At 47.6% G+C, this 142,144-nt stretch overlaps 4 protein-coding genes across 17 annotated transcripts; 1 reads left to right on the plus strand and 3 right to left on the minus strand.

The window, feature by feature from the left end:
* Positions 1–9,140: 9,140 nt before the first annotated feature.
* On the minus strand, positions 9,141–35,300 carry LOC141737882 (cystathionine beta-synthase-like). Its single transcript, XM_074572871.1, is given in 17 exon segments — positions 9,141–10,687; positions 13,210–13,294; positions 14,049–14,157; positions 14,717–14,851; positions 16,108–16,179; positions 16,769–16,874; positions 18,525–18,609; positions 19,654–19,779; positions 20,868–20,959; positions 22,231–22,300; positions 23,583–23,714; positions 24,956–25,035; positions 26,398–26,532; positions 28,994–29,100; positions 33,107–33,261; positions 35,116–35,138; positions 35,141–35,300. Coding segments are annotated over 17 exon segments (1,770 nt in total). The 3' UTR covers positions 9,141–10,589.
* Positions 35,301–47,071: 11,771 nt separating this feature from the next.
* On the minus strand, positions 47,072–75,207 carry LOC141749400 (cystathionine beta-synthase-like protein). 7 transcript variants are annotated; one of them, XM_074602819.1, is made up of 18 exons: positions 75,055–75,207; positions 68,643–68,767; positions 67,394–67,605; positions 66,698–66,804; positions 65,602–65,736; positions 62,049–62,128; positions 60,587–60,721; positions 59,974–60,043; positions 57,529–57,620; positions 56,545–56,670; positions 55,770–55,854; positions 55,469–55,574; positions 54,551–54,625; positions 53,709–53,843; positions 52,161–52,269; positions 51,363–51,392; positions 49,628–49,712; positions 47,072–47,937 (listed from the first exon to the last, which is right to left on the minus strand). In XM_074602819.1, exons 2-18 carry the CDS (start codon positions 68,682–68,684, stop codon positions 47,828–47,830), a joined length of 1,734 nt encoding a protein of 577 aa, XP_074458920.1. In that variant the 5' UTR covers positions 68,685–68,767; positions 75,055–75,207; the 3' UTR covers positions 47,072–47,827. The 7 variants fall into 7 exon arrangements, with proteins under 7 accessions (XP_074458920.1, XP_074458928.1, XP_074458945.1 ...); XM_074602827.1 differs by having other exon boundaries at positions 75,003–75,089; XM_074602844.1 differs by having other exon boundaries at positions 75,046–75,087.
* Positions 75,208–86,035: 10,828 nt separating this feature from the next.
* On the minus strand, positions 86,036–101,544 carry U2AF1 (U2 small nuclear RNA auxiliary factor 1). 8 transcript variants are annotated; one of them, XM_074602928.1, is made up of 10 exons: positions 101,295–101,410; positions 99,832–100,382; positions 98,652–98,739; positions 95,805–95,871; positions 94,940–95,006; positions 91,647–91,696; positions 90,947–91,045; positions 89,614–89,747; positions 89,175–89,267; positions 86,491–86,738 (listed from the first exon to the last, which is right to left on the minus strand). In XM_074602928.1, the coding sequence occupies exons 6-10, from the start codon at positions 91,674–91,676 to the stop codon at positions 86,603–86,605; spliced, it is 492 nt and encodes a 163-aa protein (XP_074459029.1). In that variant the 5' UTR covers positions 91,677–91,696; positions 94,940–95,006; positions 95,805–95,871; positions 98,652–98,739; positions 99,832–100,382; positions 101,295–101,410; the 3' UTR covers positions 86,491–86,602. The 8 variants fall into 8 exon arrangements, with proteins under 8 accessions (XP_074458983.1, XP_074458993.1, XP_074459029.1 ...); XM_074602901.1 differs by lacking the exon at positions 95,805–95,871; XM_074602919.1 differs by lacking the exon at positions 94,940–95,006.
* Positions 101,545–126,472: 24,928 nt separating this feature from the next.
* Positions 126,473–129,080, plus strand: CRYAA (crystallin alpha A). The gene is made up of 3 exons (XM_074572874.1): positions 126,473–126,661; positions 127,588–127,710; positions 128,871–129,080. The coding sequence occupies exons 1-3, from the start codon at positions 126,473–126,475 to the stop codon at positions 129,078–129,080; spliced, it is 522 nt and encodes a 173-aa protein (XP_074428975.1).
* The last annotated feature ends 13,064 nt before the right edge of the window (positions 129,081–142,144 follow it).

Here is a 142,144-nt window from a genome sequence, read left to right on the forward strand (position 1 = left end):
GCAGGGTGTCAGGAAAGGCAGAAGGACTTGGGCGAACGCTATCTTGGCACTGGGTATAGTTGTGCCGAAAGGACACCTCCTAATGGGCTTTCACTCACCGATATTTTACCCTGGTATTTTACAGCCTCGTGAGGCAGGAACCGAGACGGCATGCTAAAAGGATTGATGCCCAAAACATGGTTCTATTTAAATCAATTATTCAATCATTAATACAATGAAGAAAGGCCCTCCCAGTTCCACAAATAACTAAGCAGCCGCAGTGATCTTTTACAAAGTTATGGGACGCTGAAGAACACCACCAACCTCCCCAGGCTTGATCGTGCTGTATGTAAAGTGAGTTATTTTTAGGACTTGCAAATTTCAGCTTTTGACTTGATTTTCAGGGCTAATTTAGGGATGCCCAAGAGTTTGTGTGCTGCTTTGCACTTAGAAACGTGTACGGCTCCTTACCTGTGAAGACGTGCCCAGCTGGGAGGCAAAGGTGCAGTGACCATGCGAATGGGTGGCCACAGCACTACGCCGTCGTCCAGGCCGTGGGGAAAATCTGACCTGGGAAAATATAAATAACAATATCAGCAATACCGTGTCCAAAATGTAGAGGAGCACACGGGAGATTAATACAGGAGAATCCAGGACAACACCCATTCGAATAAAGCACGCTAAAAGCCAAGACGTTAAACTTTGATGAATAGATTCTGACAACTGAAGGGTGCGTTGTCTTTGAGTAGGGTTTCTCTTCTCTCCCTGTGCTGCCGCATCTGGTCAGGGGAAAAGTAACATCGTGCGGCTATTCATTTCGGTGTCCTGAAATGCAGACAGAGATCCTGTGAGGCTTCCAGGCAGAGGCTTAGAGGTGCAAGCTATCCTCGGATCAGAGATGGTGGCAGCCAGAAGGTGGTGTTCACCACCTCCAATGGGCAGCTTGCAGAGGAGCCGGCGGGGACTTTTTTTGCATAGATATTTGAAGAATAATTCCTCCTTGTTCCCATGCTAACCCAGTATGTAGAGCATTCACACAAAACCACTATTATTCAGGGATTGCTGTCTGTCGGTCATTCTCTCTGTTCAAAGGTTATCAGTCACACAAGGAGGGGGGAAGCGGTGGGACAGATAAGATGCGTGACAAAGGATAAACAACCCCAGCAGCCCACCACCCTCCCCAGGCGACAAGGAGTCTGCCCAAATCGCTCATGACTCCCTTCGAACAATCACTACCTGCTTGCAAAACCCATCCTGATTTCCTTAAATGCTTGGCAAACACAAACGAGAGGTAACCCCATGGACTAAGATGCTCACGCCTTGCAAGCATATACAAGATGTGAATTCATAGAATCATGGAATGGTTTGGATTGTAAGGGACCTTAAGGATCATCCAGTTCCAACCCCCCTGCCATGGGCAGGGACACCTCCCACCAGACCAGGCTGCTCAAAGCCCCATCCAGCCTGGCCTTGAACACTGCCAGGGATGGGGCATCCACAGCGGCTCTGGGCAACCAGTCTCTCACCACCCTCACAGGAAAGAATTTCTTCCTGATTCGTTCAGCTATTTGTAAATACCTGGACAACATGTAATTAAGACCTGTAATGCGAGGAATTTCTTGCACTGCTGGCTTCAGCAGCAGCACGGGCTGTCTGGTATCTGGTCTGAGAAGTGACAGTGAGCTTTAACCTTAATAAAGATTTTTTTCAAGCACATGGAGAAGAGCGGAGGAGGAAGGGATGCCGGGTAAAATGCCCTTCCCGGTGACAGAACCACATCCCCTGGGAGCTGGGCAGGACATATGTGGAGCTGGGGAGCCCTGGCAGCCAGATGGACCGGGAGCACAGAGCACATGGAGGCTCGGGCACCCTGGATGCTCGGGGAAGGCAATTTCTGACCCCCTCCCCGTGGCTTGGCTGCAGAAAAATCCCTGGTGGAAGAGCTGAATGTCCACTATGGCAGCTCAACGTTGGTTTACGTCCGAAGCCACTGTCTGCCTTCTCTAATAACACCTACCTCAGGAAACCAGGGGAAGGGAAGAGGTGGTGTTTCCCAACCATATTCCTTATCGCAAGTGAGGGGTTTCTCAACCCTGAATGGCAAAGCAAGCGCTGCAGAAGCTGCTGACTGCCCCAAGATGACTTGACTTGCTGCCTCCTGTGGTTTTCCAAGGGGAGCGGGAGGGAGCGCGCGGTTGCTTTTGCGAGGCCATGTCCCCTCTGGGTTTGCAGTGAGCGCTCTTCCTCACCCAGGCCAGCTCTCCACTTCACCGCGGTTTTCTGCAAATCATACAGGCAGGAGGCGAAATTGCTGAGTGCTTCGGCTCAGCAGGGCAAGTGGTGGCCACAAGGGTCATCCCACCAGCAGGGACAGGATGGGGAGCTTGCCAGGTGTGGGTCAGGAGCATGAGGGGGGATGTTTTCCCTGTTAAAGGCATCCTCCTCTTCTCCTGCTCCCTTGCTTTCCCTGTCCCTGCAGCAGACAGTGCAGGACCAGGGCAAGGAGGTATCCCAGCTGCACATAAAACACATCCCCTTATGTCCCCAGCACGTCCCCTTCATGTGCTCTCAAACTGCCCGGTGCGAGCTCCCGAACCAGCATGGCCCATTTAGTCCCAGAGAGCCCTCCAGCCTTGGGAAAAGTCCATGCTGGGGGTCCCAGCCCGCCACCAGCCAAGGGCCACTGGTGGGGTGGCCATATGGAGGGGGACAGTGCAGCCACTCAAATGCCCGTATTCCCCAGGCCCAGCTTTGAGGTGCAGCGGATTTTTTGGACATGCTGAGCTCTAACATCTCTGGCAGAGCTCACCAGAGCCCAGGGCAGCGTCAGCATCCAACAGCTCCAATAGATGGGGACCCTCGTTTCATCTTGAGAAGCAAATTTGCCCATTCCCTCCAACTTTTTCCCAACCCTTCACCTGAATTTCATCTGCTCGTTGTTGTTTTGCAGTCAACCAGCATCAGACCGAGCATTAGAGAGGAATACGAAAAGAAGCCGGGGGCACATTTAATATTTCCAGGTATACCTAGGGACAAGGGGGCTGGAGAGAAGTTTGCCTGGCCCAAGTAACACCAGTTAGTGCAGGAGGAAAGTATATGCGTGCTTATCAGTAAAGTTCCCAAAAGTTTATTGGTAAAATTGATTTTATTCAATGCCTTGAAGGAACACAATTAACACTTGTTAACTTCTCAGCCTGATGAAGCTGTGTTTTTTAATACAGTCTCCCTGTACATATATATATGTATGTGTGTATATATTTATGTATGTCAAAGCATTCAGAAGATGGAGTTCTGCCATATGCTGTGGCTCCAGCAGCGGCAAGGGGAGACCAAGAGTGAGGAGGACACAGCCACTGACGTGCAATTTGGGGTATTCCCGCTGAACCGGGACACGGACGACGGGGTCAGCTCTGGGTAACCGCTTCATCCAGGCGTCTGTGAAGGACTGACCCTTGACTGCCAGCATCCTTTAAGGCTCTGCTCGGGAGGGTGGAGGCATGAGAGGCGTTTGCCTCCTCCTAAGAACAGAGCCATGCGCTAACCCACTCCCAACTTTAAAAAAAGCCTGGAGAGGGGGACGTCAGCCCATCTGATTTTGGTCCCACCACTTTGAATTTGATGGAATTACAGGAAGCGAAAACCTGGATCCTGGGAGGAAGTTTATCCAGCGAGTTGGCTTACGTAGTGCTATCTACGCACTCTATAAACATAAACACATACAAAAGCACAATCATCTTACAAATAAATAAATAACTGTGTTTGTTCCGGTTACATGCTAGCAGCAATCTAAGCTCTCCTAGCCCACCGCCATGGAACAAACGTGACATCAAAGAAAGCTCACCCCCGATAGATGCTTTGCCCTGGTTTATAAATGACATATACAATGCGGCATCTCTCTAGCGCCCGAGGAACGGTATGGCACCGCTCCTCGCCCAGTCCTCCAGGACAGTTTGAAGCATTTAACCCTTTTCAGCGAGGATGTCCCCAAGGTGCAGAAAGCCTTCTGCTGCCGGAGGGTCCCCCCCATCCTCCTGCCCTGGGCCGGCTGAGAGAAGAGGTTCACTCCTTGCCCTCGCCCCCGCTGCACTGCAGCCGTCCCCCCTGGGGGGGGCAGGTGCAAATCCGTGTCCCCCGGCTGGTGACGGTGCCGGCGGGGACCGCCATCTCCTCCTCGTCGTAGCAGACGCAGCGCGGGCAGCCGTCGGCCACGGGGCTGCCCACGGCCTGGCAGGCATGGGGCAGGCGGGGGCACAGCGGGACGCAGGTGATGTCCCCGCCGGGCTGGCAAGTGCACAGCTTGCGGGCAAAGTCGATGTAGAAGGAGCGGCCGGCGGGGACGTGGCCGCTGGCGAAGCCTTGCATCTCGCAGTCACTCTCCAGGTAAGGGGGGCAGGTGCAGGGTGGGGGGCAATGGGGGCAGCAGCCCCCAGCTGTGGGGGGGGTCGGCCCCTCCACATCCCTCTCGGGGCACGGGGGGCAGGCGCTGGGGTCGCAGGTGGGTTTCGAGGCCGCACTGCAGAGGAGGAGGCAGGCGAGCCACAGGCGAAGGGGGCCGGCGAGAGCCATACTGCTGGGGGGAGAAAGGAGGAGACAGGCACAGGCGTCACCTGGACGTGGGCACAGCAAAACCCCACGGTCTGGACCCCCCCCGAGGTCTAAAGCGAGCGGGATGCAACCGCCTGTCCCTGACATCCCCGCTAGCCATGGGTTTGGTCAGCTGCAGCTTGCTGGGACCAGGGTGGTTTGCTCTAAATCATGGAGTCCTGTGCCCGAAAGCTCCTCCTGGCTCAACCAAGGTGTCTTCCACCCACCAGGTGCTCAGAGGGCTGCAAGGTGGGCACCGGGTTAGCAAAGGCCACATTGCAGCACACCCTGAGCTTTGGCACGGTTGCCCTGGCCAGCAAACAGCGCTTGTTCACCCCTATATTGATGTTACTAATTTACTTTTCAGTGACTAATTGCTCCTGGGAGGCATTCGGGCATGGACACATGAGGCGCTCAGGGGAGCTCTCTTTCTTTGGTAGCTTGTCCTGTGGCCGCTACTGCGACCGGGACCCTGCTCCCCCATGGAGCAGGTGTGGGTGCCGGCCCTCAGCCCCTCAGCTGCACCATTGCCGGCCGGCAGCTCCCGGCCTGCCTTTTCCTGCCCCCTCGCTCCCTCGCGGGAAGCCGAGGGAGCCACCTCGCCCCTTGTTTTCAATTTGTGAAGCCTTCGCTTTGTAAGGAAGATTTTTCAGCCACCGGGCACTCTTCTCCGCTCTTTGCCTCCCTCCGTCTATTTTCAACTGGAGAGTCACTGACAGGCACGAAATCCCTTCCCTGCGTCTGCTCCCTCCCCCTCCACTCACACACCCTAGGATGCACAGCCCCGCCTGGCAGCTCAGGCTGTCTCCCTCCTCTATTTTAAGGCTGAGGATTCTTTTTTTGAACTGCCAGCTTTTCGAGACACTACCTTTCTTTAAGGGCAGCCTTTCAGATCCCTTCCCCCTGCCTGAGTGACCTTACGTCCTGCTCTATTAAATACTCTCGCTTCCCTCCCGCGCTGGGTCCTTCCAAGCCGGGTCACTTCTCTGGCTGCCCCAATGCCAACTTTGATTACAATTATATCATGACCATCATGCTGTGCATTTGGTAGCCCCAAAGTCCTAACTTTTGCAGGCACGCAGCTACTTGCAATGACTTCTTAAACAAAAAAAATAAATTTCCAAATTGCATAACCCTATGGAAAAAAAAAAACAACTTGAAAGCATGAACTCCGTCCATCTTCAATTTGAAAAAAGGAGAGACCGGACCAAGTAATTCACTTTAAAGCCTTCCTGGTTTTGAAACAAACTCTTGTTTGTTGAAGTTACCAGTAACTCTGCTTCATCCCTGCTGTAAATCACTGTTCTGACCCTTCATTTCACTCACACATTTTAATCTACCGGTTACTTTATCACCGTTCCCAGCGGGCCAGTGGCTGTGCGGGGCAGCAGGGAGCCCAGTGGAGAGGCTGCCCCTCGGTGAGGCTCTCCCTGCCACAGCCCCACACCGCGACCTCCCTCCCAGCTGCTCCCAGCCTCAGCCACCCGCTTCCTCTGGGCTTCGCACACAGACGGAGCAGGGCGCTGCCATCATTAAGTCAAAGGTTTTGCACACCCCAACCTCTATCCAACCCCGGCAGCCCCATTCACCACCGAAACCTCTGACCCCACCTAGCAAAGAAACCGGGTTTCTTCAGCAGAGCCCATTTCCAGCAAAACCACAACGTGGAGTTTGTCATTCAGTGGCGGCGGCGGGAACAGCCCCCTGCTCGCTCCGGGACAGAATTTCTTCTTGATAATGTTTGACCTCCCCCTCAGTTTTGGCAAACCAGGCCGTGGGCTGGCCAAGGCGCTCCCCTCCTGCCCCACGTCAAGTCCCTGTGGGTCTCGGCCGTGGCCGTGGGGCTCTGGTTACCTGCAGGGTGGCCAGCCGGAGGGAAGGACGGGTGCTGGTGTGCGGTGATGGACCCTGAGCAGCGTCTCCGGTCTTTGCCCTGCAGCCCGCCAGGGCCCTCTATTTATGTGCCGCCGGTAGTGGTTCCATGATGAAAGAGTGGTGGGGGGAGGCGGGGAAGGCTCTGTAACACAAAAGGTGGCTGGGCAGGGCCAGCAAGATGTTTATCTTGCTAGTGGTGTTGGTTTAGTCTGTCTGACTACGGGCTAATCCGGCATCTCCCAGCCATCTGCAGGTCCGTCATCTCTCCCCACGCCCCTCTTTGCAGACTTCAGCCGGGGTTTCTGAAGAGTCAGCACCCCCCTGCGCCTCACAGGCTGCCGGGGGCACAGATGCTGGTATCCGGAGGGAAAGAAAAATGATATAAAAGCTCTAGCGAGGCAGCACAGGTGGAGGGTAGCCAGCTCTGGAGCTGCGATGCTCCCCCTCAGGAGCCAGAGTTTAGACATGGACCTTCATGGGGCACCTGTTTTATCCCTGTCTCCCACAGCTTCCCGGGGCAGGGCAGCCCTCCCACGCCACATGTGTGACACGCGCTGTTTAAAGCACTTTAGGTCCTGCGTGGCTGTTTTCTTCTGGATTAAACTGCAGGGAGCCAAGGCCACGTGTCCCAGCGGAGGAGGTTTGCATGGGTTTCACATGCGGGCATAACCCGTGTGCCCTGACCCGCGTGGGCAGCCCGAGCTGCCCCAGCGCCAGTCGCTCCCCAGTGTGAAAATGTCTTAGTCTAACATACTAATGAGCTCATATGGGACTGTGGAGAGCCGCAGAGGTTTTGGGAGTACTCACACACACACACACGCTGCCTGGAGCAGGAGGTGTTGGGAGAAGCACCCAGGGTCCAGGCTGCAGGACCAGGGTCCATCTCCTGTGCTGGAGCCTGGTGGTGTGCTCCGGAAAGCAGGATGGGATGCTGCCCGGCCCTCACCCTCCTCCCGCCACCCTCTCACATATCCTCAAGCCTGAAAATCCCCATTCCTCTGGCAGACATGTGGGGTCCCGGCACCCCGCAGAGCCCAAGAGCACTGAGCTGCGCTGGGCACGGCGAGCGCCCTTGGGCAGCCGCCTCTCACCGGATACGAGAACACTGATAAGATCTCCGTGTCCAGGGAAGGGAAACGAACTCGAAAGACCAGTTATCGGGCAGCCCTGGGGACACGAGGAGAAGGGACGACTGATACAACACTGGGCTCTTTGTCCCGCTGCTGCCGCTGACGCTGTGTGCGGGCGCGTGCTTCCAGGTCCTGCGTGGGTTTCTGCAGACAAGGCAAATGAAACCTCCTCCACTGGTTGCTGAGGGCTTTTCCACCCCGGAGATGCGGTGGGCACGATAGCAGCAACCAGTCCCTCTCAGCACCCCGGGGTGCCAGCGAGGCAGCACTCTGCCCGGGGTGCGTGCTGCGGGGCCCGTTTGCATCCTCCGTGTCACCGTGTGCAGCAAACTACAGCGGGTGCAACGCCGACAACTCCAGCCAGGACAATGCCACCATCCCATGTGCCTGCTGGGGGGCAGGCGGAGAAATCGCGAAACGTCCCACGGTTGTGCCCAACTTTATGAGTTCCCACATTCCTAGTTAATGTACAGAAGCCACCGTAAATATTTGTGTTTACTGTTCAGCAGTTACTTCACCTCCGCTGACGTGCAGCTGCCTGACCCATAGCCTGCCTGCAGCTGGGTGCCGCTGCCCCACGGCACTGCTGCTGCGGCTGCTACTGGGAGCACTGGGATTCGGGCTGAGCCGCAGGGGCCGTGCGGGCTGCAAAGGGGCTGAGGGCAGCAGAAGCCTGGGCTGTCGTTCCCTGCTGTTAGCCCCTCAGCTGGGGTTTCAGCTGGTTGGTTTTTGAGAGCTGCCCAGGTGAGCGCTGGCAGCAGCCATTCTGCTCAAGCTCATCGAATACTGCATTCTGTTCAAAGATCACAGTAATGGAACATTTTTTCCATAAACACACGCAGTTTCGGAGCAGTCAGCCCACCAGCATGGCCTGTCCCCCACAGCCTCGGTACTGCCAGCCCAAAAGCAGAGCTGTCTAAAGCTCCTGTTTGCACACACGCACACCCGCCGCAGCAGCCTGGAGCTCTCATTCCTGCTGCAAAGCTGTGGGGTGCAACCCAGACACCCTAAAACTTCCCTAACCCCCCGGGAGAGACCTGACCAGCATGCAGGGAATTATTTCCACGTGCACTTAGAGGGGCTGTCTCTGGGGCAGGGTGGCTGTGGGCTCCGGGCTCGGGCAGGTCACCGCCTCGAAGGTGCCCATGTCTCTGGAGCAGCCCGAGGGGTCGTCTCACACCTTAAAACTCATGAACTGCCTTTGGGAGAAGAACCGTCCCATGGAGGTACTCGCATAGGAGACAAGGGATCTGGAGGTCGGAGAGCAGGGTCCCAACCACCAGTGAAGGGGGGCTCCCTGCAAAGAGAGACGTGACACGTGGTGGAGACAAATCTCCGCTCCTTCTCTTGCAGCCAGGTCTGCTGCACAGGAGGACATACTGCAGCGAGGGGCATCACGAAGGGTCTGGCATGTCCCAGGCTTCAAAGTGGTCCAGATCCAGGCTCAGTTCTGGGCTTCATGGAGTTATGGGGCACTTTAAGACTTATACATTTGAGTTTGGAATACATGCATGGACTAATATCCTTCAGGTTGCAACAGAAATGCTAAAATAAATACGATACAATGAGGTTGAGCTAATCAGTTTTTACTTTTTCTGGACAAATACAGTTATTACTCAAGCAAAAACTTGCAGAAGATCCGATAAAGCTTGTGTCACTCAGGAAACAAAAGACAGCAGAGACACTCTTCCTAAATATAAATATTTTAGCATTCTATAATTTAATAAAAGCCTCGTGCAAACTAGATTAGATTGAAAGTATGGACTAGCCACTTAGCAGCAAGCCAAAATCAAAATTGATTGTTATCCCCTTTGAGCAGCTGCGAAGGCCTATGGAAAGATTGCAAAGTTCTTCGCGTTTTTTGAGAGCAAGTCCCTCAAACTGGGTTTCAACAGTGCTTTAGTTTGGTCCCACAGCCCTCCTTTCACATCTGCTTTTGTTTATGTTTTTTGCAGCCATGGCAAATGGCTCTTCTGACCTTCATCATCAGCGTCTGGAACATAATGTTCTGACAGTAAAATTAAGATCAACCCTCGCCTTCCCCTCCACCCCTTGATAACGAGCTCTCAGGATGTGTATTCGTGATGTGACTGTCACAGGCTGCAGGGATGAAGCCATATCCCCTCTCCCAGTTACTGTATCTTTACTTCTTGAATGGGTTTGGTTCACTGCCCCCTCCCACAGGACCATCTGCGAGATGCCTGGTGTCACCAGCTCCCCTCGAGGTGAGGAAGGTGCTTTCCAAAGGCCAGTTGCTGCTACAGGAGTGATCCGTTCCAGACCCACCCAGCCCCTTGTCACCCACTTCCCATCACAGCCCTCAGCTGTCCCATCCTGTGCCTCCTGCCCGTGCCTTCCCAGATCCCCATCTTTCACATACCAAGGTGCCATCTCCCACCCGTTCCCCTCCTCATCGCTCCTCTAGGGCTCTGCCTCTCCCACTCGCCCCCGGGGAGGAGAAGAAGAAGCTGCCTCCTTGGCCCCAAAATGGAGCTGGGGAGTGAGAAGGAAGGTCTCTGGGGGGTGTCCGCAGCCCTCCCTGCAAGGGGTGGAGAGGACCAGGAGGGTGCAGCCACGAAGTGGCTTGTCCCCAGCCCTCAAGAGGGCTGGAGCTTCTCATGGTGGAGACAGCCTCCAGCCCTGGTGGGACCAGGGCAACTCGCAGCAGCTACACCGCCGTCGGTGCCTAGGTAGGCACTGCTAGGAAACACACCAAACCCCACACCTGCTAAAATCCGGGCAATAGCAACCACCCCCTTCCCGTCCTTCCCCCCGCATTACCTCTCCAGCCCTGGGTAGCTGCATGTAACCAAACATGGCTATGAAACGCAGTTGCTTTAGTTATCTGCTCTTTAGTGGTACTCTGGGTGGCATTTAGAGGACAAGTGGCTATTACATTACAATTTTCACCTAGTCATTTTTGAGAAACTATCAGCTGGATCAGAGCCCCTCGGCTGGGGCCGGGGGGAGCAGCTCTGGCCCTGCCAGAGGAGCGAAGGTGGGTGCAGCCAAGCTACTGCGCTACTTCTTGTCGCTCCTGCTGACGAAGGTGAGGAGGTCCATTGCTGTGACCACACCAAACACCATCTGCTTCATGAAGGAGCTGCCATTTCCATTGACTGTAAGCAGAGAAAATGCCAGTTTAGTGGGGATAAAAAAAAAGAAGAAAGAAGAACCGCCCCTGCCCCCCCCAGCTGTGCAGAGACTGCTGTTCATTTATTAAATGAAAACTTTAACGGGGACAGCAGCTGCCTCTGCTCTGCTTCGACAGAAATGACTGATGCAGCCTTGGTCGGGTTACTGGGATCATGTCAGGGAGGTTTCAGCTGCAAATAATGCACCCTTTACCAGAGCAGGAAACTTAATTTCCCAGTTGTTGTTACCCAACCTCTGTTCCAATCCTGCCTCTATCACCGCAAAACTTTTCAGGCCAAACTAATGGGACTCTTTAAGAGCAGCAGTGAGACACTTTCTGCTCTGTTCTCATAACGTCCTACACCACCATTAATAAAACGGCGTTGCAACAATTGCTTTAACTATCTGATAAATGTTTTCTTAAATAAAAATAAAACTAGCCACCTGAGCCCAAACAGAGGATAAAATGCAAGCTCCGAAGGTGTGGGAAGAAAGTAATAAATAAGGGGGTAACTGTGACGGCATTAAAACAGCAGCTCTGGGAAAGAAAACGGGTGTTGTTTGAAAACCAGAGCCAGAGGCACCGCATACAGCTGGCTGATATTTTTTGGTGGGTATCATTTAATTTGCAGATACCGTTTAATTTGTATCAAAATGTGGTACAGAATAGATTTTCGTTATTTTTATGACAACGTAGCTGAGAAATTCTGCCTAGCATTATTTTTGGTGGGAGAATCGAAAATGCGCATCAAAGGCAGTTTCGAATGACGAAAACGTTTGTTTGCAACGTTTTGTGGGAACGTGGCCGGACTTGCAAGCCGGCTCTAGAGCTGATGGGGCTTTGGGGCGGCAGGGCATGGGGATACATGCAAGAGGGGTTGGGATGTTTGTGCACGGTGGGTTTTGGAGGCCACGAGTTCATCAGGCAGCCCTTTGCTGGCAGGTGATACAGCGCAGTGCTGCGTGCTGCTCACCGTAGGAATGCTTTGCATGTTCGAGGCGTAATCCCATAAAAATCAGTGTAATTACACCCTTCAGCTCTAATTTAGAAGACTTAAACGTGGGTCTTCTGACTGCTTTTTCATGTTGCTAGCATTTAAACAAAGAAACACCCTTGAGATAAGGCCAAATTTGTCCTTCTGGAAGTTTTATACGCTATAATTGTACTGGAAAGGTGTGTTAGGTGAGATTTGCAGAACAGCACTCTCCACCATACCTGTTTTGGTCAGAGGAGCAACAAGGCGTGATCCGTGCTGCCATCGATGTGTCAGCAACCCTCGTGCTAATGTGGTCCTACTGCATGCACGTAACTCTACTGAGCCGGTTTGCTTCACCGGGGAGAGGGTGGCTGTATACTGGTTTGAGAATAGACCAAAGGTGCTGGTACTGCTGCTTTATTGGGCTGGTCAAATGGTGCTTCCGAATTGGCAGAGCATCCCTGGTCCAGGTAGGGCCCATACAGAGATGGCCCAGGCTGCAGGCGTCAGTGTGCATTGTGCCTCCTGACACCCAACTGGTGTGCCCCTGCCTCAGGGCTTGCTCACGGTCCAACACATGTGTTTTCAGCTTTCTTGACTTACCCTGGACCTTCAGGGTAGGTGTCTGATAGCACCCAGCACAAAAGGCCCCTTAGCATATCAATGTACCCAGATCCCTTGGGGCACACAGGCATAAGGACATCTCTTGGCCGCATCTCCAGAGGTGGCAAGTGGGAAGAGGGGCTTCAGAGAAAATGTCACAGCCTCTGGGCATGCGCAGCAGAAGGTCTTTAAGCAATGGGATGCAGACCGTGTAGTTTGTTCACTTGCACTTTTACATGCCTGAATTCCACCTAAAATTTATCTAATGTGCCCAAATGCTCCTTTCAACCTTGCCCTTGGGATACTAAGTCTATGGAGATCCCTAACTTTCCCCTTGTTTCCTCTGTTGCCCGCAACCAGCAAGGCAGTGATTTGAATTCAAGGTGAAGAAACTAAATGAGTACTAGAGGGCTGAGCCCGTAGCTGTGCAGCAAGGGCACTGCACCCCAAGCTGCTACCTACAGTCCGCCTTGGCTGTCCGAGGGGACCAAATGAAATCCCATAAAGAATATCTTCCCATCCCCAAAAGTGGGTTTCCATGGCAAACCATGAGATGAGGGGAGGGGGATGCAGCTGTTGGGTGCTTCAGCATCACCCCTGCATGAGGGAACAGTATAGCTCCCACGGCCGGGATCTGGGAAGTGCTCCTGCAGGACACACATCCAGTAGTGTGCTGGTCCCAGGCTCCCGTGGTTAAGGCTTTCTGTCTTTCCCCTCATCCCTGTGGTGTCAGGAAAGGAAATGGGTGAATAGTTGGCAGTTCCAGGGCTTTGCAGAGACACGGGGCAGGAATCCTTCCTGCAAAGGCTCAGGGGCTGCACATGTGGAGCAGCTGCGCTGATACCTACCAAGCTCAGTTCGAGAATTTCCCTTTCCCCTTTCAAATATTTGTGCAAAGCCCGTACAGTGCTTCTGCAGATACCTACACTGCATTTGCTCGTGTACAACGATAGCAAAATGGTCGTTCTCCAGGATGCAGGAAAGCTTCCCGAGGCTGTCCTCCAGGCCAATCTAAACAGCACAAAAAGAGACATGTTATGTTTCACTTCACATTTAGAGGACAGTGGAGGGCCTGACTCCTGCCTCTGACTGTAGCTGTGAGTGGGCAGGGCAGCACCCAGCTGGACCAGGATCAGGTGTGCCCCACTCACTCACTCTGTTTTGGGGAGATGGGAGGGGACGTGGGCAACCTGCAAACCTGGCTTTGCTGTAGCTGAAATACAGCGCTGTCTCCCCCCAGCCCAAAGGGCCTCTCCATGGGACAGCATGAGGTGATGGCTCCAGCTCCCCTAAAACACCATCCGTTTGCCTCACTCCATCTCTGGACCATTGATGGCCATCCAACCCAGGCACGCCTCCCCTGCACACCCACAGGACCTGCCCTGTGTCCTGTCAGAGCCCATGCCTGTTGCCCCAGCCCTGCTGGGCCTTGGCAATGGCTGGGCTCTGATTTGAGAGGGTGCTGATTCCCCAGTAGGATGAAATCCTCTGACAATGTGAGGCTGGGGGTGGACATTCACACGCTTTGCTCCTGGCATGAAAGCTCCCATGTCCGAACCCCACAGGCTCAGCAGCATTTTTGCAGGTGCCTGTCCTTACTCTCATCTCCATGATGTCACCATCGCCCTCCCCAACTCTCTCTACCTTCACCTCTCTGTCTTTTCATTGACCTCTTTCTCCCAGCTCCTCTCACATCTCCGGGTGGTGGTGCACCTTCTCCCCTTCTTTGGACAGTGGCTGACACACACCACAGCCTTAGCAGTACCTTTGAGAACTGGTCGTAGATGACCTTTGTAACAGGGTCCGAGAACTGTGCGTTTCCAGCCAGCACTGAGGTGAGGGTGTTGCTGAGGGTCACCATTCCCAAAATAAGTCTGTAGGGGAACAGGGAGTTTTCCAAAAGGTCAGACCTGAGGTAGGGCACATGTTTTACATAGGGGCTGAGCTACTCCCTTGAAGTCAGTGACTAAATTGCTGCTGCCGTCAGCGGAAGGCACCAGCTTTCTCCTCATCTGAGCAGGACAAGAAGATCCTTGTCCTCACCAAGCTGTTGGTTTAACAGTAGTTAAAGATTGCTATTGCAGTCCAGGACTTAGCAGCTGGGAGAAGGAAAACTTGTGGGCTCTCCAGTTGCTTATTTGTGTGGGTTCCCCCTCACAGCTCTCACCTCTCCTTTGGCCTCCCCTCACCTGTGCACTGATCCAACCCCTGTTGAGTCTGGTGGGCGCTGGATCTGACTTTGACTTTAACTAGCTCATTTACAGGGAGTTTTCTTGATGAATCCTCACAAGGAGGTAGATGATATTTTTAAAATACGCATCACAGAATCCAACGCAAGAGACCCATCACTGGATCAGTAAATGGGACTTTGGCTTCATCATGTCTGCTTTTCCTATGTGAATGGCCATCTCTGTAATGAGCAAAAATAGTCACCCTGATTCAGCAACAACAGGAGCTTGGTCATATCCCTTCTCCTGGAGGATCTCAATTGCCTTCTGACAGCTGACTTCTGGGAGGAGAATGAGAGGGGCTGAGAGATTCAGTTTCTGCACCTTGATGTTCCACCACCTGTTGAAAGACAAATGGCAGCACCAAGCTGTTGCTCTCTGCTGCACAGCTGTGGGAGGCAAGGCCAGTAGAAATGAGACCAACCATGCAGAGATATGCTGCCTGCCTGCAAAGCTCATCCCACTCCTATCCCCAAAGCAGTAAAGGCTACAAGTCCACCATGGCCAGGTCTTGTTGAAGACAAGCTTTCTCTACACCTGGTGTTCAAACAACTCCAGAGGCAGGGCTGAGGCCAGCAGTTAGCAAGGTGCTGAGCTGTCCTGAATCCAAGGAAGCTACTGAGGGCTTCACCCTCAAGATCATGAGTGGGGAGGCCTACCAGTTTTACTTCTTTGGTTTGCATCCTTCGTCGTAAAAATGCAGTATTTGCAGCTCCTCCAGGAGGCAAGCCAGCAGAGATGCTCGTGTGACTTATGAAGGACAAGCTATGCTTGTTTGCTGGGGACCACAGGCAACTCCAAAATCATCTCAGCCCTTTGTCCTTGCAGAAAAGGCAGCGTAATGCTAGAGGCTGGAAGGGCCAAGAGCAATTCTAACCAGACATGAGAGGCCTTGGAAATGTGTTTAGTTTTTAGGAAATATTTTGCAATAACCTTTGGTTACAGTAACCCAAAGGAGCAGGTTACATCAATGGTAACCTGCTGTCCATAAAGCGAGACTAGGCACTTTGTGAACAAGCAGCACTTGCCCAGCCACATGCCAACTGGCATCAGCAGTTTGTCTGTGATTCCCTGCCTTGAGGGGGACTCTTTCCCCGTGGTGTGCAAGAGAGCTGAGTTGGTCATCTTTTTTGACCCACAGCTCTGGAAACTGAAAATTTACCATTCCCTGCCTGAAAAGACCTCCAGAGCTGTTTGAAAGGGTGCTTGCTACAGGAGGGACCCATCTTCCACGCCATCCCGATTTCCTTTGAACATCAGCTGTGGAGTAGAGAGAGGAGGTTTTGAGCAGAGCTGGACGTCCACCTCAGATGTTCTGCTCGGCAGGGTTTAAGTGGCCTGGACAATGACTGCCACGTGGGAGCGGATCGGAAACTTCGGGACAGAAACGGCTCCTTTATAGACTATGATGGGAGAACTGGGATATCTAACCACTCAAAAGAGAGGAGCTGACATTACAGCCTCCCCAGAGGGATCTGGACTTAGCTGCGTTTTTTCTAAATATTTAAAGATAACACTCTCCTTTGAAGATAATAATTTCCAGACTCAGAAAGCTGATGCCCTTAGCAAAGTTTATACCATCGGAAGCTGTCTTACCAAGGCTTGTGCTCCTGGACGTCATTTAGGAAACCGTGTTTTATCATCCACTTATCATTCAAAAATTTGGACCTAGAAATCACCAACAAAGAATGAGTCTGTGACCCTTCCAGAAGAAGTCGTGCTTTGTTTCATGCACTAGACCGCAGCACTGCCCCGGGGCTCCCATGATTTTTGCAGCTGGCTGCTCTTAGCCCCTTTTAAGGTCAACGGGAGCTGCGGGTGCTCAGTAACTCTTAGAAGCACGCCAGCTATTTGCCTTCCTAACTTTAGGCATGCAAGTTCAAAAACTGTAGCTTGACTGATTCCTGCTCCGTGCAGTAAGTCAGTAACGAGAGGAAATAAAACCCAAGTGTCCCAACACCCAGCCCCTGGTGCTTGCCATGGTAGTATGTTATTTCTGTTTGTTGTTTATTTAAGTTTTTTTCTGTGAGCTGCTTGAGGGAGACTTCCAGCTCTGGGCTCACTCCGAGTGCAATGCTATCAGACTTCTTTGGTTGGCTTTCCAGCAACCCAAGCCATCCAGGCTCAGCAGTGCTAAGCTTATTTCACCAAAGGGCCCCATGCTCCCAATCCAGGCCACATGCAGAGAGAGTGGGGAGAAGATGATGGGAGCTCCCACCCCGCTGCCGGAAAGCAGGCGAAGAAGCAAGAAACTCACATGTAGTTCCTGACGGAATCGGGCAGGATGACAACACAGCGCTGGCCTTCCTTCAGGTCCTTGGCAGCCCGCACAGCGACGGACATGGCACTGCCCGAGCTGCCACCTGGATGGATACCAAGAAGAAAGAGACAAAGGTTGGGGCTACCCAGAGTGTAGGGCCACAGTCCCAGTGTGTGGGGCACAGCGCTGCTCCAGCTAACGGTGCAGAGGCACACGGGCAAAGCAGTAGCAGAGGTGGCACCTCATACACCAGGGCAGAGAGTGCAGGGAGTGAGAGGACAATTGGCCCCACAGCTGATTTAGGGGTCCCCACAGGCTTTAGGTTCAGGAAGAAGTAGGGACTGAAGGGACGTATTCATATGGTGGCTCTTGGCAATAGGCTTTTGAGAGTCACCGTATGAACGAGAGCACAAGAGTCACCGTATGAACTTCACAAACCACTTCTTGTGGTGACTCTGTGGGCAGACCAAGGGCTGAAAGGTTCCATACAGGGACATTCATACCACTGCTGCCCATACCACACTCTTCCTTTGGGTGAGGAGAAGACCATGCCAAATCTAGAGCTTCTGTCTGACATATTTGGCGATCAAAGATTGGCTTTAAATGCATTGTAAAGACTGAACAAACCATAAACATTGCATTCATGCTTGGAATACCAGGCCAACGTGATGGGAAGACTTAAACGCTCCCCGTGTCCGTGTGCACGCATGTGGTTTGCTGCACGTAGGGAAAGGAGGTCCCTGCTTTACAGAGGCAATTCTTCCACCGGTAGTTCGAGTACTGGAAGTTAAACACATTCCACTATCTGTGTGCCAATTACACACTGCATTCAAGGCAGCACGTATTTTACAGCAGGTTAATTAGCACTGGGTCACATTTTTCAAACAAATGAGGAAAAGCCCTGAAAAATGCAGTTCAGGGAACATGAAGCTATTCACAAATTACAGTTGAGTTCAGCAAGTGGTTTCTGTTGAAACACGGTGACTCCGTGCCTACTAGGTTAAATCAACATTTAAGCGTTTCATTACAAATGGCCTGATCTTTTCCAAAACTCCCTGGATGTGAGCGCTCAGGACTTTTGTCAGCTGTAACTGCAAGCCTACATATTGCCTGGTCCTGGAAGCAAACCTACAGCTATCTGCTCGGCAGCAGGGAAGGCCGAAAAATGCTGACGCTGTGCAGAGGCTCTTAGGGTACAGGCAGGGTTTGTTCGAGGGCACCTGTTTATTTTGGAAAGCCGTTGGGATCGCTTACAGCTTGTTGGCATAGGGAGAAATACTCAGTAAGAACATCTTACACTTTTTTTACTTTCAAACTTTTCTGGTCCAAACCTGGCACCTCTAGTGTGGCAACCACTCAACGACAGAGTACAGCCTCGCGGAGTTGTTAGCAGAGTGACAGTTTTAGCCCACCTGTCCTGCCCTGAGTCCCCATTAATCCTCTCTTCAGCCCGTGTAACACTACACCACACGGAGTTAGGCATGAAGATCCAGTTCCAGGAGTGCTCCAGTAAGAGGAGAGTTATTGCTTCTATAATTATTGTGGCTGATGAGTCAGGTCGCAGACCACTGACTCACTGCCACACCTCTGAAGTCTACAGCGACCTACGCACCAGCTCGGGGTTTGGCCATTCAGCCCCCTTAACCTAGCAGGCAGAAAATGCAGAAAGCACCTACCCCGAAGCATTTTGGTCCCAAAAGGATGAGGTTCAGAAAGTTTATGAAGAGAAGCAGCTGTTGTCATTGGTGCTTACCGCACAATAATCCCTCCTCTCTAATCAGCCTGCGAGACATGAGGAACGAGTCTCTGTCGTTGCATTTATACCACTGATCAACCACCTGAAGAGAAAGCAAGAATGTTGGTTCCTGGTGATGTTATTTCAAGCTGTCCTGACCCTCTGAGGCATGCTGTCATGCTGATGCCTACAACATCTGGAAGCCTTGGGCTGCTTTCCACACTCCCTGAAAGCAAACGCATTTGTCAGGGCGTCCTTGGTCTGGAGGGTGTTTCCTTGCTTGCAGGTACCCACTCCAGCTTTTCCAGCCGGCACCCTTTCCTGGAGAGTTAGTGATGTCTGACAGGTCCAGGGTTAGGATGTGGAAGAGGGAGTGGTGTTCATGATGTCCCAGGCTAGGCTACACTAACGATCAAGATTTTGCCAGGCAAAATCAGATCCAACCACAGAAAGAGTTTGGGGTTATTACAGGTCACAGCTCTAAAGCCATGTGACAACAGTAGAGATGTAGTTAACACAACATCTGAAAGTAGAAAGAATCTGGGGTCTGAGGCTGTGGGGGACCTTTCTAAGAGCAAGGCTGGGGGAATTACAGGAAGCTTGAATTAAGGCTTTAAAGCTCTGTGCCTGGTGGCAAATCATCCACCGAGAAGAAACTTGTCAAGAAGCGGTACAAGGTTCATGAACTGTTGTCTTACACAGCTTGGATCTTGCCTTCCAGCCCATAAATGGTGCAAGGTTTCTGCTGCATGCATGTGATGCCTGCGACAGCGAAGGCTCAGGAAATGCTAGTGTGATGAAGAGCAGCCTCAGCCCTGACCTCTTCTGTGTGGTCATAGTGAGAGAGGCACGCTCTGAACATCGGTGAGGCTGAGCTGAGGAGGCTGGTACCGTGGCATGTTCCTCATTTGCCCCTGTATTTGCCATCTCCCAGTAGGTCAGTTATAATCAGATTTACTCAGAGAGACGCTTTAGTGCTGGGGTCTCAATCCCCCCCCCAACAGCTTGTTCTGCACTGGGAAGTTATACAAGTAGCCTTAGGGCTGGGCCACAGCTGGGTGACAGAGCCGGCTACCTCTGAACTTGGGAGCAGGCTGGATGAGAAACCAAAGATCAGACAGAGAGCTCTAATCACATGGCTACTTACTGATCTGTCAAGGACAGTAGGGATAAAGTCATGCCCAATACCCTCTACTTCAATAGTTGTGGTGTTTGTCCTGTTCATCTCACTGGGCAAAGCGACGATGGAGCCTTCGGGATCTACACCAATGATCTTTGAGGAAAGGAAGTTTTGTTAAACCACAAAGGGAGTTCAGAAATAGTCAAAAACACAACTCAAAGGAAAAATTACCCACGGCCTTATCAGCAACATTTTCCTTCCCATGATATTTATTAATATTCCTATCCACTGTCAGCATGGAGAGCTTCTAGGATAAAAGGGTACTCCTTCCCACTGGCCTTTTAAATAGACCCTAGGTAGTGTTCAGCTGCTGCAGAAGTCACTGGTGGCTTAAAGTTATCACTCTCAAGGTATTTGTTGTCACCCCTTTGGCAGAGACTGCTGCTTCCAAAGCTCAGCCCTTAGGATAGTGCGAGTGCTCCTTCATCTGCTCCAGTGCAAAGCCAGCCAGCTAGCTCAAACCTGTGGAAAACCGGGGCTACAGACACCCTTTCTGGATCTAGTTGTGCTGGCTGACAGTGGCACCTCCCTGGTTGCTTATAGCTTTACGTGTGGGCTGAGGTTGCGTCCCCCAGGACACAGCTTAAGAAGGGATGGTGACACTGCTCCACACGCAGCCTCAAGCAGTCAGTGAGGTAATCTCACCCCCAAGGTCTTCCAGTGGCCGGGTCCTCACCATGTCAATTACAGCAACTGTTAGGCCTCCAGTCCTCCTTGAAGCACAGGCTCTGCAGAATGAGCATCTACGACTGCTGTCCTCCATAGAGCATGGAGGCTTTTGCAACAGCAGATGAGAAGCACTTGCCCAGTCTGCCCCCCGCCCCGCAGAGCTGCCAGGACAGAAACTTTCAGCAGGTGGGTTAACCAGGAGCAGTAATGCCATTGCCTGGGCCAGCCACTTCTGGGGTGGACACCTGACAGTGTCCTGCAAAGGGCCGGACACCCTGCAGTAATGGGGCTGTGGAGCCTTTGACTGCTAAGGCACTTGGATGGATCTAGGTCAAGCTGAGTGTAACAACAAATTGCTTCCACCAAAAGCCAGGCTCATTGTGAAAAAACAAATAGGTGGAGACAACAACTGCGAGCTCAGGTGAGCCATGGGGTTAGGTTTGATCAAGAGCACAGGTAGGAAAAACCAGGGGGCCATGGGTCCCAGCGGGCAGTCCTGCCTTCCAGCTTACCTTGCACTCTGGGCACTTCTCCTTCAGCTTCCTGGCGACGCCAGTGACAGTGCCTCCGGTGCCAGACCCAATCACTACCATGTGGACCTTGCCTGCAGATCAGGGAAGAGAGAGGCTTGCAGGAACTCAGCATGGCCTCCCTCCAGCAAGGTCTCCCTTTTGTTCAGGGCCCTGCGCAGATGCAGAGCTCGTGTCCCTCAGCTGCTAGAACCCCGTGTGAGGAAAGGATGAGAGGGGGGTCATGCTAGTGGCCAAAGTGTAGTCTTGTGCAGAAGCTCAGATGAGTTTGCAGGGTCTGAGCACAGCTGATCCTGAGTGAGTGCAGGGGGATGAAGGTGACCTCCAGATCTCCTACTGGTCTCCATGATTTCTGCGTCTTTGGCACCTACTGGTTTAAGGGGGAGGGAGCATCTCAGCACTTCCATCCCTTTTCAACTGCACCACGTCAAAGCAAAGCACGCACATATCAATAATGGGCACAACTTTTTAGCTAGTGTTACCATCCACAGTGGAGAGATGTCAGAGCTCTACCCTGGCACCCGTGTCGGTCAGATGGAGCCCCACTGGCAGCAGTGAAGTTACACTGATTTAGGACTGGTAGGAGCAGAACCAGTCAGGCCTTCAGAGCCTTATACTGCAACTGCATGGGGAAAGGGGGACTTGTAATTCACTGCTGGCAGGCAGCAGGAGCACATCTGAACATTATAGTGGAGGGAAGGCTGGGACTCTCTTGTTCCTGTTGCTACCCGACTGCTTCACTGTTATGATAACTGCTCTCTGGTTAAAACCCTTGAGTCCTGTTTACATTTTGCAGTGCTCCCAGTACTGGCAATAAATTTCACTTCTATCTGCAGAAACACGGACTGGGATAGTCCTTTATCCTCCCTCAGCCGTCACATCAAATGTCATTAGCCTGTGAAGTTTCAGTCTATTTTGATTTCCAAATGAGCATGCTGGACCAGATGCAGCCTGCCATGTCCTGATGGACTTACACTCCCCAGTGAGGCCTCTTGGGACCTCTTGTGCTCTCAGCTGACAGGTCAGAGATGTTGTAGCCACTGAGAAATGGGTTCTTCCTCCTTGGGTACAGCCTGAATTTGTTAAGCCTCTGGTCTCCTCCCTCAGGCTTTTGAAATGGGAGGCTGTAGCAGGGAAGTCTGGCAGGCTCAGGTGGATTTGGAGTGGATTATGTGAAGTCGCTACACTCTATGTGTCAGTATTATCAAGGGTACCTTCACCTACAGAGGCTCTTTTGGCCATTTCTAGACATTTAGATCAATAAATGGTGTAAAACAATCCTCTCAGAGAAGGCTACAGCCCTCCACACATCCTCAACACGCAGAAACAACAGCGCAGACAGTACCTTCGCACTGCTCCAGGATCTCCTCCGCTGTGGTGTCATAATGAGCCAGAGGGTTGCTTGGATTTCGGTACTATTTATTTCAACAGAGAACAGCACGAGTTACTGTGTGAAGCGCAAGTCAAATACCAAACTAGCAATAGCTCCTGACGAGCTTTACCCAAAGCATGCAGCTGCCCTCTCCTCTCCCTGGCGAGGGGTAGACTGCAACCCGGCCAGGCCAGGTCACAGGTATTCCTCCTGGTTGTCACTTTGGGGCAGATTTCCAAGGACACTCAGGATTTGTTCACACTGGAAGTTTAAATTTGCCCACAAACTCTTTGGCACTTGGTGTCTATTCATTATGGAGTGGTGTGGCTGTCCCATATGCCCCATTGGCAGGTTTGGTGGGATCTGGTGTTTTTGTTAAAGCCCTAGCTGCTGGAGGCAAGAGAGCTCCTCAGTATTTTAGCTATTGCTTAGATAGAAGCCTTTTAGCCTTTTCTGTTGCCTTCAAAAAGTTGAAAACACAGCCCCACAATACTTCTAAAAAGCTCAGAGAACGAAAAAAAAATCCCTCCTCAAAAGCCATATTAGAAAACTTTTTTCAAGTATCACATATATATATAATTTTGAGAGCTGCTTTGTCACTTAGGGGCATTTGTGGCTGGCAGTGCAGCAAGTTAGGTGGCTGGCAACCGTGAGCCGGAGCAGTTGTCCCACCCGTAGAGAGGGATTTGCCACAGGGGGTACACAGGTACAGCACTGAAATGCATGCAGCCCCATACTCATCCCCACAGGCCAGGCTGCTTCCGGAAAATGTATTCAGACCTTGAGATCCATTTTTCTCAAAAGGAAGGGGCCTCCCTGACTTTTCTGCCCTATAGGGGCTCCCTACTTGCTCTAGGGGTGCCTTCCTGCAGCAGGGTCAGACCAGAGGGAGAAGTGTACAAGACCATGTGCAAGATCCAGTGCTGCAGGAACCACTGGCGTGAACCATCCGTGTTTGCCCTTTACAGCACGAGGCTTATTTTTAAGGCAGAACAGAGGCTGCTAGAAGAGGCAGAAGAGGTGGGCTTTTTTCAGGTCAAAGTTAAATCTGAAGCAATTTGAGGAGTCTTTGAAGTGTGCAAGAAAACCCAGCCTCGCCCACATCTAGGCTTTGGCAGAAGTATTACAGGCTTGGAAGTGTCCCTCATTCTGTTTCTGCCACCACATGCTTTACAGAGGAGCGATTAAGTTTCAAACGCCATAAAACGCTGACGAAATCTGCCCTCCGTTGCCAGTTTGAACGAAGCCCCCAAACACAGGCACACTTGGAGGACACGCTATAAACCGTCTTTGGAAAGAGAGTTGGTGGAAGAACGGCATTTTACCTGGTCCAGGATATGAGAGTTTGGGATTTCACTTTTCAGCTTCCAGGCAACACGAATGTTAGACTCCGGGGCATCAAAGCGGGTGCACGGGGTCCTCACAATTTCAACACCCAGCGCCTTCAGGATATCGACCTTTGGGAGGGAAGAGAGTAGATGTAATGCAACTGATCCCACGTAGCAATGGTAATCCGAACCTGCGGGCTCATGGCAGCGTCAGATGCCAGAGGAGATTTGCATGCGCGAGACATTTAGCATTTTGGAGATACAATGTCCCATTCTTGGCCATGCTATCTCTGACATCCTCCTGGCACCCAGGGCCTCCTGCCTGAAGCTGGCACTTGGATTCAAGCCTGGCCTCGTGCCCTGTCCTACTGGGAGGGCAGGCTGGGGACACGGCAGAGGTAGGTAACACTGTGCTGCAAAGGGGCAGAGGGAACCAGGGTAGGGAGCAGGGTCTCCTGTGTGCTGTGGTCTGAGCCCCTGCATGCACGGAGGAGGTCCTAAAGCTGTCTTTGCCCCAAGTCCCTTCTCTCCCCTCACCAAGAACAGGGAAGGAGAAACTACAAATCATCCCTAGGGTATTAATCCATGGGCAGATGCGGCTGTCGGGGGTGGAGGGGGTCAAAGAAGAAGGGCGGGTGAGTGTCGGGGTGCCTGGAGATAAAGCCCATGGCAACTGGAGGTGGCATCTGATCCAGCCTGAGCTTAAGTGAGATTTGGGTTGAAATGAGGGTGGTGCTTTGGACAAGGGCTCAGCTGAGCCAAGCCAGGGTCCAGGTTTGGCTTCACTGGCATGAGTTCAGCTGAGCAGTTTGTGAGACTTTTGGCTCCCCAAGGCAGAAATTTCTGCCATTGTCGGGATGGCAGTTTTACCTGGTCACCAGCTCTCGTGCAAGTGATTCGACTTCCACCACCTCAGGAAAGCAGCTCAGACAACCGTAAGTGTCTCCAGGTTAAAGAAAACCGTAGAGACACAGAGAGACCAAGTGGCACATCAGATGTCAGAGGGGGAGTGAGCAGGACCGGCATCCGAGCCCCGGCACCTGCCTGCCTCTCCTCCACTCCGTCCAGCCCTTGCCCTTGCAGATAGCAGGTATTGCTCCATTTCTCTGCAGCCACACACCGTGTCTGGCTAATGTGTGACCCCGGCTGCACCGCTGACACTGGGTAATCAGCCAGGCCATCACAGTGTGCTTTTTTTTTTCATCAAGAGGAAACCTTCTGAATAACTACAAAGCTATGTCAGTGCGTGCAGCAAGGCTCGTTACCCTTTAAAGGAGAGGGCACTCTCTGTCTCCAGAAAGGGAGAGGCAGGGACAGACAGACAGGGAGGTGTTCCCCAGCTGTGGGGTAATACCGTACAGAGCTCTGACCTTCTCCATGCTCATTTTCTCCGGCAAGACAATGATGCAGCGGTAACCTTTCACTGCAGCTACCAGTGCCAGCCCGATCCCTAGGTGGTGGGGAGGAAAGGGAATTAGTTGACAACAGCATTTGGCAAGGCCAACCGACGTGCATTGTTTCCCATTTTCCTCCCTCCCGTCAGTGAGCATAACCTAGAAATGTTCACTGACAAGCCACGGATGAGGGTATCCTCCATGAGTCTCTTGGGATGTGCCAGGAGCACCAGGGAGCGTGGGAGGATGTGAGCCCAGCTGTTGTATCCCTCTTGCTCGCTGTTAGCGTGGCACAGAGCAAACAGCAGGGCTGGGGAGTGCTTTTCTCCCCTCACCGAGGCTCAGGCCCCTTCCTTTTCTTACCAAAACACGAGAGAGGAGGTGACTTTGCCTCACGAGTGCCTTCCCCCTCCAATGCTCTTGGCTGGGGGGGTGACACACGTGAAGCTGCACATATCACCCTGTGGCAAGCAGGCAAAGGGAATCTCTGCTCCAGTTTCACTGGGGGTGACGGATGGAGCCAGCTGCTCCCCGGCTGGAGGAGGAAGGTGAGGTTGGAGCAGTGTGTCCCCTGCGAGAGGCTGTGGGGAGCATGGGGCCAGCGGGCAAACAGCCCTGGGGGCACACAGCTCCCCTCGCCCCCACATCTGGGGGTTAGCCAGGGAAAGGGAGGGGGCTGGCTCTGGGGTTTCTGCGGCAAATGGGCTGGGAAGGAGCAAAATTCCCAGAGAAAAACCCCATTCTGCAGGGCTAGTGAGGGGGAGGCGGGGAGCACAGCAAGGGACACAGCTCCGTCCAGAGTGCCTGGACAGCCTCCGTTGTGCTTTCTCTCAGGAAAACACACTAGGCATACACACGTCCCTGACACTGGGGCAGGGAGCAGCAAAGGGCCGTGGAAACTTGCACCCATGGTCCTGTGCAGGCTGCAAAATACAGGGGAGGCTCCTCTGTTGTCCCCCTTCATGTCATAACCCACCATAATCTAGTGCCTGAGAGGGATGACAATGACAAGGAAAAAAAAACCCAGAGGATTTATGCTCCAGCCTGTCAGGGAAACCCTCTCTGGGAACCTCTGAATATTCAAGAACTTCCCAGCCTGAAAACACCCGGGGCTGCTCCAGGTCCTCCGTCTCCTGAGGCTGTTTGCCTTGCTGCAAGATAACCTGCTGGGCACATTGCGCAGCGTGGGACCCCCGCAGGCCCTTGGGAATTTCAGCCACGAGGCACCTCAGCACCCCAGGGTGCCCATGGCCACCAGAGAGGAGCTGAGGGAGGGATGGAGCCAGAACCGCAGGGGTCCAAGCTGACCTTTTAACGGCAAGCCCAAGAGCTCCTCAAATCCCTGCCCCTCCTGCAGCCCCTCAGAGATGCCACCCTGCCCATTACTGCGGCAGAGGGAGCATCCCTGTCTTTCCTACCTGTGTTTCCTGAAGTGGGTTCAATCAGTGTGTCTCCTGGTTTTATAATCCCAGCTCTCTCTGCATCTTCCACCATCCGCAGGCTGATGCGGTCCTTCACACTGCCCCCTGCGTTGAAGTACTCACATTTTGCCACTGGAAATGAAAGGTGAGGCTCCATCAGGGACAAGCTGTGACGGGGAGCACCAGGCTGCCCTGCGGCCCCCATCTCCCTGTTCCCCCCAGCCCTCGCTGCAGTCATTTGAGGATATTCCTCCTCTGGAGGATGGTCCTTTGCTCAGGGGAGCGCATCCATCCTCTGCTTACAGGGTGCCACAGATTGTCACGGGATTGCCCCCCAGTATACCTGCCCATAGTCCATCTTTCCCACCATGTTTCATCTACTTGCAGTACCCTGAATGCAGTGGGAAGGACTGGTAAGCCAAAGATAAAATCAACTGGACATACAGTGATTGCTAGGTGGAAGGCCCCACACTGGTGAGACACACCTTGCTGCCCTGCCTTGAGGACTCTTCTCTGAGCAAGGACTGTCAGGGTTAACAGCAAGGTCTCACCATCTTTCCTGGGGCATGGCAGTTATTAATAGGTATCTAATAAGGTGCCCTTCTGTAGGGGTGGTCTGTAGTCCTGAATGGGGTGCCATAAAGAAAAGAAAACAATAGAAACAGCGCTTTCAACTGTCAACCAAAATTATAATTTCTTCACTGAGCTGCCAAAAAACCCAAGTAACAGAGACTTTCCAAAGTATGCACAAACTGCAAGGCACACCTCGGCTCCTAATCAGGCCTTCCAAACCACTAATGCTCGGGGCAGGACTCTTCTCACCAAGGTTTTGGTGAGCATCTACATCTGAACAGATGGCACTGAGCTGTGTTTTACGGACAAGAGGGAGAAAAGGGTACTTTTCTCTTCATCCTAGCAGAGACAGCTACTTCAGGCTGGCAAATCAACTCAATACCTGAGCAGCCAGAAGGGGGGAATGATGATCTTGTGCTCATCATTACATTTTATAATGCAAAACTGCCAAAACTTCAGCTACACAGAGGTCCCTGGAGGCACAGAGATTACAAGGTCATCGCGTCCAACCAGAAGTGCTTCCTTGACGCGGCAGTGCTGCAAGCTTTCATATATTGGCTTGGTAAGACGCTCTGTGCTGACTGGCAGCTCAGAGAGGACCATGCAGCTGCTCTGCCTTTCCAGCTCTCCTTCCTCTCCTGCACCAGGGGAGGGAGACACTATCCCAGCAAACAGGGTCTCCTCAGCTTCCCCGCTGCTGTTTGCACCAAATCCACTCCCCTCAGCAAGACATCCTCCAAGGGACAGACTGCTTCAGAAGGGGACCAGACATTGCAGAGCTGTCCTCCTGCCTCTACCACCTCTGCTCCACGGTCCCCTACTGTCCCCTGAGGTCTCATTTGAGGAAGCGAGAGGTGGTGCAACATGGAGGTTGCAGAGTTAGGGGCCTGAGGATCCCAGATCCAGAGGAGAGATGTTGTAGAAGAGCACAGCATGCTCCATGTGGCCGTGTGCCTGGTGGAGGCTGGTGGAGGCTGGCTACCATGCGGATTCCCTGCTGCCACATAGGACCACAAGGTCACGCTGTGCCCTTTTACTGAGTGTGAGCACTCATCACATCTCTCCTTCCTACCCAGCTATGTGATGCTCATGAATCTTGCTGCCTTTGAGACAGCCGTCTTTCTGCCTAGTTTGTCTGAAATTAATTAATAGGGTTAAAAGCTACAGGAAAGGAGGCTGACAAGGCCATATATACAGACATAGACTAATTGTATCATCCTTATGTCTGTAGGGGACCAGGCTAAAACCAAACCTTACAGGAGATACCACCACACTATGCTAACATCCCTTTGGGGGGTGAAGACTTGGGTTCTGCTGGAAAACCTGGCCCAACAGCCAGCACCTTGGCCTGGCTTTTAGCACCAGGGCCTGGCACGCGTGTCACTGATAAATACAGCTGTCTGCAGCCCCCGCTGCTCTGCCTGGAGCTGCGTTTCAGGAAGATCCCCAAGGGAGGCTGTCGCTGCCCTCAGGACGGTGACACAGCAGATGGCAGTGCCTGGCCGGGCTCCAGCTGACCTGGCAGAGATGACGCCACGTTGAGACGATGCTACGCTGGCGTGTGCCCCCCGCAGCCCGAGCTGCTCCCTCTGCCTGGGCAGGCTGCGGGACGAGTCCTGCCGTGCTCTTCATCCCGTCCCAGACACCACGTTTCGGGAAGGTTTGGCCAGTTGCTCCCATGCATGCCACATGCTACCCCGGGTGCTGCAGCATCCTTGCCCATTGCCGGGATGTCATCCGCCGCCCATCCCCAAATTCAGCCAAGCTCTGCTCTGAGCTTATGATGCAATTATTTGGGAGGAGAGACGCCTCCACTACCATTACACCCCTGCTAGCTGCAGCTTGACACCATCCTGACAAAATGTAACCTAATAAGCGGGGGTACCCAACATGTGCCACATCTGGCCCTCCCCATCTCTGCCTGCTCTCCACAGAGCCTCTTCTGAAGCTTCCCCCTCCACCACCGCCCCTCACCCTCACCTCATGGCATGGAAAAACCTGGTAGAAAGGGGACACTCACAGAGCTCACACTTAAGCCCATAGGACTTCCCGATCTTGTTGACTCGGACCATTGGGGTGCAGCCAATTTTCTTCAGGATGTTGGGCAAGATCTTTGTTTCTTCTGGCCTGAAACAATGCAGAAAAAAAAAAGAAAGAAATATGTCAAATCAAAGCAACTGTTATGCAACGTGAACCAAGATAAAATCTGAGTGAGGTTTCAGCAACTTTAGCAAGGCCACCAAGAGACACTCCAGCTCCAAGAGAAAAAGTCCCCATCAACAATTTTACAGCAACAGGAGCTAGTTACGGTTTTCCATCACTCTTACAATGAGTTATTAATTCTTTTGCATAAAAAATAAGGTAATTAATATCCAGGGCTGTTCTGAAATATCTTGTTCTGGAAGGTCCTCAACCAAACCTATAACTACGTGAAGAGCTGACAAGCCTTGGGATTTTGCATAGTGGGTGAGAAAGCCAGAAGGCCGTGCATGATACAAGGCTCCTCCTCTTTCCTCCATCCTACCCAGCACCACCTCTGCTTTTCGCATTTTCAACTATCCCTGGACCAACTGCTGCTTGCCTGGCTGGGATTCCCAGACCTGCAAGGACGGCTCCAAGCCACCATAAAGGCCCAAGACACAGAGGACTCTGGAGCTTTTTTTGCAAACAATTAAACTGAGCTTTTGGATCAGTGCAATCCAGCCACCCAGTTTTGCTAGTCTCTGTCAGGCTCCGGCAGAAGCCAAGAACCACGTCACAGCAATTGCAACCAGAATGAAAGAGACTTGTTTGCCCAACACGCCACTGAACGCATCTTGCCACGCAGCCAGGGAACTCGCGTCCTTGAACTTTTTAAAACATGGAGGGAAAAGATTGGCAAGGGCTGTGTTTATTGGGGCCACAAACGTATTGCCCCTGGTTGACAGCCAGCACGTCTCTCCCTGAGCGGGGTGAAAAAGCCCCACTCCCGCACTGCTCGGCTCCCCTTTGCACAGCTCTCGCCTACTATCATCCATTGAACCTTGAACCCAAGTTGTCCTTGTCTGCTATCACAGCCAGGCAGATGGCCATCTGCTGACAGAAAGTCCATATGGTGCGGGGATGACATGCTGATTTACTTAAAGGCACACACACCTCCCTCCAGGTTTTGCAAGCGTGATATAAACACATCTTGCTTTGCAAGAGTGCAGGGGCAGTGGTTTAGTGTAGGTCTTTACTACCAAGAGGAGCCAGCCCCCTTACACCGCAAGCACAGAAAGGATGGAGTATTACATGCAGGCTGCTACCTCTCCCTCCATGGAAAGTGTTGCCGCGCTTTCGCAACCTCTGTTGAGTGCTGGCAAATGTGAGGCAATAACTCAATCAAATGAGCTTCCCCCATAGCTGCAGCCATTTTCCATCTGCTCGAAAAGCCACTGAAAAGCTCAGGGATTTCAGGGGGCTGAGCCATGGCACGAGGAGGTTCCAGCTCCTTCAGGCGGCATTTAACTAGAGCCTGGCTTTCAAGAGAGTGACCTGCGTGTTACGTTACACATCTAGATGGCAGGAAGTCAGCTCGGAAGAAGAAAGCGAGACCATTTATTTACGTTCTGCCAGTGACTGTGGCAAAGGAGTTGCTACCGTGCCCTTTCAACCCCAGCAAGGCGTGATGTGGCACGGCTGTGGGGTCTGCAGTGGTGGAGCCTGGCAAGGTGACGGGGAACGAGAAGGCAACCTGTGCTGCCTTGCATGCCGGGGCGAGCCTTGCCGGGAGAGCGAAAGTGGGAACCAGAAACAGGACTGCTCTTTTGTGCTGCTACCGGCCATAGTGACTGTCCCCGCAAAAGAAGAGCCTTTCTCTTGCTCTGCAGCAAATTTTCCACCGTTCCTATCAAATTCCTTTCCTAATCATTACCATATTTTACTACAAAAATAATACGAGCACGGTCAGTTTCCTTCTCCAGCTGCGCAAGCTCTGGGCGTGGGCCTGAAGGCAGCGGGTCTATGGTGATACAAGGATCTGTGGCAAATGCCTTTGGTACTCCTAAGGGATGTGGTAGGACATTCCGGTCCTGCAGCAGTTCAGGATCCCAAAGGACAAGAACGGTTTTTGTCCAAGATTTCTGCCTTTACTCATGGCATGTTATTCCGTAAAATGACACGGGGAAAAACAGTCCTGGCAAACCAAGTGATTGTTGCTGAGGTTATAGTGGATCAGAATTATCTCAAGGACTATCAGAATCACTCTACCTCTGTATCTTTGGGAAAATTTAAATAACTAATATTCTTAATTAAAATAACCTCTTGTCTTCTCCCTCCCCCCCTCATCCTCTACTTCTACACCGAAACTCAATCAGCTTCACATGGGAATCTCAGAAAGTCCAGTGACTTTTGCCACATCAGCTGCCATCTGTGGTTTACCCACAGCAGAGAAAACAAACAAACCTCCTCGATGCACTGCTGCAAAGTAAAAGAAACGGTGTGACGAGCCCCAGTGTATTTTCTTCACTGCCATACAGTGGATTATTTTTCAGTCCCTGCCCCAGCGATGCTGCGTGGGCCCCCTCAGCCAGACCCCATCCCCAGGGAGGTGCTCAATGCCCAGGGCTGGGGCTGCCCTGGTTGTCTCCCCTCCGACTGCCCACCTCCCGGCTAGGAGGCTGGGATGGGCCCTGGCAACATGATGCCAATTTGGTAAAAACCAAGAATGTTATCCTGCTCAGCATGATAATCAAGGAAAAAAACCCCAAACCATTTTGACTGAAAAGAGCTGATCCTGTCCTTGGGCCCTAGCTGCAGGGATTGCACTGGGTGAGTGCCTGGATGCACATTTGCTGGGTCAGCTCTGGGGCTGTGGAGCCCACTCCTCCTTCATGGGCCAGACCCAGAGGCTGTTTTGGGCTTGACACACGCCGGTGGTTGTGCTCTGGCTGTGTCCTGCCTGGCATGCCATACAAAGCTCCCCCAGCCGGCTCCCGGCTGGCAGGCATCCACGCAGAGCGGTGCTACACCTCCCACAGGCTCCAGTTCCTCACACACTGGAGCTGAATTCATGTTTTACATCTTTGGCACAGCAGGGACGTGTCTGCAGTTCCCCTGACATTTATAGGACAGCCTTATCTTTAATAGCTTGTGTAGGTCTGGTTTACCAGGCCTTTAAAGCACCTCTTGTCAAGTCTAGTCTGGGCATTTGGCAGGCTTACCTCACCCTGGGAGGCAACCGGCTGCTGTGAGGACAAGACCTGCTCATAGCAATCACTTCGCCTAGCGCTGCACTCTTGGGTCACTCATGCAGGGTGGGCAACCTCGGCATGGGCCATTTTATACTTATTTAAAAGCCCAGACTGTGGTAATCAACTTGGTCACAACCTTGAGCAACCTGGTGTAGTGGGAGGTGTCCCTGCCCACGGCAGGGGGCTTGGAACTAGGTGATCTTTAAGGTCCCTTCCAACTCTAACCATTCTATGAGTCTATGATATGATTCTATGAATCCATTTTTGTGAAGGTCTCTCGGCCATCGGTGAAGACATTGCTAGTACTTAGAAATCTTCTTACACACGACCTCGGACTGTTTGAGTGGACAAGGGTAGTTTAGTTAAGCTGCAGTTCTTCGACTGATGACTGCATGGCTGTTACTGACTGTGCTGTACAAGGGGATGGGTGCAACAGCTTTGGGGTGTATGCGCGGACTGCACTACAGCCAGGAGAGTCATTACTGCATCTCCCCGAGTGCCTGGCAGTTGGGAGTGCCTTCACTTCTGCTGTGCAACACAAGACCTCATGGAGTACACTCTGCAGAAGCATGCAAGTCCCCTGGTTGAAATCTACCTCTAAAATACGTTCGTCTTAATTCTTCTAAAATGAGTTGCCCCAAACCAGCAGGCTCTTTCAAATGCGTGCTTGAAAACACAGAGCTGAGTCTCGAGCCAGCCGCATCTTTCTGCAATATTAAAGGGAGTGAGAAAGTTCTTCCTGGAGAGGAGATATGAGGTGGGTTTTGCCTTCTGGAAAATAAACCATCGTTAATATCACAGATTGTCGAACTACTGACTTCTGGTCGTGACGATCCCGGTGTAACAATAGTATTTCATCTTCAGAAAAAGATACTGAGCTGTCTGCAATCTGAAATAACCAGTATTAGAGAATTACTTACAAGGGCATACAGGAGTGTGGAGACTTGGTGGCCGGCGTTGCAGCTGTCCAGGTGCACTTACTGGGCAAGTTGGGAAGAACCCACGTGCAGTCGGCTTGGCTTTCCTGACTTCCCACGCAACTGCCATTCATGAGCAGGCACGTCTTGGTCAGCTCCTGTGTTGTGGAAATAGAGACCCACAGTCACCTGGGTGGAAAAAGGGGCGGGCAGGCACCTGGGCAATAATTGTCAAAGGCAAGAAATGACATTTGGGTGTGCAGGCAGGGTGGCCAGCCTGCATGGGGCATCCCTGCTGGCTTTTCAAAAACCCAGTTCTAACAGATGCATGAAATTGCTCTTTCAGAGTGGTATACTAGATCACGTACATGGTAAACCATAATCTGGCCATCATCTCCAGTAAATCTTCCCCTGCTCTAATGTACGTTAAAACATGCCCTCCGCTAGAAAATTTGGTGGTCTGTATTTAATTATTTGGTCAAGAGCAGTATTTTGCATCCTAGCAGTGAAGCAACTGCAGATAAGTCTGCCCAGCAATAATTTGAGAATACTTGTACGGTGGTTGCGGGCCTCAAAGGGCCAGAGGACACCTCTACTCTGGCATCCAAGTGTATTAAAAGTGAAAAAAGATAATTGATAGAAACACAACATCAGGGAAGGGCAGCAAAGGTGCTCACGGGTACTGAGCAAGCTCCACAGTAAAATAGTTTAATCAGAGGAGGATTCATCGGATTGGAAACGAGACAGGCGGCTGGTGGTGAGAGGGGGCTTTAATGCGGGGGTAACTGGAGAAGGTGACCGGGAAACACTTTTTTGTTCCTCAGCATCAAAGAATAAGGCAAAATGAAATTACCAGGAACAGCTATAGGAGCAGAGCAGGTAAAAGTGGAATCAGAAAAGGGTTAAACAAGTTTGCAAAGGTCGACTTCATTAGTGGCTTTTAAACACACTGGCCTTAATGGTACTGCGAACATGGGAATTTGCTGCGCTGGTTTCTGTCTATTGCTGGTGCATATACACAGAAAAGGCAGAGTCTGGCCGTATAGTTTATTCTTGCCATCTGCTACTGACCAACAGTAGAAACAAGGGTTACATGGAGCTTTGGTGTGACTCCCTCTGGGGTGACCCTCTCTGCAATTCATCAGCCACCCTTTTGTGCGAAGGAAACCAGCCATGTGGAGAAAAGACACATGATTTTGGTAACTGGGAGTTTCTTTTCTGGCCTGTTCAACAGAATGAATTTACCTCGATTCAGCCTTTGTTGAATAAAGGGACCTTGCAGCTCAGTAGGGTCATGGTTGGAGACTTGTGTCTTTCTTTGATTGATGATGTCCCTACCCATGGCAGGGAGGTTGGAACTAGATGATCCTTAAGGTTCCTTCCAACTTTAACCATTCTATGATTCTATGATGAAAGTTGGCATTAACCTGCTTGTTGTAGCATAGCCTGCCCTATCTTCCTACATTACTGTGGTGGTGTATTTTGCAATTAAAGCAAGTGTAATGCTCTCATTAACTTTACTGTAGCAGAAATTCTGAAGGTCCTGGTGTTGGACCTTCCTTCTACATTTAACTTCAGATTGAGAACAAAGACGTAATTTTGAAATTTGATAGAACCAAACAAGTGACACAAAGAAGAAATATCTCATTTCTAAACTCAGAGGTCTGCCTGCAGAAGGACCAGGCCTGCTGCCCCGTGGAGGGGAGGGGATGTGGGAAATCCACCCTAGCTCCTGCCCTGGGGAGGGAATTTGGGCAGCTGACAGGAGGATGCTGGAGCCAACATGCGCAGCACAGACAGCAGAGGTCAACGAGTCTGCGGAGCATCATCTTCATCCCAGGCCATAAAGCCACCACTCTGCCCCTCCTGGACGCCCGGGCTGCCTGCAGTGCCTGCAAAGCCCAGATGACTCACAACGGCCAGGCAAGCAGCCAACACGCTGTTACGGCTAGGTCCTGATTGCCTAATTGATTTGTGGCTTGACATGTGAGCCCAAGCCAAGCCTTAATTACCATTTCTGCCATCCTCCTTCTTCTCGCTTGCTCCTTTCACGCCCTTGGTGGCAGGTTCTTTGAAGCAGCTCAGCAGGACTACCTGAAGTCAGCGCCGTGCTTTCCTCACTGGCCAGGAGGATGGGGCTGCGGTTCGCTCTCTGCGTGTTGGGCTGCCCCTGAAACACAGAGATACACCACACCATTATCCTAGCCATAGCAGCGGGCTGACACGGCCCACGGCGTGTGACCGAGCTTTCTTCTCAGACAGAGGCCCTAGGGGATCTTGAAGATGGAGGTCAACAACCTCGTGTGGCTGCCTGGCCCCATGACTGAAGCCTGAAGCAGGATGGCAGGCAGGGCACACTAGGCCACTTCCACATCAGTTGCTAAGCCACATTTTTCTCCTCCGGAGACACCAACCCCAGCTCCACAAAGCAGTGAGACACCATGAGGGTGCAGGGTGGCCACGTCAAAACGTCTTGGAACCCCCCACAGCTGGTCTAACAAAAACTGTCCCGGCAAACTGTGCCTCCCGGCGCTCTTCCCTCCTACTGCCAAACCTGTTGCTTCTTGGGAGGAATTAAAGGGAAAAAAAAAAAAAAAAAAAGAGTTTATTTCCTTGCAAGCCAGGATTTGTGATGGCCTTGAGTGTATCTCTCCAAGCAAATCCTTGCTTACCTAATGAATTAACTGGGAAGGAGCAAAAGTCACTGGTGGGTAAAGAAGAGATAAGCTGCAGTGTATCAGAGGCAGTTAGCAGGCTTTCACAACAGAGGTCACCAGTTACCAACCAAAATGTTGGCAAACTAGATTTTTTTTTTTTTTTTCTGGTGATACCCATCTCCATTTTGTGGTGGCGTAGAAAAGAGAGGAGAGGCGGTGGGCTGAAATTATTAGGGCTGCTTTTGTCAGTCTTTTCTCATTTTGCCAGCGCGTGGCTCCCTGCCCCAGTGTGCGCCGGCACCGAGGGAGGCTGGCAACGGCAGCAGGGCACCACGCAAGTCCCCTCTCCCCTCCAGCCCTGCCTGCGTGGGCACTGCCTCTGCAGCTGGGTGAGTGACATTAAGCCTGGTGCCGCTGGTGTCCCCCCCTCCAGTTTGGACCCCTACTTTAGGGCAGCCACCCCAGAGCCACTGTGTGTCTCAGCTGAGCAGGTGGGGAGCCAACACCACATGCCCGGCTGTGGGTACAGCCACCTGTCAAGCCCTGGGTGAAGGTGGGCGACCTCCACAGGGCCTCAGGAGCACCCAATGTCCCTTGGGCACCTGCCTGGGATGGCAGCATCCCAGCATCTTCCCCATCACCACCAAGAAGTGCCGCAGGCCCCAGTGTCACCCCTGCCAGGAGCAGCCAATGCACCCCAAAAGCTGGGTGCTGGAGGCAGCGTGCCGTGCTGAGGTGGGTGGTGCAGGAGGACTTCATGGAAGGAAGAGCCTTACTGGCTTTCCACCTTCTGAAATAAGTTATGCTCATTGTGTTCAGTTGCCTTACCATCTGATAGAAAAAAAAAGGCAAGAATGGGGTTTTCATTTGTTCGCTCACCCAAAGTGTATACAGACATATTTCCTAGAGGCCCAGAGAACAAAGAAACGGGACCTGGCCCTTGACTAGGCCAACATCTACATTCCTCGCTGCTGGAGGATTTCTTGTGTATCTCCTCAAGGGTTGGTTAATTCCTGGCATGGTGTTGCACAGATATCCTTCCAGTTACAAATCACTCTAAAATCGCTGCATCGCTCTGCCCAGCATCTGGATTCATGGTGAAATTAAGATATGTCTAAAAGCACTGTGGTTCTGAAGGTAACCTTAAAAACCGCCTGAAGTAGGCAGCCCCAATACCATCTATGTGAGATGGCAGATGACTTGTAACAGGACCAAAGCATGGGAAGAATCAGACCTCCCCATATCTTTTGGAGGCCTTGACAGGACACCAGTGAGCCGCTCCCCTGCTGAGGTCTCAGCAGTCACATGCCACGGACACGCAGGCTGGGTGGCAAGTACGGGCAGAAAGGGGCATGGGGCCACTGTGGACAGTCTGGCTGCAGCCAAGGATAGCTGAGAGGAGCAACGCCCAGCGCAAACATCTCCCCATGCTGCCTCCAGCGCAATTTCAAGTCACCTTCTAGCACAAAGCAAAGATATGCCCTCTCTCGGTTGTCGAAACTCTTTCCTATATCCCAATACTCCTCCTAACCCCTGCCTGAAGCTTCAGCTATCATCCGATTAGCCATCAAGCACATCTGACTTATTGTAGGTGTCCTGCAACGGCCCCATTCCTCTCTTCTAAGCAGAGAAGCTTGAGACAGCACAAGGCTGGACAAAGGATAAATGGAAATATCCACTGGGAAGCAAGCCAAGAAACCAGGCATACTAACATGCAATTCTGCAGCTGCTATCACTTACGGAAAAAGTATGACAAAGGGCATAGGCTAATGTTTATAGAGCACTTTGCAGATAGGAGATTGCAATTATTAGGTTATCAGACTGCACTGATAACTTCAAAAGGAAGAAAATCAAGATGCTCATTAAGTAGACTAAGGGAAAACAAGGCAAACTCAGCAGGGCAGAAAGAGTTACCTGCAAACTTGCCCCATTCAAAGCAAAATGCCATTTTCTTGCTTTATTTCAAAGGAATGATATTGCTGTCTCTGAGCAAGACAAATGCAACATCAGTTTCACAGAATCATGGAGTGACCCAGGCTGGAAGGGGCCTCGGAAGGTCCCCAGTCCAGCCTCCTGCTCAAAGCTGGGTCAGCATTAAATTCAGACCAGGTTGCTCAGGGCTTTGTCCTCTTGGGTCTTGAAAACCTCCAAGGATGGAGACTGCACAAGCTCCACCACCCAACTGACCTTGTAGCGTAAAGCCAGAACCTCCCCAGTTTTCAGATTTGTTCAGAACTTGCTGAAAGCACAGGATCTCCCTGGATCAGAGTCAACCTTTGAGCAGGCTGAGAAGCAGAGGCTACCAGATTCCTCCTCTTCTTCTCAAGCCTCTCCACAACAACTACGTTACCCGGTTAGTAGGCACATCTCCCATGCAGCCTGCCGTTAGAAAAGCAGAGTGTTTGGTAATAGATAAGCCATACTCACCACCTTTGGTGTATCAGCCGAGTGCCTTCGCTGCGCTCTAGCCCTGAGCTTATATGTGCCGGGTGGCAGGGGACACCAATGAGCAGCAGTAAGTGCTCTGTTGAGGGACGCTGATTGGGTCCTGCCCCACACCTAATTATGCCCAGCACCTGATTGCTCTCTGAGCGTAAATGATTGGGGTATAAAAAAAGATAAGCGTTTTGTTGTTTGTTTTAATTCATACTTATCTTCAGAAGTGCTCTCATCCCATCCCCAGCAATTTTGTGATGGTTTTAGGATCTTGTTTCTGATCTGATTTCCTGTCTCATATTTAACCTGCTGCTTAAAGCCGGCTCGTCTGCGTCAGCATGTGCCTTGCTGAATTAGGCAAAAGCAGTGACAGAAATGACATGTTACATTAGGAGCTGTCTGATATGGACTCTCTGTGTCCTCTGGGCCCATTAGTCTCCACATCGCCTCCAGACCTAAACCTCTTTCTCTTTCTCATTCTAGCTCCTGCTCCTTATGCGACTGTTTTACTATTAAATCAGCCGAGAGCAGCGAACGGCTTCTGCTCCGCAGTGATTCCCAAAGGCTGGCTGGGCGATTAGGAAATTATCTGGGTGCAGACTTACTGGAAGATGAAAAGGCCACGGGAATTTCACTCCCTCCTTTCCCCGCTCCTTCCCGCAGCTGGGCCAGTGCACAGAGACGCCTGGTCCAGGCTGGGGCCAAAACACAGTCACAAAGGAAACTGCACCGTTATTCAGATAATCAGGTGGGAATAAGGTTTATTGGAACGCTTATTTCGGAATTAAACCTTTCAAAGACACGACTGTTGTAGGCATTAGCACAGGAATGACATTACCTTTGGTCTTTTTGCAATAGATGAACTCTCTGGAAAACATTGCCAGAGGTAATCCTTTGTAGAAAAATCTTGTGGGCTATCTGATGTGACGCAGAGCATGCGAGTCTCTCATAAAGAGGCTGCAAATAACCCTAACCCCGGCAGGAATTGTGTTTTCTGGGCATTGCAGTTACAGAATAACCCGGTCACCCCTTCCTGGCTACCTCCTGAAGCAGCACCGGCTCCAAGTGTAGTCGTATTAAAAAATAAGATTCTTCCCTTCTGTGGCCGAACTGCAAGAAACGGTGATCTTTTCAACCTAAAATGAAACAGAGGCTTGGATGGGCATCTGGAAGGACAGAAGATCATTTTGAAATAAAACACTTGGTTTAGAGAATTTCTTTTTAATGAAACATTTTCTTTAAAAAAAGGTCTAAATGGCAAGTTTGGGCACTTGCCCCCTTTTTTGGGCAAGGTAAAAGCTACATCTGATCAGAACGCTCAAGTAATTGGCCCCTCAGCACCACCATCCCTGAGCTGCTATGGGGTCTGGCGCTGCTCAGCATCACCAGTCGTGCAGGCACGCACGCAGCTGGATTTGCCCCCGGCAGGCTTTTTTATATGGGTTTTCCTGCTTTGCCTGTGCCTGGGTTAGGAGCAGAGGAGGAGCTGGTTGGCGGGGGCTGGCTGGGGCCTGCACTGCCACCCTCGTGGTGCTTCCACTCCACAGACACCCCAAGCACTTCACAGCCCCTGCACATAACAAAAATGTGGCCTGTGGGTACAGCACAGGAAGGACATGGACCTGTCGGAGCAGGTCCAGAGGAGGGCCACAAAGATGATGAGAGGGCTGGAGCACCTCTCCTATGGAGACAGGCTGAGAGAGTTGGGGTTGTTCAGCCTGGAGAAGAGAAGGCTCCGGGGAGATCTTAGAGCGGTCTCCCAGTACCTGAAGGGGGCCTACAGGAGAGACGGGGAGGGACTCCTTATCAGGGAGTGTAGTGATAGGACGAGGGGAAATGGTTTCAAGCTGAAAGAGGGGAGATTTAGATTGGATATCAGGAAGAAATTCTTTACTGTGGGGGCGGTGAGACGCTGGAACAGGTTGCCCAGGGAAGCTGTGGATGCCCCTTTCCTGGAAGTGTTCAAGGCCAGGCTGGATGGGGCTTTGAGCAGCCTGGTCTATTGGGAGGTGTCCCTGCCCATGGCAGGGGATTGGAACTAGATCATCTTTAAGGTCCCTTCCAACACAAACCATTCTATGATTCTAACCTTACCTTGCTGCTCTGCTGTGCTGGTGTTTAAGAGTTACTAAATTGAAAAAACACATCGCATAGTTGCTTATTCCCCAGCAGGCTCGCACCGCCCTGTCCTTTATCTGAATGGTTACCTTGCAGCTTTTCCCCTGCAGGATCCCGCTGATGAACCGGCAGCGTCCTCGGGCCAGGAAGCAACAACCGGAGAGAACCGGTCAACCAGCCATAAAAAAGAGAGGGAGGCACAGGGAGTGAGGGAGGCGGCGGGGAGCACCGGGGTGGCTCCTGGCTCTCACAAGAAGGTGTGAGGGGAGAGTTTGTGCCCGTGCACGGGGAAGGACCTCTGCTTTTCAAGCATCATCGAAAAGACTCTTTGCAGAGGTGGTTTCATAGTACTCATCTTGGTGGGGTTGAAAGGGACACAGCACTCAGGTTTTACTTCTGGGATCTTGGGAGATCTTTTGTGACCACAAAGCCACCTCCCTGGTGATTTTTTTCTCCCAGAGGAGACAACCAAGTTTTAAAATGTTCCTGATTCTGCTGTACCAAGAGGGAAGAAATCCATGTTTTTCCCTCACATATAATTTAATAATCAAAATGTCTTCATCAAAGCAGTTGAAGCTTGATAGGTAGGGCTTGATAGCCCTTGATAGCCCTAAGCTTGATAGGTAGGTTGGTAGGGCTTGATAGGATGTCTGGAGAAGAAGGGTTAGCAATGTTCTGGGAAGGCCCAGCAGATAATTCAGGGCAGAATGGGCTTTCCTTGGCTCTTGGCTTATCTTTGGCCATCAGAGAAAGACATTTTGCTGTGAGGAAATGGGGTCAAAACTGCTACTTGTCAAGCTGAGTGGGGCTGTGAGTTGGAATACCGGTAATGATACCCACTATCTAAATTACACAGGTAAAACGGGAAAAAGGCAGGATGTTACTTGCCGTTAAACATATTTTTCACCTGTTCAACACACTTGGTGTAAAAGCCTTATTTTAGTGCAAAACTATTCCAGCCAAAACATGACATGTGCCATCTGTCCAAAATATGGATTTTATGAAGCCCTCCCCCCCATAATTTAAGCCTTACCAAAAACAGGTAAGAATTTAATTGCCTGTGGCTAGACCCCACTGCCACTTCTGAGCAGCGCCGCATTTCATGCCTAGCCTCCCCTCGGCAGGGACCTGTGTTACAGTGCGAGACACTCGGTGTAAGGTGTGCTAGCCCAGCCGGTCACAATCCAAGGCAAAAAATGGGTTAGAAAACTTATTTTTTTGTTACTGCGTTGAGGCAGCCATTCACACCCACCTGTTTCAGGAGAGGTCAGCACTTGCTTGTACAACCCACGGGTGTTTTCAATGCAGCTGATGTGTCCCCTTCACCGGTCATTCTACTGCTGGTGGCTGCAGGGACAGCTATGCTCCAGAGACAGGTGGGGGGAAAGAAGACCTGCTGGCTTTCCTTAGGAGGACACTGGAAGGAACCCAAGGCACGAGAAGCTCCAAACGTGCTGGGTTTTTCACTCTTTGCAGGTCAGACCCGCTGTCTTTGCCCCATGGAGCTGATCAGCGCATTCCCATATCCTGATGGGTCCCAAAGGCAGTGGTCTCTCTGTGAATCAGCACGTTGCCTTCACTCCAGTTTACCTGAGGACATGAAGTATTTGTTACGTACCGCACTATGAAGGGAACACAGGGAGAGTCAGTGCATGTAGGCCACTCACCTCATTTGTTTGGGCACTCGAATCCGGCTGGTTACCACTGGAGGATCCAACGACTTTTCAAAGCCTGAGATTTGTCAGGTGTGAAAGGAGGAGGTGTGTTTGTTTGAAGCAGCTATGGCGTATTTACAGCTGTCAAAAGACTAGCGCAACCTGCAGAGTGAACAGCACTTGGCTTTTCCCCTAAAAAGGAGTAGATATTTTCTTAAGCCTAAGGCAGGGGTGGTGGCAGGTGAGTTGGCCGTTCTTACAGCCACACCACGGGTCGGGTCCTGCAGGCTCTCCCCTCGCTTACTGTCCCCCAGCATTACAGCCCCTGGGTGATTCTGGTGTTTGGCACCAAACAAAGCAGTGGTGGGACACGGCCATGACACGTGGCTCTCCTCCAACCCTGGGGAAGGCTCAGGGCTGCTCCTGCTCTGCAGGAGCCACTGTTACATGTAGCAGCCAACCCTTGCATCCTGCCCACCCCCCTTCCAGCCATCCCTGTTGTGCGCTGCCCTCCCCATTACGGACACCTAGAAAAACAAAGCAGGAAACTGATTTCACTGCCGAGGTCATACGGCGTGGGGGGAAAGCTGCACTTTGGCTGGATGTGGTCTGCAACAGTTCACTGCGCGGAGCTGGGGCAGCTGTGAGGCCAAGCCAGGGCCCTGCAGGCGAGGCTGCAAGGCTGGGCATGGGCACGGCTGCAGCACAGCTTAGGCAGGGACCGAGGGAGGGGCCCGGGCTCTGTGGGACCCCTACGCACACAGAACATCCCTGCTGTGTTCGTTTAACCCCACAGCAAGCGGGGCCAGAGCCGTGGTGCAGGCCGGGCTCCTTGTGCCCTGGCAGGGGCTGTGCACAGCCACTTCCCACTCCTCAGCTCTGCTTCCCATAAGCCCCTATAGATAAAGAACGCCTTCAGGAATATTTCACGAGCAAAGCTCAAACACGTCTGCCTTTACCTTGCAATGGCAAAAGGTAGCGGCACTTCCCTCAGCAACACTTTTTTTTTTTCCCCAAAGGGAATTTATTGCTTTTGTAAGGTAGCTTTCTGGACTGAAGTCCTCCGTTTATCTCCAGAGCCAGTACAGCAGATTGCACCCAGTAATTTTCCCTGCGTCGGTGACCCGTGAGAAGGGGCACTTCCGCGGCTGGGGACAGTTCAGTGCTAGCGGTGCCGTTAGGCAGTGCCTCCGCCGCCGGGAAAGGTCTTGCCTCCTTCTGCAAAAATGGGCTCTGCGCTGCGGGACACGCCGAGGAGCCCTGCCTGTTTCTCTCAATAGCTGCACTGGCTAACACCACCCCCGATCTACCTCGCTAGGGTATTTTTTAACGGGTTGAGTTCCCTGTTGGGGAGGGGAGCAGGGGCCAGGGCTGGGGCAGGCATGCCTTTAGCCTGCTGGCAGGTGGAACTTGATCCTGCACGGCTGCCTGACGCTCTCTGTGCCTGCTTAGCCTTTGGCCTTACTGCCGAAACGTTCTTTCCTTGCAGGGGTGAGCCTGGGAGTGACACCTCTGTGTATCAGACCGCAATATCAGGATCCTTTGCAAAAACATAAAGGTAAGGCAATGATCCTCAAGGCTGCCAGCAACGACAGCATTTCAACTATCACATGAAAATGATGTGTAAGGTAAAGAAAGTTTAGCGTGTCATTTGCCTGCTGTGTTAGTCACCCCGTGCTGCTGGAGAGCACATTGGATCAGGAGCAGGAAGATAAAGCTGAGGACAGTACACTGTGCGTGTGAGGAGGTAGATGAACCATGCCCCTGTAAGAAAACCTGGCATGCAGGCGAGTGAGCCAGCAAGGGGTTCATGCCACACACCCGTGGGACTGGCCCCGGCACCTGAGACAGGCAGAGAAAGCCCCACTGCACCTCTCCACCCACCGGCTATTCCCTGTGTCTCTGTGAGATGGAACAACATCCCGCTGAGACTGTCCAACAGGGTCCTAAGCTATTTGGATAGGGCTGAACAAGGACTGACTGCCTAAGGAAACAGGGACCAAAAAAACAAGGGATGAGGGTTTTATTCGCTTGCCTAGCAGATATAAACCACCTTCATTGCAGTTTACTCGAGCAATCGACCAAGACACCAAGCATCAGCACAACTACATGTCTCTCAAATAATACAGCCAGCCTCCTCTGTTTCTCCCACCTGCTCTTTATCCATAGAGCACCACACCCATGCACCTCACTTGAATTCATACACCTTTTAATATTATAGCTTCACCGTAATTCCCAAAAGGCATTGCCTTCTCCCAGAAACAGGCTAGCCCCTACCCCTCGCATTTATTCAGAAATACTGATCCAATCGACCGCACAGGCATCTGTTGCTGTAGGAGCTTCACCAGTGGCATCTGAGCCCTAGATCTACATCCTTCTTTTCCTGCCCTGTACAGAAACACCAGGATTGTACTAAAGCCAGCCACGAGAAGCAGACGGTGGGGCTGGCTCACCCACAGCTCTCTGGAGGCACAAGAAAAGAACAGCAGAGCATTGCGGTCCACACATTGAGAGTGAGAGGTCTTCTGCAGCTGATAGAAATTTCTCACAGCCTACAGTCCAATCCGCTTTCGACTTGAACTGCCATTAAAAAGCCCAGAGTCATTCTGCAATCAAACAGCTTTTATTGAACTCTTTATATTGTACATTTGTGAACATTTGTGCAATAAACACAGCACATACATAGTATTGATTTTTCCCAGCTTCTTAAAGCATAAGAAGTCTTCCCTTTGTCACAGTAGCATGTTGCCGCTATGCAGTAAGAAAGTGTTGGATGGCAGTGGCAATGCCAGGTGACCCCTGACAGTGAGCATGTTGTGTGAAATTCGTAACAGCAAGCAGATGTTTTCAGAAACCATTTAGCGACTACCCTGGTGGGCAGATGAGACTGGTCTGGCTGCTTAGATGAACCTCAGCTAGACAGAGTTCAAGTCAGCCACAGCTCATGGAAGAAGTGGGAAGTAGTAGGGGATGCAATGACTTCAAAATGATCCTTAAGTCATCACCTGATAATTGCTTGCAAAATATTATACAGATTTTACTGGATAATTGTCTTCAGGTGAGAAAATAAAGTTGCCCAGAGAAGCTGTGGATGCCCCATCCCTGGAAGTGTTCAAGGCCAGGCTGGATGGGGCTTTGAGCAGCCTGGTCTAGTGGGAATGCCCATGGCAGGGGGGCTGGAACTAGATGATCTTTAAGGTCCCTGTGACCCAAACCACTCTGATTTTTGCAGAGACAACATTACACCAAAAGGACTGATATTCTCTTACAGTGACAAACAAATACAGCACAAATTCTTGATAAAAATATCCATGTGCAAAATAGTTTCCAGGCTTAGTCAGCACTTGCATAACCAGCACAGGTAAACAGAAGATGCAAGGCACCCACTTCGGGGAAAAAAAAAAAAAAAAAAAAATACAGTTCTGTTCAAGCTCTGGACTTGAATTTCAGGGTAAAGACCAAACGAACAAACTGCAATGTCTTCCTTGGCCCTCAGAGTATTTGAAACAAAGAGATAAGCCCAGCGTTAATCCAGCCCTACTGCTACAAACCAGGCCCAGGATAGTAACAACATTCTCACATAGGCAAAAAAGCATCACGCTCAAGCTTTTACATCAGAGAAACTTCTCTGTCCCCTTCTCTTTGCTGCCTTCATCCCTACTACAGGGAAGAGCTCTGGAAAGTTTTTCAGTCATTTAGCAACTCCATCTATTTCACCAATTCCTCTGGTCAAACAGGGTTGCTACTGTCTGTAAGAGTGGCTGGTGGCCACCATTCTCTCCTTGCACCAGCGTAGAAGAGGAGACAGCTCCTGCTCTTTGAACAAACTGCACAAGCAGAGCAGCGCAGGTGGATTTCTTTGATACTTTGGCTTACTTTCATTGCTTTAGACTCACATTCCTTCTTCCCTACCAGCTCTAACCACCCCTTCTTTCTTAGTCAGCAATACTACCTGATTTCGTGACCCTACAGAGATTAATCTATGAACAGTAAACTAAAAAAAGCAAATTAAAATCTTTACACTGTTCTGTGTCACAGGTAAAGCTATGCATTAATCTTCTGCTGCCCCAACTGTAACTTCCCTCCTATACTGCAGTTCTGAAAAGCAACTTTGGGGATCTCATTCTACCCTCCTCATATTTCTTGCTGAATTCAGTTAGGCTGGGACATGGAGCTTTTACAGGCACAAAAAGAAAAGGAGAAAATCCCAAATACTTAAGCAACCCCTCCCTGCCACCATCAGTGACACAGACGCCTCTGAGCACACACTTCCAAAACGTACAGCAAATTCCGCTGCCACAGGAAGGCCAGCAAGGTAGAAAGAAATCCATATACAGGAGGTAGTAAATGCGATTTTTTAAATAACCCCTTTTCTCTTAGCTGACTCGCAACTCCCTTCAGCTTGTTTTTTAAAAAAAAAAAAACAAAAACAAAACCACAAACACAAACAACTTTGCTATCCTATCAGCAATAGCCCCAGCCTAAGTAGTATTTTTCTACTTCAGTGGAAAGAGAGACAAGCTAAGAGAAGTGTCCCTCTTACTGATCGAAAACTTCATTCTTGGCAAAAGGCCAGTCAGAAGATGATTACATTGGTCTTTATGAAGATGAAGAACAGCTACTTTTCTCCTGTAACCACAGGGTGATTCCACTCATCGTTCCCACTTACAGCAGCCGGTAGCCTGAGCACAGCTGTGTATGGATGGGGCTGCGAGTGACAACCTCTGCCACGGCTATGCAAGTCAAACACTACTGAAGAATCCAGAGGTACAGCAGCAGTGAATAGCTGTATCTGCACACACCTACTTCACGTTACTCGTGTACTCTTGACAGTACCAGCCCAGACCATGTTTGCCACTTACTTCCAAGCTTGGCTACAGTGAATTTGATTAATAGTAGGGTTTTTCTCCTGGAATAAGGCACTACAGTGTAGGAGCACTTGAACAGGACTTGAAAGAGTTTACAGCTCTCGACAGATTACCTTTGGCTCTTCTAAAACAGGTATAAAAAGCAGCACTTTAAGATGAATAAGAGGGTGTGAAGCTGAAGCAAAAGGTACTAGATAAAACAGTGTGATTTTCAAAAACCTTTAGGCAAGAAGCTTGATCTTACGTTTTTATCTTTTCAATTGTGCTTACAATTGGGAAGAAAAAAGAAAAGTCTGCCTTTGCAGTGAAAGCTGGTACACTGTGCAAAACAAAGGCATTAGTTTATGTTTATCACTTCATTGTCAGGCTTCCACTCAAGTCAGTTTTTCCTCAGAGCAGCTGGTTGAATCAAGCCTCAAATCTAGTCCTCCAGATTTCCTCCTGTTTTACACTGATGTCACCGAAAGGGAAATTCCCCTTTTTTACTCTCCATGCCCCAGATCTGTTTTTGTCTCCACACAGGTATTGTCTAACTTAACACCCTTGCACAAAAAAAAAAAAACCAAACAAATAGTCCAAAACTTTCCAGAGCTCTCTTGGGCCCATGCTTCAGTAACTCTTTATTGAAATATATGAATTATATGAATCTGAAACAGTGTTTTGGAAAGCCAGACTTCAGACGTAACAAGTAAGGAATATACCAGTTAATTTAGGCAATATTTTTTACACATATATATCGGTAAAAAAATAAATTGTCTTGATAAGAAATATGTCTAACCTGATTAAGAAACAAGTACTCAGAACCCGTGCAATACCGCAAAATGCACTGGCTGTATAGCTAACACCAGGATAGATAACTGCTTATTTTCAGAACTTAAAAAAAACCAAAACAACACCCTAAGGACAGACAATTATACCTACGAAATAAACCTGATTCTTTGTTAGAGATTGCAAAATGTTGTTGAAGAGGCTCCACATTGCTACTTGACGTTAATTGGACTTTCTTTCCCGTTCTCGTGCAGTCACAAAGTTAAGCAGGTCGATGGCTGTAACGATGCCGAACACCATTTGCCGCTTACTGGAGGAACCATCAGTGTGATCTACACAGAAGCAAAGAGGAAATTCTGGCTTTAGGAGGCACAAAAACACACCATCCCACTTGGTTTTCATGGCACTGTTTGTAAAGGCAGGTGGCCAAGCCAACCCAGCTCCGCCTGTCAGGGCCTGTTGGTGGAGCTGGTTATCACTGATGACCCTTGTACATCAAGGGAGAACCCAAAAGTCATCTTGACTGACAGTCACACAGGAAGTGGCATGGATTTTAATTTCAGAAAGGCTCCTCGACAAAAGGGATTTAGAAATGGAAACATTATGGAAGGAAGGGTAAGAATCCATCAGATTTATTCTTGACACGAAAATTCAAACCAAGTCCTCTGTTATAAAACATATTTCCCTCATACGTTAGCTTCTGTAGCTCTACTTGAAACAGCTGCAAACAGCTATTATCCCACCAGAACCTGGGGCCACTAGAGGACATGTGACTACCATCTTCCTACACCACTGTCAAATACAAAATTAGTATAAAAATCACAATACAACATTTTCCCACTTATATCCAAAAAACTTATTAACCATCTAATCATTGCCACATTGAGAGTGCAGGTTCAAGTGATTTTTCATCATGAGCATAAGCTTTTGACCTGGGAACCAAGCGGCCAAGTGGCCTCTGGCCCTGTATCTGTGGTCCAAGTTTTCTGTTCCTAAAGTCTGGCTGTATTGAGATGTTTAACCCACTTATATAAGCAGTTTGTTCAGCCAGCTGGATTTTCCTGGCCTTTCTATTTACTCAATCTTTGTTCCATTGCGAGCTTCCACTGAGATTCTAATTTGATAAATAGTTAGCACAGAGACAAGAGTACATCCTTACGGAGATTATCATGAACAAGCACAAATTTCATTGCTATTCTTCATTTCCAGTCATAATTGAGATACCTGCCAGATAAACCTATCTGGTGAGTCTTAATATTGTTTTTAGTCTAGTTCCTCAGTGTTTATAATTTTGCAAGTTGCCTGCTATAAGGAAGATAAAACAGGAAAAAATACTATTCATATATAACAGTGACATACTCTAGCTTTGAAGATTTATTTCGCCATTTCCAGTTCATAAAGAAGGCAGCGTAAAGACTTTTGAGAAGGATGAAGAAAAGTAGAGTTTGGAGGAAAAACATCAGGTGAAGGGGAGTAAGTTAGTTTAAACAAAATAAACAGGAAAAAAGAAATATTAAGCTGTCTTGAGGCAGTTATGTCAGTGTTGACATCTAGATCTTATTAAGATCTTACTAAACTTTATGAAGTTATACTAAAGGTTTCGCTTTATCAAGGCTAAAAAATTGAAGTGTAGTTAACCTGGGATGCTCCCTGTGATGGAACTGCTGGGACTTGTATGTCAGGAATAGGAAGAAGCAAAAATCAGTTGTAGTGCAGGAGCTTATTCCTTGGGTTACTGCTACTAACAAAGCCACTGTCCAGTGAACTAGACTCAGGCATTCAGTTCTGAGCAGTAACTTGCTCCAAAAGCAGGTACATTACAGTATGTAGGGTTATTAATGGATTTAACATTTATTCCACAAGAATTACAGCGCTAGTGTCTTACTAAGTGTTAGTAGCACGTAGTTACATACACAGAGAGGATTTGGCTTCTTCAGAACTTGTTTACGCACTCACGCTTGTACTTGCTTCCTGTTACCACTCAAAGATTATCTCTTATGAGGCACAGTACATCATACTCACATTGAATTTGTTCATGAACCACTAGAGCAAAGTGGTCTATTTCCAGGATATGAGAGAGTTTCCCCAAGTTGTCTTTCAGGTTTATCTGAGGAGAGAGTTACAAACTTAAATAAAACAAGTCCTTTACATGTTTAGTGGTCGATAATACTGCACGAGGTATACAGGGATTAAAAACAATACGTCAGCATTTATACGCTGCTCTCCATGTGAAGTATTGTACAACACTAACAAATCAAAGCAAACATAAAAGATCGGTTTTCTTTGTTTCTAATTTAAAAAAGAACAAAAAAGTGAAGCACTATATGAAGCTATTAATTCTGATTCTGTAAACACAATGAATATACTGAATATCTGAAAAATGTTAATGATAGAAGGTCAAGTGTTCCATGTGTCTAACAAAAGAAGTTACCATAAAACTCATTATACTTGGTGATTTTACTCCAGCAAGACTGGGAAAAAGTGAATCAATCTGGCTGCAAATCATTGTGGAAGTGAGTATGATCTGCAAAGGCAGCAGGTGAAGAGAAAAGCCTGAACAAGCCAAAAACAAAACCAAGGGTGAAGATTGCTAGCTAACACTATATTCGGGTGCAAATCAAGGAACTGAGAATTCAGAATTCATTTTTAGTGAAGTTCAACTTTGCTAAGACCAAACAAGAAAGCACCCTGTGTTGACTGCAGAAACAATACAGATCCTTCTGAAACACTTAGCTGATCACTTGCTGGACCCATTTTAAAGAATGAATAAAACTGTTCTTCCTACATGCTTTAACATATTAAGCAGCAGCAGGTCTATGACCCAGGTGACACTCTCCAGGTAACAGCAGCACCCACCATCTGATATACTTTCATTAAAGGGGATTAAAAGCGATTTATGGCAAAGAAAAGCCTTGCACTGCAAATTAAAAAAGCCTTTATCCTGCAGTGAGCTCAGCTTGTGGCTGGGGAATAAACATGTGGAACTAATATCTGACTCCACAAGAATGGCCCTCCTCTCCACTAACACACAGCACTTGTTTGGACTAGCAAATTATCCTACAACTAGTGTTTCAAGGCCCTCGAGTGCTATCCTACTAGAGAATTTAAAAGAAAAAAGCTATAACCATTACTCTTCCATTCCAAGAGATCACCACAAAATAATTGCAGTGATCATACCAAAGAAAGCTTCCTGTGTTGATAAAAGATAGCTTTGCCTTGGTAGTCACAGGCTAAATTGACCTCTTATTGATGCACATTGTAGTATGGATCCTAACTGTAGGATATTCCAAGTCATTTCAGTAACACAGATGATCCGTTTTCTCAATTTCCCCATTAAACAAGCCAAATAAGCTTGACTGAAGTGGCAAGAAGAGCAAAATCCACAATACCTCTGAGGTTATGTGCATTTAACCATGTTTCTCCATTAACTTATCAATTCAAATGGAAAATAACCAATGAATGATGCTTTGAGTTAGCACGTTAGCAATACCACCACTTTTGTGTCACTCCCCTTCCATCCTCCACCAAGAAAAGGCCAGAACTAAAGAGAAAAGAAACGGTTAAGCTCTTCTTTACTGAAGAAGCATGAGAAACTTCAAGCTGCCCATGGAAAAAAGCCACAACCTCAGAAGCGCAGAGAATTGGCTACTACAGCTAACACCAGTGTAGCTACAGAAATGATTGCACACAACCAGCCCAGAAACTCTTAAGGTGTCCAAGTGAGGGAGAACATGAACTAAGCAGTTTTGTTACGCACCACATTTCCACCTGATGCTTGATTATCTGTCTGGGAAGGAAAAGATATATTTACATTTGTCCATAAAGAACTAGCATCCTTTCTCAATCTCAGGGACTTGGTAGTTTGTAGACTGAACGGAAGCATTACACATACTTCCAGAATAGAGCACCTCATCTACTATGAGACAGTGTTGAAACTAAAAGCCTGGTAAAAACTATGTCAAGCATTCCATGTTAAAAAACAAAATCCTTTTCCTGCAAGAGAAAAGCAACAGCAACAGTACTTATATATTTTAGAAGAGCACCTATACAGCTCGGAAGCTGTGGTATCTTGGCACACCACATTGGATGGACAGGTGAAACTGGCTAACATCAAAATTCACCTATCTTAACAACATCAGCTTTGAGCAGCCATCCCCCTGTTTCAGCAAGGCATCTGATACAAAATGTAAAAGGTTGCTTGGTTTTAGGCAATACAGAAATTATTTGTAAGAGCTGTTTCAACATTTCCCTGTCTCTTCCTCTGGATAGTTACATTGCCCAGGTTTGTGATGGAGTTTTTGGGGAAGGAGGAAAGGACAAGCACGCTAAAAGAAAGCCTGTTAAAGTAATGGAACAGCACAATATAGAGCCACAACACAAACCTGGGAACTACTGAGTGACCTAGGACAGGGTTTAGAGCACGTCTGTGCTCAGTGACAGCTGCTCTGCATGGTCCCAGGTAAACCTTACCCAGCCTGATGCCATTGTTGTCTTAGGACACCCACAATAGTACTTTAAACCAGAGAACAAGGAACTGTAGAATATACCTGCTTACCTGTTTAAATTGCTTGTAGATTACTTTGCTGACTTCATCAGAAGGCTGAACTTTTCCAGCAAGCAGTGAAGAAAGCATGTTACCCAGGGTAACCATGCCTAAAATCACTCTGGGAAAGGAGAGAGAGAGAAGATAGGGCTAAACAACATAAAAGCTTCAGGTGTTCTGTAGAAAAAAAGCGTACACTCTCAGCCAGCCAGGAGAAGTCAGTTGAACTGCTTCATGGTATAAAGCAACATTATTGACAGTATACTTGAATTCTTTGCCTCTGCAGGAGACAGAGTCCAGTTCTCAAATTCTGGAGACTCACACAGAAGTCAGCAGGTGCTGTGGGTGCCTGGCCCTCCTGAGCTCTTTGTACCTCTAGTTCTTGCAACTGGAGACCTTGCAATCTGAGAGCACTTTTCAAAAACACAACTTCATTATTTTACACCCTCATCTGTTCTTTTGAAAGGAGTGATGAGGCCAGAGACATACTCACTTCAATTCTGCTTATTCCCCTTCTCCCTGCAATGATCTTGCAAGGACCTGCAACAATTAATCCCTTGAGTTAGCAAGGTTAGTAAATGGAGAGTAACTGAGCGACTCATTATTCAGCCTGTCCTATATGAGACTTGCAGGGCAATAAGGCGTACCAGCTTGCTGCGGACACCCTGGTTTACAGGGGTCACTTCAACATTGCGCTATAGTGCAATGCTCTGAAGAAACCGGGTAAAAGCTGTGGTGGAGATCCATAGGTTTAGGGTTGTTTGTTTTAAATATGAATTTTTGCTTTGTCAAGTTAAACAGTTATTATAAAAAATAATGAAGTTATCCTGCAGAGACACACTGAGTAAATATATCATAATAATCCTTAGAAGCTTATTATGTGAAGCACAGGACAGTCCTGGCATGACAGCGTATGTCACGGTTTAACTAGAATCATGCCAAATAGAACCATGCAGCCACTCGCTCACACCTCTCCCCTCCCCCCCTCCAAGAAGGGTGGGGAGAAGAGGGGGAAAAAAAGGAGGGGAGAGGGAGAAAAATAAGCTTGTGGGTTGAGACAAAGACAGTTTAATAGAAATAACAGAGAGGGAAAGATAACAATAATAACAATAACACAGGTCACTCTCACTGCTCAGTGAATTGCCACCATCTCAAGCAGTGATTGCGGATTACTGCCCCCGGCTAATCCACATTTATATACTAAGCATAATATCTAGGGTATGGGATATTTCATTGGCCATTCCGTTGCTCTGTTTATGCTTCTATGGGAAGCCGAAAAAAGTCCTTGAATAGCGTAAACATCATTTAGCAACAACTGTTATTGACATTCCTTTCACAGCAATCACTAGAAAGAAAATTCACTTTTTCCCAGCTGAAACCAGAACAGAATATTAAGTCCAGCATTTGCGTGTTTAAGGTAATATTTCTGAACTGTGTTACTATAACTGAAGAAAGATGAGTGAAAGGATTTTATACTTCTGGTAAGTATTTAAAGACATCCCTTGGGACCTGGTAAGGCAAGTGATACATATGGATGAATAGTGATATATGTGGACATACCCAGATTCATCAACAACTGGTACCTGGTCGAATCCCTTCTCCCGGAGAATTTCAACAGTCTTTGCACAGGTAACAGTTGGAAGCACAGTCAGAGGGGCAGAGAGTTTGAGTTCCTGAACACTGATGTTCCACCACCTGGGGACGAAATAAAAACCAAGCCTGTGCAAGTCTTCTGGGAAGAACAGAACCGGTTGTTCATGTACAGTGGCCTTCAACACTACAGGAATGTAAGAAGGCTACAAGAAAAAGTCAGGATTCAGCCAAAGTCAGTAAAGCTTCAAGGCTTTCAAGTTTTCTCCCCTATATCAGAAAGTCACTGAAGTGTGAGAAGGCTTTAAGGCCGAAACTCTTTTCCTCATTTCATCTACTTTCTAGAATTACAGATAGTGGAGAGTACTAATCTCCCAGGTTCCATTATTTGTATCTTACACAGAAAATTTTGTGCTCCTACTCAAAGAGCTAGCCATATTTACAGTCATTATAGGTAGCAATTTAGGGAAGATCCCCCTCCACCTATGTAGGCTTGCAGTGCTTTGCACTCAAGAACTCTGATCTTGAAAGGGTTCTCTGTATACTACCTTTCCATTTCAGAGACAACTCTTTTCATTGAAAAAATACATAAAATCATTAAGTACCATTTTCTTCTGCTGCCATGCAACTCAAAGAAATCAACTAGTTTAAGCAGATTTAATTAATAGCTGCAATTATACATCAACACAATAGCATGAAAGATTAGCTAAATCCAAGGAAGTAATGTAAACTGAAATGAGCTTTAAATTAGCAACTGCCATAAAGTCGATTGAATAGACTCAAGAAAATCCAAATGGATCTGACATGTTTACCAAGGCTTTTTGACAAGGTCGTCTTCTTTCATGAACCCTTTCTGAAACATCCATTTGTCACTCAAGAACTTGGACCTGAAAGCATTGGGAAGTGAAAAGCTCATTACCAGCCTGAACATCTCACAGCAAACCTAATAGAACACAAAGGCAACTGTTTACAGATTGCTACCACTAAAAACTAAAGAGTAATTGAAAATATACTGCGGTTTGCCACCCAAGCTTACCAGCCATGGACATTGAGAAGAAACACTCATAGTAAGAAAAAGGAATCCCATAGGAAACTAAGTCTCATCTACGTCAGTCCCTTGCAATACAATAGAGATACAGCTTGGAAAGGAAAAGTGCCAACCTGTACTCAGGCAAGGCCTGCCTGCAGTTTCTAGTCATCTAGCATTGTGTTGGATGCAAGGGAAGTCGGGAAACATGGCTAAAAACATCATGTTTTGGGATATATTTCAATGCAGTAGGAGAGAAACAACTTCTTAGCACAGCTCAAAGCCCTCACACTTCCAGCTGTAAACTCACCCCAATACTGGCTACTGCTACAGTAGCACTGTGTTCTGCTGTGGACACCAGCAGAGAGAGGGGACAGCCTTACAGTGACCCTTCCAGGAATGGGATAATAGCAATCGTCCCCAATAAATAAAGCAGGGAAAGTAAGTCTTTTCCTGTGAAAGATGCTAACCAGTGATGGTTATGTACTGAAGTCAGACACACAGAGAAGCTTAGCTTTCAGAGTGCTAAGCAACTTTCTACTCCATGTCAGAGCCTTTCTAGATACCTCAGAAGTTGTGCCCCAAACACATTCCTTGCTTTGGTAACTGGGTGCTATAAGAAATATGTATCCAACTTGCCACTGCAGTAAGGAGGTCTGAGGGGCTGCCTCATCCTTTTCCCAAACAGAAAACAGGTTCTTACATGTAGTTCCGGATAGAGTCAGGGAGGATAACAACACAGCGCTGACCTTCCTTCAGCTCTTTGGCTGCCTTCACAGCTACAGACATGGCACTGCCTGAGCTGCCACCTGCCAAAACACAGATCAGGGACAAAACTGACAAATCAGAAGTGAAATGAGAAAGAATGGGAGAGAGGAGGGAAGAAAGTAGAGGAACCCAGGGTGAGGAGCTTCTGAAGTAGAAGAAGGTCTCCCTGACCTGCACAAGGCTTCGCCTCCCACATATTATTCAGAAAAACTCAAAGGAGTCACATCTGCTCTTACCACACAGCAGTCCTTCCTCTCGGATCAGCATGCGCGCAAAAGCAAACGACTCCTCGTCATTGCTCTTGTACCACTGGTCCACTGTCTGGGAAGGGGCAGGAAGACAGAAACAAGGGTTGATTTAAATGAGGAGGGCTAGGGGAGTGACACAACTACTGTGAATTCAACCCATGCTCTTGGAGGTAACAGCTGCCCCACTGAGTCATCTGCCTGGGCTTCCATCCTCCAAATGCCAAGTATTTTGTGGGGTTTTTTGCCAAGGTAAAGACTACCACATTAACACAATAGACTCCTTATTGAAACCTCACTATGAGAACAGGCTGTTTTGAGACATCCACAGAGTATCAATTAGTTTCCTCCCCTCTTGGAGGGCATCCTTGGGACACAGGCTCTGCAAAGGACATAGTCATATCAGTTTTGGCTGAGAGGGGTTAAGGTGCTTTGTTGGGCTTTTTTTTTCTTTGTTTTAAATTGGTTGCTTGGTGTAGTTTTTGAACTTAAAAAAAAAAGTAAGTCCGGTGGTCTAGGAAAAATGTTATCTGCTCACAGCTTTTCCACCTAGCGTTGTAAAAAAAAAAAAAAAAAAAAAAAAAACGCGGCCAGTGCAAAAGACTCCCAAGGACTTTTGCTGACAGAAAGAACAGGAATAGTTCTGACTGCTAGCCCTCCCCTTTCAGCTCGAAGAAATACTTCCACAAGTTTTTCCTCCACCTTTCACCTTACTTCTGCAACCCAACAGAGGGCAAAGGGCAGTAAAATAAGAAGCATGACTTACAGATCTATCCAACACTGTGGGGACAAAATCATATCCGATTCCTTCCACTTCATACATTGTCTTGTCAGTCTTGTTCAGCTCTTCTGGTGTAGCAAGGATGGAGCCTTCAGGATCAACACCTATAATCTGGAGAAGCAGTTTCCACTTTGGATACCATGACACACTGCTTTTGAGAACACAGCTATTTACTCATGAGCACTGGCTTCATTACAGCTGTTGGTGTCATGCTGGCTGCACACACAGCCAAGTTAACAGCAACCTAGTCTCCTATTCATTTCTTCCTGGCAACACTCATCTCCCCTGTGAGCAAAATGTTTTGCTGCTTCTGGCCCCTTGGCAACCCATCCTGTCTCCTGAGGCCGTGGACACTGAGGGGCATCACTTGTTCTATATGGGTTTTGTTTGGCTTAAACAGAGGACAGGGTTTCCCCAAGACAAGATTGTCCTCATTCACATGTCGTCATAGCCAATATATTTCGTGCCAAGTGTAAGCAGAGAAGTTTTATTTTGTTTACTGCTCCCTGCCTATGTAGGAAAATATTCACGACTGAAACACAATACCAACTTCTGTGAGGAATTCTATCACAGCACACAGGTAGACACACAGGCTGGCATGTTCAGAAAATTTCACTTGGTAAAACCTCAGCAGCTCCAGACAAGTTAGTGAAGGCACATTCAGAGAGGAAACAGAAGGTTGCAGTACACACCAGAGAAAGAAGTTTCTCAGACACCCCATGAAGGGATCTGTGGGCCAGTTTTCATCTGCTGAGCCAAACTTGATCTCTGGTAGCCAGTGAGACCAGAGCATGATGATTTAAGAGGGTCTGAAAACCTTTCTTTGCTGCTCAGAACTACCTTCTAACTGTGAACATCCAAGAGGTTCCCAAGGAGATCTAGGGTAGGCTTGCAAAGAATGGGATGTGCCAAGTGGAGCAATTTGAGATTCACACCACTAAAGAGAAATTCTTTAGGCTTACCACTTACTTTGCAACCTGGACACTTTTCCTTTAGCTTTCTGGAGATGCCAGTGATGGTACCTCCGGTGCCAGCCGTAGCCACCAGCATGTCTATTTTTCCTGTTTAAAGGCGAGGGATAGAAGGCAGTTGTGAAATCTCCCCCAGAATGATGAATTAATAACCCACTTAAATCCAAGTATAGAATTTCTCTAACAAAAATGTGAAGCAAAGACCCCTATCTTGCCCAAGAGCTGTGTTATGAGACCTCCCTTGAGACCACCTTGCTCAATCCCCATTTACTGCCACCGTGGTTTTGAAGCATCCATCCAGCAGCCTGGCAAGGCACCAATTTGTGGTACTTTGGCCCATACAACTAACACCTGATGTTTTCCTGTTACTGTATTTGCTGATGTAGATAGCTCATTCTTTAATTTAGAATGAGCAGCCTATTACATTAATTTACTGAATGAGTGCCAAGAGCATGGGATAGATACCCACTGAGAGAACTGTTAACACAACCACTCTCTCATTTTCATGTGAAAAATACTGGTTTGGTCATGGGCACCTAGACTGAGTGCAGGTATGATAGTTTGTTCTTCTGCCACCCCCTACAGTTTCCATAGTGCATCCACATGGCAGCTTTGTTAATAAAAAAATACACGCACCAATTCACGCACAAAACCAAATGCTTGCCAATCAAAAGAATAACACCCTACCAAGCAGGGCTATAAGCTCAGTAATAACTGAACAGTGATCGGCCTATGAGGAAAAGTAAATAAAACCAAGAAGCCTAAAGCTAGAACTCATCTAGACTCTCAGCTTGTGGGCCGTCAGTTTGTTAAAGTATACTCATTTTAAGTCAAACTTAAAGAAAGTTTGTCACAGAAGGACAAGCCAAATCCTCTGAACAACTAGAGTTGCTTTTTGGGGGGTGGGGAGGAGAAGTGGTCCTCACCTTAATGAGATGGAATTTAATAGCCGAGTTTCTTATTAGAGGGCCCCATCAGAAACTGTACTGTTTTACAAGGCAGGTAAGTAGCCTCCTATAAGACTTCCTTTACCACCTATGTATGTCAAATGCCTATGTGGTAGGCTGCAGCACCACACTGAATGCCTCCAGTAGCTCTCAAACCAATTCCTCCACTGGGTGAGTTAGCCCAGCTAAAGCTTTCTGCTGCCACAGCTCAGTCACTTCTGGTACTCCAACCTGGCTGCCTACAACTAACATGAAAGCGACCTCTGCCGAGCAAACAGGTCTTTCTGGTGGCAACTGCAACACAGAACAGTTTGTACTCCTGAGGACTCCTAAGTGAAGAAGCTTCCAGGGTAATGGAGTATTTGGTCTGAGAACGTAAAAATACCTGTGCGGAGTCCTGCACTTGGGTCACAGCAACCCCATGCAATGCTACAGGCTTGGGGAAGAGTATCTGGAAAGCTGCCCAGTGGAATAAGACCTGGGGATGTTCGTTGACAGCTGCCTGAATATGAGCCAGCACTGTGCCCAGGTGGCCAAGAAGGCCAACAGCACCCTCCTGGCTTGTATCAGAAATAGTGTGGCCAGCAGGACTGGGGAAGTGATCGTTCCTCTGTACTCAGCAATGGTGAGGTCACACCTCAAATGCCGTGTTCACTTTTGGGCCCCTCACTACAAGAAAGACATTGAGGTGCTGGAGTGTGTCCAGAAAAGAGAAACGAAGCTTATGAAGGGTCTAGAGCACAAGTCTTATGAGAAGCGGCTGAGGGAGCTGGGGTTGTTTAGCCTGGAGAAAAGGAGGCCAAGGGGAGACCTTATCACTCTCTACAACTACTTGAAAGGAGGTTGTTACAAAGTGGGGGTCAGTCTCTTTCCCCAAATAACGAGAGGTAGGATGAGATGACACAGTCTCAAGTTGTGCCAGGGGAGGTTTAGATTGGATATTAGGAAAAATTTCTTCACCTAAAGGGTTATGAAACATTGGAACAGGATGTCCAGGGAAATGGTTGAGTCACCATCCCTGGAGGTATTTAAAAGACATGTAGATGTGACGCTTGGGGACATGGCTTGGCAGTGTTAGGTGTGCAGTTGGACTTGATGATCTTAAAGGTCTTTTCCAACCTAAATGATTCTGTGATTCTATGATTCTGTATTTGTGATCCGAGAAAGCGATGCTGTTCTTTTACACCACTCTAGCCATGTCTTTTTTTGTTGCTTTTTTAAAGATAACTAAGCATCACTGCTTTCTCCACCTGGTCTCAGGCAGAGGAATCTAAAAAACCAAAGCACCCCCCTTTAATGGGGGGGAAAAAGAAGAAATCATTATTATGACTACTGAAATGAACTAATTCTCTAATGACACACTGCATATGTATGGGATTTGCTGTGTGAAAATCCATGCATTTCTCAACCACCTTGGGTCCCATTCTCCAAGTACCTAACAATAAGAGAATACTAGGGATTCACTGAAGAGGGGATTAGTAGTAGATCAAACATACCTTCGCACTGCTGCAGGATCTCTTCAGCTGTGGTGTCATAGTGCGTCAGGGGGTTGCTGGCATTACGGTACTATATTGAAACATACAAGAACCATTAAGCAGACTAGAAAGACAGCAAAATTCACATTGTGAGGCATTTCAAGAACATGACATTCTCCAAGCCCCACAACAGCTACGTACACTCTTTTCAGTCGGTTTGCTTGTTATCTGGACCTAGGCAGAATGCACAAGGGAAGGTGCAACCTTCCTAAGGGACCTAATTTAAGAGTAGTGCTAAGGTGCCAGCACCCTCCAATGCCAAGATCAGTCCTGTCTGTGGGACAGTCGTACAACACTACCCGTGTACCTATTCTTCCAGGCAGGACTGCAAGTCAGTGGAAAGCCACCCATGTTTCGCAGTTTCTGCAAAAATAGGCTTGTTGCTGCCCTCTAGTGACTACAAAAGCTTGCTACCCTACAGCATGGTGATGCCTCAACTACAGCCCCAGACCTGCGACATTTTTCCTCCAGAGACACACCTAGGCTGTTGAACAGTCAACCAAGGACACTAAGGAGCAAGGCTGCAATGTCTCCTCCCAAGCTACACCTGCATCTCTGATACTTTGGCTCTTACCTGGTCTAGTATATGTGCATTGGGGATTTCATTTTTCAGTCTCCATGCTACTCCCACGTGAGATTCCGGAGAATCAAATCTAGCAGTAGTTGGGGTCCTCACAATCTCAGCACCCAGAGCTCTCAGGACATCCACCTGTAGCAAATAAAGGTGATCACAAAACCCAAAACACGTTCCCAGCATAGAGACTTCATCAAGATGCAGGGGAAAGAAAACATCTTCCCTTTTACCTGGTCTGTAATAGCCTCCTTAACAGTTCTCCTAAACCCCAGCCTCACATCACTGAGCCACGGGTACAAATCCTTAATGTCATTTGGTCTTAACTAAGCTTTACTTGTGAGCTAGATGTCAAATTCATATTTCTATTCTAGGCCTTCAGGCCAGTAGGGACTGTCAGTACACATCGCAAAGCCTCATTCAGGCAAAACACCATCTCTTCTCAATGCCAGTCATGTATGTTCTGCACTCCAACAGTGCTATAGCCCAATATTTTATGTTTAAGTGCAAATTATATATATTTACCTCCTCCTCCGGACACAGGCAGCAAAGGAGATCCTCCAGGGCCCTATGCACCATTCAACTGCTATAAGGGCAAGAAAGTTTATGACACTGAGCTAAGACAAAGCCTGTCTTTAGAGGGGAGGGAGGCCTTTGGTGCTGTGTGGCACATGGCAATGATCATGTGGTACCTCTCCCTCCAGAGCAGGTTAAGAGCAAGCAATGAGCGTAGCCCTTCAGGGGATGTTGTTCTCCTCTGTGCCACTGCCTTTCAATTGGAACACTGGAAGCGTTTGAACTGAGGTAAGTGGTTTTGCTGACAGCAGTTTGCTGCCTCAAGTGTGAAACAGAGGGGATCCCTTCTCTACTCTCTTCTCTTGTTTCAGCTGCAGGTGCAGCACCACAGGACAGGGCTTGCTCTAGAGCTAGATGTTTTGTGCTTTCCACAGAGAAGGTAAATGGACATTACCCAGATGGCTTTTCCTTCCCCTTTGTTGTTGTGGTGACACAACTCAGACGCTTGCCAGTACCCCCCAGTGTAACTTTAGGAGGTAAATGGTCTTCCTCACAGCCTTGCTCAGCCCAGTGCAGAGCAGAAAAATATCCAAAGCTTCAGCACTGCCTTCCTTCCTACTCTTTGCTCAGTGAGGGACAGCTAACCCAGGGACAGGTAGTCTCTTCAGTGTGCTAGATACGTGTCAAGTTCCCTTGACAGTAATGACAGTTTTCCAAGTAAAAGTGCTGTGGGGACAGGTCTTAAAGACATTTTCTGTCCATAGTTGGCCAGCCTGGATTTCTCTGGGCACTGGGCAACAGTCCCTCAGCAGAGTTCTGCCTGGCCAATGACTTCAAGACAAAGAGGCTTCACCTTTGTTGCTAAAGCCACAGCACCCATCTGCACCAGGAACTCTACAAGTGAGAACATGCTTACTTTTAAGTTATTGAAAATAAAAGCAGATCTGACCTTCTCCATGCTCATTTTCTCTGGCATCACAATGATACAGCGGTAGCCCTTAACTGCTGCAGCCAAGGCCAGCCCAATTCCTGGAAGCAAGCAAAGACATGTAGAGCATACAGTGAGGAGCAACAAAGAACAAAACCCACAATGCTAGCTTTGGCATGCCCTGGCTTTAATCAGATTTTCACCAGAGGCTTGAGTACAGTGTCTCTAGAGGGGTGGCAAAGGGGATGTTTCTGACTACTGGGGAGAACTGGATATACAGATGCTGCTAGTACTTTGAGGATCACAGCCAACAGAAAGTTTAGCCAAGGGTGGTAAAACTTGACATGTGCGAACTGCTAGTTTTACCACATGCACGTCACATTTTTCCTCTCTCACCCACTTCATTTTTACAGAAGTAATTTGGGAAAAGAATGAGCTTTATGCTAAAGAAGACTAGAGCAATTGTTTTGATACTGTCAGAAGAGCATTAGAGCCTCTATTGATTCACTTCTGCATTAAATCCCTAGTTTACAGTGTGCCAAAATCAAGTCCTTTCTAAAAGACATGACTACATGTTTGAAAACATAATCCAGGAGTGGAGCACAGACTAGGATCTACCTGGCTGGGGAGCAACTCTGTGGAAAGGGACCTGGGGATCCTGGTGGACAAATAGCCCAATACAAGTGAACAGTGTGCTGCGGTGGCAAAGCAAGCCAACAGGATGCTAGGCTGCATCAACAAGGGCATCACCACCAGAGGTAAAGAAGTCATTATCCCACTCTACTCAGTGCTTGTCAGGCCACACCTGGAATACTGCATTCAGGTTTGGTCCCCACTATACAAAAAAAAAAAAAAAAAAAAAAAGATGTGGACAGGCTGGAGAGGGCCCAGAGAAGGGCCATAAAGAAGATCAAAGAACTGGGAAGCCTGCCATATGAGGAAAGGCTGAGAGCATTGGGTTTGTTCAGCCTTGAGAAAAGGCGGCTAAGGGGAAACCTTATCACCATGATCCAGTATTTAAAAGGTGGCTACAAAGAAGATAGAGATGGGATGGAGTAAAAAGGGACGGAGACTCCCTTTTTACAAGGGGTCACATGGAAGAGACAAGGGGTAAGGGTACAAGTTACTCCTGGGGAGATTCCGATTGAACACAAGAGGCAATTTTTTCACAATGAGAACAGTCCATTTCTCTAGACTGTACTTTTGCCAAGAGAGGTTGAACCAGATGATCCTTGAGGTCCCTTCCCATCTGGTATTCCATGATTCTATGATTAAACACTGTTTGTGATTGAGGTTCTAATGCATTATGTCAACTTGCTACCACAGTGAAGTACCTTGACTGTTAGAGACAGACACCTCATTTCTACTTTAAAAATCTGTACCTCCAGCCTGATTTCTGCCTTCCAGCTTGTTATTGTCTGCCTACCTGAAAAGCTAAGCTCAGAGTGCTTCCCCTGTAGAAGAGAAGCTTGTTATTCAATCACCTCTCTGCTGGATAAGCTAAACAGATCAAGTTAGTTGATATGTGTCTGAGGTCGGGCTGCACGGCACCTCCCCTGCTGTTTTGGGTACAAGGCAAAGTACCAGCACATGCCCACAAGAACGCCTCCCAGGCAGTTTACCCTACACAGAGACTTGCTTGTTCAAAGCTGGCACTGTTTCTACATGGTGCTGGATTGTGTAGGGGTGAAAAAAAAAATTTTTAACTGTTCCTGCAAGACAAGTTAAATATTTCAGGCGTGGGGGGGAAACTTTTGCCAGTCTATTATAGTCAAATATGGATGTCCAATTAAAAAAAAAAGCAGAGGCCTCACTGCCTCGCTAAGGCCAAAGCCTGAAGAGAAGCCATCCAGCACTCTCCCTTATGGTCTGTGATGAAGAAAGCATTTTGAGACCCGAACTCTAACACTTTGTACATTCTGCTAGTGACCTGGAAATGCAGCAAACATCAGAACAGGACTTTGGCTGAGGAAAAAGTGGGATGCAGAGATGACAAAAATGTAACACATTAGCTCTCACATTTAATATACTCAGTAGCTCTGAACAGTAGCCTAGAGAAAAAGCCAATTCTCTCAGGTTACCATCTGCCCCAGCCTTTGCTTTTACATGAAAAGAGACATCTTTCTGAAGTAACTGTCCTGTATCTCCTTCAGTTCTGCCTTCTGTTGTTTGGATTCTGTGGCAAGGAGAACCATTTATCAGGTACTGACCCAGAAAGCAGGATGTCATAATTTGACCTCAGATGCTGGAGGAAAGGAATATGGAGATTTTCCACTACATGCTATTGTTCAGGCAAGAGGTGTTAGTCACAAGGGCTCCAGTTGCACTGCACCCCCCACAGAGCAGCTGCTGATCAAACAGCAACAGATATGACTTCACAGTTCTCTGCTGAAGGCAGGAGAACTGGTCACAGATCAGCTCCTGATCAAACAGCAACAGATACGACTTCACAGTTCTCTGCTGAAGGCAGGAGAACTGGTCACAGATCAGCTCCTGATCAAACAGCAACAGATACGACTTCACAGTTCTCTGCTGAAGGCAGGAGAACTGGTCACAGATCAGCTCCTGATCAAACAGCAACAGATACAACTTCACAGTTCTCTGCTGAAGGCAGGAGAACTGGTCACAGATCAGCTCATCATCCCAGTCCCTCCACTAACAAAAGCTGAAGTGGATCAAGAGAACAAAAGATTTGCCTGGCCTGTGTCTATCATAAGGCAACAGTGGATGCCCAGGAAACAGTTTAAGAACAGGACAAGACACCTCTCCAGAACAAATCAGGCAGGAGAGTAGCTTGTAGCTCAGCTCAGGATCCTCCTAATAGCAGCAGCATATTTTATATTGAACTAGCTTAAGGGAGAGCATTCCAGGTATGTTTACTCTCCACCAACAGATCAGCTTAACAGAAGTACAACAGCCGTGACACAGGAACCCCGAGTTAACTCCAGGCTGCTTGGATCATCAGATGCTCTGCCCTGGCCCCTAATTAGCGGGACTGTTCCTTCCCCCTGCCCTCCAAGGAGGAGATGCTGACCCAAGTGGAATCTGTTGAAAAATCTAGGTGTGCAAGAGGTATGCCAGCAGACAGTGCTGTGGGGATGCAGCTCATCTCCCATCTCAACTGCACCAACATGGGAAAGGCCGTTTCTCAAACCAGGCCCACCTCACCTGACAAAGGGACCATAGGACTTCCCAAATAGAATGGGAAGATCCAGATTCACACCAGTCTTTTGGTGCTTTTTTTTTCCTCAATAATTTCAGTCAGACTTTAATTCCTGAATAGGACCTGAAGACCCTGGTGAATATGGCCTAACACTTATTTTCTTTTAAAGCAAAAGGCCTCTGCAAATTTAGCAGACCTCCTTTCCAGCTGTTCTGCTCAGCATAGGCACTGCAGAATTGCTCCTCGTGTGAGATGGAAGAGGCATTGCTCCCTACACCATACAAGCAGGAAGGGATCCCTTTTCTTCCTTGCATAGGCAGCCTCCATGCACCAAACTCAAGTCTGCCTCTTCCAGGAAAAGCACCACAGCATTTTCCTCACACACTTTACTAGGGTCTCTCCATCCCCTACCTGTGTTTCCAGAGGTTGGCTCTATGATAGTGTCCCCAGGCTTCAAGATCCCAGCTTTTTCAGCATCCTCCACCATCCTCAGGCTGATTCGGTCCTTCACACTGCCTCCAGCATTGAAGAACTCGCATTTTGCCACTGGAAAAAAAGAAACAAAGCAGAGTTCTTAAACAGCAGTCATTTGTTAAACAGGCTGCTGATCCCAAACGTATCTGCAAGACCAACTCTTAACATGTCTGCCCAATTGACCTCCCTACTTTACATCAGAGATGGGGGATTCAGTTCACAGCATCTCCAATGTTAAGAGTCACAACAACAGAGCAAGTTTGGTACTTGATGCTGGCCCCAGAAGCCAGGAACCCACACTCTGTCAGTCTCAAAAGATGATCTCTCCTTTCATCTTTCCTCTTTATTACAGCCCAGGCATTAGGATGAAAAGCCCCAGGGCTCTTCCACTGCTATAGCATGGGGGAAACAGAACTCTACCAACATGCCTTGCCTCTTTTCCCTGCTACATTCTCCAGCCAAAGACTTTCTGATCAAACTGGAAGTTTCTCCCCTTGTTCAGTCTACACTTTCACTTCAGTACTCACAGCACTAATCCCTTCAATGGTGTTAAGCACCACCTTTCAGGAGTCTGATCAGAGCCTCCAGATATCTCCACGATTACTGGATTTAAAAAACAAACAAAAACATTCGCTGAAAGTTTCATCCCTTTCATCATTTTCCATGATCTTTAGTGGTGACTGCAGATCTGCATTTGTACACACACTGATGAAGCTGTCAAAAACTTCATAAAACATTTTTAAAATTTAAAAGTTATTTTCTATGGAAAAAGTTTTACTTTTTCTACAAAAATGGAAAAGTTACAGGGAATGCCCTCATGAAGTACAAATTGAAAGATGTTTTAGATGACCATACCCTAAAAATCTGAAAAACTGCCACAGAAAAAGAGGAATTTTTCTCACCATGTTCTGTAGGGTACCTGCACTCCTCCTGTGCCCAGGTGGGACTCCAGTGGACCCACTGCTAACCAGGACTACCCAAGTTTCTGAAACAGTGTTTCTTATTTTGATTTTCTGCTTGCAGAAGTACTCACAGAGTTCACACTTGAGCCCATACTGCTTCCCAATCTTGTTGATTCGCACCAAGGGTGTATTGCCAACTTTATCGAGGATGCTTGGCAAGATTTTCAGAGGCTCTGGCCTGGTACACATACAAAAAAAGTCAGCATATTCACAGAGGGGGCCACAGGCAGATCACACAAAAGCAACACAGCATTTCCAATGCTTTTTATTCAACCAGCTTTCTCCCCCACCTTTACCAGGCTAGTTATTTTAGATATTTTAGTTTAAAAGAATGTCCATTGGGTATAAATTCACAAAACATCAAGTCCTTGACCAAAACAAGGTTTAATCAGACATCAAGCCAAGTGCTGAAGCAAGAATGAAGTGCTCTGCACTTCCTCCTGGCATGAAGTAGTTTAGCAGTGCTGACAGTCAGCTATTTTATAAGCAAAAGGCATTAACAGTGCAATCTTTCATCTAGTCAGGGAACTGCTTGCCAGGTTACTTAAAATAAGTTAGTTCCAGTTCATGTAGTTTCACATCTTTGGTGCAAGGTCCCTTAATCTGGGTTCTTAGCTTTGCTTATACGTGGAAATTAAGAAGCACCAGTGTATCCACATGCTAAACAGCATCAATTTAAGTCAGTCATCTTTTGTTAAGTCCACGTGGCTCTGAGGGGACCTGGATTAGCGCTGTACTGAAAATCAGCAAATATAAGTAATACTTACAGAGTGGTATGACGATGGGGGGAGGCAGAGATGGGTTTCCCAAGCTTCCATGTGCATTTGCTAGGTGCATCAGGGCGGATCCACTCCCTTTCCTTGTCATTAGACTTGCAGTTCTCATTGTCCATCCCACCAGGGAGGAAATATTTGCCAGGTGCATGAGGGCATGAGTTCATATCTGGCTTCTGCTGGAGAGGACGTCTAGGCATTTCATCCTTGGGGGAGGGGGACAGAAAAGAAAGAAAAAAAAAAACAAACAAACAAAGAAATAAGCGAGGGGGGAAGAGAGAGTGTGATTTGTATGCCTTGCTGTAACAAAGTTAGTGCATCTTTTGAGACTATCAAAGTTACTCAAGTTCTGCACCATGGAAAACCACCCATTCACACTCACATCACCATCCTTCCTAAAATAGCTAAAAATCATGTTACTCATAAGGAGTCATTATTCTTGTCTCTGTCCCTTCACTAATGTATCTATTTCCAGTCTAGTGGTTCAGCACACAGTTCTTCTGAGGGAAGCTCAACAGAAACTACCCTGGTGGCAATTTTCAAGACAGCAGTATTGCCTATAAGCCAAAGAGAGCAATGGCAACAGTTAGCCTTTAACACCCAAGAACAGGTTCTACCACTGACTACAAGAGATCCTATCACTGTACCTAAGACTCAGATGTTCGGGGAGAGAGCATAGTATGTCTCAGACAAATCCCATCCTCAAATGTCCGCCTTGTTTTTCCCTTATGTGAAAAAGGTCACAACGAACTTCACTTCCCACTGTGAAGATGGGAAAGCATTTCAGCGGAATTTTGATTTGCCAAATCCTTATCTCCAAAATGAGAATCTTGCACTGCAATGCTGAGTGCAAAAGCTCAATGCAGTGCCCTACATGAAGGGAACTTAAACACACTGAAGCATGTGCTTACTGTAACTACCATCCATAAATATCAAGAAAACAGGACTAACTTCATGGGAGACACCCCTCCCACACGAAAAAAACAGCTCTCTGAAATAAAACCTCCCCATTCCAAGCAGAGAGAAACAGGGTAAGACTACGTGGTGCCAAGAGACTCTGAATTGCTACTTGTAGTCATGAAGGAGAACTCTTCCAGAAAGGCCACTGGTTTCAGTAGCACCTACTTCCATAGCATTCCAGAAAAAAAAAAACCTAGAACTCCCTCCAAAAACACGTAGGGCTTTCCCAAATTCTGGTGACAGAAAGGCAGGCAAACAGTATTCCCCAAAGACCAATGAGTACCTTAGACACAGAAACAGGCCTTTCTGACATCAACTTCTCCATGTTCTTTGGTGACGGCACAGTAGATCGGACTTTCCTCAGAAGATCAAGTACTGTGGGTCACAAGACTGGAATCTTCTTCAAAGCTGCAGATCATTAAAAAAAAAAATAAAAATCAGGAAAGAGCCTCTTGCAGGGGCAAGACAAACATCCCACTTTCATAGGGAAAAATAGAAGCTGCAAAACGAAGTGACAATGTCTTGTGTAAACAGGATAAACAAAAATGATCATGCGGCAGAGGTACTGCGCAAGACCAGTGAAGGGTCTCCTGACCCTGTTCTTCTCGCATTACCTGATTTTTCCCCTGCCCTGCCTTCCACAGCTCAGATCCAGTAAAGGAAGCAGAAAATATCTCTATTGAACTGTCTGCAACTCCATAAGCTTGAAAGCCACACAAAGTAATAGAAAATACTCCAGTTTGCAGGATATATACCTGTAGGGACACCGAGGGTGAAAGGGCTTCATGGGGCCATCACCAAAAGACCCTCTACACAACTTAGGAAAAGACTTCATATAGGAACACTTGTAGAGGCCTCTCTGCCTTTGGGGAGACCTTAAACCTCACAAGTTCCTACCTCAACTGAATCAGTATTGCATGCACAATTGTAGTGATGCTGGATATAACACACACAGTAAACAGTTCAACCACAAGGAAGCAAGGAAGCCTTCTAGCAGGCTTTTTGTTTTAGAAATTAGTAAATATAAAATAGAAGCAGTAAGTTCATTTCTCCTACTCCAGCTAGTTGTTCATAGAGCCTGCCTGTTTCCTTTCCATTGAAGGCAAAAATCTGGCTGAAGTCTTGGACAGTGTGGGGTTTTTTTCCTAGTATTTGTTTTTCTCATCACCGTTTAGCAGCAAGATTCAAGCTCTTTCCATTACTGAATTGTGCTAGGCCTGGAAAGGGTCCTTGGCCTCATCCTCCTTCTTCTGACAAACACGCACAAAACAGACACAGCTTAGATCAGAGTTGATGGTCTGGTAAAACACTGGAAAAAAGCTGAACCACAGGATCAGTGAACTTTAGCATTTGATCCTGCAAGTTAACATGCACCACTAACCACGACTGCCTTATGCACACACCAATTCATTTATTGCATGCCGAAGGCATTTAAACTGCCCTTCTTTAGGAAAAAAAGCCTCCAAAGGCACCAACTTTCCAGATTAAGGCTTGAAATAATTCTCCTTTTGCATATAAAGTCTTCCATGGTACCAAAATGATATGATTCTCCTTTATTTAGGTTACTACATGCCCAAGAGCCAAGATGGACTACATCCTGTCATAGGCTACTGACCAGGGCTAGACTGAGAGACACCAGTCCAAGAAAGCTAATATCCCATAAATACACATAATCTAAATAACATCAACCAGTCTTTGTTACCAGAAATTAGTTTAGTTCCAGAATGAAACCCAGCCTTCATTTCTATTTCTAGAAGGTGCCCGGTTCACAGTTCACAATATCAGCATTTTTTTTAACAAAGAAAAACCACTGAAGAAGTTTCAAGTCTTTCTATGAGTCGCATTCACGTGCTCCTTTAGACAGCTGGCGTGCGATACTGGACATTGACACTGACTGCCTCTGCTCACAGGTAGCACTGACAATATTTACAAAGTCCATCTAATAAGGGTACCTTGCTGCCAAAGGATCAAACCATTTCAACATTCAGAAAGAAAGCAGCAACAGGTTATAGACAGGAAACAGCAGGTTTTATTCATCTTCTAGGTTCTGATAAAATAGGAGGGCAAAACCTTTAAAAGCTTTAAATCACCAGTCCTCAGTGTTGTTCAAGAGGGTCCAAAATTGCAGAGGAAGGGAGAGAAATTTGTTGCAGGAAAAGTTTCAGAGGTTTCAAAAAATAAGTATTTGTTCTTTGTATTGAAGGAAGGAAAGAAAGAAATTAACATGGTGCTCTTCAAAAGCTGCCTTTTGGAGGATTCCCTCCAATTTGGGAAAGACAATACCATCTCATTTCCCCTATTGTAAGGCAAAAAAAAAAAAAAATCCACAATCCACTAACAGCATCACCCATCACCTCTTGAATTAGGAACAGCAGAAATGGAGGAAAAGCTATATTTATCACCTTCAACTAAGCTGTGAGATTCTCTCATACGTTTAGAACGGCAAAACTCTGATGTTTCATCAAAGCTTCAATAATGGGTCCAGAACTCTGAACAAAAGCGAGGATAGAGAGAAAAAGCTAACCACAAGCACTGCCAACAAAAACTCTGTCACCAAATACTAACCTTAAGTAACATCATTCATTGAAAGGAACACAAGATCCTCTTCAGTAAATCCCTTCAAAACATTTTATTAGGCATTATTTTAAATAACCCCACACTCACCCAGGCCAAAGTAGATAAGTATGCATATATACCTTTACAAAGTCAAATTCTAATCATGCTAGTAGAGAATCAGTCTTAGCTATGTTCAACCTAACATCTTAGGGTTTTGAAGAAGGACAAAATTCTAGGACAGAGTTGGTTGTTCTCCACGGGGAATTATTACTGCAGCACTCAGCAGAGACAGATAAAGGCATCTGTGATGGCTTACTGTTCTACCTAAGAAACAAGTCAAGAGCCCAAGAGTGACTTGTCATGTTCAGTACCAACAGGAAGATCTCAGATCTTCAAGCTCCTTCAGTGCTACTGATGAACTCCCTGAACACCACCCAGAGCATGCAACCGGTGCTTACAACGCTAGATGATGCAACTTCAGCAAAACAGGGGGAAGAGGTGGTCAGCCTAGGACACCCAAATTCCTTCCAAGACCCATGATCCTGCCTACAGGCCCAAATTGGGCCATAGGAAGCTGATGCTTCCTACTGAGGAAGATCTTTGGGGGGCACAGGGGACCTAGGAAAGGGGGTGAGCAGAAATTGACAAAACAGAGGACGACAGCAACTTCTTCACTAGCCTGACCCTCTTCTCAGTCTTTCTTCTGGGAATGTAGACTGGGGAGACAGGACAGGAGAATGGTGACTGCTGCTCCAGCTGCAATTGATGGCTGCTTAAGAGTCTGAGGGACATAAGCTGCAGGAAGAGTTGCTCATCTTCATGACAGAAGTTCTGTCAGCCTGAATTTAAATTTGCTGTAAAAGGGAACACTCCCATAACTAGCTAGGGGTGTGGGCCGAGTCTAACTAGACAAGTCTGACTAACTTCTGCCATTATATCTGCAGAGGGCATGAGGCAGAAAAATCAGAAAGACAATTTACAAAGTCACTTATACCTAAGTCACGAAGGGGATTGGGGGATAGGCAGAAGTATGAAATCCAGAAAGCCTCATGGGCAAGGCTCACACCTCTGGATCCATCTCCATGAGACCTTAAAGACCTAAACTATTTCTCAACTCCTACAGAACAGGACTGAAGGTCACCAAGTGAAATTAATCCCCAGCCATACTAAGCTGAGCTCATTTCATAGATATGTTAGGAGCTATACTTTCTAAGGCTGTTTACAGTATATGATGTCAGCACTAATGCAGGCAGTTAAAGAGTACCATGTATGCCAGAACCTAATTAACTCGAGTCTTGTCTGAAGCAGAAACAAAGCTGTCTAAAAGGCAGGTGTAAGAGGTGGATCAGAGAGAGATGCCCCAAGGGCTAACTAGTCAGCAGGAGATGAGATATAGGATTTCATTATGCTGCGGCCTGAGAACGGGAAACTTTGACATTAAGCAAGTACTTTACTTCGTGAACAAGTAAACCACTACAAACCAGTTCTGCTCACTCTGAGTATCACAGGGTCTTAAGAGAGCTTTAAGATCTTTACAGGTTTAAAGATGTAGCAGTACCCATCCAGCCTTTCAATAGTGTTCAGAAACACCACAGCTGTAAGTGATGCATCTGCATCTGGTTTTTTGTTGGTTTGTTTTTTTGTGTTGTTTTTTTTTTATTTTTTTTTTTTTTCATATTTCCCCCCAGCTCCTCCCTGCTACTTCCTCAGTAGTGGGCAGCCATCGCTTCTGTGTCAGGAGATATTAAGTGACACGAAGTAACTGGGGTATGAATTAACAACACTGTGGCTCTGGGAAGAAATACTTTGAGAATTGAATCTTATCTATTTTCCTTGCCAGAGCAGATGATCACACGTGTGTCCTCTCAATGACCACTCTTCCTTTCAAGGCTGTGCTGGCATACTTGGAAGCCTCCTGATATGAAATGAGTAGTTCTTTAATGCCTCGGTAACACTGCAAAGATGTTAAAACTTCAACAGCAAAGCAAGTTAAGGCAACCGTTAAGGCAATTGTTATGCTAGAGATGAGCCCGTAAAAACATTAAAGTGTTCAGCCTGCCTTCTCCCCACAGAAGGGAAGCTGTGCACGCAGCTGTAACTCAGGTGTCCTCTGACATCTCCATTTCCTGAATTCAGTCCAACCCTGTCCAGGCTCACCTGATAAGTTTTCTGAATGAAGACTGAAGTCTTCGAGGAGCACAACAGCATTAGAAAAAAGACTGGAGGATGTCTTTATCTGCATTTTTGTCTGTTGCAGTCAGAAAATTTCATTATTACTTTCCCTGCTTCTAGTTCCCTTTCACACAAAGATGGACCAACATTACTCTTGATCTGTTAAGCTCACCAAGTACATGGAGGAAAGCATTACAGGCACGGTTAACAGAAGCACAGAGATTACGCAGGGTGCTCAGCATAACAAAAAGAAGGAGCTGGAGTTCTGCTCTCAGTTTCTATCCAGTCTATAAAACAGGTAGAAGCACAGCTCCCCTTCCCCAGCATTACGAGGCATCACATCTTTTGTTAGCCCAGGGACGTCTGATAAAGGCTGGCAAAGAAACACTGGTCACCAGTGCCTGGGCAGGAAGCCAGCTTTTTAGCTGATGCATGTTTTGTGGGAAAGATCAGCTGCCGCCCACTCTGGCTACATCTGTAGAGCTTTTGGCAGGTATCCACAGTCCAACCATGAGCAGGGTGCACCCTGCTGCCTGCCTAGCTCCTGTGTGTCTCACATGCAGACAGCAGGCACCTGCCAATAGCCAGAGGCCAGTGCATCTGAGCCATACTGGCAGGCTGCTATGCTGCCGGTGCCAGCTAAGTGACATACCTCAGCCAGCATGCATGCTCCAGGACACGGGGCCCCCATGACCCTTGCTACCAACCACAGTTTTTAGAAGTACTGCTTTGGCTTCAGGAAAGCAGGCTAGTTAACTCACACACAGAAGGGTCATGATAGGATATTAAAGAGCCACCAACTAATATCAAAAAAGGATAACCTGCCCAAACGCCCCAAGTATTGGACTTAACCTAGCACCTAAACGGAGATCATCAGTAGCAATCTCACTACAGCCATTCCCCTGCTAAGAAATACCAATTTCTGAGCAGGTCGTAGTTTCACAGGAAATACTTTTCCTCCTCTGACACAAAATCCCCAGATTTCACTTATCTCCATACTCTGAGTTTTCCCTCCTTGCTGCAGCACAAGTTTTACAGAACACAGAGCTCTTGTGCCTCAACTCAGCAAACAGACTCGTTTAAAGGGTAAACACTCTGAGTAACTTTGCTGGAACAGGGCCCAACGCTCCAAAATCTCCACGGTCAAAGGCTTTAGGATTTAAAAAAAAAAAAAAAAAAAAAAAAAATATACAGAAGACTAGATACTCAAACAGGAAAAGGAGAGGAACTGCTTGTCTTTCAAGTAATGTCTAGTTCAGTAATATGCTACCAGCATTACTAATATTGCTATTGAAGTAGGTCTCACAGGTCTCAGGCAATATCAGGCCCTTTCTAATAGGGGAAGGGCAACGCATACAATAAAGTGCAATAGAAAAATCTTCTTAGTCCAGTGCATTAGGCAAAAAACACTGGCAAGAGACCGCCACGGTACCTACGAGAACAATGGATGAACGGCCAAGAACAGCCAAAGAGCTGGTGCCAAACCCAGAGAGAACAACAAAAGGCACAATATCATCCTGCAAGCCTGTGTAAGAAGCAGGGAGCCGGCCTTTCCTCCCTCGGCTTCCCGCCCGGAGGAGGCAGCCCGGGGGGCCACAGGCACCCTCCCGAAGCCGGCGCTGCCCTCCTCCCCGCCGGCAGGCCAGCTCCAGGGCTCCGCTTGCCCGCAACAGGCCTGAAACCCCCCATTCCCATTTCTTAATCACAAAATAAAAGCCCACCCATGTAGTACAACCGCATCCACCCACCAGCCCGCAGCCCGACATCCTTCCCCGCAGCGAGGGGAAACCGCCACGCCACGCCACGCCACGGTGACCGTTTAACGGCCGCCCCTGCTGAGGCGATGCGGACACCCGCAGCTCTCCCCCCGCAGCTCTCCCCCCGCAGCTCTCCCCCCGCAGCTCTCCCCCCGCACCCGCGGATGATGCAACGGGCGGTGAAGGGGATGCAGCCGCCACCTTACTCACGCGAGCTCCTCAGGACGCCGACACCGCCCACCCGCGCTGCAGCGCGGCACACCGGCGAGGAGGAGGAGGAGGCGGAGGCAGGAAAGGGACCAGCCCCGGCCTGGGGTTAAAAAGAGCCCGCGAGCCCCTTGGCCCCGCCCCGCCGTCGGCCCCGCCCTCCGGGGGGAGGGAGCGGGAGCGGGCGAGGCCATTGGCCGCCACGGGGGAGTTGGCGAGTCAGGGACAGCCAATGGGGAGGCGGCGCGCGGCCACACGGCACTGCCGCCTGCAGCCGCTTGGCGACCGGCCCGGGCCCTTGCCGGGCCCGGGCGGGGCGGAGAGCAGCGTGGACGGCCCGATGCCGGAGCTCGGAGGGAAAACCAGGGGCAAAACGGACGGGTTTCCCCAAAGGGGCCCCGCGGAGCCCGAGAAGAGGTCTCTGCCGGGGGCGTGGGCCCGAGGGGGCGCGGCCAGGCCGCGGCCTTCGAAGGCCGTGGCCGTGAGGGAAGGAACAGGCACCTGGGCTGCTTGTAACACCCCGCGCGCTGTAGGTGTTACTGGCAGCCTGCCGGATTTGGGGAAAAATAATACCCACCGCATCAGAGGGGCTGCTGTGAGGGGAGTTTCACGGGTGGGGCTGCAGCCAGACACCCCCCCGGCAGCTGAACCCTCTGAAAAGGCCTCAGGGCTGTGCTGCGGCTGGCCACCCGGCTTTGCGGCCCTGTCTCAGCTTGCCCAAAGTCGACATCAGGGGGAAGAGAGAGGACCCAGGCGTCTCTGGGTCTGGTGTCAAAGCCTGAAAATACCCATCCTGGCACAGGGAGGAGGTGGTGAATGCCCGAGCTGGAAATGGTGCTACAGAAAGTAAGCGTGACCCTCTCACTGAAATAAACCCACACCGATCATTTCGCTAGCGGTAGTTGTGCCATGAATCAGGAAATGGGTTTATCCCAAAAGGTGCCAAGCCCTAAGCATGACTCTGGAAAACACCTAGACGCTTTCTCTGTTTGAAGCTCCCGTGTTGCCTGCAATTTGTCTGCTGGTGTGCTTGCTGGCACAGAGGCAGGCTGCACACTGCTTTTGAAGAAGGAGCCAAGGCCAGGCTGGATGGGGCTTTGAGCAGCCTGGTCTAGTGGGAGGTGTCCCGGCCCATGGCAGGGGGGTTGGAATTAGATGATCTTTAAGGTCCCTTCCAACTCTAACCAGTCTATGATTCTATGAGAAGGAGCAGCCACCTCGAGCCTTGTGGGGGGGCTGTCCCCTAGCCAAATTGGCTTCATCTCTGTGAGTCCTTATGGCACCAGTGCAATGGATAGTTATTATGCCCTGATGTAATTATTACATTTTTGATGGTGCCTGAGAATGTGATGAGGTATTCGGCTGGCAAGTCGCTCAGTGTCACATTGGCTCCATCTGCACTGTTGTGAACAGAGCTTTACAGTGTGTAGCACAGTGTGCAGGTGAATTTAAGACACTCAGTGCAAATTGTCTCAGAATACTTATTGACAACCACAAGGTACTCCAGGTTATGCAGAAAGCTAAAACAAAACAAAACAAAACAGAAATCCTTGCATGAAAGCATGAGATTCCAAAAAGGCTTACCAGAGTGAAACATCCCAAGAACATAGCTTGTTGCTGTAGAAAGTCCAAGCAGCAATTTCTTCTGTATCTATGAAAAATACCAGTAAAGAGAAAAGCAATTCGAGGTAGCTTTATTTTAGAACATGGTTCACCCTGAAGTGTTCCATGTGTTTTAGGTAATCAAAGGAGTGGAGACAACTGTATGCCTCCATCTGTACATATAGATACTACGTAGTGTAGCTGTTTGAAGAGTATGGCATGCTATATAAAAATAAAAAGGAACAGGATGTTTTAATCCAGTGGTAAAAGGAGACTTTACAACTGGATATGACTGGTCTGAAGCTGAATGACCGATCTTAGGGTTACAAAGTCAAGGGTCTCTCTGGTGATGAAATGGACCATGACTAGAATATGGGGTGAAATTTATGAAAAAACACAAGAAAAGCACAGAGCAATTAAAAACAAATCAAGAGAATAGACAGGTATTTTATATTGGCCTTAAATAAACAGTGACACTGAGGCAGCTGTTTCATTACATATGCTAAAAATACACACAAATTATAGAGAAAAATTCACGTGTTGATGACAAATTACATTGCTTTTTCCTTGCCCATTTCTGCATCAAAGTAGATGTAAACCTACTTTGAATCCCATGTTGTTATCCTCATTTTCCTAAAGATTTACTAGAAAATACTGCTGTTAAACAGGACAATTATTTACTTTAAATCACAGTTTACCTAGCTAATTATGTCTGAAATATGCATGTAAAGTGAGGTTTGCACAAGTAACCATTAGCCCCACTGGAAAACCATCAATTGCAAAAGCACGTGGAATCAGATTCTAGCTTGCATCTGGTGCAGCTAAATTACAGAAAGATGCAAGAAGAATGCAAAGTGTGAAAATGGTAATGCTAAGAAGAGCTGGGCCTTGAAACGGGTACCAGAAAAACGGTGAGACACCAGGGCACGCGTGAGGCCCAGTCGCAAAGCACAGCGAAGCAAAAATCCATGAATATTTGGAACAGAATGGGTGCAAGTGTTTGAAAACTGCAGTTGTACCCACAGAAGGTACCCAAGGAGGGATAACCACACCTTTTATGCCTTTCAGCAGGGACTGAGTCAGCTCTTCTGTCTGAAAAAGTGCCAGCCTCGCAGCAACCACTGCGAGTTCAGGCAGATGGACGTCGACACCTGAAATCAGCAGCACAGATGGATTTGCCAGATCCTGTAAAATGTAAAACAGACACCTCAGAGAGTGACAGCACTAGGCACGTTGGAAACTATCTAAACATAATGTGTGAGGCTAATGAGAGGGATTTGTAACTGCAGCACAGTTCTGCACTCAAAATTCCATCTCCTTCACCATGTCAGCAGCCAGGTGAAGGTAAGCTAGCGACACTTACAAGAAAATAGGAATTTTGACTTAAAAAACTGACTTAAAAGATATCCGCAGCAACAACGACCCACACTGTGCCATTGGCATCAGTGGCATTAAAATCAGTCATTGTGGCTGGGAATGAATGCACAAAGCTTTTCTCCACCCCACTGCCCGCTAATTAGACCCGTTATGGCTGAGCCAAATCAGTAGGACACTTAGATTATTCTTCAACCCAGCCTTGCAAATAACTCCCATAAATCAGCAGGTCACTACCAATTTCATAAGTGGAGCCACTTAAGCCATTTCCTGAGATCGGACAACACTTAGGATTATTTTTCTCCCAAGGAACAAGAGAAGTCATGGTGAAGGTTGGTCTATAGTCAAAGTTATGATTTGATCAGTGTAGTGGCGATGTGATGCCAACTGGAATATTAACATAGAACTAAACTGTTTAGGAGCGGCAAGCAGAGAATGTTGTTTCTTGTATCAGTGATGAGTAGACATGCTGAAAATGAAGATCCCTTGGACAAGTGCAACCAGTGATGAAAGGGAAGGGGGAAAAAAAAAGGTAAAAGCTGTTGTGGTAGGATCACTAAAGGAGGAAGATCAGGTGGAGAAGGCTTTTTGTGAGAGACTAATGAAGTCACCGAAAGAACCAGTGGTGCTTTGGTGGTACCCAGAGCCCAAGGGAGAGCACAAGGCTTTCGCGTAAGCTCATGAAAATGTTTTTGTACAAAGGGAGGAAAAAGCAGCCCAAGAAGAGCCACTCCGTATTTTAACTGCACGGGAGAGGCTGCAAACAATTTGGAGGACATAATCATAGTTCAAAATGATCTTTGACAGACTGGAGAAATGAGAAGAGAAACTAAAATAGGAACTTGGCCGATAAGGACAAATGCAAAATTTTACAGCCAGGCAGGAGCGATCAACTGCTTGAGTTGCCATCTGGACAGCAATTGCGTAGAGCAGAAGGTATAACTGTAGTGCCATGCAAACTCAATGTGAGTCAACAAGGCCCTGCTGTTGTGAAAAAAGCAAATGTCATACAGGGTTATGCAAACAGGAATATAGTCTGCAGGACACATGGCACTCTTGGCATTGGCACGCTTTGTTGAGGTACCATGGCCCATCTGGAATGCTGCATTTCAAAAAAGATACGGCCCATGCGGGACATGGCCTGAGGAGCACAAGAAGAAGGTGTAGAGAGAAACATGGCCCAGGAGGAAAGACTGAAAGAAGTGAGGTTGTTCAGAGAAGAGAAAACTGAAAAGAGGCAGAACTGTCTTCCCTTAGCTAAAGGGCAACGAGGAAGGGGATAAACCATTTTTCGTGTTCCTTCAGAATAGGAGAAAGTGGAAAAGGTCAAAATTACAGTAAGGAGGATTTAGGCCGAACATCAGAACCTCAGCACTGCTCTGCTGGAAGGGACATCCTGAGGTCTGCAGTTCAGCCTCCTGCTCAAAGCAGGGTCTGTCTAGAGATCAACCCTGGTTGCTCAGGCCTTGTCCAGTCAGGTCTTGCAGGCCACCCAGGACAGAGACTGCACAGCCAGTCCAGTGCCTGACTGTCCTCATGGAGAAAATGTTTTCCCTACACCCAGATGGAACGTCTCCTCTTTCGATTTATGACTTCAGTAAAGATCCCAACTTTTCCTCTTGCTGACCTCCCTGTAGGCATAAGGAGGTGGCTGTTAGGTTCCCCCACAATTGTCCCATCCCTGGGCTAAGCAAGCCCTGTTCCCCTGACCTCTCCTCACAGGGCCACCACTCCAGCCCCTGACTGTTCTGGAGGCCCACCCCTCACCAACTCACTCCAACTTATTCATGTCTTTTCCCTCCTGGGGGCCTAAAATAGTAGCCAGTATCTCGCTATGGTCTAATGGGTGCCGAGCAAAGGGGCACCATCACTTCCCTCAGTCTGTTGACTGTCCTTGTTCATCCCACCAAGGATGCAGTTTCCTCCCCTTTGCTTCAAGGACACACAGTGGCCTCACGTCCAGCTTGCTGCCCACCATGACCCCCAGGGCCTTACCTGCAGAGCTGCTCCCCAGCCAAGCAGTCCCCAGCCTGTGCCCTGCCAGGGGTTGGGCCACCCAAGGGGTAGGACTTTGTCCTTGTCCAGTTTCACAAAGTTCCTGCTGGCCCATCCCTCCAGCCTGTCCAGGTCCTTGTGGATGACTGCCTTGCCCTCTAGTGTGTCAGGTACACCACCCGGTTTGGTGTCCTCCACATTCATTTTCTCCTCTAAGTCACTGAGAAAAAAACATTAAAAAAGGACAGATACGGGCACAGACCCATATGGTACTTGTAACTGGTCTCCAGGGAGGGTATGAACCATTAATCACTGCCCTCTAAGCCAAATAATCCAGCCAGTTTTTGTCTCATCTGGCAAGCCACCCGTGCAGACTGTGAGAACCCATCTTGGATACTGGGGTGGAGTGAGAAACTGTCAGAAACCTCACTCAAGTCATCTGCTAGTACTGCAAGGAGGACGTAATCTGCTGCTCTCCCTTCACTACAGATCTGTTCCCTTTGCTGAAGATGTTTTTCCTGTAAGGTGTTACAGCTGCCACCACATGTGTGTTTTGAGAATCACAGAGTTGTCCAAAAGACCAAAGGCTTGTCTCCTTGGAGGCTGAGCAAGAACTGCAACTAAACGTCTCTTTGTTGTGGTCAACACAGTCACACGAAAGGGTCAAAAATCATGAGTCAAACACCTCCAGAATGAAAAGACAGGCTCAGACATTAATGAGACTGTTACTTTGGTTGGCTTCTGGCCTGTCTTAAGACTTCGGAATTTCCCTTGCCCATCTCCAGCCCAGCAATGCAACAACTAATGTTATATGCAATCCCAAAGTCAGTAATGCAGTCTGCTCACTTCCCACTTGTGCTTTGTCCAGAAATCAGTTCTTCACTGATCAGTTCTTCTCGCTGCCTCAGTCTCTTTTTCAAGTCTCTTCCTCCTGGAGCTCCAGGAGGACTTTTTCCTCCACCAAGACAAGAGGAAGCAGAGAGGAAGCATGCTCCGTGTTCACTGGAGAGGAAGGAGGAAGGAAGAGGAAATGATGGAAGATGCAGGACTATTTTGATCCGTGAAGTGCTCTCTCATCTGCCTCTTAGACACAAGCAGTATTAGCTCTCCAGGGAATCAGGGGTGGGTAGAAAAGGGAGGAGCAGTGGCTCCCCCTGGCTCTTCCACAGCTCTCAGGCCCAGGAGACAGGCTGGTGCACAGGCTGCTGCGGAGGCAGTTCCCTCCCTCCCTCCCTCCCCCCCGGCTGGAATGCAAGACAGCTCCAGGAAGAAAGCAAGAACGATCTGAAACACGGCCAATATTCCGTCACATAGGTAGCAAGACTTGAAATCAAGCCAGATGCTGGCAAAAGCACAGCAGGCCTGAGCCTGGTAGACTAAAGGCTTTTTCTGTGAAAAACGACGAGGCAGGGAGACTGGTTTGATCACTGCCTGCCTTTCTCCCCACTTAGTCTTGCGGCTCACTGAAAACAGAGCAGAAAGAATTTTATTATTTTTTTTTCCTCCAGACCTAACTAAAAGAGCAGCTTTGGAAACAAGAGACCTGGAAGTGGCCTAAGAGGGTAGATTTAGATTAGATATTAGGAAGAAATTCTTTACTGTGAGGGTGGTGAGGCACCGGAACAGGTTGCCCAGAGAAGTTGTGGATGCCCCATCCCTGGAGGTGTTCAAGGCCAGGCTGGATGGGGCTTTGAGCAGCCTGGTATAGAGGAAGGTGTCCCTGCCCATGGCAGGGGGGTTGGAACTAGATGATCTTCAAGGTCCCTTCCAACCCGAACCATTCTATGATTCCATGATACAGCACACTGATTTCACAGGGCTCAGGAAAACAGCACTCCATACCTTCGTCAAAGATGCATGAGTTTGTCCCAAAGGAACACTGGAATCATAATTATTTTTTCTTCCTAGTGGGCACAGTGTGCAGAGTTCTAAATATCTTTAAGGTATTTGGATCAAAGAGGCAACCATGCTCACACAAGCTGCTGCAGGGCTCCGGCCTCACCCGCATCCCACCACTTCAGCAGAAGTTACCACCTTTCTGCTCTGCTGAGGCACAAACGCGCCTTTGCTCCTGTCAAAACCATCTAGTTGGAAAGCAAACACCCAAACTGAAATTATGAGACAGCACCCAACCCGATTATCGGAGCACTGCTAACAAGCAGGCATTTGCGTCTTAACAGTTGGAGATAAGCACACCCTCCCCACTTTGCATATGGTGAAACGAAGCCAGGGGCTCCCAGAGGTAGTCTGTTGGCAGCAGATCTGGTTTCTTAGCTCCCACCATTCAAACCGGATTCCACAAATCCAATTTACAATTGAAACTTTAGATCAATTGAATTAACACCTTATTTTGGCAGGAACCTCCAGCCGCTGCTGGAGAAATACTACGGGACTGTGGTATAGGATAGCAGTGTCCTTTCACCAGTGGTTCTTCTTGCTGGAGGTTACAATTTTATAAGAAACAAAACATGACATGCATTAACAGGGGATTAGATCTTTATGATTGATAAGCACCTCGCTGACAAGGAAGGATTGTCCACATAGTTGAGAATTGCTTCATTTTCCATCATAGTTGAGGAGAATCGCTCCATTTTCCTTAAGCATGGATTTAACAAATTGAACATTGCAAAAAGAATTTGGAGACATTTGTAAAAAAAGTAACCTTGGCTAATCAGATTAATGCAGAAACACTTGTGCGTAGTTTCAGAATGTATCACGCAGCAATTCAACGTGAAGATATCAACGTGATTTATCCTACAGACATTTAGCTGTAATTTCGGGTTTTTTCAAAATCCACTCCAAGGTAAAATTGTGCTCTACAGCAACGCAGCTCAGCTTCCTCCTTGCAATAAACGGCAAATACAGCCTCAAAGATTCTCTTTTCTGACAGCCTTACCTAGGAGGCGTAATTTCCTTACCGGCTGAAGTGAGCGCACACCAACTCCGTTGTTTTTTAGCTCTGCCTTTTCCTGAAGCAGACTGGTTTTTGGGGCAGCCATCAGTGAGCGCAGCAGCATCAGCAGTTACAAGCGTTTGGAGAACAGAGCGATTACCATCCCCCCGCTTTCACTTCTAACAGATTAGAAGACAGTACATTCAGTTTAAGGTGCTGTTATAGATTAGTGGCAATGGACGTAGTTGTCAATGCCCAAAGGTTCACAGCTGGAGCAATGCAACGTAAGGAAGAATCATCTTTAAAAAGCCATGACCCCTCTCAGTTACTCATTTCTTCAACTAAGTGTGCTCCTTCTGCCAAAAGTGAGCTGCCTTATTCTCTACAGACCACCGCAACAGAAACTTGCAGGGTCTCTCAACCAGAACCCTTACCATTTAGAAAAAAAGAAACACACCACCAAAAAAACAAAAATAAAAAAAACCACAAAACCCCAACTCCTAACCCCAAGTTGCACTCTTGATACTTAACTTTATCAAGTAACTATGGAGAGGTTGTTTTTTGATATTTTTCTTTTTTTTTTTTTAGTTGAAGACATGCTCCACCAGCTCTAAAAAAAAAACAAAACAGAAGGCAAAGAATCACTCAAAAAATAGCTCAAGACAAGAGCTTGAGACCTGTAGTCTATGTCCTCATTAGTCATTTAAAGAGCAGCATCCCATCTAAAGGAAAGGGATAATTTTTGTCAGATTCTTATAAAAAAAGGCTTTATTTTGAACAAGTTTTCTCCATTTGGTTTTACAGTCTCGGCATACATCATATTCATGGACAAGCAGCATTTTCACAGAATAAGAGCCAAATACAAAGAAGAGGAAGCCACTTGGGATTAACAGTTTCAACCTAATTGACTCAGACTTCAGAAAATACTGTATGCTGTCACTTATTTGAGGTAAAGGAATTCCATAAATTAAGATCCACTGTTTAACAGAAGAGCCAACAATGAAATATTTGCGAGAAGTAGGTACGTTTGGGAAGGAGGGGAAAAAAATTTTACTCTAAGACACTGTGAGCAACAATAGGAGGGGGAGGTAGAATTTCCACTTGGTTTGTATTGGTAAACCAATACAGTTTGGACTACCATGTATAAGTGTTCAACCAAATTTGTGCAGTTTAAATTTCAAGTTTGATGAATTTTCCTGGTGGTATAGTCTTAAAAGGTGAGCCTAACTGAAGATACATCGTGAGCTTAGTTTATATGCTGAATGCTGTCACTAGATAATCATTACATGATCAGGTAGTGATTGGTGCCCATGTTTTTTCCTTTGAGGATCCAGTAAAATCCATCGCTTTCAATGCCTATTATGACATATTCCAGTTACATGGTTAATTTTTGGGTAGTTGTATAGGCAGACCATAAAATGATGAGTTTGGGGGGATTCAAGGAGAATATTGGGGGGAGAGGGAGAAATCAACCTTCTACTATCTGTTCACACACAAATATACCTGCAGTTTAACAGTGTTTAGATAAACAGATGAAAGCTGTTACAGGGACACATTTATATTAGTTTAAAATTAACTTCTTTATAGAGCAAATCAGCTTCTGCAATTAATCTGTCTAAAAAAAAAAAAAGAGATCTTAAACCTTTTTAAATAGTATCTGCATTATACTAGATACTGTTTTAAAAAACAGAAAGACTATCCTCACCTTTTTGACCTCAAGATTTAAATTAGCTCACTAATAATCCTAAATCACACTGAAGAGGAAATGGAAGGGGACTAATATCCTGTAAACTGCAAGAACTAAATCAATGTTAAAGTCCTAATGCCTAGCAGAAATACCACAGGTTTCAGTTCAGCCATCTAATGCCAGGCACTGTTCAATTTCTTCCAGTGAAAAGAAAACATAATTTGACTTATGTACTTGCAACAAAACATTAATCAGTGAAGCTATCTTCACATAGAGAGATATATTTATTTAAAAAAGGTTATTGGCAAAATAAATTCCACAATCTGGTTGGCCAAACCATCCAGTGCATACAAAATAAATTCAAATTGAATTGGTGCAAGAATTTAGTTTTAAGAGCCAAAGCAGATGCATTTATAAAAGCTCATTTTTCAGTATTATTTTGTTTGCCAACTTCAAGTTCCGGAGAGCAAAATGGTTTTATACTTATTTTGGAGGCAGAGAGAAGCTGGTTTCTTAGTCTGGCTATGTAATGCTTCCACATCTTTTCCATTTCTTTCCCTTTTTTTTCTTTTAAATAATAATCAAGGAGCAGATTTACCATTTTGCAAGTTATCTGACTCAGAACTAAAGCACTAGCAAATTCTCTCCCCCACTGGCAAGCTATATTGTATTACGTAGCTTCATGTACATAAAGTTGTATTGTGCAGATATACGACCGCTGACCAAAATTTCTTACGTTACACTTTGAACAAAAGCAGACATGAATTAGGTTAAACTGCAAGTCAGCCATTGTGCAAATTGTCTCTCAAGATGTTCTAGCAACATTTCTGTTACAGCTTTAACTCCTTATGAGACACACAACCTACAATATATAGCTTTTGCACAATTCAATTAAAACTCAGAGAAAAAGATGTCTTGTTTGTGAAGAAACTGCCATTAGCTTTTTTCTAGCTAACATCCATTAGCTTTTATCATACTTCAGACTACCACAAAGCAAGTAACAGTGGAAAAAAATTATTTTCCGCTAGCATCCAATTAGTATCCTATGACTTTGAACACTAAAGAAATGCTTTTCCTTAAATGACAACTAAGAGAACATAGATTGAAAAGAAAAATCAGTCTGTTAAGAAGTTTGGTCCTTGCATTTAGGACCTTGCATTTCCTTCAATAGATCCTATGTATCTCATGTACATGGAGCACGAGTTGTTTGGTTTTGGGGTTGTTTTTTTTTTTTTAAAAACCTCACCTGCCTATTATGAATCTTTGCAATAAAAATACTAATTTTTCCCCGCACTGCACTAGGCAACTTTCTTTCCAGCCAAAGAAAAGGAATTTAGTGAAGAATCATAAGAAAAAAAACTAAGCTATGAACTCTGGCACAGCCAGGAGTAGCAACTCAACTACTCCAGAGGGCTTAGAAAATAGGCTTTAGATTTTACACCAAGAAGTTGGATTTATTGTAAATGCCACAGTCACATTGATAGACAGAGCACAGACTTCTGGTAACAAACAAACATACATTTTTGTAACTAAGCGTTTCTACTTGGTAAATAAATGCATTTCGCACAGCCTTCCTTTTAAATGTGCCTAAACTAACCTAAATAAGCAGACAGCATAGCAGAAAAGGGAAACTTATGTGAGTAACTGTTTCTTAAGCAGTATATTATTTTTACTATGTATATAATATTTTATATTATATACACACACATTTTCATCAACAGTTCAAATTATACCCGAATAAAAAAACCAAACAAAACCAAAACTGGCGCTCCTCCAATACATTTGCCACCTTTCCCTCAGGCATAGTTAATCCAGGTATTTGTCAAGTTAGAGGAATGACAGTTAAAAAGACTCCCCCCACAAGAAACAAGTTACACAAAGAATACTGTATCACTACAAATTTTTTATTCAGAAGCCCATCTTTAAAAAAAATCTCATTATGAACTTGTTTGGTCAAACTACAACACTTTCTAGCAGACATACAGTAAAAATGGCATGGCTCAGAATCGACCAGATCTTTCACGATCTCTTGACCGCCTCCTATCACGTTCACGTCCTCCTCCTCCACCACCACCTCCACGACCACGATCTCTGGATCTAGACCGACGTTCACGGGACCTCGACCTGGATCTATGCCTTCAAAGAAAGCGTGAATATTTTATTGTTTCATCACATTCAGCAAGTCACTTGCAGTACCACACAGTGGAATGCTTAAGGATGTAAGTAATGAGGGAGAAGAAAGACAATGTGGTATTAGAAGGATTAGTAAATTGTCACTCAAGGCTGCCAAACCACGTATTCACAAACAGAAAAAAACCTTAATACCAAGGAGTCAACACATACTGTTAAAAGACTCAGCTGTTCACTGCCAGTCATCCAACAGGCATGCAAACCTTAAGCAAAGGCATGTAGAAAAACCAAATACAGTTACACAGCTGTTAATTAAAGAAGCAAGAGAAGGGGACACCTGCTTTTGCAGTTCTGAGTTGCTCTAAACACATAGCAAAAGCCTACAGCTGTTTGTAAGCTCACTCCTGTTAAATCAACTGCATTAATTAGCAATTACAACTCTTTTTCCTTGTTTTTTTTTTCCTACACCCCACCCCTTCCAGAAGCCATCAGCATTTGCAAATAAGTCTTCCCTGCCTCTGAGGTCAATAACTTAAAATTCAGGAAGAAAGCTAAAAGCACCCAGAATGTACTGCTAACACAGCTATTATGGATTTATAGCTTATATGGCACTTGTCAAGCAAAAGAGTGGTTTGAATGTTTTTAGGCATTTTTGGAAAAGTTAATTTTATAAGACAGGTAAACAGTACAGTTTTAAATACGTGTAGAAATTACAGCAGAACTAAAACGCTCAGGGAACTGAATGCTACAAGTCTTAAGTTTGCAGAATATTGTTTCATGGTGAGATAGTTTGGGGTGGGAGTGTGTGTGGTGAAAAGTTTTACTATGACAGACACACACACGTTACCCTTGCATACCACTGAGCTGTCCAGAATTACTAAATAAACCTATTATTCAAAAGTTCTGGTTTACCCTCCAATGTATTTAATTCCACGTAGAACTACTTTCAGGTCAGTCTAGTTTATACAATCTACCTGTGAAACCCCACTGACAACTGATTATTTTTTTTTTTTATATATATTAAGCCTTACTGCCTAACCTGTGACAGCTTTAGCTGCACAAAGAATTTAAATAAGGCAAATAAAGACAAAACTGGATGCAGGATTCCGCTATTTCATTTGGTTTACCGCAGACTGAAATTGGGCTATAGGTAAAACAATCACATTCCAAAGCCAAACATACAAGTCTGATCTTTCTTGCCATAAAAGGTGGTACCTTTTAATTAGCCTTACTAAGTCCAAGAGATCCAGATTCAGACTCGTGGAAGTGACCAAAAGGCTAACACAAGAGCCTACTTTGTCTTTTTCATCATTCACCTTAAAAGCTTACATTTTCATTGAAATTAATATTAATTGGGCTATTTTAGGAAAGTATTTAGGCACAAACACACATGCCTAAGCAACACAATCTACATTTTTCCGAAGTTAAATTCATCCTCACAAGTTCTAAGACACTGCCAGAGACATTTATAGGAAAAACATGTTCACAATCCCAGGCTCCTTCTGTGATTGAGAGAAACCTATAAAACTGTGCTTGATATAAAGGGAAGCTCAACAATTTTGTATGCCTATCCTAAATAGCAAGGTCCTAAAAGAAAGCAAATTGAATCCAGCTCAAAGTGAACCATCCACAAGACAAGTATCACATTAACAGCAGCTCTATAAGCCTTTCTACAGTGTACCTTAATAAATAATATAAATAATAGAATGTATTTCTCACAATCTTCTTTTTTGCCATTAAGCAAAATTACTATTCCTTTGCCCTACTGAGAATTGCTATCAAGAAGGGTCACATTGTGAGGCTAGCATTAGTAGAAAGTGAGCTCAATACAGTGACTGCCTGTTACTAACACTAAGGAATGAATACTGGCTAGAAGAGTTAGCCATTAACTGTTAAAAACAAGTAAGTTTGGGTATTGAATATAATCTATAGATAAGCTTGACTGCATAATGCTGGAAGTGGCCAATCTGATCCTGCCAAAATGCCCATTAGCCAAGTAGCCTGCTTCTAACAGAAGCCACCAGCAAATACATTTAGAAGACAATAAAATAGAGAAGAGGTGTAAAGCAATACTTCTCCCAAACAATGGCCACCTATAACAGTTTGCAGTTTGGAGATCTGAACCACAGACAGGTCCTATGTACTTAGTGAATACTCTTCTCCTTGGAGCCTGCCTTCTCTTAAAGCCACATCAACTTCAGTATCCCCAGCACCACATAGCAAGAAGCACTATAACTTTTTTTTTTTTTTAAGGACAGACCTATTCCTTTGTTCTGAACTAGCCACTTGGTAGCTTTACTTGATGCCCTTTCATTGGTATGTGTCAGAACTGCATTAGAAAAAAAAAAAACAAGAGGACTTAAGTTTAAAGATTTCCCTTCAGAATTTTCAGCAACTGATCCTTAATTTACTTGTTTTAATCATGTTTAAAAGCAAACTTACTTTTTACGACGACGCCCATACAACTCACGTCTCAACTCTCGAGAAATGGGCTTCAAATGCATGAAGTTGCAGAAGCCTCCTCGTGTACACTCTCTGAAACAGAATTCAAGAGGGACAGTTCAGTTAAAATTCCCAGTTCTACACCGCATCTGTTTGCCCTAAGCCCTAGTGGACCTCTAGCCATGTAAAAGTTAATCACCCCTAACCTTAAACCAGTAAATTGCAAGCATCATTTACTGACACTGACTCACTCCTAGATCAAAATCCTAAAAAGGTGGCAAAAGTCAAGAGGTTGACTCCAGGTCCTCTATAATAACATTACCTGAAGTGGTTTTCTTCTTACACTAAACTACACATAAAAGCCACACCCAGGCAAGCAGCCAGTCTGCACACACGTTTCAAAGATACTGTCATAGGCAAACAGGAAGTCGCTCTTTACCCCATTTCATATTGACGGCAACAGGCCTCTCTGAAGTCAGTCACAGGTGAAAGCTCAGCATGAATGGGCTGTCCATTAAACCAGCGGTTGTTCAGGTCAATCACAGCCTTCTCCGCATCTTCTTCACGGCGAAACTAAAAGCAAAATTAGCAGGTTCTTATGTTAGAGAGAAGCAACTGAAGTAGATCAAAGATACTTATCAAATCAGTTGTGCGATATCTGAGGCTTAGGACTAGTAATCAAACTAGAACCTACTTCAGAGTTCCTGGGACAGTCCCTCAAATCAAGGGTAAAGATGCTAGCTTTTCATTAATCAGAACTCAGAGCTAATCACAACATCAATATTTTCTCTTATGTTCTATTTGGTCTTCCAAGTTTTGTGGCTTGTATTAAAAGATATGATAGAATACATTGTGTTTCCTCAGTACAGCTTTAAACAGAGAGAATGCTTAAGAGTATTTTCTAATATGCTTTAGATGTAATAGATTTTTTCAAACACTTAAGAGAAATCTGCATGAGAACTGAAGCTCTCATTCACTTAAATTAGAATTTACAAAAATCTGATCTTGTTTTACAATGAATGTAAAACTTAAAATTTGAAATCCCTTCTCACAGCTAACCACTTGAAAATTTTTAAAAACAACTTTTCTTTCTGACTGTGACCTACACAGATGAGAATTTTAGGTGTGAAAATACTTTCCACTTAAGGGAATGTACAGTAAAAATATTCAAACGAACTCGCACACCCCCAACACTGTGTACACCCAATAAAATTTTTGCAGGTGACAGCTCTGTACTCATTATTGAAGAGATACCAATGATTTTTAAGAGCCAAACCTAAGTGCTCCAGTTTGCACCTTAAACCACCCAGCTACTGCCAAATATAACTTGGTTACAAAATGTTTTGTTTAACTGGTAAGTTAGAAAACAAATGCACCTGTTGGAAATAAACACACCTGTTGCGAATAAACCTCTTCTCATAATGAAGTGCTTAAAAGGCAGTGCGGTGGGCAGACAGACCCCAAATTAATCCTGGCAAACTAAACAGTCCAGCAGTGGTGACTGTGTTTGTAACAATGTAAAAAAAGAAGTGTTAATCTTTATGAAAATGACACAGATTTTGACTATCAAGAAAGCGTCTCATATCTTAAAATTTCTTTTAGATTCTATTCACATTTTCACTCTTTCTACTTTATATTGTGAAGTGCAAGATGAGCTTATATCCTGAAGAGCTACTCTCACAAATTCTACAAGCATACAGTAGCTTTTCAAAATTATAAATCAATAAATACCACCCCTATTGATTATATAAACACGTCTCTCTCTATCCTACCTTTACATATACATTTCCAACTAGATGATCTCCAAGGTTATCACAAACATTCATCTCCTCAACTTCACCGTATTTTTCTTCCATTTCTGTGAAGACCTCCTAAACACAAAGCAACCCATTAAAAGTTTGCAGCACAGTAGCACAGAAGTACTGCATTTAGCAGTTAGTAAGTACAAGAGAATGCCTTCCTTAAAAAAAGCAAAATAAGAAAGTTTTTTTTTTAATTTCTTATTTTAAAATTAGTACTTGCTTGGCCTGTACTGTGTCCATCTGTAAGTACAGCACTAACAGGATACAATAAAAAGCTATGGAAAACAGTAAGCATTCGGTATTTACAGAATACATAAAATGCACTAGAAAACACCACATATAAACCCTGATGCTATAGTTTTACTAATTTGTTTCTATACAAATAATTAAGTTTATTTTAAATTTACAGGAAAGAATGGGATTATGGAATCAAAATCCTACATGGCTTAAGTTGCTGATTTTTAAACGAAGTCTATTACAAACAGTAAAGCTGAAGCTAAGCTAACCAAAGGCTATACCAGGAAATATTTAGCACCAGAAGTTTTGAGTTTTTTTATGAACACCTGAGGAAACAAGCGCTTTTCTCTGAATTCACCTAATTGCGCTATACACTGAATATAGCTCATTTGTGTCAACAAATCCACAAACACTTTAATGCATTTTTACATACCTCAAAGAATTCATCATAATGTTCCTGCATCTCAACATCACTCACAGCACCTGTAAAAATCAAGAGTCATATCAATTAGAGTCTATAAATAAGGAAGAAGAGATTTTGATCATACTACAAAACAATCTAGAGAGGCCGTCTGGAGCGTAAAAGACACCATATAGCATGGAGCTAACTAATAGGAATATTAAAAATAAGTATGCGTGAAGAGCTTTGAGTCCCTAAAGTAATATGTCAAAACATTACATTGACATGATCAAATCAAAACAAGTTTTAATCAGAACCAAACTTGTATGCCACAAATTTGAAGGAAGGGGAAAGGAATTATTTTGAAATATCACTTAAATTTAATGTATAGTCCCACCTTCTATCTACCAACAATTTTACCTACACAGAAGGCAAGTGCTTTGTCACATTTGCATATTTTAAAGCATGATAAAAATTTAGTGTTCCTCTTCCTAAAGGCAGAATTTCATTTTAACATGTCCACCTCTCCAGCATACACACTAAAATTTCAGAGTTCACAACGTAACATAACCCAGAATTTTTCTATTTTAAAAATTTGCTCAAAATAGTTATTGAAATGACACACTTTTCTCAGTGCCCTCAAAGAAGGGTACCATAATCCTTTGCAATAGAGAGCAATATCAATTTTTCTATAGTCCTGCAGAACACCTTTTAGTGCAAGACAAGCCAGCTGTATATTCAGGTTAGATTATTTTCATGCTCCAAGCTGGACTTCACAAATGAGCGCTGCTTGCCTGCTGCTATGAAAAAAAATAATTTAGCTGATTTTTCAAAGCTTTAAGAATATAAAAAATGTATTTATTTCTTCCAGTCTACAGCATTTTAAACTACATTAAGCTGTATACATTAAAGCCTCATGTACTGGCTCTTCAGCAGTTAAGTGGTTTATTAAGATCAAGCGGAGCAGTTTTAAAGTGACACCTGCATTTTATGCTATAAAAAAAATACTCTAGCCTTTAAATTACAAACACTACTGTTTTAGTTCACAGAATGTCAAAGACAAAGAGACTGAGCCAACAAAGCTGAGTTTATTCACTTTGGGCTGCTATGAAAAAAAGAAATGCTTTGGTCTCGGTCATTTTTGGCTCTGGAACTTTAATTACTTTTCTTCCACCCATCTCACCTCCTGAAGAAGGCTAAGGGGCATCTGTTATATAGTTTAGGCTAACAATGTTTCTGCATTTATGTTTGCTTTTAAGAGCTTTCTTCTTCCCCATGGTTATATAGCAAATTAAACAAATATCAAACATTAAACCAGTATTTCTAGACAGTTTAATACTTAACTATATTCCCGAGGTTCTGCCAACACCACTGATAACAGCTTACTAATATGTAAGGATTTTTTTTTTTTTTTAAAAAGATATCAGACAGGGGCTTTGTGAGCCACACTGGGAATAACTACTTTTTACCAGATGGACAAGTGCTAAAAACTTATAAGGAGATTCCATTGTCAAATCAGGAGATCATAAGCAACAGTTAGTTAATGACTACTTGAATGTCCTTCTAATGTGGGAAGCATACATATGAACAGGCTTTATAAACATTCATATTCCAGGGCTACTGGTATCTGAACCTTGAGAAGCCCAATTACTACTCAAAATACTCAGGAAAACTACTGCTGTTCAAAACTAAGGTTAATCCTCTACGACGGCAATAGAAAGGAAGACAGTTAAGCAACAACAACAAAAGCATTAAATAGCTACCCAAGTTATCCATTTAAAATACATGCAGTACTTAAGTAGGGACAAATATCAAAAGAGGGAGCCAGGAGTTTCAGCAAATCTACTGATAACAGAGCTCCAGCTCTACCCCAAGAGGTACAGTTGGGCTCTGTTAAGTGTCTACCCGCTTGTCAAGAAAAACTAAAGTTGGATACCAGCATTTAGAACGCTAGAGAATCTGTTCAAGACTCTTGTAGCTGTACAATCTAAACAGCTCCACAGACCAAACTGCTGTAACTCTGTGCAAATTAGTTACCAGCGCATTGAGAATGTAGGGACAGAGTGGAAATACATAACTGTACAGTTTTTGGTCTACTGAAACAGCATTAACTACTCAGCATCCGCAACAAGAAAGCCTACAAACCAATAGAACTGTTTAAGCATCTAGACAAACTTACATAGCTCATTACGTATCTAACTTGATTGTGTGACAAAAAACTCAAATTACTGAAATTGGGCCATTATTACTTTTAGAAGCAGCAGAGACAGTGTTGACTTTTAAGTTAGTGGCTGATTTCACAAAGCACGTCTAATCAAATGCTGGTAACTAATCTGAACTAGTCTATAATCCAACAGTCAAAAAAAGGAATAACCAAACAAAGCTTTATTACCACACAGTCAATATTCACTTCAACAAGAAATATTAGTTAGAAAATAACACCGATCCTTTTTGGTCCTAAAACTTTTTTTTTTAAAATCTTATTCTAATATTGATGATTCAATGACAATGATGTATCGGTAATCGCAGATCAACAATCCTGGTCATTTAACTTCTGCCAGTCTCAAAGTAGGTGCGTTTTCTTACACCCATTCCTACCTCATCAGGCATCATTAAATTAGTTCATGACCATACCCAAATGCCTTCCCCTCCTCAAAAGTACTTTTGAAGATGAATTTTCCTAGGTAAATATGCAACTTGGTTTTGCAATTTGGATTTTCAAAGCATGGAAGGAATTTTAAACATGCACCTATCCAAAAAGGACAGCTGCCAGAAGGGAAGTGTTTGTCAGTCAAAGTGTATTCTTCCAAAGTAGACTCTAAATGGAAACTGCATTAACCTAGGACAAATTTCTGCATGCAGTCTGAAAAGTTTCGAATTCAAGTTCTCTTTATATTTACAGAGCAGGAAATTGGTTCTGGATGAAGTCAACATGTGTCATTGTCCTGCTCTTTTAGACAGTGGAACCTAATGGATGGCACAAAACATACAGAAAAGCATTCCTAGTATGCAGGCAACTGGCAGGGAGAAAGGCGGAGGGAAGAAAGCAGTGCAACCAAGACTGCTTTACAGGGGAAGTACAATTTCAACCCTTTTTGATTTAATAGATGGTACTCAGATTCCCCTCATAGTTTTCAGAGTAGAGAGGAAGGTGAGCAGCACAAAAAAGTTTTGGATTTTTTTTTTGGGGTGTGTTTGTTTTGGACGCATTTAATGAAACGTGGTCAGTTTGATCTGTTAAACTAAAATGGTAGACCAGCTTAAGTCGACACTGAGCTCTGACAATCAAGCCCAGGGAACCAGTGAAGGAACTTGTATGAACTTACAGCGCAAACCGTCAGCAGACTGGGAAGAGTTTTGAGGGTTACGGTAAATGTTCAAGAGGGCAATGGTCTGAAATACAAAACGCAACAACTTTATATTATGGAAAATAATTTTAACAAGAAACCGGTTTCCTTTAGGGTCGCTTTAGCCGAGTCTGTGCTGAAAAGAGAGGTGGTTATTCTCTCCTAAGAAGGAGAACTTTCACTTATCTGTGACCTTTCTGAATCAACCTAACACTGTAAAGTAATAGAGATCTCATGATACTCCATTATTGTATTTTCTTTTTTAATTTTATTCACCAATATTAATATAGAGGAGTTTTGCAAGATTTAAGGTAGGTATCTAATAGATGGCATTGAGACACAGTATTCAAATTACAAGCATAGTAATTTGTTTGAATTTGGTTTTACTGAATATTTTCTTAGTAGCAAAACCCCAGGAAAGGAAGTAATACAATAATTACAGCATAACATGAAATCTCCATTTTCCTAAAAACGTTAAGATGAGAGAAAATCCAGTTTTGTGAAACTTACCGTACATCACATATATACCTATTTTTTGTTAAATCAAGAATTTGAGAAATGCCTGCAGATTAACCCTTTAAAAAGAATGCAGTGTTACTAAGAAATGTCCACTCTGCAGTGCAAATGAGAATCTGCATCAAGTCCAATTTATGCAGTCAATTCTGCATTCTGAACCGCACGCATTTGACAAGTTCTTGATCTATGCGCAAGAAGAGTTCCGTCACTTGTCCTGTTTGCAACAGCTTTATGTCAGCAGCTCAGAAGCCAACATTATTTTCTCATAATTAGGAGTGGGCTCTTTAACACCATTCTTTAAAAAAATTTCTCCAACTGTGGGACTTACAGTGTGAGCCGTCAGCCGTCTGTGCACTGTTTTGGGGGTTACGATAGATGTTTTGAATCAAGATGGTCTGCGGGGAAAAAAAATAAAAAGGGGAATTCTACTGGCTGCTGTGCATATAATAGACAATTGCAAAGAGACAACTTGTTTGCAAACAGCTAAATAATATTTTATTCTTTAAGACTTCCTTTTGTATTTGCAGAGTATCTTCCAAAATTTCATCCAGACCATCATATTATGAAAACAGTTTTAATTAACCACCAAGAAAGAGCTGCACTTGTCTCAACAGCTATCCTCAAAATGGGAATTATGAGGCACAGGAACCTAAGCTGTGAAACTACATATTATGGACATGCCTAGCTTTCAAGACCAGATTCATTATTGTAAGTCTAGGGGGAAAAAAAAAAATAGTGTTATGTGCACAGCATATAATATGTAATGCCACAGAGTCTAAAATGTTACACCAGAGAGTAAGGTTTTTAGGCAAGAGCTACATCTCATTTTGGGATCAGGAATTTCTTGGTGGAATTTCTGTTTAAATAATATAATAGCATCATAGGTTCACATGTTTCCGATCCTTCAAATAAGGACAATATCCTTTTAGCCCTTCTGCTTTTTACTTGAAGAATTAGCCCAGGCAGACTTGAAACCTTACATTTGTACCGTTCTTCTTAAAATCAAGTTGTCTGAAAAAACAAACCATGTTTAAGTTAGTAAACTAATATTACAAAAAAATTCCAAACGTCCACATCACTGTAAGCAGCTCAAAAATTGAAATTTGATTACTTAAAATACAATGTTAGTTAGTACAAATCACAATCCCCAAATAATTTTAACTTACATATTATTAGTCACAGTAAGAATTCAGAGCTTAAAGAAGTCACAGGATCAGCAATATCATACCTACATATCCTGCCCATTTAACATGTAAAAAAAAAAACTAAGTCTGTAACATCACATTTGAAAAATCACACATCTATTTTATCATGGGTATGGTCACACTAACCAAAGCCTTGTGCTTCTGTGGCCCAGGTTTAAAATACCTATGTTTTAGGCTACAATTGGAGAGAGACAGAAACATGCATTAGTTACAGCGTTTCTGCTGATCCGCGGTAATTTGATCACCCTGGATTGCACGACCTTTCCTAACACAGCTCTTCTATAAAGTAGCTGCACCAGCAATAGCAACATAAGATAAAAATACTGTGCCAGTAACTTCCAATTAGCAAGATAGCTGTTCTTCTATCACAGCTGATTATCAATCGGCATACAAATAAAGATTTCTGTAGTGAACCCTACAGACTTGCCAGGTACGTTTGAGACCTTACAATACAGCACATCTGCCAGATGCGATGCCGTAGCAGTCCCAGACATCACTGGATGAATCTGACATGCACTGCTGACCCACTTCAGCTGGCATTGCTAACTGCAGTTTCTAAAGCGAAGGTAAAGACTCTGCACTGACAGAGAAAACTGTTGTTGCACACAAAGATTTTTGTAAAAAAAAAAAAAAAAGATTGTTAAGAGTGTTGGGGATTTTTTTTCGGTTGGTTGGTTTTTTTATAGACTTAAGACAACTATTGTGGAAGTTGTCTAATTTAGAAATATTTTCTAGTAGCCAATTACCTAAATTCTGGTCTCTAAATAACCGATCACATTTCAGCACACTTTCCATGTAGGTCAGTAACATGGAGCAGTTTTGAAAATTGACAACATTCTTTTTGTAATACAATATTTACATTAAGAATTATTACATTCACAGAAGTGGAAAACTGGTTTTGTAGATAAAGTGCCAGCAGTAGCCCCTCCCTATCTATTAGTAACCTAGACAGGCTCCCTTGAACTAACCCTGTCCGCTCGTGCACTCGCAAACTTCATAAGTGCCATTGCTCTGAACTCCAGTCATGTGGATAGTACTAGCCTCCCTGTTCTCCTCAAACCAACACCAGCCCACCACTCTAATCGATCCTGCTCCAAGTCAGCTAAAATGAACTTGCAGAGGACTCCACTACGTAAACTTTAGCTTTGTAGGTAAACCTGCTGATAATGCAACAACTTCCGTAGCCACTACTTATCATACATGGTACTCCCAAAGAAATCTATTTAACTGTATACCTTAACAATCAGCGGTGATAGAAAAAGGCAAAGCACACCGTTCTCAAGGAATGTAATTTCTGAAAACTACAGAGCTCATAATAATAAAAACCCTATCACTCCCTGCACCTTTTGTTTTTTTGGCAGTCACACATCATGCCTCTAAAAAATATTCGCCTAGCCATAGATTTAATAATTTGTCAAGTCAACTGGCGTATACACCCTCATCAACCAGGCAAGTCGTCTTCAAGAAACAATTCTTTCACATTCAAAGCAAGTAAGTTACTCTTGAAACTTAGCAGCCTGGGTCAGAGAGCAAATATGACGTCAGGAGAGCCACTTTTATTTATTAATTAGTTTTCTTCTATTATATGCATAAAGGATTTAAGTTCACACCTTTGAGACAGGCAGAACATGCTGCCATTGTTTGTGATTAAAAAAAATCTGGGATGGTTTAAGTGCCTAAACACCACTGAGAAGGCACACTCACCTGAGAGTTATCACTGGTTGGTCTCTACTACAGGCAAGCTTACAACAGCATCGCTTCCTGCAGCCATTAAGGGTGACAGGAGATAATTAGAAATGCTGGGAGAAGTAAATGGAATACCCCCAAAAAAAGCAAAAACCCATATAAACTGGGGCCAAAAGCGAACTACTTAATCTGGAGCTCGGTAATTATTCACTTGTATCTGAGAATCTACATTTTAAAGTAAGAATATACTTCCACAAGAAAGAGAAAACAAAAGGAAGACAAACCTGGCTAAATGTTGGTTTGTTGTGCAACCGAGAACATCTGTCTCCATGACGACAAGCTCCGATTTTGAAATAAAATGAACAGTTGACTCTGCAAGTAAAAAAACATAAAGTAGTTACATATCGGAATAGAGAACATTAATATGCAATTCCTATAAAACATATGCCCTAAATGCCTTTACCTTGATGTACAGAAGTAACATTGGAAAAAAAAATTAAAACAGTATAGGAAAGCATTATAGCAAACCTGTTCATATTCATTCCTCTTTACTCCTAATTTACAGGAAGTCATCTAACCAATTTCACCTGCTACTCAAACCCAAAGTGCATTCGTGACACCACCATGGACAGAATCAATCACTACTGTTTTACCCTTCTGGTTCTCCACTCTTGTCTTTTTATCAGTTTCACTGGTTGGTGGGATGGGAAATAATGTGAAAAACAGTCTGAAAAGGTACGCTATGAGCCATATGGTTGTGTCTTAGTTCATGCAATCCCCTAGTCTAAGCAATATAACCTGCTTTAAAGCTGACACAGTTGCATCTACCTAATGTTTTATAAACCACCTGTTTAAAGTTATACTCTAAGGGTAACTCAGACCACTGCCAACACAGTATTTGAAATAATTTAGCTAAGAGAAAAATCACGTTACAGAGAGAACGCACAGAAGCAAAATAAGTTCTTTTTATTAAGCTATTTCCATGAACACAGTGAATAATTTTAAAAAGAAGCATTTAATATTTATTTTAAACCACAAGCTTTTCTTGAATTAACTACCATCTCATGACACCTTCAAAACTATACTGGTTTAGGAATGCCAACGAAACTCTCACATGTAAGTGTAATTCACAGAGAATGATGGAAGAAAACCATAAGGAGTTTAGTTACCTTGACTGGGAAAACTGAATGCAAAATTCTGAAGGGCAAGAAAACTATTATGAGCTATATATAGGTAACTGAAACATAACAATTCTCCTGGAAGAAAGATTATTATTCCCATGCTCAGAATTAACACCAATTCTTTCCACAATCCTGTGTAACCAACATAAACTCATAGAGAGGAGGAATATTAAAGTACTAAAGCATATCTGATCTGCAGCAAAACATTCTACTGTAAAATTGTGACATGCTTACTCTTCATTACGTTTTTAAAAATATACACTTAGCATTACAAAATACTTACTGTCTTTTCTGAATTCTATCCTGCAACAAAAAAAAAGCCCCTAACTATAAAGTTTCAATAGTGCCTCCAACTTCAAGACTTTTCTGGAGAGTTCTGCTTGCTTTTTGAATAGGAAATAAGACCAGTACAGGAATTTCATGCATGTTGTATTGGCATATACTAATACTGTTAAACCACAATGCATTTTATCAGAAAGGATGCTACAGCAACAGAGCTCGAAAGAGGCTGCCAATACTGCTTTTCTGACAGTCGAGTGAATTGGAACTGGCAGGTAGTACTACAAAGCAGAAGGAAAACAGAAGCCTCACGGCCAGGGGCTGACAAGAGTAATTTAGTCCAGCAGCAGCACATCGATGCCCCCTTTCATTTTTTAGGAGCGGAAAAACACGTTGGTTTGGTCAGGCCGACGGTGACCAAATAAATCCTCGTTAGGAGGGCTTTGTAAGTACGCTTCCAACAACCAGAGAAACTAGAGACGTTCCCGACGGGCGGAAGGCTGCAGGCAGAAGCCTGAGGATCAGGATGCAGCAGTCGGGCAAATCCTCCGCACCCTGGGGAGGGGGGAGAAATAACCAGTCGCTGTCCTTGCAGCAGAGCGGAAGCTCTCGGGGCTGCTGCTGCGAGGGGCAGGGACGCGAACAAAAGGGGAAGGAGAGAAAGGCCCTTTTTTTCCGGCGGGAAGATCGGCACCCGGCCGCCCCCGAGAAGCGCGGTCCCGGGAGGGCGGGGGGTGGGGTGGGTGGGTTGCGAGGTGGACGGGGAGGACCCGGCAAGGCGCCACGAGGCGCGGGCACGCCCGCATGGCGGCGGGGGGAACAGGAGAAGGAAGAGGAGGAGAGAGGAGGTCCCCGTGGAGCACAGACCCAGCCCGGCCCGCGAGGGAAGGGGAGAGGGAAGCGCATGGGCGTGGCCGGCGGCGCGGGCACGCGCGGGCCCCACGCGGCGAGCGGAGCACGCGCGCGCCCCCTCTCCCTCCCGCTCTGTTCCTGGTGGCGCGCGCAGGCGCGCTCCAGCGAAGGGTGGGGGGGAGGGGAGGAGTGTCGCCGCGGGCCCGCCGGGGGGGGGGGGGGGGGGGCGGGGGGGTGGTGGTGATGGGGTGTGAGGGAGCGCGCCCGCCTCGCTTCCTCTTCCCTCCGCGGCCGCGCGCCGCCACGTTCCAGCGCGCGGAGGTGGCGGGGGGGTGGGAAGAGGGCACATTCCCAGCACGCGCCCCGGTGCCGGGGATGCCGCAGGGCCCCTGAAGCGGCAGCAGGAGAAACGGGCCGGGCCTCCCCCCCATCCTCCCCCGCGGTAGGGGGGGGGAGGGCGGGTTGACCGCCGCGGTCGGTGCAGGCCGCCCGGGCGGGCGCTGCGCGTCCCCGCGGAACCCGCCGCCAGCCTCCCGCCTCCCTCCCCGCCGCGGGGCGCCGAAGCCGCGGTAGCGGCGCGGGAAAGGTGGGGAGAGGTGAGGATGGGCCACTCACTTGTCCTTCTCTGTTCCGAAGATGGAGGCCAGATACTCCGCCATCTCCCACGGCCCGCCCGCCGGACAGCCCGGCGCCGACCGCGGACGTCACAGCCGCCGCGCCGGAAACACTTCTACCCAGCAAGGGAGGGGAGGGGGAGGAACGTGCTCACCGCGCATGCGCGCGGGGCCGCCAGACCCCCTCATTGGGGGAGCGGCGGGGGTTCCTCCCCCCCGCCCCCGCTCCGCTCCGCTCCCCTTGCTAGTGCGGCGCGCGGCTGCTGATCGCGCCACGCGGTGCCGTTGCCGCGCGTGCGCAGGGGTTGGTGGGGAGGTTGCGCTGTCGCGGAGCGAGCTCGGCCGCAGCGGGGGGCTCCCATCACCCCAGCCCGCTTCTCTCACCCCCCGGGACGGTGTCCTGGGTGTAGGAGGGGGAATGGTGGCGCGGTTCCCTGTGGGGGGGAGGAGCAGGGGCCGAGCGAGGGAGCCAGCGGCTTGTGGCGGGACGGAGGCCGCTCTGTGGGAAAGGGAGGCGGGGGGCCCTCGTATGCCCGCAAAGCAAGTATGTGTGCGGGAGCGCTGGGTCAGTACGTAGAGCTGGGGGAATTGTTGAGGTGCGCTGCGCCTCCATGTCCAGAGGTGTGTCTACATTGCCTAATGACACCCGCCTCCCGTTCCATGGTGGCAGCGTGGCCATCGGAGTGTCGCCCACAAACTTCTGAAGCAGCCTGAACGTTGCCAGGGTAAGCTCAGAGCAGGAAAGAGTCAGCTCCCAAACTTCTGAAGCAGCCTGAGTGTTGCCAGAATAAAGTTAGAGCAGAAGGAAGGCAGCTTAGCCAGTGGCTCAAAGAAATTGGGAAGACTCTGATGGATATGGAAGCACATGGCTAAAGGGTGTGACAGCTCAAAAGATGGCAGTGTGAAAAATGAAGGCAGATGTGAAAGACGGGCTTGCTGGGGCACTGTGTTTGCAGAAGTTTATATGATTGTAGAGAAGATAAGGATGCAGCTTGTAAGCGAAAGGGTCTTCCTGCAATTAGTCATCAGTACAAAGGACGCTGACAAGAAATCCGAATTAGGCCTTCGTTATCACAGCTTCAAGTGCTGGAATAAAGTAATTGCTCAAAGGCAGGGAGGTGTAGGTTCTGCAGGAGTTTAAATAAAAGTTGAATGAGCTGCAAAGAAAAATACGCATTTTAATTAAGAGCAGAGCAGAGGGTAAGGCCAAATTATTTCTGGTGTTTCTGGGAAGCTTCATGGAATTATGGGGCAAAAGCTGCAAATTTGAACAAAGCAAATTGAATTTTTTTTAAACGGAACGGTAATGTTTGCGGAAGTCTCTGCTACTATACAGCCTGATCAACATTTGCAGCAAAAGTGGTGTTCCAGTCTGAAAATCATGGCAGGAAAATGAACTTACTCATTTTGTTGATGCAGAAAACAAGACTTAGCGCTCAGTGTATTACAAGTGAAATACATCTCTTAGAGAGTTTGGAATTTCGTGAAACATTTAGTATTATGCTTTATTGTGCAGTGTGTTCACAGCCCCAGTTCGTAGGATATTCTCAAGCACAAGTGTTCACTGCACTGTGCCCTAACACAAGACAATTGACACTTAACAGCAAGACCGGTCTAGTTGCTTTTTATGACACCCCCTGGAATTCCTCCGTTGGTTTACGCTGACTCAAAGACACAGTGACTCATCACAGGACAAGGACACTCCTCTTGGCACCACTGTATGCCCTGCCATGTTCTTTCTGTACGTACTCTTGGGAGGTGAAGCTCACCTGCTCTCCATTCTCATCCTTACTGAGATGACAAAAGCTTTGTGCTAGAACTTCTGCCACATACAGTCAGATTAACTTCCCATCGCTCCTTCCTCCTGCACCGACTTCCCTTCAAATTCACAGTTGTGATCCAGGTGTTAGAAGTAGAAATCCCTGGCAAAGTCTGAGAAGATCTTGTTGCCAGAGAACAGATACTGCTGCTTATCTTTGCCTTGCAGTGTATGTGCCCAATAAGGTTTGTGTGTTAGAGGATGTACTTTCTGTGCCTCAGTTGCTCACTGTGGGCGTACCACTGCAGTTTAAACTCACTAAACCAGCGGAAGTCAAACCCTGCAAAGAGTGATTTCCTGCTCAGGTAGTGAACTGAACTGGCTCACTGAGCTGGAGTTTCAGAGCTAGCACGAGGGAAGATCAGGACTGCCACAGTTGTAGCTTGGAGCGAGGGCAATGAAGGAGTGGGACAACCCCATTCCAGTAGCAGCGTGCTGCTAGGTCACCTCGGTCACTCAGTGGGAACCTGCTGTGAGTCTTGACCTATCCCAAGTCCTCAAGGGAACCACAGCTGCAGTGGTCTGCAGTGAGCTCTGTCAAAGCAGAAGTCCCTGGTGGTTTTCATTCATCCCTGAAAGCAGCCTGTAATGCGTGTTCGCAGAGTATATGCTTTACATAATAAGCAGAACAAAATTGCACTGATTTTTGCTTTAATGTTTTTGTTAAAGCCTTCAGCTAAAATATGTTGAAATATGGTTTTTCTCCTGTGGAATTAAAATCTGTTTTCACTATTTGAAATGCACTGGGTTTTTACTCCTTATCTTGTAAATGCCCCATTCACTTTAGATTTCCTTTTGCTGTAGGTTGCGTAGTGTGCGGCTGAGGGCAAAAAACATTTTCCAGAGGATAGCTTTAACTTAGACACTCCAAGTCAGTTGTGCGGAAGTCTGCTGACCCCGGGATCCGTGTTTTACAGAGAAGTAACTTGAGCTGAAGATGCCATTAGAAAACAAACCAAAACAGCTGCTCCTGTGTTGGAAATATGTTTTTGTACATGACAAGCAGAAATCTTACGATGCCTCCAGCAAAAGCAGATGCCTAAAATAACTCATTAGGAGCACAAGCTGAAAGAGCAAATTGCACGGAGTTCTGCTTCGTGGCTTGTGGAATTGGTACGGTGGTAGTAATGGTTGGCTGGGTAGAAAGTGCTTGACTAATAAGATCTTTTTTCAGTTTTGTGACACAGTAGTCCTAGGACCCCAGCTATGCCTCACAGGGCATGGAACTATTGAAAAACAAGCCCGCTCATGTCTTGCTCTTCATTTTCTCAGCAGTCCTCTGTACCAGGAGTGCCCCTCACACTGGGGACGGTGAGGTTCATCCCCATCAGAATTTTATAACCCTCTGCCTCTTTCGGCATCCCGTTTCCCTCCTGTGCTCAGCCTGGCCATGCACATGCTGACAAGAAGACCGTCACCGTAACACACCAGAGCTGGAGGGTTCTGGGCCTGCATGGTACCCATGATGTATCAGGGGAAGGGATCTCTGTGCTTTGCATAGGAATAGCAGCCAGTCTTTCCACACATTTCTTTCTTCTATAGGTATCTAAAAATGAACCGAGAAATGAAACAAAATGGGTTTTTTTGTGTGTGAGTTCATGAGATGTCAATGAGCTTGAAATTAATCCAGTGTCAAACAGCCGTCTACATTAGAGGTATTATCAGTATTGCAACTGATTGTCTGAAAAGTGGGATATCTTCCCCTTGTGTCAATGTGGCCGAACCATGGTTGGAAGAAAGAGATGCTGCGGTGCATCTGCCTAACGGAAGGGCAGCGGTGTGGACAGAGCCTACAGACACTGGAGGCAACATCATGTAGACATGTCACGGTGAGGATAAAAGGCTGTTTCTCAGCTTCCTTGAGTGACTTCAGCTTGCATACAGGGCCAAGCTTAGAAGAAAGAGAGGGACCTGGGACAGAAACTAGGGAGTGTGAGAAGATAAGGAGAAGGAAGAAGACCCTCTGAAGTTAATGTTGACAGCACAGCTGGAAAGGTGGAAAACAGGAGCCAGCAAAGCAAAGGAAACGTGAAGGGTCTCCAGAGAAAAGCAGGAATCAAAGGCAGAATTCCATGTAACTACTCATTACTGTGTATTTCGTTTTGCCCAAATCTAAATGAGGACATTTGCAGGACTTCCTGGGCTTTACACATCCTCTCCACTGCTACAGGGTTCTGGTTAGTGACTTAACTCCAGGTTACTCCCCCACCCCAACTTGCTCAGATCTATTGTGTTAAATGCTGCCACGAACCCTCCTCTGTTTTGGTCTGTCTTCTTAAGCCCAGTACCATCACTGGATACCAATAACACATGGTGAGGAGAAAATGGTGTCACCCAGATTTGATTTGGAGACAAAGAGGTGAGAGAAAAAATAAGGCAGTAGGGAAGCAGCCAGTTTTAAGAGAGGCAGGGCAAGGGTGAAAGGAGAGGAAAAAATAGTTGTGAAACAAAAGACTGCAGTGCTTGGATATAGAAAAAAAAGAGGTTGAAACACAGAAACACATCCTGGGGGTCGGTACATAAAGTACTTAACGCATTCACTGGAAAACAGCACCTTCTTGTTTCTGGTGCCCAGAACTCTCTGTTAATTAAAGAGGTACCTGGAGTTCCAGGCCAGTGCGTAGGACTTGGCTTCTCAGGTTAAAGGGATTTTGCTAACAGTGCGTGTGTAAGGGTAATTAGTAACGCACAGCCAGCAAGCCCTTTGAACCATTTTGCCAGCTCTGTGCTTGACATCTCTTGGAACAAGGCACAACTGTGAGAAGAGAGAACCAATTTAAGATGTAACATCAAAAAATTAATCAGAGAAGGCAATTTGTGTACATTAGACCAGAGCTGTAGCTAGTAATCTCATCTAATCTACTTCCATGCCTATACTTCACTAATCGCCACGGTTATATAAGCAGATCTTATCAAAGATCCTTAATTATAGCAACCCCAGCAACTGCTACACAGCAGAGCAGAGAGAAGGGTGAGGTCTTTGTAGCCATAGTCGCCATGTGGGTCTGGGGCAGGAGTGCCTCTGGTCCAAACTGGCAGTGGCTTTGTTTCATGTGTCGGAGCGACACAGCCAGGCATGAAGGACCGTGCCACTGAGGGCACGGGGAAGGGCCCTCTCTGAGTCCTCGAGGTCACTCACAGTTGAATGCTGATCACCATCAGTGGTGTAAGGGCATTGCTTTGGTGCTGTGGGTGAAGGTAAAGCAAAGGTAGTCTGGTGTGAGGGGCAGTCAGTGGGGCAGGATGAATGGCAAGGAAGAGGAGAGGAGACGCTGAGTTGAAGAACAGTATTAGAGAAGTGGTGTTGCAGAGACTGCAGAGTGTGGTTGAGAGATTTGGTGTTTTATGGAAACTTTTCCTTGGGGAATTTTTGAGATCCAATCCCTGATTGGAAGCACTGCTGATTTGTTAACTGTTGCTATTAGAAAATGCCTTACAATTGAAAACCAGGACAATTAATAAAGCTGCAGGACTTTTCAAGTTCAACATGTTATTTGGTGTTGTGTTTAGCACTTTGGTCTGGCAAGCTGCTGTGAGGTCTGCAGTCAAAACCCTCATTATGCTTGTTCCTTCACATAACAGGCCCGCTCTCCCTGCCCAGAAAAGCATACAAGCTAGACAAAAATGCCATCTTCCTCCCTTTACAGAGGAGGCACAGAAATAAGATGATTCTCCCAACAGCAAGATGGACAGGAGACATCTGGAGTCAGGGTAAGAATTTAGGAACAGCCTTGGTGGTTCAGATGGAGGGTTCACCAAGCGCAGTAGGATGGAGGTCTTACGTCCAGCCCCTCCACCTCCAAACAGTGCTGTGGAGGCATCTCTCTGCACTTGTGCTGCACTTGCTCCATCTCCTCACTCCCACATGAAGTGGCAGGATGTTTTAGCTGGCAGTGAGGGTGAAACACCCTGATGAGGGGTACAGACCTGGTCCCACGGCCTGGGGGGCAGAAACAGGAATGTTCTGCACACGGCTGTGAGCACTGGTGTATTTGTGGCCTCCCCTCATACATGCCAAGAGGGAGACCTCAGCACACAAGTACATCTAGTGCCCAAGGCTGCAGCCTCACTTCTGGCTCCTCCAGAGCCACTTTTTGAGGCTTGAGTTTTTGCACCCCATCGTTGATGCGCTCCTTCTCTGTGTGCAAATCACTTGATTTCTCCCTGCTTTCTTTCGCCATAGCCCCCTAGCCCCCCTTGCTAGGCAGGGATATAAGTTTTGTTCAGGACATGTGCGAGACTGACCCTGAAGAAAAGTCAGTAGGCGGTAGTGGTACTGACCTGGCAGGAGAACACTAAGACCATGAAGGTGGTTTTTCCCAAGGTGAGCCTCATCCCTTGCCCTCTGGCTGTGCCCACTCCTTCGCTTTTCCCCAGATGTGGGCAACTCGGCAGCATCACTGTGCTGTGGCCATGGGGAGGTGGTATCCCTGTTGTTCTCCGGAAAAAGAGGGAGAAAAATCTTTTTTCTTCCACTCTCAGTGCCTGTCGCTGTGAGGGTAATCTCGGCTCTCCCGTCTCAGACCTCCTTTCCCAGCCTTGTGAAGTGCTGCCCCAGGGCTGTCCCTGATCCACTTCGCCCCTGTTACACACCCCAGGGGCCACAAGGATTGACTGGAAAGTAATCAAAGTCCATCTGACAGGCAAATGCAGCTGCTCCGTTGATGGAAATTTCTCTCTGTGTTGTTCTGGGCAGTTTGGATGGAGCACTTTGTGTGAGAAGCTGATCTCTTTGGACCCTTCGGAATACTCTTGGAAAACTTCTCCAGTTATTGCTTGCTTGCTGCTTCCCTTTGCAGCAGTCAGAGGAATGAGAGGACAGCAAGGCAGCGAAAGAAGAGTTTGGTGGAAACCTTGGCAAATTTGGAGGAGCTCCACCAGTCACACTGCTCTGTTCTGTGATGGGGAGCCCATCACAACAGTTGTGTCATCTGGCCTTGGCTGGAGCACCAGGGGCTCTCACAACTGCCTGGCTATTGGAAGCAGTTCTCCGGGGTGAGGAGCTTGATGTGCAGCCGGAGCTTGCTGATAAGGCTACGGGGACCGATTCATACAAGTTCAGAGGCTGCGTCCAGCTCAGTGCGGGTGACTGTGTGCACGGAGGTGCCAGCAGGAGCGGTGAGACGTCTGCAGGTCCTCCTGCCAGCAGCTGTCGCAGTGTGGTGATGGAGCACAGGCTGGTGCAGGCTCTTCCCTGGCTGCGTGGTTATCAGGAGGGATGGGTCAGTCGGCATCGAAAATGCCGAGAATCCCCTCCTTGTGTGGAGGAGGACGCACTGCCTTCTGGCAGGAGGCAGCAGATCACACACAGGGTGTGTGTGCCTGGCGAAAGAAAAGGCATATCCCTGGCAAAGAGGAAGGGCAGGGTGTGCATACATGAGCTGCCCTGTCTCCCCAGGTACACTCCCAGCCTCCAACTTCCTCCAGCTCAGGGGACCTCCTGAGCCTTTAGTGGTTCATCAGTTTAGTACCCCTTATTATATCTCTCCTCCAAGGACTTCTCTAGTGCTCCTTGAGCCCATGCAAGTTCTTTGCATGCGCTGTCCTCCGGAAAGCAGCTTGCAGATCTGCTGTCCCCATTGCATCATTTTGTTTGTTTTTAGCCTGGCTCCGGCTGGCTTCATTTGGTTATGGTTTCCTGATACGGCAGGAGCTTAGCTAACATCATCTCAGCCACGGTGTGTGTAAGGGGCAGGTTTCCCTCCACCCCTCCCAGTGCTTATTTTGTTCCATCTCTCTCAGACTTGCCTGACTGCATGGTAAGCAGATTGAACTCTCTCAAATGGCCGGGTTAATAAGCTGAATCATTTTATCTTGCCATCAGAATTTGCAAGGGGAAATGAGGCTGCACTGCACAGATGGGAGCACAAGGCAGGAGGAGGGAGGGAAAGCAGGAAGAGTAGGGTAGAAGGAGGAAGACAGAGTGTAAGGCTTCTCCTTCTCTGTAGCAGCAAAGTTGTTCAGCTCAATCCCATCATGGGACTGTACCCTCACAGTGGAGCTTTTTATCAGCAAATATTAGACCTAAAAATAGCAGGTATTTCTGCCAGTGAAGCAGAGCAGGAATATCGGAGCAAACTGTTGTAGGTGGGGGGGAACCTCCTGCATGTTTTGCAGACTTTGCTGTCTGCAGTTGAACTCGTCTCACAGCTCCATGTTCACAAAAAAAAAAACAGGGACCATGCCAGATTTATCCTGAAATACATTTACAGAAGATGTTTTGTTAAGGAAAAGAGCCCAGTCATAACAGCCTGCAGAAAGACAAGGCACAATACACCTACAGCAAGCTTCTTGCTGCTTCCCTGTGTCAGACAAACTTCCCACCAAAGCTGGAAGGAGTTCTCCTAGGACAGATGTGGATTAAGAAGCACAGGTGAACGGGATGTTCCCATTACCTTGTGGCACTTATTCAATGGGTGCTCTACAGCTTTCCTGCATCACTGTGCCCTCTGGTCTAGTAAAGAAGTGGAGTGACGTGCAGTGATGGATACCTCCTGACAGCAGACTTTGCTTTCCACGAATCCCCCCTGAAATAATCCCCTGACTCCAAAGGGCCTTGGGGATGACGGGGTGAAAGCCGCTGTTCTAAATGATGGATGCAGAAGCTCCCGTGAGCCTTCATTTGCTTTGCTGGGGCTCCCTCCGGTGGCCTTCAGCTGGAAGGGCTCATCCAACGCGGCGCTGCGAATCCGTGGCAGAACTTGAGTTGGACATAGTCTAGGGCAGCATTTCCCACCTTGACCCTGCTGACGGCATGAGGCGCTTGGGATGGGTGTCGAGGCGCTGGCAGAGCCCATCGCATGGCCTAGTGCAGGGCGGTGAGTGACCCCTGTGCTCCAGGGGCAGAAGAGTCACTCCAATGAGTTGGTGGTCCCCCAGGCTTCTGTCCTGCGAGCCCCAGCAGCCTGGGCAGGAGACCTGGGCTACCCCAGTATTCGCAGGTTAAGCATGCAATTCGCTCCTTTGGAGTCTGCCACACCTGCCTCTTCTGCGGTGTGGCCTCTCCCTGATGTGGCTGCAACGTGGGTCCTGCTGCCCTGTCCTCCTCTGGGACCCTCTCGGAGCAGCAGGGAGCCCCCGGCAATGCCCGGCACATGGGGGGAGCTTACGGTCCCAGCTCTCTGCTGTCGTGTGAAACAAGGCGCTGAGGGTTGTGCTGCCTGAGTACATAGATGCTGGGTGATGCTGAGGGAGCTTGATGTATCATTTGGGAGGTGTGAAGATCTTTGGGGGGATCGAAGATGACTGTGAGGGGACTCTAAGGTGGGATCCGCTTTGAGGGAGGGAAGGATAACTTGGGAAAGGTTGCCTGATCCTATACTGGCATGGAAGCGCTTAGGAAAGTGTTACCAGACCAGATGGAATTGTGAGGTGACATCTCTGGGGAAACTACTGGTACAAAGAGGAGTGGGACAGTTGTAGGGAGGCCCTGAGAAGGGATGGGTACGTGACACCTCAGGAGCTCATGGGAGGAAACCAGGAGCCCCTTGCCTTGTGTGGCGTGCCTGGCCTAAGAAGACTCTGGCGTGTAAGCTCTGCTTTCCCGGCTGCCCGCAGAGTCCTGTGGCAGCAGACAGCCCCTCCAGAGGCCAGTGGGCTGCAATGGAGCCTGCTTGCAACCCCTCTCACTCCCCCAGAGGGGAAGGCTGTGGTTTTGCCATGGAGTTTTGCTCAGCTCCCAGGGGTTCGCTCTGCCCTAAACGGCTGCACTGTCCAGGTATCTGCGGCTGTGGTGTGCTCATCCTGCCCTCACACAAATCCTTCCCCGACCTCAGCAAGAGGTGGGGACCGGCCCCGGTCAGGCCCCAGACCAGCCCCTGTCCGATGTGAATGCACAGGTACGTAACATGGATGGCAGACAAGTCTGCATGTGGGACTGCGTTTCTGGCCTTTGTCAGAAAGCCTTAGTTACCACAGGTGAAGAGGCAGAGGGGGAGATTCACCCTGCAAAAGCAATTGCGGTAGAAACTTGCCAGCGAGCAGGCTCTGAGTGGTAGCGTGACGTGCAGCCCGAGCCCAATCTGCCATTTCTCCACTGCCACCATCACCCTTCAGAGGGCAGGTAAGCTGCCACGGGTCTGCTGACCCATGCTGAAATCAGGCTCTGCTCTCTGCATCACATAGGTGCCTTGGAAAATTTTACCCAAGCCCAAGCTGCTTATTTTCAAAGCAAGAAGCTCTAATCCTGTGAAAATATTATTTTCCAATTATGGCTTGCAGAATGGCTGATGCAGATCTAATCGATCTGTTTAGTCAGTCCTGTGAAAGCTCAAGCATCAAAGCTGCTGGCTTTGACGCAGCTGAAGAGCTGAGTTGCCTCGTGTGAATTCTTCTCGTTGTTGTTTTAGCCCTTAATTTCAGGGCACTAACTGCAACAACAGACGACTTTTTGCTACCACCTGACTAAGGAACTGATGAGGCTTAGAAAAAAAGGTCAGTGTTCTTAATGCTAGGTTATTTGCTATCTTAAAGCATTTCCCTGGAGCTTAGCAAGAAATAAATGTTCACAACATCCAGCAGAACTGTTTGTTTTTCAGAGCAGGGGCCAAGATCGATAGTATTTACAGTGCTAGTTTTAGCACTGTAAAGTAGCTCTAGCTGAAATAACACTAGTTCAGTAAGAAACACCAGGGGATGTAAATCTGCTGCAGGAAACCTACGCAACACTGGCTAGCTGTTGAAATGTCCTTCGGGTGTAGCACAGCCAAGGTCCTGGAAAGGACCTGCCTTCCTCATCTGGATTAGCAAAAGACAAAGGGAGTTTCCCAGGAGCCCAGTTTTAGCTTTAGTTTTCAGAGCTGAGCAATACTGAATGCTGGAGTAATACTAGACATCTATTCTCCCACAAGATGAAAATCTATTTAAAACAACTACAGCAAGAACATTAATTGCTGCTGACTTTGTTGGTACGAGGTAGTGAGAGAGCTGGAAGGTGACCGTGTCATGAAGAGCGACCCTGAGCTCTGCTAGGACAGGGCAGCTGAAGCCACAGCTCAGTAGCTTGGCAACTGGCGTGAGGCTACTCAGGCATTTAGCTGGTGCTAAATTAAAGAGGCTCCCCTGTCCCTTTGCTGATGCTGCTGAAAGGTTTTTTTCCACTGCGCCTCCTGTCACTTGGAGCAGCTTTTCTGTAGCCCCTGGCACTCATTAGGCTCACGTTTACGCTGCTGATTTCAGTTCTCCAGCCCATATTGCCCCTTGTTGTATTGAACGGCTAAAAGCCTCCCTGTGGACCTGGCAGAGGAGCCTGGGCAGCTGCTGGCAGTGGGCTGCCAGCTGCAAAGGGACCTGGGGGTCCCTCACTGCAGCTCCCCCCGACAGCAGACACCCTCCGCCTGATCTCAGAGAGAGTGCAAAGATGGGCCAGGAGGACACTGCAGCGGTCAGGAGACTTTTACAGCCATCTCAATGAGCTGGTCTCCCAGGGCACTGTTATTTTCCAGATCTCATCTACCACAAAAAAAAAAAAAAAAGGCCTGAATTGTATTCCTTTACTCTCCTTAACAAAACAAGAGGTAAAATTACTGCTCATACTTGAAGATGCACTTAGATTGGAGGGATTCTGCAAGAAGGGCCTCCCAGGCTCCACCTGACTCCTTGGCTCTGCCTGGGACCCCTCCGTGGGCCTGACACACCTCTAGGGAAGAGGTTATTCTCCAGGGGTTGCAAGTGGCTGGCTGTAACCCAACCTGACATGGGACATTTGAAATTATTTGAAAACGGCTGAATTGTTGGCCCAAGAAGTGCACACACTTGCCACGGTTTTTGAAAGAACACTGTGAAAAAAGTTCTTTTGAAGCAAGTGGCGTTTGTGGTGTGTAATCAGGGTGTTCACCACCTGGAAATGGAAGATGTGGGCGGCATCTCCAGGAGATGAAGACGGATTGCTGGTCTACCTTTGTAATTAAAAGTGACCACTTTCATCTTTGCAATGGCTGAGTGGCAGCAGATACCCATCCAAGACGCTCTTTTCCACACACGCTCTCTCTGCCCTTTGTCTCTCTCAACAAATCGGCAGCTACAATGAGCACCCTAAGGCAAGATACATGGCACTTCAATCAGAATGCCAATGCCTACAAAAGAGCCTGCTTGTTATTTTCCCCATATAAACTGCTTTCCTAAGCAGTTGTCTTCACTGGAATGTTATGGGAATTTTGCGTACTGTGTTTCTAGACCAGAAGTGGTTTTAAAGTCACAGCTGCAAAAAATGTGCTGTTAGCATTGCTTGGTTATTGAGCAGGTATATTGATGGAGGCTCATTAACAGCTGCTGTTGATTTACACATTCTACTAAATAGCTGGATTAACAAGGTCAAATCATACAGCTGTCATTCTTCACTCTATTTTGATGTGGTAGATACTGTGCGTCTGGTCCTGAGCACTCCTACAGTCCAGCTAAAGGTTGGGGAAGAAAAAGAAATTGCTGCTTAGTTCATCTTTCCTGGTGATTCCCCATCCTCAGTCTATCTCTAACTGCGACCAGAGGAGCACAGAGTGCCGTCTCCAGCACCTATCACTGGGTGGTGGTGAAGCAGGCTTGCAAATATGGCTCTGTGATTAGGGGGCTGATGGTGTGCCAGTCCCTCTTCCAGCATGTAAGAAAGGCAGGTATTGCTTTTGCAGAGGAGAAAAACCGTTTCCGTCAGAGGTGACATGATAAGGGATTGACTAAGACAAAGAGGCTCCAGCGAAGGCTTGTAGAACATCTCTTATCACACAGACAACAGGACAAACTGATTCCTCCTGGATTAGTGTCTAGAAGGGTAGTCAAACATTTAACCAGGGCTAATGACATTGAACAATCTTTTACCAAAAAGGAAAGAAATAAACTCGTCAGATAATCCCTTTAGGTGTAGCATAAAGAGAAGTAAACAGAGACAGGACATGCGGGAAGAATTTTAGGCGCCTCGGACAGACTGTGAACCCTGGAGTACCTAACCAATGGGAAACAAGGGAGGGAAAAATTCGGCCGGGATTAGGGAATAAAAAGGTGTGTTTCAAGATCTGGAAGTGTGCCTACTTGCTAGGTCACCCGCTCTTGCAAGAACGTAAATAAAAATGTGCTTCACAGAGGATTCTGCCTGAGCCTATTTCATTCGGACTGAAACTTGTTTCTCACAAGCACCAAGTCATAGAATCATAGAATGGTTTAGGTTGGAAGGGACTTTTAAGATGATCTAGTTCCAACCCCCGTGCCATGGGCAGGGACACCTCCCACTAGACCAGGTTACTTAAAGCCCCATCCAGCCTGGCCTTGAACACGTCCACAGCTTCCCTGGACAACCTGTTCCAGTGTCTCACCACCCTCATAGTGAAAAATTTCTTCCTAATATCTAATTTAAATCTACCCTCTTTCAGTTTGAAGCCATTACCCCTCATCCCATCACTACCTGCCCTTGTAAAAAGTCCCTCCCCATCTCTCCTGCAGGCCCCCTTCAGGTACTGGAAGGCTGCTCTAAGGCCTCCCCGGGGCCTTCTCTTCTCCAGGCTGAACAACCCCAACTCTCTCAGCCTGTCCTCAGAGGAGAGGTGCTCCAGCCCTCTCATCATCTTTGTGGCCCTCCTCTGGACTTGCTACAACAGGTCCATGTCCTTCTTATGTTGGGGGCTCCAGAGCTGGAGTCCCTGGGGCATTGCCCTAAAGTGCACTCCTTGCCTGCAGACAGTAGAAGTCCTATGCAGCAACAAAGACCTGACGGGCTGCAGGGAGGTCCCCTCCCATCTCTACCCTCTTCATGCAAAGGCATAATGCTGGATGTAGTGTGGGATGTGTGTGATGCTTCTGGACTTGGTGCAAAGGTGCATGCGAGAGAACAGGAGCCTCTCTGGCCGTGGGTGTAGTAGCCATGCTAAGAGAGCTGAGGAGAGCTCAAGCTACACATTTCAGCTCTGGATTTTGTACAACGTAGGGCCTTTAGACTGAGGGTCATATAACATGGCTTTGCTCTGCTTCCTTTTGCAGTTGGAAGGGCTTGACTTTGGCTGTTTGGGCCAGGGAAATGCACTCAACTTGAGAAGTAAGCATGCAGGAGCAAGTTAAAACCAGTGCTTAACTCCAAAGACTGCTGTTGTCTGGAGGATAATAAACTAAAGAGGTGTGAAACTAGGCAGCAGCACGTGTGAAACCTCATCTCTTTCCTTTGCAGCTTCTTTTGTTTTGCTGATAACACCACCACTTCCCTCCTCTTGCTTATCTGTGCCATAGGCCAGGCATTAGAAGAATATGGCACATTGCCTGGGAGGGCTGCTTGGGAAAATCTGGTTGTCTGTGGCCCAGAATGAGCTGGAAGATGAACACTTTGAAAATCAGAACCTGGTCTAAGGATGAAAATGAAAGCTAAGCTCGTTTGAAAATGAGCATTTATGTCTGTCCCTTATGTAGAGAATAATATTGATAGAGCAAGCTGATGGGATAGATGAGATTCCTGACTAAGTCAGGTCATTTTGTTGGCAGTTTGGGCATTGGTGCTCTTCAGAGGTTCAAAAAAGTCTTTTACATGCTACTGGGAATGGTAACAACGACTCTGCTCAACCCCTTTTAGAGCTGCGCTAAGTGTCAGACCCTATGAGTGCTTTGTAAAGGAAAAGCCAACTCTGCAGTGTGGTAACCTATGGGAATAGATGCTAAATGGATGTAGAGCATATTGTGATCTCAACCGAAGACTGCACTTTGCTTCTGATATGCTGTGAACACACTGGAAAAATTGCCTGCACTACAGTTTATGGAGATAAAACAGCACTTGCCAGCTGCGGTAAGCCATGGAGCAGCCATTTCAAAACCCTTGCAATAACATTCACTGAAGAAGGGCAGGCTTTTTTCAGGGCGACGTCTCTTCTGCGTTGTATGAAGACATTTATTACATGGCGTTACAAGAGCTGCACTTTTACTTACATGGCCTGAGATTCTCAGGCACTGGGAATCCTAAAGGGAGGGGAGCAGTTTGCAGGAAGGCTGTCCTCGTTTTCTCAAGGATATACACCAATCTTTTTTCGTGCTTTTATTGATTATAGCAGGTATTCTCTTTGCTGATTGTTTATTTCTTCAACTAAGCTGGATCCTTGTGAGTCAAGATAACCCAGCCCCCTGGATCAGGGCAGGGGATTGAAATGAAGTGACAACCGCAGCAGTGCACAGTGGCTGAAGGACTGTCCCGTTCACAGTTGCAGCCTCTTGAAACTCTTCGTCTTCAGAAACAAAAGAACCCCCCAAATTCCAGAAGAAGGTAGGGCAAGAGAGGAGGAGTAGAGTGCACAGGGACTGGCACTAGTGATGGCTGGTGTTAGTGGTGGGGGTTGGAAGAGCAGGGGGAAGGGTGCTGTGTGCCAGGCTGAGTTGTGAGGCTCTTGGGAATGCTTTTCCCATCAGGAAACATCCCTTTGCCCTCTGTGGATGCTTTCTTTACACCCCTTCTGGGGGGGGCACAGTACTGCGGCTACAGTACTGTAGACACCGTGGTCGTGCCTAGTTCCCCTTTTTCCCCTTCCAGGGTAATTAGTACCAATGTCTGAATGTCTCCTTCCAGGTAAAACCTTCCCAGCTGGGAAGTAGTGCCCATCCTAGAGAGGAGCAGAGCTGATGGAGCCCCCAGGACCACATTTTGTTACCACAGGGAAGATTTAGTGTCTGTCCTCTTTCTCTCGTACCTCTTCGCCTCAGGTCATCCCTATGTTGGGAGCCAGCTTCCAACATAGGCTGGGACACTGAAGGAGGATGGCCACAGCGGGGCCATAAAAGCAGTCAGAGCTTCACACCCTTCAGAGGATGATGGCCTGCTTTCTGCTGGGGCGTTGTGAAAAGCAAGCAGTTCTTTGGAAGTGACAACTCTTTTAGGTACTGTGGAACAGGGCTGTAAAGGAGCACAGGCCCAGAGGAAGACTGAACAGCATTGACAGAAAATTTTAATCACTCATCAGCACAGAAATACACAGACGTATCCCAGTGAATAAAACTGGGGAGTCAGAGGGGAGAGCCCGACAGGGCTTCTAAGTGAGAAAGGAAGGTTGGAGGCACTCGGTGGCAAAACAGTGCGTAGCACTAGAAGAGTGTCACTTCTCAGGTAGCTCAGTGAGGCTGTAGAGCATTCCTCTTGTCATGCAGTAGGTGGAGAAAGAACACCAAGCTTTGGGCAGTATTACTTAGTGCATATTTTTATCTGCTCATCTGCCTGAATGCTCTGGGAAGCCTCCAGAACCGCTCTCTTACATTCACAGCTGCTCATGAAGTGCATTACTTAAACATTTATAACTGAGAGCATCCTCAGTGGGTCACTGAAAAGCTCCTCTGTGATGTGCAGGTCATGGTGTCACCCTTGTAAGTGAGAAATGTTGTGCAAAGACTTTTGTGTTTGTACACTGTGAGTTTAGATTTGGGGCCCCGCACTTAAAAATGATTGCTCTAAATTTCCCTCCTACTATTGCACCCACAGCTGCAACTCCCCTCCTGTGCACTGCTCTTCCCAGCTGTGACATACAAAATTCCTTTCTTTCTTTTACTCAACAGCTGCAGCGGGGATTTTTCTGTTTGCTTCTTTTCCCTCACTGTATTTAGTCACCTGGCTGTGACCTTTTGACAAAATGCATAAAGCACCTAGGGAGAAAAAAAAAGAAAGGAAACAGAGGGCTTGGTTTTGACTGGAGATGCTGTGACAGTCTGTATCATTTAACCTTAATTATACACAGCAGAGCCACGGTCATTGGTGCTGCATCAGCTATCTGAAGTCTCATCCCATCTGCTATGCCTGAGCGTAACGCTTTCCTGTGGGTTAAAATCCGGGAAATGTGATGCTCTTCAGCTTGATTATCCCTTAGTTTGCAGTCCTTTCCCCAGGAGTGTGCTCCAGTCCCCAGCCTGTGTGCTCTATTTACCTTGCAAGATCATAAGAGACATCGAGGGGACGGCTGGCTCATACCGACTCCTTCCCCTCCGACTCCTTCCCCTCCTCCGGTGATGCAAAGGCAGCCTTAACCCTGCGGTGCGTAACAGCTGAGAACTGCTGAGAGTGGGCCCTTGGCATCGTCAGTGCGCGCACACAGTGACGCACGCAGAGCCGGTCTCAGCATTTTGTTGGCCAGCCTATCGTGCTAATCTTTTTGCCGCTAACCTCCACCACCCTCGTACTAATGCTCATCCTCACATGAGTGCACATAAACCCAGCAAGAGGATTTGGAAGCAGCTTAGACAAACGGTTCATTCGGGTCTTTCTCTGCCAAGTGGTGTTTTTTTTCCGAAGGTTCCCATCACTCAGTTACTGTAAAAATAAATTCTCCAAGTCACCAGACAGCTGCCACCCTAACAGACTCATCTGGCATCCGGGCGTAAGGGACGGAGGATCGTTATCCCATCAAGAGCTAGCTTTTTTGCTCTCTGTTAGGCTGCTGGATGAACAGAGTGGATCCCTTTGAGCCAGATGGAAGCTGTGATTATTTTGTGTTTCTCCTCAGCACAGGGAGATTTGCAGGTCCTATGGCGCTGCACAGGTACTTCTGAACCCGGTGGAGGTTCAAAGAGGTTCACCCCCATGGTTGCCTGTTAAAGGACGTGCTCCCTGCAGTAGAATCTGGATGCTGTTTGTATTGTGCTATCGTGGTAGGTTATCTAGTTTAACTTTAAACAACATAATTATGCAGGTAGCCTGTGTACACATGGTACACAGTGGAGAATCTTGTTGGTTTCAGCCTCTGTAGTACCAACTGGTCTCTCGATGCCTCTCACTCTCTAACCTGAATTAATAATACGACTTGCCTGCCCAAACCCCCTTTCATCAGCGTCTTTTAGACTCATACTGCCTTCTTACCCTGCCCACCTCCTGTCTCCTCTGTGAGACAATCTCCACGGTCCGCTAGCAGCGACAAACAGCTCAATTCCCAGTGCCAGTTTACACCTGAGCACTAAAACTACTGCAGCATCACCTGTGATTAGGCAATACTTGGAGCTTTCCTGGGTGGTTTGCAGTGACACCCACCTTTGGTGTCTAGTGTTTTCCCTCTAAGCCCTGCTCAGACAGTGAGAGGCAGACTCAGACCAGGACTGTGTTGTTCACTGCAGGATTACCAAGTGGCTGCAGGGTTTGCAGAACACCCTTTACGGAGCTGCTTGTCCTGCACAGACCACCCTCTCTCCACGTTATCGTCTCTTCTCTTCCAATCTTCTTCCAGTTCTCCTACAGACCTCCTCCTCCTGCCTCTCCTTCCCCACTACATCAGCACCACTCGTTCAATTTCCCTCTTTCCCTGGACCAGCAGATAAAGCGACTTTTCTTCCTGGCTACTCCTTCCTGCAATCTCTTTTCTCCCTCTCCAGATGCCGCCCCTAGTCTCGTCTGCTTCCCAAGCCTTCCACATTGCCTATTATTTGCTGACTAAATATCCATGGTAGAGCATTCCCTGAGATACCCCGTTCCTCCCTGTATGCCATACCTTTGCAATGCAGAGGCTGAGTGTTGATCCTTTGGAGAAAAAAAAACCTATAGGATTGCTCTGCTATAGACTCTGTAGGATGATATGCTCAATTCAGGAATGCTCATGTTGACCATGGAGAAATAACTCACATCTAAACTCTTATGAACACTGGAAGAAAAAATAATAATTTATAAAATCAAAGAACCATATAGCAAGTTTTGATTTCCTTTTATTTTATTTTTTTTAAGAGGTCTCAATCTGAAGATATATATATTTTATTTATTTAGATAGCTATTTATTTGGTAGAGGTTCATACCAAAAAAAGAATAGACATAATTTCTCCTTTCCTCTGAAAAATAGTCAAGGTTCTAATTCCTGAAACTGTTTTATCACTTAGCATAATTTTTTGCTTTAGATGAGTAAACATCATGTCACAAAACAACCCTACACTCCCTAATTCTCTGATCTGAAAAATGTCTGTAATTTCCAGAGCAAAGGGAATATTTTATACTGCAGGAAGAGGGGCCATGGAAAGCTCACGGAGATGAGACCTGGTTGCAAGGCGGAGGGACTCTCAGCAGCAAGCTCAGTGGAGTTGCAAGAGAGGTGGCTTTATTCACGGAAAAGACTAGGGGGGTGAAAAGGGTTCAAACTGCACCTCTGCCTTTCTGGGTGAGAAGTCGTTTTACTTGTTGTTCCCAGTCACCACCATGATACTTACCTTCTCTGGAAAGTGCTCTGAGATCTCCAGATGGAGATAAGCATCATTGCTCAGCAGCTGTAAATCTCCAGACCTGCTCTTGTTCCAGTTCTCCTGCTCTCTGGCCGTGCTGGATGCTCTCTTCGCATCTCCCACTCTCTGGGCGTGCTGCTGCAGACTGGGAAGCAAAGAGCATCTCTCATTCCCTATGTAAATCCATTGATGAAAACATAAAATGCATTGTGGTGCTAAAACTTGCTGAGCTTGTTTGAATAAATGCCAAGGATTAACAGCACGTAAATTCACCATTGATTTGACAACAATGATGTTATGTGCCCTAAACACTGATGGGATTTGTTCAGTGTTTAGGATGTGAGCTCTGAGGTGGAAAAAAGGGATTGCTAGTAATTTTTTAAGCCTCTTTGGCTACACCAAGGCAGACTGTTGGTATTATATAAATTCTTTAGATAAAATAAATATCAGTCTTTGTATGAGGAGAGTGGATATTTAACTTTTCCAGCATACAGCTGAATAGTAAATCTGACTGTGGATCGCTATAAATCAGGAAATAAAAATTGCCCCATCCCGATAAAATAGGGAGGAAGGAGATGTTGGAGTGGAAAAAGAATCTCAAAGGCCATCAATAAAACAGAGGATTGTGCCTTAAAAGCAGTGGGACAAAGATTTCTTTTTAGATAGGAAACTAGAATTGTCACCTCCACAACTTGTCCCCGCTGTGATCACTCTCTCCCCGGCTCCGGTCTTCAGCAACTTTGCAGCCACGGACCCTGTGAGACAAAAACTGTTGTGAGAGAGAGTGGGGACCACTTGGGACAAAACTTGTGGTACAGGGGTTGACCGTTCATTAAGCAAGAGTTGCCGAGGCGAGGGAAGGGAAAGCTTTGATGACTTACACCAGGACAGGGTTAGTCCCTGGCTCTTTAAGCCAAGCTGCTGGAGTGCAAGGGGTTGCTTACCTGCTCCCAGCTGGGCAGCTGATGGCTGTTTGGGAAGCATGGGAATTTTGCAGAGTTCTCTAGGGACACGCTGGTCTCTCTTTAAAAGAAAAGCAAGACAAGGTTTTGATTTTTTATTTTCTTTTTTAAATACACTTGCTGAAAGTTAGGCTCCTAGATCTATATTTAAACTTCTTAATACGTGTCTTGATTTTCAAAGGTGCTCAGCGTGTAGCAACCCTCCCACTAACTGGCTTCTTTCTTGCTATGAACCATCCTCAAAGAGGGGTTTTCAAGTGTTCTCTTTGCTTTTAACAAGAAGCACTTATTCACCTAATAAAAAGAAAAAGAATATAACATCTGCCTTCTCTCATGTCAGCCCTCCCATCGCGTTAGCCCTGCAGCCCCAGCCACAGTTCAGCATGGTGTGCAGATTGCACTGATAACATGGCCTCACCTCCTCCCGCCCATTACAAAATTTAGCAAGATACCAACAACATTCAAAACTCGGCAGAAAACACTACTTTAGTGCTTTCCATGGTATTTGGTGGGGGTTGAGGGCAGAGGAAAATGAGTTTAGCTGCAGTTATAATCGGTTGCTGCCTCTATCAGTATCCCAGGTCAGTCATGGCAGAGAGGTTTGGAGCTCCTGACCGTGGCACTGCCCTGGGTGGCACGCACTCGTTTAAGGAACAGGAGTCTTCTAAAGAAAGGTCTCTTCCCTTAAAAAGAAAAAAATAAGTACTCTGTTTTCATTTCTAGGGAGAGTTTTTAGTAAGTGCTTAGCAGCTTTTGAGCCAAAACTGATAATGCTGGCTCCCTGGTGAGCCTGCCCTGCTAGCTTGTCTGCTTGCATGCTGACTACTATAGACGTCTTGCATCCTTTCCAAAGCTAGCTCTATGTAAAGTTAAGAAAAGCATGGTCATTTTTCCCCACTCATCAGCTTCCTCAAGCACATTCTGTAGTATTTTCCACCACAGGAAGACTGGTAGGAAGAAAACTTGCAACAAAATCGCATTATTGCCTGTCCTAGCTCGGTGTGACTGTCATGAACTCCTTTTTGTACCTCATAGAAATGTTCTTCCAAAGGGAAGACTTAGTATGATTAGCATGCTGCGACAATTTTGTCATTGAATATTGACAGAGATTATTTGCTCCTTTATAGTGTCACTAAACAGCTTACATCTAAACGCAGAGGACCATCTAAATGAGTACAGTTGTACCTTTTTGGGTTGACAGGTCTATTAGAAAGAAAAAGCACTGGAACTCATTCCCGTTTTCTATCAGAACTATCTGAAGAGCTGCATCCTCTGCAGGTTAACGGATACCAGTTAACCCAAGAGGACATACAGATCAGAGCAGAGGGGTGGCCTTTCTTGGCTCTCCTGGGGCTGCAACACGCCAGGTGGAAAGAGCAATCCAAATTCTATTAGTACTTCAGAACTGCATACAAACCCTCCTCAGTTACACCTGACCAGTCACTGCTCCACTTAAACACTTGTTTTTCTCTTCACATTGGGCTTGTCCAGAGCTTGGCGCAGGGGCTAGAAACAGCACTGGACTCACCTGGAAATCAGCAGGTGAGAGTCAGTCCCAGGGACAAACTAATTGCTGCTAAATACAGGCAAGGGCTGTGCTTGGTGGCTGACCCCTGATTTACTCAGAAACATTATACAGGATTTCTGCAGCTCCTCCTGGGCAACATCCTTTACTAAACTTCTCATGTGCTGGCAATTATACATGATAGTTTAGGAAGGTATTCTTTCAAAGGTCAGCTGGACAGCAGATCCTGCTGGAAGACCCTTAGAGTTGGACTCGCATTCTAAATTTGCAACGAGGCTTTGGGAAAACCTGCCTTCAGTGTTTTTGGGTGCGCTCGTGAGCATATGCACGAGTTTTTCTTCCTTTTGTAGGAACGCCAAGGAATCTCACTGCTTTTGCTCAGTAGGTGATAATGATGCACAACTGTTGTGCATCCTGTGAGAAGCCTGTGGTCCCCTGAACTGGTGCAAAGTGGTTGCTTTCTTCTCTCATACCGAATTCTTTATTTAATCCAGTGCCAGTGGAGTTCATTAACTGTCATTTCCCTCTTGTATTCCCATGTGCAGTTTCCTTCTGAGAAGAGGCACAAATCACACTGGATGGGATTCATCTCACCAGCTCTGCTTGTCCAGAAGGAGGTTGGCATTAGAATTCCCTCCCCTAAGGCAGCTGTCTACGCTCCCTGGTTAGTCAGTTGAGATGTAGGCACTGCTGAAAGGTGTCTCATTTCACCTTTCCTAGCCACCTGCATTATCATGTGAGCCATCTGGAGGCATCTGTCTCCACTGACTGGACAGTGGACAGTGGACAACTCATTTGGACTGGACACCTGAGTTTTAGATCGTTGGAAGTTACGATGCGATGAGTTTCAGGAGTTGCCCAGAGGCAAACAGACAGTGTGAAGTCTGTATCAGAAAAACCTTCTGTAAACGAAATTTACATTTCAGTGAAGTATTTTGCCCATAAAAGACAAAAATGCCCATAAAAAACAAAAATGTCCATCAAAGACAAAATGGGTGTGATTAATTCTAGGGAGAGCCATGAAAATGTGGGCCCAGAAGAAACTAAAGACATAAACCCATAAAGTTGGCTACCACTTTTCAAGTATTTGAATGGGTGGTAATATACATAGTTCTAGATGATATTTAGGTGAAGGCATATTTGTCATTTTTCTCTCAAATGCCCATTCCCATCATCCCGTTGAACATATAGGGTACTCTGATCACAAGTTGAACACACACATGCTCCGATCCTGGAGCAAGCTTCAGGCCAAGGGTGGATGATGGATTTTGTTGGCCTTCCTTGTGAGATAAGCGGTGGTGTGTGGGCAAGTGGCTGCTCTCCTGGTGCCCTAAATAAAAGCACTGATGTGCTGCTGGTCAGTGTTGCTGAGCCTGCCTGGGCTCCCTTCTGCCTGCTTGTCCCAATAATCCGCCCCCATTCCTGCACGGTGAACATGCTGGAGGTCAGAGCTCAAGGGCTTGGCAGTTTCTTAAGGACTGAAAGATGCCCAGAGAGGAGCCTGCCATAGTGTTCATCACTCCCTGTGCCCCTGGTGTAACCCCTGGTTTGGGAAACACAAAGGGGACGTTCCCAACACACTGCAGGGATTGCATCCACCCCTCACACATGGCTGGGGCCCAAATGGTATGTCAGACCCCAAAATCTGCCTCACTTTCTCTGTCAGGGTTCAGTTCCCACCTGCTCGTCTACCAGCCAAATAAATCATTTGCTTTGTGTGCTCCAGTGAGTGATTTGGGACTTGAACCTGTTCCTGTGTCTCTCCTTTCATTCTGTGTATATCAGGTCACTGCTGCCATTTGGTTAAATACATCTTAGCAGATCCCTGGTATTGGGTGGCTGAGGAGACATTTTCTTCTCTCCTGGGGCAAAGACCCAAATCTCACAGAGCTCTTGAAGAAAAATCTTGGTAGCGCTTTATGGATCTTGTTTGCTTTCCCTTCATTTTCTCAAGCAAAATGACAGATTTGGGACAATGGGACTGAATGGGGGTTAGGTCTGTCTGTTCCGTTTTTTTCCTCCATGTCTTGGGGAGGGATTGATCTCATTTTGGCACCCGATTTTAGAAAAGCCTTCATGCCCAAGAGCCACCACCAGACCACAGGGCCTTTTCTTGCTGGAACTGGGTGAGGTCGAACCTAAACTCTTGTCTGTCTTCTTAGCGGTCTCAACTGCCTTTTTGTGTATTTTTCTCCTCAACATTTTGCTTTTCATGAAGGAAACCTTCTGTCATGGGATCTTCTGGTTCCCACTTTTCCTTGCCTGCCTCCATGCATTGCATGGGGAGGGGTCACGTGTGGGAGTCAAGGCCAAGGGCTTTCCAAGACCATGTGGCACCTAGATGCCAGGCGATGCTGAACTGAGTGTCACTTTGCCTCAGCACTTTTCTGAATTTAGCTCCTCTGGGCTGGATTGATCCCATTTCTCCTGAAGCACCGATGCCAGGATCTCAGCCACCCCCCATTTCTTTAGTCCCTGGCACCAGGAGACTATGATTTAGCCCCTCAGCTCTGAAGTGCCTTTTGGAGGTGTCCTCTCCTCTCTCTCCCTCACTCTCCGCCGACTGCAAAAGGTGCTGAGATACACGAGACTCCTGATGTAGGTGCTTCTGCTGTCCAGAAGGCCCTTAGGATGCAGCTGGCCCCAGTGGAAATGGGGTTTTGGCTGTCGCCGTGGTCTCGTGCTGAGCCTTGCTGTGGAGCTGGGCAACATCGCCGCCCTTTCACCGCCTCAGCTCCCTGGCAGAGCTTGCTGCTCCCACAGTGGGCTGTCCATGTGCCTTTTCCCCAGTCCATCAAGGATAGCGCACGACCCCTTAAAGGCAGCGTTAAGTGAAACAGAAATGCAAAACAGCCGTAACCGGCAATGCACGTTAAGCAGGATCTGTGTCGTGACACCGGGAGATAAATGAATCTCCCACAACATTCCTAAATCAAAACAAGGGCCCTCTCAAGAGCAGCTTTGGGACTGCTGTTATGGTCGGTGACCAAAGTTATTTTTCCTTCTTTCTTTTGGCAAAGTATTTGTTTGTTAAAAGTTTCTGTTTTGTCAAACCCATGTTCATGCTCTGCATCATGCGTTAGTCCTGCTTCCCTGCCAGCCCTGACAGGATTCCCATGCCAGGGCTGTCAGGCCCCTCTCAAGCGGTGGATGCACTTTATATCATGCCACAAAAAAAAGTTTCCGTTTCTTCAATCTGAATCAAACCCTTTTTCGTCACTTGGAAAAAAAAAAAAAAGCTGTTTTATTTATTTGGAAGAGACTTTGTGTCTCCATTTCAAGGAGGGTCAGAAACAGAAGCAAATTAACGAAATGCCAAGGGTGGGTTACAAAAACCCACAGAGCAGGCCTAATTCACAAGCATCCTTGAGATGCCCACCGGGGTGTCCCGTTTAGCTTGCTTCATCCCGTAGAGGACCTGCCGGTACCCCTGGGCACGGGCACCCCGTGTCTCACAGCCTGCTGCCTGGCATCATCCCTCCGGCAGATCTGGCACCGATTCCAACCAGACTGTCGTTTCCAGGTCAGTCTCCGCATTTCTGCTGACCACGTTGCCTCCATCATGAGATCATGTCTTTCCAGAGAAATCCCGCTAATGCCTTCATTCTGCAAGACCGGTATATATAGGGGGAGCTTCTCTGGGGCTGCACTGCGCAGTCCAGCCAAGGCATCGCTGTCTCCCCAGCGGCTGCACTGTCCCTCCTGCTCTCCCCTCGCAGCCACAGGTCGCAGCAGCAGCAAGCATGGACATTACCATCCAGCACCCCTGGTTCAAGCGTGCTCTGGGACCCCTCATTCCAAGCCGTTTGTTCGACCAGTTTTTCGGAGAGGGTCTCTTCGAGTATGATCTCCTGCCTTTGTTCTCTTCCACTATCAGCCCCTACTACAGGCAGTCCCTCTTCCGCAGCGTGCTGGAGTCGGGCATTTCAGAGGTAAGGGCCCTTCAGCTTCCTCTTCTTTTCCTTGTTTTCCCTCCTTATGCCTTCCCCCCTGGTCCCCCAACCTGAGGTTAGTTGGTGGGGCCCGGTGACTGTAGCCCCGTGCTGGGGTGTGAGGGGACAAGGAGGACTTCTTGGGCATGGAGGGAAACCCTTGCAGGGGAGAAGGCTTCCCTTCAAGAAACAGAAACCATTTTGGCTCCCGACAGTTGTTTCCGACATGTAGAAAGCTGTCTTTGCTGCCACCGCACCTGCCAGCCGCATGGCGAGGGAAGAGCTAGGCTGCTCCCGGAGTAAGCACCCGCGAGGGCGGCTTGGCATGGAAGAGGACCCCGGTGAGCGGGAGCTTCCTCTACCCCCTCCTCTGCCTCGGGAGCTCAGTGGTTTTTGCAAGCCCGTGCAGGAGGTCCCAGGAGCAATTCTTGGAAGGCAGCGTGTAGAAGGAGCATGTAGCCATGGGGGCTCTGGTCTGAAGCTCAGGGCCCGGTGTTTTTTCTAGCCCTCTCCTACTGGCTTCCTCCCAGAGCTAAGACCACAAAGAAACCATAAATCACTGAAAGAACAAAATGTATGCTATCAGAGAATATTACACGGCTTTCCATCCCCTCTTGCTGCTGAGCACAAATGCCCGGTGCATCTGGCAGATCACTGAGTGCGAAGGGGTCCCTGGCACAAGAACAGCGGTGAGAAGTGATGCCTCTCCCCAGAGCAGCAGCAATGGCGCAGACGCCTATCGCGGCCTCCCAGTGTCCCTGGGTCCCCGCGGTGGGAAGGAAGATCCCTGCTGAGCCCCGTAGTCACAGAAGGGAATACCGTGCCACCGCCAGACCACCCCTTCTCCGGCTTTTAAGCTGCCACGACACTGGCACTGCCTCCCCACTTAGAGCTCGGGTCTTACTGTCTAACAATGTTCATTTCAGGTGAGGTCTGACCGGGACAAGTTTACAATCATGCTGGATGTAAAACACTTCTCTCCCGAAGACCTGAGTGTGAAGATTATCGATGACTTTGTGGAAATCCATGGCAAGCACAGTGAAAGACAGGTAAGTGGAAGTGACAGTGAAGCAACTGGGGAGTCAAGCTCTGTTTTCTTTCTTTCCAATGGTCCTCAGCTGAAGGAAAAAAGAAAAGAATATATCAGAAGATTGAGTTATTTATCAATTGTCATTATTGGCACGGCCCATTCCCATAGAGCCGCAACCTGATACCTGACAATAACGAGCTAATCCTCTCCTCTTTTGTTTATTTTCAATCATCATCTTCCATAACCGTCAGATGACAATGTCCATTGTTCACTAATAACACTGGACCAGACAAAGAACATCATCTGGTGCTGCTGAAGCATGGCTGAGTTTTCATAAGCCAGAATCGCTAGTGAAAACAGAGTTTTCATAAGCTGATCTGGGAGAGAAAATCAAGAGCAAACAAAACAAAAGAAAAACAACCAAGTGCCTCGGGCTTGGAAACTTTTAACACATATGTCATGGAAATATCTGTGGGGGTCGAAAAGTGAATTATACCAGCAGGGGTTTAATTCTTCTCATACACTTTTTTGGCCAGACAAAGCTCTAGCCTGGAAACAGTATGTATTTTTTAATATAGATATTTTTTCCAGAGGGAGAGAGCAGCCCTTTCCATGGCTGACTTCAAGAAAAAATTACTTTTCTCATTCTTTCAGCCAAAAAAAAAAAAAAGGGGACCAGGATCGTGTACTTTGGCTGACACAGCGTCGCTGCCTAGTAGGGAGATACACGGGCGCGCACACACAGGCGTTGCTTTTACCTTCGCAGAACCCCAGGCTTTCTCTCCAAGCATCCTTTGAAATCGGAGGCCGCGGCAGAACCCCTGTCCAAATCAGATCCCAACCAGGGGGGGTTGGACTAGATGACCTTTAAAGGTCCCTTCCAACCCAACACATTCTATGACTCTACAATTCTATAATACGGCCAAAATCACACTCTGCTGCTCTGCTCAGCCCTTGCACCTGCAGGGTCATCACGAGGGGGGCACCTGCCCCTACAAACCTGTTAAATAGAATAAAAAGCAGAGATGGTCCCAGCGATACTGGCAGTACAGCGTCTCGATAAGCCAGGGCGAACATGGACCCCCCTCTGACAGAACTGCGGGGTGGCGTGGAGGGAGGCACGGCATGGTGCTGGGGGGTTTCTGATGGGCCTTCCCCCCTTTCCCCACTGCCTCTCAGGACGACCACGGCTACATCTCCCGCGAGTTTCACCGCCGGTACCGCCTGCCCGCCAACGTGGACCAGGCTGCCATCACCTGCTCCCTGTCCAACGACGGCATGCTGACCTTCTCGGGCCCCAAGGTCCCCGCCAACATGGACGCCAGCCACAGCGAGAGGCCCATCCCTGTGTCCCGGGAGGAGAAGCCCACCTCCGCTCCTTCCTCCTAAAGCCCGCCTGCCGCTGCGGTACGCAGCCTGCCACCGTCTGCAGGTCTCATTCCCAGAGCCATTGCAGAGATATATCAGTGAATACCTAGAGGGGTTTTTTTTTGTTGGTCCCCCCCCTACTTCTGCCCCCACCCCTTTCCCTCCCTTTGTTTCTTTTATTTTTTTTCCCCCCTTTCCCTTGGATGGGACGAGGGGCTGGGTGAGCGGCTGGTGGACTTTGAAGCCGAAACGCGCGAGCTGCGCTGTGGGGATGGTGTGGACGGCGCGCTGTTGTGCTTGCTGGAAGGGTCTTCGTCCGGTGCTGTAGTCCATGACCTCCGTCAGGTAGGAAGGGAGCGCAACGAGTCACGCTGGCTCCTGGTGCGCCAAGGCTCGAGGCGAGGCTTGGAGCAGGGGAAGAGCCCCGCAGACTTGCTCTACCCCACGCAGAGTTAAAAAAGAAAGAAGCCACAGAGCCAAGCCCCACACCCGACATCCTGCGAACTTGCCGCGAGCGTGCCACGGGTTCCTCGCAACCGCAGGAGAGAGAATAACGTCTTACCTTCGGGGGTTGCAACCTGTTATTTTCTTTTTTTTTTTTTTCCAGCAAAGTGTTTTAAGTGTGTGTGTTCACACCACTACCCTGTCGTCACCCTTAGGGACGACTGACACAAGGACGAGCAGGTCTTTCCGCTGTCGTAGTAGGCCCTCGGGGCAGAGAGGGGGGCTCGCCGCTGTGCAGAGGCTTCACATCCCCAGCCAGCTCTCCCCAGCCCGCGCGTAACATGCCGTCTCCCCTTCCCCTCGCTGTAATTCTAGGGTAGCTCCACCTCTCCCACTGGTATCTGGCGCTCCACCTGAGAAGGCGGTCAGTGGCGGTCAATAAAGAGATATAGGAAACACGCAATTGGCTTTGGGGGTTTCGTTTGTTGCTTTCTTTGAAGTCGAAAGGTTAGCGCGGTGCCGAACGCACCTTGGAGAAAGCGCTTTCCACCGCTGGAAGCACGTTTTGTGACGATGACTTGCCCTTTCTTTCACGTTCCTGTTATCCTTCATGCAAGCAAAACAAAAGGATCAAAAAAAGAACAGAATTCGACAGCCCAACAAGCACGCCATTTCTTAAGTTCATTGCGTCAGTAAAGACAGCAACGCAGATCTCATTTGCGTGGTACGATGTGAAGGATTCTATCTGAAATGAACAATTAAAGCTGTTTGATGGCAGAGCGGGGAGGGCATGGGTACTATCTCTCACTGCCATTGCCACACATGAAATCCATGGCTCCCAAACCTTCACAAATGTGAGCGCTAAAGACTGAAGGTTTATCACTCACGCTTGACTCAAATAGCTTTCCACGCAGATGGAGATCCAGGGTGTTTAGGAAAAGCATAGCATCACCGATTAACCCTGCACCCCCGTAGTTAACCCCGTAGGTAAAATCAGTTTGGACAGCCAGTGCTTTTCCTCTTGGTAAAGATCTTCACATCCAAGACCTGCAATGTGAAGTGGAGCTTCTGAGGTCCACCTTGTCTCCTTGGCTAAGGTCACTGCTTCCCCAGGAGCAGACACAAGTTTGGCTCAATCGACATGTCTCTGGGTGCTCTCGGATCACGCCTACAAAGCCAGGCAGGGTGACAACAAAACAAGCACATCCTTCCCAGGGAAGAGCACAGGTCTGCGCCCTCACTGGGAGGTGAGGACAGCTGGAGAAAGAGTGTTCACTCTGCCAAAGAGACAAGCCTACCAACCTCCTCCCCTTTGCCGCTGATTAGCTCTGAAAAACGGAGAAAATATATGCAGGTTTTTTTTTTTTTTTTTTTTTCTCATGGCAGGGTTTAAATATTAATATGAGCCATAAACAAAGAAGCTCTGGGCCTATTTAAAATTAAAAAGCGCTTTCTTCCGCCACATCTAGGCCAAAACCCAGGGAGGACTGGGAGTCAGGAGCAAGGACATCTCCCCTTATCTGGGGAAAGTGAGTGTGCCCCGGGGGTCAGCACTGTCCCCTGCCTGTGCCAGGGATGCCGGGGGTGCTGGGAGCGTTGCTGGGACCCACAGCACAGCATTGGTGGCAAAGCCCACCAGGAACAGGGTGGCCAGGGGGAGAACCAGGGAGAGAGGGGCGGCTGCAGGAGCGGGGAAGTGCCGCAGAAGCAGGGGGAAGAGGGGAAGAGAGGGAGATTACTGTCTGGTAATTAGAAAGCAAGGAATCCCCTCGGCGCCTGACACTATTTTAAAACCTGTTTTTTACTGGGATTAATTATTGGGCAATCCCAAAGCTTTCCACCAAAAAAAAAATGTGCAGCCTGTTGCATTTTCGTCTCCAGGGAAAAGGCGTGAATGAGCGCATTTGGGGAAAGGGCAATTTCGTACCAGGAGGGAGCAGTTACTGGCAGGGAAAGAACATTTTAACAGCAGCTGCATCTCGCTGCTTTGCCTGGCGCTAACAGCCCCTAGCCTCGGCTCCTGTCCCCTTGGGGGCATCTCCCCGCCAGAGCCTTGACGCCTCCCCGGCATGTGCTGACATCTCTCGCCTTACTGACACAAGGAAATGAGGAAAGAAACCCCAAAACCCAGCCCCAAACATTTAGCCCCCATTCAAACCTCTCAGAGATGTAAAAGCAGGGAAACATGCTTTGAACATGATCTGTGTGCAGATATTACCTGTGTGTCACCTTTTTTTCAGGACAAGAGGTAACGGGCACAAACTTGAGCATAGGAAGTTCCACCTAAACATGAGGAGGAACTTCCTTACCCTGAGGGTAGCAGAGCACTGGCACAGGCTGCCCAGAGGGATGGTGGAGTCTCCGTCTCTGGAGACATTCCAAACCCGCCTGGACGTGTTCCTGTGCAACCTGCTCTGGGTGACCCTGCTCTGGCAGGGGGTTTGGACTAGATGATCTCCAGAGGTCCCTTCCGACCCCTACCATTCTGTGATTCTGTGTGTTTGAGCAGCGTGTCTGTCTGTCTGTCCCATGAAGTGACATTTGAACCATTTTGGGGGCCCTTTTTCTGTCTGCATGGCAGAAAGTAAAAGTGTTGATGGTAGGAAATCAGGGCAGGTTTGGGGCAAGCCTGCAGCTGTGCAGAGGGGGCAGCAGCTCTCGTGCTGCAATGCAGCGGGTACCAAAGGACCTGTGCAGCCCCTCGCTTTTGGGGCAAATCCTGGGGACACCAAACATCAACTGTCTCGCTGCTCTGAAAAGGCCTGATTTTAAAGCCCTTTGCAATCCATCAGCTGATTAAAAACATGAGCGGCTTCTAAAAGCCTCTGTACGAGGACATGTGGGGTGGATGGTGGTGTTTCTTGTAGGAGGAGGGATGTGTTGATGAAGGCTTCCTTGCCTGTCCCCAAGGCCAGAGCTCCCCTGGTCCCAAGGATTCATCAGTCCGCGGAAGAGCTTGACCATGGGCAGTAACACCTCCCTGCTTACCAGTGGCTATGTGTCACTCAAAATATTTCACATTTTTCACCCCAGAGTCTTCCTAGTCACATTGCTCTGGGATGCTCCTGCTCCTCCTCTTCTGTGCACTTGACTCTGCAAAAACTACTGTTTCCCTTTGCTGAGATTGATTTTCACTTAAAGAAAGTCTTGTCATTCATAGCCTATGATCACGGTTTCAAGAGGGAGCTTCACCACAGCTTTCTGCACAAATTCACCTGTTAATAATAATAAGGTGTTGCTAATACTCTTCAAGGATTAACAAAATTTCTTGGAAGCTCCTTGGCTAGAAAGTCAGTGGGTGATTTTATCAGGCAGGGAAAGGCAGTGGAGGACCCCGCACCTTCCAGCATCTGGACAGTTTGGTGTAGGGTGGTTGTAACCAGGGGTTCTGTTTCCACTCAGAGTGCTAACCTTGCTTGCATAGAGCAGAGCAGAAATGACTTTAGCTTCCCCTCCAGAGAAACTGTTAAAGGGTCCTGAGGGGGATGCATCAGACAGTGGTCCAGGGGAGAAGGCTCTGGGGACACCTTATAGCAGCCTTCCAGTACTTAAAGGATGCCTACAGGAGAGATGGGGAGGGAAGTTTTACAAGGGCATCTAGTGATAGGGTCAGAGGTAATGGCTTCAAACTGGAAGAGGGTAGATTTAGGTTAGGTATCAGGAAGAAATTCTTTACTGTGAGGCTGGTGAGGCACTGGAACAGGTTGCCCAGAGAAGCTGTGGATGCCCCATCTCCCTGGAGGTGTTCAAGGCCAGGTTGGGTGGGCCTTTGAGCAACCTGGTCTAGTGGGAGGTGTCCCTCCCACTGGGAACCACAGTTCCCTCCAATGGTTGGAACTAGATGATCTTTAAGGTCCTTTCCAACCTAAATCATTCTATGATTCTATGCATCCTCCTCCAAGCAATTCCCCTTCTCCCACAGGCCCCAATAACCCAGTTGCGGTGGCAGTGATGTGGGGGACAGCAGCAGCTCCTGGTGCTGTACCTGCCCCTCCCATCCTTGTGCACTGCTTGGGCAAGGTATGTCACCTCTGCCAGGATCCCATTTTCTCCAAGAAAAAGTTGGGAACAAGGGCTGGAAGGATCCAACCTGAGGGCCTCCAGCTGGGAAGCTGTCCCTGAGTATCTCGGGCCAGAGGTGTCTCCTTGTCACTCCTCTTGGCAGGGGGATGGAGGACCCTCCTCATCCCTTGCAGGAGAATCATAGAATCATAGAATGTTTAGGTTGGAAAGGACCTTAAAGATCATCTAGTTCCAACCCCCCTGCCCTGGGCAGGGACACCTCCCACTAGACCAGGCTGCTCAAAGCCCCATCCAGCCTGGCCTTGAACGCTTCCAGGGACGGGGCATCCACAGCTTCTCCGGGCAACCTGTTCCAGTGTCTCACCACCCTCACAGTAAAGAATTTCTTCCTAGTGTCTAATCTAAATCTCCCCTCTTTCAGTTTGAAAACATTTCCCCTCGTCCTATCATTACACTCCCTAATAAAGAGTCCCTTTGGGTACTGGAAGGCTGCTCTAAGGTCTCCCTGGAACCTTCTCTTCTCCAGCCTGAACAACCCCAACTCTCTCAGCCTGTCCTCATAGCAGATGTGCTCCAGCCCCCTCATCATATTCGAGGCTCTCCACTGGACCCGTTCCACCAGGTCCATGTCCTTCTTGTGCTGAGAAGGTGCTCAGAGTTCCCACAGCCCTCTCTGTAAGGGTTCAGGCAATCAGCAGATTGCTGATAGTCTCCCCCCTCTCACCCCCGATTTATCTAATTGCTTTGGACTTTTGTCCCCTGGCTTCTGTCGGAAGGACAGCCCGGGAGAGAGGGAGGGTTTTCCTGGCAAAGCCGTGTCCCCACAGGGTGACAGCCTTTCCTGCGCTCTGGCACACCAAAGGGCGTCCTTTGCTCCCCTCCTCGCCTCCAGCCCCGTGTATCAGCACCTCCCCAGGGAGAGGGAAACCCAGGGCACAAGGCTGGCAGGCACATGGACCCAACGAGGGTTGCACAACTCTGGCATTTCTTGGTTTGTGATTAATTTGCAAGTTAGACGGTGTTACACAAAGATCGGGAGTTGTCTGAAAGTTTACCAGCATTTTTCCTTTTTTTTTTTTTCCCCCTTTAAAGCAAATTTTGTTACATGCAGCCATTATAACCCTTCATCTCCTTGGCATTGTCATCAAGATTTGGGCTCTGCCACACAAATCTCTGTCACCTGAGGTTAAAAACGCAGTAACTGCCTCCAATGGCAGCAAAAAGGGCTCCAAACACACCCCAAAACCCCCAGTATTCTCTTAAAAGCATGTAAAACTGACACACTGGGCACACCTCTGCAGTTTATTGCTGCTGTGTTGGGCACATAAATTTGGGAGACACAGCCTGAGGGGACTGCGATATGTGGATTCTGCCTGCCCTGAACCTGGACTTTGTCCCTCTGGTGTGACCCATGGTCAGGATTGGCTTGAAAAACCACCAGCTCACGTGAGAACAGGTAATTACTGAGTCCCTTGTTTCCCAGCCCCTGATCCGGCCGCGGGGCTTTTCCCATGGGAAGTGCAGTCCATCCGTACACAGCCCACGCAGGGCTGGAGATGGGTTAATGCGGCTGGCGCTTAGCTTGCAATTAACTGGCACTTGAATGGAAAAACATGAGGTTGGGACACGGTGCAGGTGTTTATGGCGTATCTTAGAGTGCAGCACAAGCGTGGTAAAATTGAAATCTCAGTCAGTGAGGCTGAAGTGAGATGATGGAACGATGTAACTCAACCAAAACTTAGGAGATGTGTCACCACCTCAAAGGCCGTCCTCCAGCTGTCTTGCAGAGACCTACCATGAGCCATGAGGGCCCCAAACTCTTTGGAAAATCGTCCTTCTGCTCAGGTGGGCTCAGCCCGACCTGGAGGAGCTGCCCTGCCCGAGCAGAGGTGCTGGCAGCTGGGCAGGGGCTCAGCAAAACCCGGCGCTGCTGGAGAAATCCCTGCCAGCTGCCACACATCACCCTGTGGCTCTGCCTGATGTCCTGCCCGGCTTGTCCTTTGGGCTGCCACCACCACTGCTGTGCTGGGGGAGCTGTAAATCAGGGGGGTGACACTGTGGGAGGGGGCAGGGTCAGGGAGACACATCATACACCAGCTCAGAGCTGTTGGCCACTGCCTACAGGTGTCTGGCACAACTCGCAGGGTGGCTGCCACATCCAGCGTGCTGTAGAGCACACAGCTATCGCTGTATCTCCTTGGCCAGGCAAGGAGGTGGTGGGGGCTTTAGCACACGAGCTCTTTGAAATCCTGACACAAACGAGCGAGCAGTGCTTCCTGCTGTGCCCATTCCCCGCTCTCTAACCACAGGGTGCAAAGAGGTCATCTACCCAAACCACAGTGACATTAATTGAGAGGTCCAAGGGCCGCCAGACAGTATGTGTCAGTTGGCTGCCTTGGGGTCAGGGGAAAGGCACAGCTCCCCCTGGGGTATAGGCAGAGGCTGATCTGCAAGGCCCTGGGGACCAGTGCAGGGACTCTCCTCCTTAAAGCACTCACTGCTTCCAGAGCGCACTGCCATAGGTTGCTGGAGCTATTTTGGGATGGTTCCTTGGTCTGTGTGAGGGTCCAGAGGTAGGGAGGCCCTTTGTGGGCTCAGTTCAGCATGAGACCTCTTGAGGATGTGGATACAGACAGCATGCCATTGCATGGGGTGGACCGGTAGGTCCCAGGGAAACCAACGACCCAGCTGGCAGTCTTGTCCCTGTTGGGAAAAGGGAATTTCCATGCTTTGCTTGCAGTGCATTCTCTGTGAACTTTTCATAGTTGGGTGATCATTTCATTAGCCTCCTGGCAGGGGAAAAAGAACGTAGCTTCTATCAGACTCTCTGCTCTGCCTTTAAGGACATCGGTGTAGTGAAGTTATACTTATCTGAACACAAGTATTTCAGCACACACAAAACCTTACACCGCTGACAGAATATTTGCAACGCGTCCAGTTTTACTTCCTTGCCTTTAAGTGCTGTGCTCAGGGATGCCATACCGAAGGATTTTTAAATAGTCATCCAACCATTCCTGCTTTTTTTCCCAACAAACGGCACTGGCTTGGCATCTCCGTCCTTCCTCGACGGCCTGATGCTCTCCTTCCCTGCTCGCCCCCGGGGCCAGCGGGGACGCTGTGGGCTGGTGCCGGCGGGGAGGCCGGTCCCCGGCTGTGCTGTGCTGGGCTGTGCTGGGCTGTGCTGTGCTGGGCTGTGCTGTGCTGTGCTGGGCTGTGCTGTGCTGGGCTGTGCTGTGCTGTGTTGGGCTGTGCTGGGCTGTGCTGTGCTGGGCTGTGCTGTGCTGGGCTGTGCTGGGCTGTGCTGGGCTGTGCTGGGCTGTGCTGTGCTGGGCTGTGCTGTGCTGGGCTGTGCTGGGCTGTGCTGGGCTGTGCTGGGCTGTGCTGTGCTGGGCTGTGCTGTGCTGTGTTGGGCTGTGCTGGGCTGTGCTGGGCTGTGCTGGGCTGCGGGTCGGTGCCTCTGGGCTCGGCTCCGCTCTTCGGCGGCTGCGGGAGCGCCGGGAGGTGGCAGCAGCCCCTCGTCTTTGGGACTGAGTGGCCTCCCCTGCTTGGAAACACACAGCCAACGGAAAGGTCATGCTTGGTATTTTTCTGAAGCATCTCCTATATGTTCCTCCAGAGATTCCCCCCCCTCCTTTTTTTCTTTTTCTTTGTTTCCCCCCAGCAGTAATTATTTCAGTTTTCTTTTTCCTTTTTTTTTTTTTCTTCTTTGACAATGTGCTCCAAAGGAAGCAGAGCTGCACCATTGTCCGTGCCGTCTCGGTTTTCCACCCACTCAGGCTGATGTCAGCCCCTCGCCCCAGGACTTAATGCACTACTGTCTCCCCTCCAAATTGCTAATTGCAGCGTCGGGTTGTTGTTGGTTTTTTTTTTTTTTCCCGCTGGAGAAGCCGCTTAGAGCCGAAGCCTCTCTTCCACCTCTGACAGCCCCTTTCCTCCCCATTGAAGCCTCCCCATGCCGAGCCGTGCTGAGCTGTGCTGGTTCCTGGAGGATGGGGCGTGCAGGGTCACCCTGCCACTGAGCCACTGGGGTGGAAACAAGGGGAAGCTGAGGGGGGAAATGCACCCCAAACTCTTTTGCTCTCCCCATATGCAGGCCATTGCCATGCCAAAGGGTTCCTTTTTCGTGCACCTTTGTCCCTTGCATGATCCTGGGACGGCCGGCTGAGGTCTTACCCTGGAGCAGCATTTGGCTCCGATGATGTTTATATTGAGATAACTCACCCAGGCATCTGTCGCCAGAGCTCAGAGGTGAGCTATAAAGACCTTTGAAAGAAGTCTGCTTCATAGTTTTTGGTGCTGACTAAGGAAAGTCTGGGGTTTAATTTCCTGCTTTTTTTGTTGTTGTTGTTTGTTTTTACTTAAGGAGAAATATTTGGGATGTCTAGCCTTGTCTCCACTGGTTTTGCTGGAAGGCTCCTTGGGCGTTTCAGAGGGTTTGTGTGTTGAACTCTCTCACGCTGTAAACAAAGCGTGTCAAATCCATCCCAAAGAAGCTGATTTTCCAAAGCATTCATTAAGAACCTGACCTTTCTTCTCTAACAATTTATGAACCACTTCCAAACAGTCCACAGAACAGTAATGCAACATGCCTGACTTATTTATGTGCTTCAGCGGGACATAGGGGTAAGAAAAGCTATATGTAGCTTTGTTTCAAACTCTGGGTATGTCATTATTTCCCTTGTGAGGTTCACGACTCCAGGATATACGACCCCGTTCATGGGACTGAAACCAGGAAGCCCAACAGGCTCATTCCACCTCTGAAGCATTTTGCCTTCCCCTGATGGTTTCTGCTTCTCATTGATTTTCAACATGTCAGCTCAAAGGCTCACCTGAATTTAGTGCAAAACAAATACGCTGTCGCATCAACACAGAGAAAATGGAATACAATGAACTTAATTAGCAATGGCAGGATGATGCAACGGAGTCTGGGAATGGATTTCGTAAAGAAAAACAATCCTTCACAATTTTTTGCGAGGCAGTAGTTTCTCTAGCAGTGTGCACCAGAGGTGACTCGTGAGCCTGCCAGGCTGGCTTTTCTCTTCCAGGCGCTAGTAATGCCCTGTCATTTTAACATACAAAGAAAGGGAGCAAGGAGTGAGAGAGGTATAGACTGGGATGCGTGGAAGACCCAGACAGGAGATGGTACCCACGGGTGAACCTGTGAAGTTCGCTATAATGAAGATTTCCATCTTCCTCCGAAAAAGCAGCCCAGCCACACTCCCACCTTCTCCCCTGGGGAGCAGACAGATAGCTCAGAGACAAAGTCTCTAGCTAAAGTAGTAAGTATAGATCAACTTGTTTATGGTTCAGTAACACAAACTTAAACAAAAAATACACAACAGAGGCTATACGCGTTTTTCATCTGGTTTCTCCTTTGATAAGACAGGGTGCAGGAGCCACCCTAGCATCTGAAGCACTTGTCAATGCTCTCCAGCAGAGTACAGCAGGAATCAACGTGCGACCGTTGCGCAGCTGGACTGTACGGCTCTCCCTCCCTGCGGCTGATGCCCGGAGTCTGCCGCTGAGGGGGACTTAGCTGTCGTTTAAGATTCTCCTTCAAATTCGTGCCTGGCAAATCGCAGGAGGTAGCCTCATCGTGTGACTTGTGTATTTAGGTCGTTAACCAAGCAGCTGAAAATGCGATCATTTAAGCGAGAGATTTAAAAACAAAAACAAAAGCAAAAAACAGGACAGCAGATTCTGACAGCATTTTACCTGTAAGTTTTGGAGTAAGACAGCATGAATGGAAGGAAAAATGCTTATCCATAGCATTTGTGGTTTCATTTGCACAGGCCTTTCATTGCCAGCTGTTGCCGGAGGGGTTTGTACATGGGGATGCTTTGGCGAGAGGGAGTCAGTCTGAGGTGAGCAGTTACTATGGCAAAAACCCCTCTCCCCGTGACTCCCACAGGGCATGGAGGAGTCACTCCCTGCGTGTTTGCATCGCAGAATAAAGTCCCCCAATAAATCAGGCGTGAGCCCACGTTTCTCAAGCATCTGAGGTGAAGTTCTCTCTTTTCCTTGGAAGAGAACCAGACTTCGAGGTCTCCAGCATATTTTGCTGTAGCTGCAACGTCTCAGGACACGGCCAGGTCAAAGATTTGTAGACAGTGGGAATATTTTTCATTATATCTGCTAGCAGAGCTGGAAAAACTAGAGGAGGTTTTGAGCACCGAAGCCAATCTACAAGTCAATGAGGGCTTTGAGAGGTGAGCCTTGACCATGCTTATTATGGTGGGTTAGACATTACTCCCCTCCACTGCTGAACCCTCTGGTCTGCAGCACTCGCCTCTGCAGAGGACAGGGTGGCACACGGTGGGCCAGCGGTGGCAACAAGATTTGCCACATCATTTGCCAAAATTTTCCTGTGCAATGCCTACGCTGCAGCCCCTCCAGGGTTTCACAGTCGCTGTCAGCACTCAGGTAACACAAGGTGTCTGCAGGTAAATGGGAGCAGGATTGGGAGACCGTGCAACAGCAGCAAAAATCTAGTTTAATCTCTAGTTCGCTTCTCTGATAGAATTTATGGAAGGAGAAGACGAATGTCTGGAGAATAAAGAGGGGGAAAAGGACCGATATGACTTCTGCATTACTTCTTATTGTAAGATAAGTGTGAAAATTAGGCCTAATTTTTTATATTAAGAAGTCCTCTGTAGATGTACAATATGCAGGTGCTGGAGAGAAAACGCTTCTTGTACGTGGGGTTGCCTTAAGCCTGGAAGCGCTGGGTACAGAAACTGCGTGAAGCGCTTCTGCTCGGGTGTCTCCGTGCAGGGAGATGACAGGAGCTCAGGCAGCCGCACGAGCCCTGTGTGGGCAGAGTCCAGCCGAAGAGAGGGAATTATTGAGCCCCCCATCAGTAGGGACCAAAGCTTAAGCGTGATAAGTTCTAAGAAGCCAGTGGAGAGGCAGAAGAGGAGTTGCATGAGCAAGTGCACAGGCAGGAAGGGGGCTCCTGACACCTGCATTTTCTTTTCCAGGGCCAGTCTGCGAGTTAGCTCTTTCCAAGGGCACCCGGAGCCCAGGAAGGTGGGGAACAGTAATTTGGTTACCAGCACCCAGGAGGATATTAAGAAAAAAGATCAACCGAGCTGAAGTTCCTCCATTAGCTTAATTAGCACCAACGGGGCACCAGCACCAACGCCAGCCGGCAATGCTCATAGGGGTTTGCTGTGTCCACGTGAGCCAGGCACATCTGTGCCTGGGGGATGGCTTTCCCGGGATTTTGGACCTGGTGAGTGAGCGCCCCTGGAAAAAGTGTGGGTGTTGTTACTCTCATTATAGTCAGCTTTTTGGTAGCATCTGCTCACATGGGGTGGACAAAACTTCAGGCAGATGCTGGTGGGGACAAAAAGCTCCTGGGGAAAGTCCCTGTAGCTAGCAATTCAGAGACTCTCTGGAAAGGCCCAAACTATCCCCATCGGTTTAGAAGAGCCTCAAGGAAGAAGATAAAGTTGTGCGTAGGCGGAAAGCCCCCTACCCACCCCATGGGAAGGGCCCAAGGCCTGACTTTGGGCTGGGTTTGTAGGTGAGGGCACAGCGATGCTACCTGGGGCGTCTCCAGGGCATTAGCTGGGCTCCTGCAGAAAGAGCATGAAGAGAGGGAAAAACAGCCACTTTTTTTTTTTATTATTATTACGTGCTATGTGATCCACAGCAAAGCACCAACTTTTACTGCTCCAGAGAAGCTTAGGGCTTTTTCTACTGTGTTCCTTTTGAACCTTCCTTCTGGCCAGCATCTTCCCCCTGAAGGCCACTGCCTTTTGATCCACTTGCCAGTCCCTGGTACTGCCCCACATCCAAACTGGCACAGCCTGACCCCAGCATCACCTCCCTTTTGCAGCCAGCTCCCAGTTGCCCTCCAGCAGCTCGCTCCTGCTCACCTGGCAGTATTAATTCCTGATGTTGCACTCCTGGGGCAACCGCTCTGCAGGATGAAGCTGGCAGCTGTGCTTTCCAAAGGCTGGAGCATTTCTTTCTGAGCTGGGAAGGAGAGATGGCAGACAATGAATGGACACATCTGGTGTGTATAATGGAAGGCAGTGATCTGTATGTTGTACACATGCAGTGGAAATGCCAAAGTGATAGAGATAACATGGATGTGCCTACACATATACACTATGCATTTCCATTTTGCTGCATTGGTAGCAACCAGAGTTGCATCTCCAGGGGAAACGCATGGTCTTGCAGCCCTCTTGCCCATTGAAGGACCCAGATTCTCCCCCAAAATGACCGCTTTGTGCCTATGCAGCAGATCACTCATAAATCGCTGCCAGGTCCAGGAGGCAAGGCTAGCTTTAGCCATGTATCTGCCCTTGGGCAGCCATACTCCAACCCCATTCCTTGCAGTGCCTCTGCAGGTCCCCAGAGCACTCCATCACAACAAAGCTCGCGCAAAAAGCCTGCCTGCAAGCCCAGCCGAGGCTCCATCTGCCTGCAAGTGCCGCAAGGGTTAATGCTGTAACCATGGTGGGACCATACCTGCCAAACCTGCCACAACAGAGGAATCAAAATGCAGACCGGGCTGTGGGACACCATCTGGAAAGTGTAAAGCCTTCCCTCCAGAAACATATGGAGTGGTGGTGTATGGGATCCATGGAAAATAAGAGGGTGGTGAA

Source organism: Larus michahellis, chromosome 1 (genome assembly GCF_964199755.1).
Source record: "Larus michahellis chromosome 1, bLarMic1.1, whole genome shotgun sequence".
In the NCBI taxonomy this organism is placed as follows: Eukaryota; Metazoa; Chordata; class Aves; order Charadriiformes; family Laridae; genus Larus; species Larus michahellis.

Excerpts from the sequence above, each read along its gene's own strand:
- LOC141749400 (XM_074602819.1), bottom strand. The coding sequence starts at position 68,684 with ATGGAGAAGTTGATGTCAGAAAGGCCTGTTTCTGTGTCTAAG. Across the intron at positions 65,737-66,697 it reads TGGGCTCAAGTGTGAACTCT|TGGCAAAATGCGAGTTCTTC; the intron begins GTGAGTACTTCT and ends CTTTTTTTCCAG. Across the intron at positions 54,626-55,468 it reads GACTCTATCCGGAACTACAT|GTCCAAGTTCTTGAGTGACA; the intron begins GTAAGAACCTGT and ends CAATGCTTTCAG.
- U2AF1 (XM_074602882.1), bottom strand. The coding sequence starts at position 101,338 with ATGGCGGAGTATCTGGCCTCCATCTTCGGAACAGAGAAGGACAA. Across the intron at positions 91,046-91,646 it reads ATTATGATGAATTCTTTGAG|GAGGTCTTCACAGAAATGGA; the intron begins GTATGTAAAAAT and ends CTTTGTGTTTAG. Across the intron at positions 86,739-89,174 it reads TATGGGCGTCGTCGTAAAAA|GCATAGATCCAGGTCGAGGT; the intron begins GTAAGTTTGCTT and ends CTTTCTTTGAAG.
- CRYAA (XM_074572874.1), top strand. The coding sequence starts at position 126,473 with ATGGACATTACCATCCAGCACCCCTGGTTCAAGCGTGCTCTGGGACCC. Across the intron at positions 126,662-127,587 it reads TGGAGTCGGGCATTTCAGAG|GTGAGGTCTGACCGGGACAA; the intron begins GTAAGGGCCCTT and ends TGTTCATTTCAG. Across the intron at positions 127,711-128,870 it reads GCAAGCACAGTGAAAGACAG|GACGACCACGGCTACATCTC; the intron begins GTAAGTGGAAGT and ends ACTGCCTCTCAG.